At 58.7% G+C, this 136057-nt stretch overlaps 6 protein-coding genes across 8 annotated transcripts; 4 read left to right on the forward strand and 2 right to left on the reverse strand.

Annotated features, from left to right (window-relative positions):
• Positions 1-55599: 55599 nt before the first annotated feature.
• LOC116494927 (START domain-containing protein 10-like) lies at positions 55600-59603 on the forward strand. The gene is made up of 6 exons (XM_032197070.1): positions 55600-55764; positions 57918-58065; positions 58138-58241; positions 58318-58435; positions 58982-59034; positions 59192-59603. Exons 1-6 carry the CDS (start codon positions 55600-55602, stop codon positions 59402-59404), a joined length of 801 nt encoding a protein of 266 aa, XP_032052961.1. The 3' UTR covers positions 59405-59603.
• A 5197-nt stretch (positions 59604-64800) lies between these two features.
• ARAP3 (ArfGAP with RhoGAP domain, ankyrin repeat and PH domain 3) lies at positions 64801-79870 on the forward strand. Its single transcript, XM_032196625.1, has 33 exons — positions 64801-65729; positions 66259-66320; positions 66550-66623; positions 66828-66898; positions 69430-69699; positions 69929-69998; positions 70606-70726; positions 70924-71111; positions 71473-71579; positions 71834-72033; positions 72134-72219; positions 72339-72521; positions 72750-72912; positions 73183-73299; positions 73406-73559; positions 73730-73832; positions 73918-74116; positions 74191-74254; positions 74536-74699; positions 74835-75047; positions 75170-75275; positions 75721-75868; positions 76045-76113; positions 76396-76470; positions 76594-76708; positions 76822-76950; positions 77065-77198; positions 77284-77366; positions 77510-77545; positions 78060-78123; positions 78199-78336; positions 78572-78610; positions 79233-79870. The coding sequence occupies exons 1-33, from the start codon at positions 64813-64815 to the stop codon at positions 79800-79802; spliced, it is 5232 nt and encodes a 1743-aa protein (XP_032052516.1). The 5' UTR covers positions 64801-64812; the 3' UTR covers positions 79803-79870.
• A 785-nt stretch (positions 79871-80655) lies between these two features.
• Positions 80656-82517, reverse strand: LOC116494698 (proteinase-activated receptor 3-like). Its single transcript, XM_032196706.1, has 2 exons — positions 82436-82517; positions 80656-81668 (listed from the first exon to the last, which is right to left on the reverse strand). The coding sequence occupies exons 1-2, from the start codon at positions 82515-82517 to the stop codon at positions 80656-80658; spliced, it is 1095 nt and encodes a 364-aa protein (XP_032052597.1).
• Positions 82518-84179: 1662 nt separating this feature from the next.
• Positions 84180-89525, forward strand: FCHSD1 (FCH and double SH3 domains 1). Of its 2 annotated transcripts, XM_032197181.1 has the most exons (19): positions 84180-84235; positions 84335-84432; positions 84532-84577; positions 85443-85516; positions 85757-85901; positions 85984-86120; positions 86198-86261; positions 86360-86488; positions 86640-86762; positions 86853-86948; positions 87023-87130; positions 87222-87326; positions 87601-87864; positions 87969-88052; positions 88194-88371; positions 88449-88654; positions 88733-88829; positions 88899-88966; positions 89121-89525. In XM_032197181.1, the coding sequence occupies exons 1-19, from the start codon at positions 84215-84217 to the stop codon at positions 89178-89180; spliced, it is 2103 nt and encodes a 700-aa protein (XP_032053072.1). In that variant the 5' UTR covers positions 84180-84214; the 3' UTR covers positions 89181-89525. The 2 variants fall into 2 exon arrangements, with proteins under 2 accessions (XP_032053072.1, XP_032053071.1); XM_032197180.1 differs by having other exon boundaries at positions 88733-88966.
• Positions 89526-89529: 4 nt separating this feature from the next.
• RELL2 (RELT like 2) lies at positions 89530-98167 on the reverse strand. 2 transcript variants are annotated; one of them, XM_032197182.1, is made up of 8 exons: positions 97976-98167; positions 97253-97466; positions 96285-96350; positions 96141-96207; positions 95610-95798; positions 91755-92286; positions 90290-90332; positions 89530-90122 (listed from the first exon to the last, which is right to left on the reverse strand). In XM_032197182.1, exons 2-7 carry the CDS (start codon positions 97458-97460, stop codon positions 90291-90293), a joined length of 1104 nt encoding a protein of 367 aa, XP_032053073.1. In that variant the 5' UTR covers positions 97461-97466; positions 97976-98167; the 3' UTR covers positions 89530-90122; position 90290. The 2 variants fall into 2 exon arrangements, with proteins under 2 accessions (XP_032053073.1, XP_032053074.1); XM_032197183.1 differs by lacking the exon at positions 97976-98167 and adding an exon at positions 97811-97863.
• Positions 98168-100789: 2622 nt separating this feature from the next.
• Positions 100790-114893, forward strand: HDAC3 (histone deacetylase 3). The gene is made up of 15 exons (XM_032196914.1): positions 100790-100854; positions 100952-101034; positions 105908-106050; positions 107683-107764; positions 108262-108318; positions 108413-108468; positions 110739-110872; positions 111153-111233; positions 111325-111398; positions 111624-111688; positions 112068-112157; positions 112274-112332; positions 112760-112839; positions 113249-113406; positions 113687-114893. The coding sequence occupies exons 1-15, from the start codon at positions 100800-100802 to the stop codon at positions 113754-113756; spliced, it is 1287 nt and encodes a 428-aa protein (XP_032052805.1). The 5' UTR covers positions 100790-100799; the 3' UTR covers positions 113757-114893.
• Positions 114894-136057: the final 21164 nt, after the last annotated feature.

Raw genomic sequence — 136057 nt, forward strand, 5'->3', positions numbered from 1 at the left:
ATCTCGCCCTGGTTTTATTCTGCTGCTTTGTTTATCGCTGAGGTCACCAGCTCGTGCCTCGGGGAGGGATCCGGGTCGTGGGTGGTGGTGGTGTGTGGCGAGGGGACGCTCCCGGCTGGGTCGTGCTGGGGCTGGGGCACCTCTGCCATGGGTGCTCGTGGCACTGGCTGCATGCCCGGGGACGGGGCCCTGCTTTTGGAGAGCAGCGATGCTGAAAGGTTGTGAGCCGCAGCAAGCTGCAGGAGCCGGGATTGGAGGCAGGGAGAGGAGGCTGAGAAGGGTTTAAGGGAGCAGGAGGCTTGGCTGGAGGATGCTGGAGATGCTCTGCCCTTGGGTTTTGGGAGGTGCAGGGTAGTTTTTTTCTCCCCCAAAGCAGCCCTGGGTCTGCTGTCAGGTCGGGTGCTGGTGGGATACCCCCTGGGGGCACCCTGAGGGTGCACGGAGGCTCGGGGATGCTCACTGTGCTCCACGCACCTTCAGGCAGTGGTTTAGGCTCAGCATGGCCAGAGAACAGCCTGCAGTCCTGTGCCAGCCCTCTGTCTCTCCGTTTCCTCCTTCCAGGTGTAATCCCACAGGTTTCCCAGTGCAGCATCTCTGTAACTGCCCTCATGCATCCCCAGACTTCATGCTCTGCCTCCCTCTTACTGGTGGGGCCACAGCATCCCCTGACATGGCACGTACCCGGCTCTGTCCCCCTGCTGCCAGCATTTTGGGGAGGAAACAGCAGCTCCAAGCCTGGTTCATGCAGAGTGGCCAGGCTATATATAAGTGCATGGGCGAGCTCACACACCCATCCGGGCTTGGCTGTGCCCGTGCCAAGCCAGGCTGGGGTTTGGGAGCTATTTTTAAGGCAGCTGATTTGGGGATCTGGGCGGCGGAGAGGATCATGCAGGGTCAGTGCCACTTAACGGGAGCAGAGTGTGGTCTGGGGAGGGGATGGAGCAGGCTGACGGGCAGGATCCGCACCGCTGGCATTGCTGAGGTTTGCAGGGGATCCCAGCTCACTGCTGTTGAAATCCAGCCCAGCCCCAGTCCCACTGTGACCCCTCCAAGGGGGGCACAGCACCTGCACACTGCCTCCCGCAGCACCCAAACCCTCCGCAGGATGCGCGCAAAATGCTTGCGAGCCCCTACCCCCTCCTTGAGCGTGTGAGCGGCCCCGAGGGAAAAATGCATGAGAAATCACCAGCCCTCAGTCACTTGCAAAAGCAAATCTGCACAAGATTACCTCAAAAAAGCACCGAAGCTTGAAAAAACACTGGGGAGAGGGTGGCGGATTGGGGCAGGGCGCTGGTGCCTGCTGGGTGCAAGCAGGGGGCTCCCCAATTCCTGCAGCACAGGGAAGGAATGGGCAATGGGATGCTGGAGCGTCCGGAGCACAATTTGGGGTAAAGAATAGGGGTAATCAGCCTGCAGGATGACCTCCAAGCTCCAGGAAAGGATGGGGGCAGCCCGGTACCCCGAGGTTTAGGGCTGAGCACTGCCCGGGTCCCCCCGGATCCTCACAGTGCCCGAGTGGCAGCAAGCCCCGGGAGCCAGGAGCGGCACCGTGTCCACCCATTTGTCTGTAATTAAAAGTTGTGTGTAGAGATTTCCTGTGACACGTCCCGCGAGTCCAGCTGCAGACACGGCGCCGCCGAAACCAGGAGATGCTAATGAGTGCTTGTGCATATTAAATACCTTGTTTACACGCAGACAACAGCCGGTGTAGCTGGGGGAGGCAGAGGAGGTGGCTGCGATCTTCACGCCTGCTTCCTGCCCCTGCAGCCTTCTGCTGAGCCGGCATTTGGCCGGGAACCGGCTGCTGGGATGGCCCAGGGCTGCTGGCAGTGCTGCCACTGCCCCAGCTCGCCCCGTGTTTCGGATCCATCCCTTGTCATCGTCTTCTTCTTGGTGGCAGGTGGCTGAGGCAGGGTGCTCCGCGGTGCTGGATCTGGGGCAACGAGGGGGCAGGGGGCTCAGCACAGCCCCTCGCTGCCCTGTCTGCAGGGACCACTGCAGAGATGGGCAGGAGGGTGCTGGGGTCCAGAGGGGTGGGAGATTTGCTTGCTCCCAACACCCTGAAACCTCATCTTTGGCTCTGCCACCTTCAGGAGCACACCTCGCCGCCCCACACGTGCCCGCACACGTGCTGCTCGCCGTCCTTGCCCAGAGATATCCCAGACCCTGCAGGACACGTCCCGGGAGGACGGCCCGGGCTGAGTGATGGATGTGAGCACCGTGGAAGTGTTTCTTCCTCCAGTTTCCTCCAGGGACAGGTGAGCACCAGTGCCGGGAGCTGCAGACCTGGCACCGATGCTGCCTGCAGGGGAAAGCTGAGCCTGGTGTCCTTAGGGACAGGAGCCCAGGGATGGGGCTGCAGGTCCCAATTCCCCAGGCACCTCCAGGGCTGGTGCCTGCCCTCGTTCCCAGTAATCCCTGGAGCAACTCCTCGGAGTGTGGTCTCCTGACACGAGCAAGCGAAGCGAGGGTAAAGCACACTAAGGGTGCAGCCGATGCCTCCAGGGGAGGGAGATGCAGGAGCAGCAGGGCTGTGGGGCTGGGATAACACATGGGGGCTGCGGAGGCATCCCCAGTGCTCTCCATGGCACTCCCACCCCACAGAGAGGCCATGTTACCTCCCATCACTGCTTCCCCCATGTGTCTAACACCTGGCAGGGGCTTGCATCCTCACCCACTCCCCTGTGAGCTCTTTCCCTCCTCCTGCAGGCACACACCCCTATGAACAGCCCCCACGGAGCTCCCTAGGGTGTAACCGAGCCCACAGGGCAGTGAGGAGCCAAGTGCCACCCAGTGCTCACCCAGGTGCCAGGGCGATGCCTTCCCCTGGCACCCCCTGTGATAGTCCCACCAGGGGGACCCCCCAGCCTGCCCCCCCGGCCGTGCCCTCCCACCCCCAGCCCACCCAGGCCTCGCTTTGTACCGAGTTGCCACTCGCGAGCGCTTTAAATGTTAATGACGACGTTTCAGATTTGTAGTGGAAACTAATTAAAATTGTTATTGTTAGCGGGTTTGAATTGCCCAGGTGTGAATCATTATCCTCATTAAAATAATCAGGGAGACGGGGATGTGACAGGAGAGCAGATGGATGAGAAGCAGCCGGAGCCAGCGCCCCGGGTGGCCGGGGAGCCCTGGTGCCCATGGGGAGCGGGGGGACCCCTGCCCGGGGGGCACCAGCACCCAGGGGCTGTGAGCAGGGCACTGTGGGACACATGGGTGTCCGTCCCTCCCACCAAAAGTCCCCTTCCCAACTGGCCATAGCGCTGCTCACCCCCAGTTATGGGATGGAGAGGCCGGGAGAAGGCCTGCCCTGATGGGTGGTGGCACAGCCCCGTGTCCTGAGCATGTCCCCAAGCACGGACCAGGCTGTGGCTGGTGCTCCCGGATGGACCTGCCCCACTGCAGGATGGTGTCTGTGCCCCCCACGTGTGGGGCAGAGCCATGGAAGCACCACCACACTGGTGTAGTGATGGAGCCTGGGGAGGTGACAGTCCCCTGGGTGGTGGCACCGTCACGGGAGCACCAGCACCGCTCCATCCCAGCCCCAGGAGAGGAGCGGGTGCTGGGTGCCCTGCCCATGCTGCTGGCTGTGGGAAGCAGTGGGGGGCTCCTCGCCCAGCCCCGCTGGAGCCAGCCGGGGCCGCCGTGCGCCCCGGGGGCTGATCCTGCCCCGGGTGGACCCGCGCCGCGCAGCTGCCTGGTCCCCGCCGCCCGTCTGCAGGGAACAAGGGCCCCTTTCTGAGGGATGAATGGGCTCAGTGTGCATGGCCCCCCTTCTCCCACCCCAGCAGACCCCCAGCCCTGGGGCGGATGGCCGGGGTCAGCGTGCCCTGTGGCAGGGCAGCTATTTGGGGAAAGAGCTCGGCCGATGCTCAAGGTCGCCTTTGTGGCCTGCGCCCCGGGGCAGGGGCTCCCCAGGGGACGGCGGTGACACCAAAGGGAGGAGTGATGGCACGCGGCCAGCGCGGGGGCCTCTTGCCACCCCTTGTTCCCTCCAGCCGTGCAGAGATACTCGTGGTGGTCCCAGCAGAACGGCAGCACTGGGGGCTGCTGGTGGCCACTGGCCACGGGAGGCTGTGGGGACGCGCTGGCCAGGTGGCACTCAAGGCTCATTTGTCCGATGATGTTTTCATCTATTGACAAATCTATTATTGATGATCCACTCTCCTGCACTTGGCAGAGCGCTGTCCATGCTCCGATCATATCCATCAAGCAAAGCTCTGCCGGGCTCTGTCATCGCTGCTGAATTAATTATCCCCAGATTGTTTTTTCATAAATATTTGACAAGCACTAACAATGCAAGGCGTGAAGCCCCCTGGTACTTCTGCGGCTCCAAATTGCCCCTAAACGTGGTGGTCACCGCCCACCCTGCCCCCACTGGGGGCCCTCTGCTCCTCCCAGGGCACAAAGGAGGTGTGAACGGGGCACAGCACCCAGACCCACCTCATCTGTGCATCAAAAGCAACCTGAAACAACAAGGACAGCAAACTGTCCCCACGGGGAAGGACAGGAGCTGGGTGGGAAGGGGATGCCCTGTGGGTGACCCTGGAAAAGCACCAGGGCATGGGCTGGGGGCAGGAGGGTGAAGCTGCAGGTGGGGCACAGGGCAGGGAGGGGCAGCCCCAATCTGGTGCTAGGAGTTATCAGACAATTAAAGATGTGATAAATTTAGCCATTGGAACAGGAAATTGGCAATAATGCAGAAATGAGAGGAAGCAGTTGAGCTAACTGCTGGGCACTCTACAAAATTGGCTATAAAAAAGAAGGACTGCCATAAATATAAGGGCAGCCCAGAGAGGACACTGCTGGTAATGAAACCCCCACTCCTGATGCGGGAAGCAGGGAGACGCGGAGCTGGGGGCTCCTGGATCTCAGCTCTTGGCTCCTCAGGGCGCACAGCCCAGTGGCGGTGATGGAAAGCCAGGAGCAGAGTGCAGGACTAGCTCACTCCTGCTCTGAGCTGGTGGTGTCAGAGCAAGAAAAGCTTAAAACCTTTTAAAAACCCACCCACCGTGCTATGGGTGCTGACCAGAGCGACGGCACGGGCTGCGTGGGGGAGCCCCCAGGAATGGGACCCGGTGCATGCCGGCGAAGCGCCAGAGTGGGGCCGGGACAGGCAGCAGGATAACGGCTGGGCTAATTGCCTGGGACTGCATCGCATCAAAGGAGCGTGTAATAGACGCAGGGCTGGGGTCAGGAGAGTGCAGCCGGGGAAATTTGCTGCCGGGGGCAGAGCCCAGACAGCAGAGGACTGGGGGAGCTCTGGCACCGCCCCTGTGGGGGCTTCGTGGAGAAAACAGAGGGGTGAGGGTGGCTGGGGCCACGGCCAGCCCATCCAGGGCAAGGCACACAGCAAAATTCCAGCTGCAGGAGGAAACAATACCATCTGCTTCACGTCCAGGAGTCGTGTCAGCAGCTGCGGAGAGGAACGGGATGGAGGAGTGGCAAGGGTGGGCAGGGGAAAGTGGGAACGCATGGGGAGAAGTGGCTGCCCGCTGCCCTGGGGTGCCCTGCTGATTGCAGGCTGCGGCTCCTGCTCATAGAGGGGGCTTCTCCAGGCCTGGCTCTGCCTCGTGCAGAGGTGAAGAAGGAAAAGCTGCACTGCAGCACGCACCCAGCCCGCCCAAACAGCCGCCCCCATGCCCTAGGGCAGCCAAGCCCAGCAGTCCCCCTGCAGGAATCCCTCCTGCTCCATCCCCAGGAGAAGCTGGTACCACCACCAGTGCCCCAGGCTGCTGCACCGGCTGCATGGGCACGGTCCCATTCAGTCCTCAGGGCCCTGCAAAGCCCCTGGGGTCCCCTTGGGACGGCAGGGAGCAGTGGGTGATGTCTCTGGCTCGCTGGCAGCCCCCACGCACCCCTCCACCAGCTGGCCCAGCTGCCTGGGCACCAATGGGTAATCCATCTGCTGAACACGCTACAGGCCATTAGCTTTAACTAGAGGGAGTAGCGGGGAGAATCATTAAAGAGAAAGTTCACAAAGCAATTAATAAAGCACCTCATTAGGTCTCCTTCCCATATGAGCACGCAGCTCCTGCTACAGGCTGCTGCAGGGCTTGCGCTCCTGCTCCCTGCGAGGAGACACCCGATGGCTGGGCGCTGGGGGGGACACGGTTTTCCCTCACCCAGGCTCCATGCAGGACACCTCCCTGTGGCCAGGGCACACCAAGGGGACACGGTGGTGCACCACAGCTGCGTGATGGGGCTGGTGACCCCATGTGGGACTGGTGTTAGCCCAAGTGCACCCCTGCTGGGACTGAGGGTTGGTCTCGGGGCTTCATTCCAACTCCAGTGGTGCTCTGGATCCCCTCCAGCTCCCTTTGTGCTTCACCACACGTGTCCCTTCAGGGAAGGTCTTCTCCACTTTCTAGGAGATGCAGAGGAGACTGAGGATTTGGGGATTTGCCACCCGGAGCCTCCTGCAGCACTGAGGTCTCTGGCATTGGTTCCTGCTGACCCCAGGCTGTGCTGGTGGGTGGCTGGAGCTGGCAGCCCCCTGCAGGGCTCTGTGGCCACTCTGGGCCACTGCAGGGCATGGGGTCTGCTTGCAGAGGCCGGGTCTGTCCCTGCTCTTCAGGCTGCGTCCCGCAGCTTCCCAAGGTCCCTTCGCTCTCCTCTCCCAGCCACAGCAGGCGCCCAGGCCCTGCTCCCAGAGGTGTCCGCATGGCCCCCGGGGGGACATGGCTTGGAAGCACCACGGGAGCTGGTGCCAGCTCCAGCTGCTCTTTTTGCTCCACTCAGCTGCTCATTGTCAGGTTTCCTGCATCCTCCCTCACCCCTGAAACTCTCTGAGGCCAGTGCCATGGGGCTGGGTGCTGCCCATCCTGGTACCAAGGCTGCACTTCAGGGCAAGAACTGGAGCCCATCTGAGCTGGGAAATGTCCCAGGCAAGAGGGACATGAGCTTCTCTTGGAGAAGTGACACAGAAAGCCACGATGCTCCTGGAGGTGGATGGCTGTGGGAAGGGAAGCAGGGAATGGTGATTATTGGCATCCCTCTACAGCTGCAGGCTGCACTATGGGTGCATCCAGTGAGGAGAGGAGCAGGGCAGAGAGGAGACGAGACCCAGCGGGGGGATATTCAAGGTGGTCCTGTACCAGAGATGGGATCTCTGTGGGCAGCAGGATGGGCAGGGGGCACATCTACCTGCTGCTGGGGGCCTTGCTGCTGCAGGGCACACTGGGGCCCTCCTGCACCAAGAGATGCTGGAGCACCTGGGCAGGGCAGCAAGGAAGCAGCAGTAGATTTCACATCCAAATCAGGCTCCTTCACTGCCTAATCTCAGCCTGTACAAGTGGCTTAACCCATAGGACCCACTCCAAATCCTTCTGTCCTCCCCCTGATCCTACCTAACCCCAGTTTTCCCCCCTTGATAATCCCAGACTTGGTGGGATCACGGGATTGCTCTGCCAACTGCGCAAACCCAGACCCTCAGCTGTGGGCACCCAGATGGGGAGGGATGCAGGTGAAAGACCTTACAGCTCTCACGCTGCTCCCCAGCACTGCCCCAGTCCTGCTGCTTCTGTCCCTTCTGCCCTGTGCCCAAGCACAGGACATGCTCTGCTCTTCCAGCCGTGCCCTGCAGGACCTGGCTTCACAGCCTCTTGCTTCTCAGCCTGCTTCACCCGTGGGCACTGGGGAGGCAGGAGCTGGAAGCTGCCCCTCTGGCACAGGGTCCCCTGCCGTGGGATACCCTGACCCCAAGCAACGCTCTCACCCCTTTCCATCCCCTTCCCTGCTCCCACCCCAGGGTTTGTGGGGTGACAGGGGTGCGTGCTGCATGCCATGACACACTGCAAAGCCCCTGGCTGGCTCATCATCACACCTCTCCTGCAGGGCAGCCTACCTGGGGTGGCCACTCTGTACAACCCCCTCTGAGCAGTGAAGCCCCTGCCTGCCAGGAATTTACCACTCACAGCCACTCTGAAGGCGTTTCCTTCACATCCTCTGTTTGCCTCTATTTTTCATCCCCTCGTTCCCTCTGACATTTTTCACCCAAGAGCTTTTTAGCTTTGGAAATCAGGGCAGAGCACACAGCATCCCCACAGCACCGCGCCCGGCAGCGGCGGAGCCCCCAGCAGCGGCTGCGGGAGCAGGGTGGGCTCGGCTCCGCTCTCGCGTGGGGCTTTCCTTCATCTCCCCCACACCAGCCTCCCGACTAATGACGTTTGTCTAATTAGAAACATGCCCGATTGTTTCACGCAGTAGGAGAACGGGCTGTTTGGCAACGCCGATGCGTATAGCAGCGATGAGGGGTGTGCAGAGCCCTGAAACAGATGAGATTTAGATGAGAGAGAAAGATTATATTCAGGTGCGCTGCTCTGTCAGAGAGCCTTTGATTTGGTGGATTGTGTAGCATGAAAGGCCAGGCTTGTTACAGCCTTTGTGTGACTAAGAGTAGGATATTAAAGTTTGATGCACTGCTCTGGGAGACGCTACGTGATGGATAGAGAAGCCTTGCCAGGCATTGTAGGAGCTGTGTAGGGCCCTTAGGATCTTTGGGGGCTGTTTGTTATATATTTCCTTGCCTAATGGCTTGCGCGTGAGCAGAGAGCTAAGGTCGGAGCTGGGACTGCTGGCGTGACCTTGGCATACGATTTTCATACGCAGGAACATTCGGCTCCGCGCGGCGAGCGGCTCCTCATGAATTGCATGCGGTGACCCTGGGTGTCAGCGAGCAGCCTCACTCATTTCATTCCTTGCACTTTGGAGAGAGTGATGGCTCCTGCTACGGGGAGGTTTTCTCTGCCTGGGATCCTGGTGGGTGGGAAGGCTGCTCGGAGGGCCCTGCTGCTCCCTCGGGTCTTCCTCCAGTTCCCTGTGGTGGCACCAGGCTGAGCCTTGGCCATGTGCAGGGCAGAGCCTCCCTCATCCTCCTGGTGAGCTCTGGGGGGGAGTGCACAGGGCTGGGTTTGCAGCAGCCCACCTCAACCTGCTGCTGCTGGTGTGGCACGTCTCCCCTTCTGCCACCTGTGGGTGGGGGGACAGATGGAGCAGGACCGGGTGACCGCCTCTCGACTCCCCAGGCCCTTGGTCCTGTGTTCCCCAACAAGGGGCTGGGGAGCTCCTGGTGTGGAAGCCACCTGAGGCTTCCCAAGTGATGTATCCTGGCCAAGTGTGCACCCAGCACAGCCAGAGAAGACTCCTCCACCAAGCTGGGGGGCTCAGAGCCTGCTGGGCAGGGCGTCCTCCCCAGAGCTGCCTGGCTCACATCCCTGGAGCATCCCATGGGTGTTCCTGCTTCTGTTTGAATGCTGGTGTCTTGCTCCAAGCCTTTTCTCTAGCCACTCAGCAGTGCAGAGCAGGGGATGGGTGCATCTCCTGCACGTGTGCCCCCTGCCAGCTCCAATCCTGCCCAGCACCGGGCACTGGGGCACTGGGTGGTCCCTGGGGAGCTCAGGACTGCCGGCTCCAGAGCTCGGGCAGCCAGGAAGCAGGGAGGCGATGATCCATCCCTGCTGCCCAGCCGTGTCACCTTCCCTAGGACTGAGCCTTCCATTCGTGCGTTAACCTTTTCTGGTGACTCGCGGTGCCTCCGTTAAACAACGATCTGCCTGCAACATGACAGTGATTTGTTTAAAGAGCCCACACTTGTCCTTGTTAGCGCTCACTCGGCGCGCTGACAGTCCTGTCAAAAGCCTCTGTGCTTTTCTCAGTTCTCTCCCTCATTTGCTCCTGTCACCATGGGGAAGCATCCAGATAACAACGGCCCTGGTGGCATTTGAGCAGCTCGGGGACCTTGGCTCAGCTCCTGCCCTGGTCTCACTCTGCATGGCCAGATCCTGGGGATGGCCAGGGGAAGGAGCAGGCTCTGATTCCCTTCGAGCTGGAGATTTGGGCATTAGACAGCCCAAATTTGGTTTCCCAGCTAAAAAAGAAGGGCGAGGAGCCTGGGAGCCACCAACAGATGGCTGTGCAGAAAGGGGACTCTGCTGTCACCAGATCTGGCTGCCAGGCTTCAACCTGCAGGTAGCCAGTGTGGGGCGAGCACTAGCCACACAGAGACCCCTGGTGCCTCGCCACCCCGCTTCTCTGCCTGCATCAGGGGCTGGCTCATGTCCACCGAGCCGCAGGGAGGCGGCTGGCCCAGAGAAGCCCATTTCCCAGAGATAATGTTACGTTTCCAGAGTGCATGTAGACAAACACGGCCAAATGTTCCCCTCCCTGAAGCCATCAAAGCACCAATGACTCCGTAATATTTAATGGCTTGTTTTGCTCCCTAAATGATACAATGAAAAGGATTATTAATGTTAATAGCGTTCTTATCATATTTTAATAGCATCATGTATAACCGAAATGTCATCTCAGCACATATTTCTCTTGCTCTCACCCAGGGCGCGGAGCAATCACACTCCAGAGATGCGGTGAAGGAAGAGACTTTGGGCAACAGGGTGGGAAGGGGGGCCGGGGCCCATGGTGAGCTCAGCTCGGCTGAACAGAGAGGGGATGCAAAGCCAGGCAAAGAGCTGCGCCACGGCAGCAGGAGAGGGACGAGAAACCAAAGGGCCGCGAGGGGAGACAGACAGGGGAAGGATGCATGGGATGGGCAGAGGATACAGGGGATGGACAGAGGAAGGATGCATGGGATAAACAAGGTGAAGATGCAGGTGATGAGAAGGGGAAGGATGCAGGAGATGGATGAGGTGAGGATGCACCAGGCAGCTCCGTCCAGGCCCCACACTGCCCGCACACAAGGTGTGGAGACGCCCTCAGCCCTGCAGAAGGAGGTGCAGCCGATGCCCCTGGGTCCCCCGAGATCTGCCAACCATGCTCCCACCACCACTTCTTTCCTTGACATATCGGGCTCCACCAAGAACAGCTGTCAGCAAAGTACTCCAATTTTCAGCGTATCGTTTTACAGTCCAGTGAGCATTTCCTTTTTTTTTTTTTTTTTTCCTTCTTCTTTTTTTTTTTTTTTTTTTTTCTTTTCCCAGTCCAATCCATCTTAAAGGTTAGTGTACCTAGGCTGAAAACCCACATCTTTCATATGGGGTTGGGTTGCCCTCATTCCCTGCGGTGGCCGCAGGCTGGGCACACAGGGGCTGCTTTGAGCCCTTTGGAGGAGCCGAGCACAAGGACGGTGCCGTTTCATCTTCCCTCATCTCAACACAAGCCCCTGCATTTCCACAAAGGAATCACAAAGAGAAGACCCAGAAAGGTTCATGGCACATCCTCAGCTTGCCAAATCAAGTGGCAGCAGCTTTGTGCCTGTAAAGGCTTTTCAGGAGGACACGGGCACAGCCCACAGCCAGGCACAACCTACGGCAGGGTCCTGGCTGCGGCCACCAGCACCTGCACACCCATGCTCACTGCCCATCCTCCCCCCAAGCATGGGGGCACTGCCTGGGCACAGACACATCTGCAGCTGCCCGGGGGCCTGGGGACCTCCCCCCAGATGTGTCCGCACGCCTGCGCACACGTCCATGGCACCCCTCCCCGAGCCAGCCTGCCTGCACGCTGCGAGATGAAAGGGGGCAGCTCGGCTCTGACCTGCTCATATTTCACTAAAATGTTATTTTAACACTTAAAAGGGTAGAAAATACCATCGGCAGCTCTTCATTTATCAGATCGATGCGCGGGGAGCAGGGCACGCATGCTCTCCACATTAATGAGCCCGGAGCTGGCTGCAGCTTCCCGGCAGTGCCCTGGCACTCTGCGGAGGGGTGGGTGCTGCGTCCCAGGGGGCAGAGCTGTTTCCTTCCCTCTCCAGAACATTCTGGGTGCTCAGCAACGTCCCGTGGTGGCCTGAGGGAGATGGGAGGACAAAGCCAGCAGGAGATCAGCGATGGTGGAGACTTGATGGAGGACCCCAGCCCATCAGGAGAGGGGAACAACAGCATCCTGGTGTCCCCATTCTGCTCCCCAGGTCACGGGTGATTGCTGGAGCCAGGGATGCTTGCACAGAGCTTCTGCATCTCTGTGTGGGAAGCCAACAGCTCTCCTTCCCATTTGGAAGGGTCCTAACAGCTGGGGACCATGCTGTGGAGCTGAAGTTGGGCTCACCTCCCAGGCTTCTGGTGCTTCCCCACAGCCAGGGGACCCCACACTTGATCCTTCTGCGCCCCCAAGCACTGTACAGAACCTCCTTCAGGACAGGGTCACCTTCTCTCCTCCTTTCCCTGTTCCTTGTGGCACCACCTCCCTGTGTTCCATGTGGATACATGGGGAAGGGCAGAGGTAGGGCTGGTCTGCAGGACGTGGTGATGCGGTGAATGCTCAGCGAGGATCCAAAGCTGCCACATGGACACCGTCCTGCAGACAGTGATGATGCGAGGCTGTGCTCTTCTCCAGACAGCTGCACGGGTGGGGATGCACATCCTGCCGGGCAAAGCCATGGCCACATCAGGTACTTTGCCCCCAGGGTACGAATCATTGCAGCAGTGCAGTCTGTGCTGTCTCTGGGAAGTCTTTGCTGATGGACTTGCTGGTCCCTCAGTGTTGGCAAGGCATCCGACAATCCTCGAAGCAGAGGGCAGAGGACAATTATAAAATATTACAACAGGAAGCGTGGGGGAACCACAGGGACCAGTGTGAGGTTTGCTTGTTTAACACCTTCGTTAATAATCTTGGCAGAGAGAGTAAACAGAAGAACAAACTACCAGGGACGTGCAGGTACTTTCCAGGGTGAAAGCAATATTTTCCTGGGGTTGTTTCTCAGGGCCTGCAGGGTCCTTGTGCAAATGGTTTCAGGTCCAAAGGTCTCAGAGCTTTAGGGCAATGGTTTTACCCATTGCTCCTTCTTCTCTGACCCAGGAGATGCCCCATACACAGGCAGGTGGGGACGTCCCCATGGAGCCCTGCGCAGGGACAGGGGCACCAGGACCACTGAGCATTTGCACAGAAACTCTGGGAGGTGCCACATCTTGCCTGCTGGCACAGGGGACATGGGCTGAGGCATCAAATACAGAGACACCGCTTTGTGTGAGATGTCCTGCAATGCCTTCAGTGGCTGATGGGTCTCAGGGGACCTTTCTAGGCTGGGTCTTGAAGCATCCCATGACAGAACAAAGCCGAATCACTCCTGAACTGACTGCTGACATAATGTGCGGTATGGCTAGTGGCATATGAAATGTGCTCTCACAGTTTAGCTGAAAAATAATCAGAAAAATAATCAGGAGTTTCTTGCAGAAAGCTAGGGAAAAATGATTTAAAAACAGAAGCAAGAGCTGTATTACCAACCAGTGCTTGCTGCAATGAGCAAGATGAACAGCTCTCCTTAACAACACCTTCCTGAAATTTGCAGATGAAACTGAATTGGAGAAGAGATCCAAATGCCAAGGAGGGGAGCGGACACACGAGCGGGTCCCGCTGAGCCCGCGGGCAGGCGGAGGCTGGAAGAACACAGCTGCGCCATTTGGGAGAAAATGATCCGAATCGGGCTGCGAGCCACCAGGAGGGAGAGTCCCGTGGGGCTGAGCGAGGCACGGCACGGGGTCTGCCACATCCGACATTTTCAGAGCAAAATATTGCTGGAAAATCCTTGCCCAGACCAAAATCCAGCCTCTGCCCCACGTCGGAGGTGCAGGACATGGGTGAGCACCACCGTGGCATCCCCTCTCCCCCCGAGGTGAGCACAGAGGAGACCCGGCACAGCTCGGAGACGATCCATGCTGTGGCTGTGCCACGTGCTCCGTGGGCATATGGCAAGCCATTCACTAAATAAAAAAATTAAATTACCCGAGACTATAAAACAGTCAATTTAGAGTGATATCCTGACTGTAATAGGGCAATAGCATTTTATTTACTGCTGTGACAGCGATCCTGCAAAGGAGAGCAGGTTTCGGGGGGTGGCACGGGCACCCCCAGCATGGGAGTGATGCTGTCCCTGCCAGGAGTGGCCCCGGGCTGGTGGCTCCCGTGGTGGCTGTGCCTGCCCTGGCCCCGCTGCTCTCTCAGGGGCTCCCCGCGGGCTCCCCCGTCTGCGCCACGCAGAGCATTAATGCCACATTAGCCTAATGGGCAGCTTTCTCATTTCCAGGTTCCACATCCTCATTTCCCGGGCGCGGATAAGATGTTTGCGCCACGGACGGCATCTTCTGTCAGCATGAAATCCCTCTCGTTGTTGGAGTGTGGAAAATGGAAGAATGCTTTGTAATCTGGTTACACGTAGCCTGCACATCTCAGGTCTCATACATTTTTGTAGCTGCTGATAGAAATGGGTCGAATCCTCGCCTGTATCGGAGGGATAGGAGGCCGGGGATGTTTACACCCCCTCCTTTCTCCAGGAGTGATGTGTCTGTAGGGCAGAGGACAAGGATAGGTGCCCCCTGAATGCTGGTGTAGCCCAGGGGGGCTGCAGAAGAGCTGTCCCCATCAGTGTCACACTTTCTGGCCTCCCGGCACACTTTGTGTGTGGCCTGGGAGGGGACGGGAGGGATGTGCCAGTTCTGCAATGCTGCTGGTGGAAACTTAGCCCTGGAGAAGTGACCAGGCACCTGGTCACACCAAGTGCCCTCACTGAGCCGTGTCCCCAGGCACCATGTCCACAAATCCCTCACACACCTCCAGGGTGGGGACCCCACCAGTGCCCCAGGCAGCCCATCCCAGTGCTCGGCCACCCTCTGCGGGACCAAGTTCTGCCTGAGGCCCGCTCTGGGCCTCCCCTGGTGCAGGCTGGGGGGTTCCCAGAGGAGCAGCCAGCTTGGATGAAGCCGTCTCCATCACCAACCCCCTGCCCGTGCTGCTGCCCCAGTGTTTCAGGGCTGACGCAGGGCACTGCCTCTTGCCTTGCACTCACCTAAGATGGGCTGGAAAAATCCTCATGGAAGACTGTTAGTGGCTATTATAGCTTTCTTTCAAGCTGCCCTATTTATTTAATCCTACAGAGCGGATCCAAGCCAAGCTCCCGTTGACATCTACACCTGGAGAGGAGCTGGTTTGGTGCTTCAGTGGTAGGGAGAACCCCTATTTCCACCTCACCCCAGGCCACATGTCCCTGCCCCGTCATTCTTCATCACCACCACCATGGCCTTCATGATCTTGATAGTTTTTCCAACCTAGATGATTCTCAGTGGCCTGCTGAGTGTTTCCCACAGGCAGGGATGCTCCATCCTCCAGCCTGTTGTGATCAGAGCCTGTCCATGGCAGTGCTGCAGCATGGCCAAGGCAGGAGGCTCCTGTCTGCCTTCCCCTGGCTCCTGGCTCCTCCAGGAAGGGGACGGAGGGGACCAAGGGCTGGGCATCTGTTTTGTGGTCCCATCTCCCTCCCCTGGGGACCCTGCCCTGGCCGAGGTGCACAGGGCCATGTCCAGCCTCAGGAACATGCCCGGTGGTCTTTTCTGGGCAGTTTCATGGTGCTGTGTGTGCTCAAGCCTGGGCATGGCTGCAGGGGTGCATCCTTGGCAAATCCTTGGCAAAATGCTGGGTTTTGAGCTCACCCATCCTCTGGAGAAGCTTTGAGAGTGGCTCGGGGATGTTGCTCCCTTGCAGAGCAGATGAAGGGTGTGGGGATGGAATCCCCGTGGGGATGGCGGCTCTGTGCCTTCCCAGGGACAACTTGTCTGGGACCTGGCGCTCACCCAGCAGCTCTCCTGCAAGGCTGCTGCCACCTGCGGCGGTTTGATCTGCCAAACAGCTCAGGAATTGCAGGCTTAATCTGCTGTAATCTCCTCGGCACGATTTGTCCCTTCAAAATAATGCCGTGTTTTGATGGGCTCGTGACAAGGGCGTTTAATCCCACAAGAGGAGCCTTACTCTCTCTTGACCGGTTTCCCTCTCACGTCAACATCTTCAAGGCACCGAGCAAGGCCTCCAGCAACGCTGCTGCACCGCGGGACTGGTGCTTGCAGGACTGGGGTTCAGGTTGGGGTTAGGGTTAGGGTTCAGGTTAGGGTTAGTGTTAGGGTTAGGGTTCAGGTTAGGGTTAGAACTAGGGTTAGGGCTAGGGTGCAGATGGGATGCCTTCTCCCTGCCTGCACACACAGTGGGAGCCAGAGTTGTTGCTGATGAACTTCTAGGAGCCTCCTCACTGCAGAGCTAATGTTTGTGTTGGTTTATTTATTTATCGATCTGCTCCCTTCCCATGTAAAGGGAAAAAAAAAGATGGAAGAAAAAAAAAAAGAAAAAAAGAAAAAAAAAAAAAAAAAAAAACAAACAAAGAGAGGGAGATGAAGAAGGAGGAGGGGGTGGGAGGTCGGAGAGATGAGCGCCAGCTCAATCCCAGCTGCTGGGCTTTAATCAAAGGTTTCTATAAAAGGGAGACCAAATCTTTTCAAACATGTCCCTCGCCCTTTCGTCTGAAGCTCTGCCCCCCGTTGGCCAGCAGCGTAGACCAAACGTCTGTCCCTGGAGGCCAGGTGCCCTTCAGACAGCGATGCAGGCTTCAGAGCTCCACAGAGAGAGGGGCGAGCTCCCTACGAGTGGGTCTCACAGGGTGCTGCCCCAGCGGGGTTTGATGGTGTGGCTGGCGACTGCAGGCCCATGTTTGCCAAGCTGGCTGGCCGGGGAAAAAACGCGGCAGTGCCGCCTCTGCTCCATTGCAGATGGATTTCAGTGCACCCTCTGCGAAGGAGCTGATGGCCTGGACATCTTTGGGCCTGGACAGCCCCTGCTCTGGGAACGCCTTGCTCCATCCCATCAGGGACCCCAGCCCCACAGGGCAATGGGTGCCCCCGCAGCCCCAGCTCCAGCACTTTCATGTGCTGCTGAGGGCCTTGTTGGCAGACGGGGTCAACCCTACAACACCCCGAGAGCACCCCCAACCCCCTTGCTGTTGATTTTAGGATGCTGAAGCTCCGCTGGGATGCCCCTAACACCTCCTGCCACCCGGTGGGATGCTCCGAACCCCATCACCCCCAGCGTGCCTCCAGGCTGCAGCCCCAAGGGTGGTCATCCCCAGCAGGGGAACGGGGAGAGTCCTGCCAAACATCCCATGAGCAGCCGAATGCCAGCACACTCTGCTGCTCATGGGCTCGGTTTCTCCCCTCGTGGGCACTGGGGACCCTGGGTATGGGACAGAGGATGCCGAGTGTCCCTGCAGCAGTGGGTGGCCGTGTCTCCAGCCCCAGCGTGGCCGCCGTGTCGCTTGGCTCCTCGCTGGTGATCTGCACCGCCGAGCTGGGAGCTGGGAAGGAAGTATTTGTGAAATTAATTAAGACAACAGAGGCCCGAAGAAAGGGAAAGTTAATTAGTCACGGCAATCAGTTAGATTTGATCCAAAAGAACAAACAAAGAGTTAGAAGCGTGTCACTGGCGGGCTGCTTCTCTGGAAAAGGGATTACGCGGAGATTTCCACCGAAGGGAATGGCTTTGTACTGCTGCTCCTTATGTAATTGGGGATTTAAAAGCGGCACAAAGAGTCATTACCACAAAATTTCTTTGTATGGGAAAAAAAAAAAAAAAAGTTGACATTTACGAAGCACAGGAGGGAGCAGCCAAACAAGAGGAATCAATGGGAGAGGGGCTGCAGGGTGTGATGCTGGGGGCCGGGGGGTGCCAGGGGCCTGCAGTGCAGCCCAGCTTTTCTGCTGCCCTGGGCTCTGCTCCCTGCTCCGCACTGCCCACCAGGATGCCTGCTGGCGCTCACATCAGGCTGCCTGGGGCTCAGGTCTCCCCCCAGATCCACAAGGGGTCGAAGAAAACTTCGTGCTGCCCATGGGGCTGTCACAAATGTGGGGTGTCCCCAGGCCACACAAGGCACAAACGTGTGCACTGAGACATCGCTGCTGTGATGGTGCCCCACGTCCTCGCCATGCCCACATGCCTGTCCTGGGTACCTGGGTCCCCCTTGTGACCATGGGCACTCCTCCAGAGCTTGTGGTTCCCAAACCCATTATAAACCTCCCACCACCCTCCTGGGCTCGGCAGAGTCACAGAATCACCAAACCATGGGGTGGATGAAGCTGGGACCCCTCTGGCCCCTGCTGGTCCAAGCCCAGCTCGAGCAGGTGCCCAGGACCACGTCCAGCTGGGTTTGCAGCTCTCCAAGGAAGAGACCCCACAGCCTCGGTGCATCCTGTGCCAGGGCTCCACCACAGAGTCACAGAACGTTAGGGACTGGGAGAGACCTTGAAAGATCACCTGGTGCAATTTCCCTGCCGCAGCAGGAACACCTCGATCAGGTCACACAGGAACACATCCAGGCGGGTTTGGGATGTCTCCAGAGAAGGAGACTTTACAACCCCCCTGGGCAGCCTGTCCCAGTGCTCCGTCACGCTCACCATGAAAATGTTTCTTCTCATATTTAAGCAGAACCCCCTATATTGCAGCTTGCACCCACTGCCCCTTATCCTACCATTACGTGTCACCGAGAAGAGCCTGGCTCCATCCTCCTGACACTCACCCTTTACATATTTATAAGCATCAATAATGTCACCCCTCAGTCTCCTCTTCTCCAGGCTAAAGACACCCAGCTCCCTCAGCCTCTCCCTGTAACGGAGCCTTTCCACCCGTCCCACTGCCTCTGGGCTCCTTCCTCCTGCCATGGTGAGGCTCAGGCTCCTTTCCCAAAGCACCTCACACCCTACACCCCATGTCCCCAGGAATCCCAGCATTGCCTGCCCAGCAGAACATCGCCTGGGCTCCAAACCCCATTTTCTGCAGGAAGAACCAAGCCCCAGGCTCCCAGCTCTTTGCTCAGGGCTCAGGCAGTGTTTCCGGATGTCATTAGGGAAGCTGCTCATTAGTTTGTGAGCTGGGAAGCTTCTGACGCTGGCTCTGGAAGAGCAGAGGGTGCGCTTTCTCCAGGTCCCTCTCACAAATGCACTCAGCTTCCCTGCTTTGATATCTGCTCCCGTCTAGACGGCCCCGAAATCAAAGGTCTGGAAGACAGGGAACATGGTGAAGGCTGGATTGCTCAGAGCCACCGGTCCCACAGCACTCTGCAGGAGGCTGGGCAGTGCTGGGACCCAGCAGGATCCAGCACGGGGCTGCAAGGGTGCTGGGATGATGCTTGGAGGATGCTGGGAGGATACTGGGAAGATACTGGGAGATGTTGGGAGGATTCAGGGAGGATGCTGGGAAGATATTTGGGGGATGCTAGGAAGATGTGCAGATGATGCTGGGAGGATGCTTGGAGTACACTGGGAGGATGCCAGCATGACGGTGGGAGAATACTGGGAGGATGCTGGGAAGTTGCTAGGAGGATACTGGGATTTGTGGGGAGGATGCCAGGATAATGCTGGGAGATGCTGGGAGGATACTGGGATGGCACTGAGAAGATACTGGGATGACTCAAGGAGGATACTGGGGAGACACTAGGAGGATACTGGGGTGACACTGGAAGGACACTGGGATGATGCTGGGAGATGCAGGGAGGATGCTGGAGGTGTCTGCCCATTCCTCAGCCAGCGATGCCCACCCTTCTGTGCTGTGCTTGCCCCATGCCCCTGTCACAGTGACACTCACAGGGACACCCTTGAGCCTGGGTGCCACTGGGTACTCATTTTTGGAGGTGATCACGGGTTTTAATTAATCAGGTTTTAATTAATCGGGTTCGAAAGCCCTCACAGCTCCTCGGGGATGGGGACGGCAAGGCAGGCCGGGTGTGGGGACACGTCACCAGGTGCTGCTGAGCTGAGCTGCGGGTGTGAAAATCTGTCTGGAGGCTGGAGAGCGAGGCCGGATCCTGTCGGCGAGGGGCAGGGACGCGATGGGCTGTCAGCTCTGCTCCTTGCTGCTTTGCTTACTGACCGTGACCGGCAGCGGGCGAGGGTGGGCTCCGCGCCGCCCGGTTCGGAGCAGGCTTGGTTTGTTTGCAGCCCTCGGGCTCATGAAAAATGCAGCCGCCCATCGCCTCGTACATGGAATTGGTTTTAGCTCTGAATTCACAGGTTTGGTGCCAAGAGAGGCCGGATCCATCCTCAGACAGCTCTGGGTGGAGATGGGTCCCCCTCGGCTGATTTTAGTCTCCCTCCATCTCCTGTCCTCCGGTCCTCTGCACTGCCCAGACCTGCCAGGGCCACTGGAGGTGATGCAGGGGTCAAAGCTCCTGCCTTGTCCCTTCTCCAGCCCCGTCCTGGGCAGGGATGTGTGAAGGAGAGCTCATAAATGACACAAAAAGGGATGGGAAGCACTTCCCACTGCTGTGCCAGCACCACCACACGTGGTCACGCACACACCTGATGTCACCTTGTGCTGTCACCCGCCTCCACCCCACACCCTGGTGTTTTGGGAAAGGGCTGGCAGCATCCCCTGCGGCTCCTGGAGGGATGCAGGATGTGGGATGAGGGATGAGGGATGTGGGGTGAGGGATGCAGGGTGCAAGGTGCAGGATGTGGGTTGTGGGGTGCAGGGAGTGGGATGCAGGATGTGGGATGAGGAATGCAGGATGTGGGATGCAGGATAAGGGATGCAGGGTGCAGAACGCAGGTTGTGGAATGCAGGGAGTGGGATGCAGAATGACAGGCGCAGGGTGCAAGGTGCAGGCTGTAGGTTTCAGGATGTGGAGCGTGAGATGCTGAAGCCTCCTGAGAGGGTTTTCGGGCAGTGCTTGCTAGAGGAAGTTGCAGTGCTCAGAGCTCTGCAGCCTGGGGAGCCTGGAAAGAAATGAATGGATTTGCAAAAGGCAAGAGGGAAAAAAAAAAAAAAAAGCAGGTTGAAGAGAGTATAGAGGGGATCTGACAGTAACCACAGGCAACAGGGAGCTGGAGCGGCCAGAGGAGGGGGACGACCTGTGCAGGGGCAGCCAGTAGTGGAAGGCAAAGCTTTCTGCACCAGGCCTGGCCCGGGGCAGGCAGCCATAAGCGGCTGGGCAGGGGGATGCTGTCCCCAGCAGCTATGGGGACACCTGGAAGCTGGCCCCCTGGGCAGAGAATCTGTCCCGGAACATCCCTGGAGGTGCTGGGGACACCCACAGCCCATGTGGTCCCAAGCCTGAACATGGGTGGGGTGGTGCCCTGCACTTCTGTGGTGGCACGGTGTGTCCCTGCTCCTCCTGCTGGGGACAGCCACCCCCAGTGGGACCCTAAGCCTGGTAAATGTCCTCGAGCTGTGTTGGTAGGACAGGCTGAGCTTCCTTCTGGTGAGCTATGGGGCACCCTGCACCCTCAGGGGCCCACCGAGGTGGGGTGGGATGCGATGATGGGAGGGCAGAAAGCAGCGCTCAGTGCTCAGAGCAGAAGGGACAGCGGTGTGGTGTGGCACTGTCCCCGTCCCCATGTGCCCTAGGACTGGAGGTAGTCCTCAGATGATGGTTCAGGAGGTGGCACAGGCTGGCAGGTCACTCTCCAGGGGTTTTGGGGCAATCCCAACACCATCAGCATCCCCCAGGTGCAGTGATGGCACGGCACCACAGTCCCAGCTTGGTGATGAGGAATAAGCAAGCCCTGAGCTGCCCACACCTCTCTCTCCACCTGTTTCGGTGCACCAGGAGCAGCACCACATCTCCTCAGAATGTGACTGAGGCCGTGGTTCAGTGCTGGGACTCAACAGGTCAGGCTGATGGTTGGACTTCATGATCCTGGTCTTTTCCAGCCTATGTGGCTCCATGATTCCGTGGTTCTTAATATTTCTTGCACCAAAGGACAGCAGGAGGGGACTGGTGTCCTGCCGACACCTTACACCCACAGGGGCCGTGGATTCATCAGTCAATGTCCTCAATCAACCAAAATCTGGGTGCAGGGCGGTGAGGCTGCCGTCAGCCCGACGTTGGCAGGCGAGAAGGAATCGATCGCTGAGCGCCGAGGCTGCGGCCGCCTCGTGGCAGGGCTGGCAGCGAGCGGGCCACTTCCCCAAAGCTGAGAACAATTACCAGCTGAATCAGCTGGAAGAGCACATTTAAGCTGAAAAAAATTTGAATCATAATTCCGAGCGGCGGAGAATACTTTACCAAAGAGACAATCCCTCAATCAGGAGAGCAGGGGCCTGTTAAGGAAAGCGGGCGGCAGCAGACAAAAGTGAGCCCAGCTGTAGGCAATGAAAGCGGCGACGTGCGGCGATGGGGAGCGGAGGCGATCGTCGCCCCGCCGACGGCGGACGAAACAGCCGAGGGAGACAATGAGGAGCGGCGCCGGGCATCTGCAGCATCAGCAGGGGTGGGGGAAATGGGGCTGGGGGCCAGCTTGGTCATCCCGTGGGGCCTGGGGATAACAGGGAGGCGTTTTGTGTTCGGGGGATGATCTCCAAAGGGTGATCCTGGCAGCACCGCTCTGCCCCAGCCCCAGGAAACGAGGAAAGGGCAGGAGGTGAGGACAGCAAGGAATTTGGGTGTAGGACACCTGGGAAAGGAGGTCGGATGAGATGGAGCAGCAGCAGCTCACGAGCTGATTTGTCACCATCCCCTTCTATCGGGGTGCCCTGACGCTTGTCCGCACGGTCCCTGCCTGCATCCTTCCCCAGGGCGGTGTTAATAAGGGTGCCATGGCAGCAAGTTCCAAGGGGGGCATTTTGTGGGGTCCCCACCCCATGGTGACAACGCTGCCAGTCTCCTCTTGCAAGTGGCTGACAGGGCGATGCCTGGGGAATACCGTGGGCTTTTGCAGGGAGTGAAAAACAAATGACAGCCTCTGATCTGGGAGGCAGCTATGGAGCACCCAGCACGGTGCTGTGGCAGAGAGGTGCTGGTGACAACGCACTGGTCCCCGAGCGCAACGAGCAGCGCTTGGCCCAGGGCACTGCTCCCTGGTGTGTTTTTTTTCTCTCTTCCCCTCATTTCTGCTCATAAAGGTCTGAGCTTAAGTAATGAGTTTTTTCTTTTTTTTTTTTTTTTTTTTTTTTTTTTTTTTCTGCAGGAAGATACACAAGTGTGCCAATGTAAATTGCTCCATTTGGAGGGCTAATTGCACTAAAAGGCAGCCTGATCTGTGGTTTTTCTCTATTTTACATTAGCAGCTGAGCTGTCAGATCTGAAATGGAAACTCATTTTTAAGGCTTTGCATTTACAGTGGCTTCAACAATGAAAAATGTTCCCTGACAGTAATAGAAGGCAAACCTCATTAGAGAAACTTAAACCAAAGCGGCACAGTGCTAAAGCCCTCAGGCTGCTTCCAAGCATCTTAAGAGGGAAGGAGAGCATTTTTCACATGACTCTCCCTGCCCGTGGAGTGCTCTGGCTCTTCTCCACTACTGCTGTGCCCGCAGGAGCCGTGCATCTGACACGCACAGCGCTTCGCCGGAGATGGCAAATGGCTTTTTCTCGGGGGTACGCGCTGCTGAGACGTTTCGGGGTGCGCCAAGCAGCTGCTCCGCCCAGCCCCAGGCGAGGGAATCGGCCCGGGCTGGCTGCTCGGTGCAGGGCTGCACCCAGAAAGACCCGAAAACGCAGCCGGGGTGCTTTGTGGTGCCATGCACCAGCACCAGCAGGAAGCGGGGGTGATGCTGGGGGGTGGTGGGGACCCCCAGGCCCATCTGATTCCCTTCACCCCACTGGGGGCTTCCCCAGTGTGTGGGTGTATGGGGGATTGTCATCCCCTCTCTACTCTTCCCCTCTCCTTCTGTGCTTGTGCCCCTTGCAACCATGCCCCACGCCTCCCTGTGGCTTTCCAGCAGATGCTAAATCCTGTGTGCTGCCAATTCAAGGTAAGTCTGGCCGGGTAGGGCGTCTCTGCCAGCTTTGCCAGGGCACATTTGCATCCGCACTAATACCCAGCTGGTGATTTGTGTGGCTATTTTTAAGCCGGGAGCTCAGCTCGCTCAGTTCAGAGCTCAGCCTGCTCTGGGGTCAGGGATCAGGCCCTGCCGGGCCACACCAGGGGTGCACAGGGCTGGAAGAGGAGGAGGATGCTCAAGGCCATGGGGTTACTGGGGCAGCAGTGGTGTCAAAGGGAAACACACCACCAGTGTGAGGTCCCAAACCTCAGTGTGGTGGGGTGGCCGTGTCCCAGGGCATGGCACAGCCCCCTGGTGGGGTCAGATAGGGGCCCAGGACATGGCATGGTCTTGTGGCGGGGTCACACAGTGTCCCCAGCACTTGGCACAGCCACCCAGCCTCACTTTGCCAGCTTTCCCTCAGCTGAAGCCCCAGACGAAGCCCAAGGGACCAGGGATTCCCTGCCACCATCCCTCCTGGTGGGCATCCCATCCCATCCCATCCTATCCCATCCCATCCCATCCCATCCCATCCCATCCCATCCCATCCCATCCCATCCCATCCCATCCCATCCCATCCCATCCCACCCCATCCCATCCCATCCCATCCCATCCCATCCCACCCCTCTCCCGGCTGTGGCCCCAAGCTGACAGCACCCACAGACCAGCGGGGCTGCACCCACCCAGCAGGACCCCACATCCTTGGGTGCCCCCGTGGGGTGATGCCTTCGGCACTGAGCAGCCTTCCAGCATCAGCGCTTGGAAATTTGTTTTCCCTGTAGCTGTTTTCCCTTGGAAAAACACATTTCAATTTGCACCGTAAATTTTCGACAACGGTTTCTCTCCGCGTTTTCTGGGGATTTTCACGGGAAACAATTTTGACCAGCCAAAATATTTCACTTATTTGGTTTCCAAAAATCTCCGGCTCTTTCAATTGCTTGATAAAAACCCTGACAAATGTAATCAGTCACAGTCATTCCCTGCAGAAATGTTTTCGTTTGGCCAAAAAAAAAATACAGAGAAAAGAACAAATATTCATAGCAAAATACACTTGCCTTCTGCATTATGCTGCCTACCCATCCTGGCCTGAAGGGAATTGTGCTTGGATGCAGGCGTGCTACTGGAGTACTACAGGATGCACAAGGATGAACAAGGGTGTGCAAGGATGTACAAAGATATGCAAAGATGCACAAGGGTGTGCAAGGGTGAGCAAGGACGTGCAGAGATATGCAAAGATGCACAAGGAAGTGCAAGGATGCACAAGGGTGTGCAGGGATGTGCAAGGCCCCAAGCTGCACCCACCACCCTGGGGTGCTGCCACCCCATCGGGACGCGTGGGGCACGGAGAGCTGCGGTGCCCCAGCTTCCCCAGGAGGCAACTTCCCGCTGCAGGGTCCCTGTGGTGCTGGGCCTGGCATGGCCCCTATGCCTTCACCATGCCCAAGGGATGCTTGGCCCTGTGTCAGGGCTTAAAATAAACTCCCTTGGCACCTTGGGGGAAAAGGAGGCGATTTCAGTGACAGCTCTGCCTAAACGTCTCTCCCCATGCGTGGCCTTGGCAAGGTTGCTCCTGCTCAAGATTTCACGCCACCGGGAGGCTTTGCTAAGGACATCCGACACACTTTTTACCTCTCCTGTCCCCAGACACAGCTTCAGCTCAAGAGCCATGGCCACAGCCCTCTTCTCCAGGTCCCTGGGAAGAGAGATGGGAGGCAGCAGCGCAGGTACTGGCAGTACAGCATTTGTGTCCAGTGCTCAGTGCCCGGGCTCTGGGATGCTCCGCTCCCTCCTCCCAGGGTGTGCAGGAGACGTCTGCCTTCCCTCCCACTCCCTTATTACTCACCAGAGCCGATCTGGGCTCCAGATGGGCCGGAACTGCTTTTCCTTGGTTGGGGTTTTGGGGGTGAGGGGCAGCAGTATGGTGCAGCCCTCTCATGGGATCACCCCAGGGAGTCTCAGCTTGGGGAGAGTGGGGCACGGGGCTGTGCGCCCCATAGTATGCACCTCAACGTGGGTCTGCAGGAGCAGGATGGGCTGTGAGCACCCCTTGCTTTTCCTTTCTGATGTATTCCTGGAGAATTCCTCCAGGCAGCATCTCCAGCCAACTCCCAAGGGCGCCCAGCTCTCCCTGCCACCCAGACTCTGCTTTTGTTGCTGCACCTTGGAGGTTTCAGGTCTCTCAGGGTCTCATCTTTCCACCTTTCTTTCCACCCTGACTGTCCTCTTCTTCCTCAGTTGATCTTTAAAATCCCTTCCAACCTGAAACCTTCTATGGTTACACAATTCCCTGTGTCCATCCCACCCACCCATGGCTGTTGGGGCTGGCCAGGAGCCATCACCCTCTCCCTAAAGAGCCTCACCCAGGAGGGGCAGCAGGGGCACCAAAAGTCCCACCCCGGTCCACTTCCCCCCTCCTGGGTGATGCTGAGCCTGGGTGCAGAAGGAGGAGGCCAGGAGGAAGGAACCCCTCATCCTCCTGGTCCTGTCCCCATGGTGGAGAGATGTTGGGTGTGCCAGGAGCCACCCCCCGCAGCTCCCCGGATGGTGGGTGGGTGGGTGGCAATCTCGGCAGCTTGGTGGTGGCAACTTGATGAATGGGCTGTAGAATTTGGTGAGATAATTAAAGAACCTGACTCTCACAATGCACCTGATAACAAATGAGGTGTCTCTTTTCCTTTTCTGTTTTGTGCGGTGAATTGTATTTCTGAAGATTAATGGATTTACCATTTCTATCCCAACAATGGTCCCACATCCCCCTCCTCCCCATCGCCGCATGGTGCGCCCCCTGCCTCCATTCCCAAGGGGACTCAGCCCTGATTTTTTAGGGACACGGCTCTGGCAGCCCTCGGGTCCTGGTGGCACCACACCAGGCTGGGATGAGGAGGTGTCAGGGAGCAAGAGGGGGCGCACAGCGTAGGTATCCCCAGTGCAGGGTGCCTCGGCTCTTTGGTGCTGGGTGCAAGGCTGGGCGATGGAGGCAGGTATGGGTGGTGGGGAGGAGGCTTGAGAACAGCCGTTTGGAGGGTTCCTCCAGTCCCTGGCACAGCTTTGGCCTTGCAGGCACCTCCTGGATGTGGCACGGCCAAGGGGTGGGAATGATGCTGCAGCCTGTGTGTGCCCAGGGGACTGCACCATCCTCTGTGCTGGTTGATCCTTCCCATCCCGCTCAGACCTTCCTCTAGTGACAAATGCCACGAGGGGAGATGCTTGGTGAGTACCTGGAGCCATGGAGCAAGCTGTTGGGACCCCAGAGCAGACGTCTCCCATCCCCAGAACCACCACAGTGTGCCCCAGCACTGCAGTGGCACCAGCTAGCCGGGCTCACCAAGGCACCGCCACCCTCTCCGAACAGCGCAGGATGACCCAAGCCATCCAAGCATCCCCAAAATGCGCTTATATATTATATAGACATTTAAATTAGGTACCTGCGCAAATCAGCAGGTCATTAATCACCCACTCATTTAATTGGTTTTCCTGCCAAATTGGTTACAGATAAATAATTAAAGCTAAAAAGTGGGTTTGGAGGCATTCTGCTGGAAAGCCGGGTCAGGAGCTGGAAGCAAAACGCTGCGACTCGTGCGCTGCTGCAGCCCATCCCACAGCAGGCACTGGGGGTGCTGGCTGAGGGGGTGCTGGGGTCCCCAGCACATGGGACCCTCCTTGTCCCAATGTCCCCAGGAGGAGGTGCCCACTGGGGGCACAGCTCCGGAGCCGGGGGCTCTGGCAGGGCAGCGAGCAGCTCTCTGCCGCGTGCGCAGAGTGTGGGTTTTTCAGTGCACTTGGCTGCTAATCATGCATAATAATCGCATTTGCAGAACACAAATGTCACTTGGCTGAGTGCTTTAATTTACTGCCCTGTAAACACACCCTGGGGACTGCCAGGCCCATCAAATATTGACGAGGGCCCTCATTTCCCGGATGCCGTTCCCCATGTGCCCCCGTGTCGTGGAGCGTCCTGCACACAGGGCATCTTCCCAGCACAATGGGTCTTGCCCCACATCCCTGCCCAGCCCTGTCGAGGGACGTGCCCTCGTGTCCCCATGTCCCTGCCCTGTCCCACAGGGCACACCCCACAACTTTGGTTCCCCAGGGAAGGAGCCCCACAGAGGGCCAAGGCTTGGCTTCTGCAGCATCCCAGCACCTCTCCACCTTCAGGTCCATGAGTGACATGGATTATAGACCACGAAGGTCTTCGAAGTGTCCTGAGGGGGCCAGGGTGCTCGCATGGCAGCAGTAGGGGACAGCCCTGCCTCCCCAGCTGGCCCTCCTGGCAGCACAGGGGATTTGGGGCATTTCTTCAGGACAGAAAATTCTCTTCCTAGTGAGGTGGGCCAGGCACCACGGCAGATTCAGTGGGACTTCAGCGGGAGGGCGAACAGAGGCAGATCAGGAGCTGAGGCTCTCAGCTCACCAGGAACTAACGAATTATGGGGATGACCTCCTGGCTGCCAGCACCAGACCTACATGCAGGCACTGTGCTCGCTGCAGCCCGGTCCCCATCCCGGTCCCAGCACCCTGCACTGCATTCAGGCGTCTCAGCCGCTTTGCCTTGTTGTTCTCGTTAGCGGCAGGCCTCAATAAGTAGTTCACGAACTCAGCCGTTTGAAGATCATCATTAATTTACTATCCTTCCTCATTTATTAATGGGCCTACTTTGTCTTGGCTCTCCAGTATTTCCTTTTCCCCTTGATATATTTGTAAAAGCCCTTCCTATTCCCCTTAGCCGCATGGCTACCACTAATGTTTGCTTTTCCTGCTGGCTTTCACATTCCTCTTCAACCTTAAGTGGCTCGGGCCTCGCTGTGGGGCTGCTGCCCACCCGTGCCATGGAGCATCCCCTGGGGACGTGGCCCCCTGCCCACAGCACCCTCCTCCCACAGCCCTGCTGTCCCCAGGTGGGATGCGGGGGGCGAGAGCAGCCAAAACATTTTATCCAGGGCTGCAGAGCGGGCAGGAGCACACCCGAAAAGGATGCTCGGCCTCGCTGCGCTGTTGCCAGGGCGATGGGAAGCAGAGGGCTGGGGATGCGTCTGTTTACATAGGGATCGGTGATTAACGAACGTGCAGGCGAGATAACGGAGCAGGACCGGGAGGCGGCCGAGCTCCCTCTCCATCACAAGGTGGGCGCTGAGAGCTTTGGCTGTGGGACCCCTGCTGGCATCCCCATGGGACAGGGGACATGTCCCATCAGCTGTCCCTGGGTGAGACCCCCCAGAAAACACCAGAGTGGGCTGGAGGGAAGGCGGGGGGTGCAGAGGTCCCCGTGCTGTGACAGCCTCCAAAGCTACCAGCTTCCACATGAGGTCCTCCTGGGCCCTGCAGCTTCCAATGGGGCGGAGATTCTCCAGGATTTGCCCAAAATCTGTACACCGATCCACAGTGCCACTGCCCACCCAGCTGGGCACCTGGCCCTTGTTCCCATCCCCTCACCCCCCTTGGGGTCCTGTGGCAGGGGGACACAGGGGGCACCCACCCTGGGGACACAGAGGTGAGTCTGTGGGGGTCCTGCTGCAGCAGGGCTTGGGCCAGGTGGAGCCAGAGGTCCCTTACCCTCAGCCACTCCATCACGCTGTGATCCTCAGGAGCCCATCAGCCACGTTGGCATCGCGGGGCCACAGGCTCGTGGCCAGGGGACATCTGGGGGACATCCACCCAGGTGTGGCCAACAGGGGCTTGGGGCACCGTGCGGGGGAGCAGGGGAAGGGTTGGGGACAGGGCCCCCAGCAGCCAGGGCTGATCCGGGCAGGCTTCCATGGCCCATTCCAGCTGCAGCCCCATGCAGGGCAGGATCAGTGTCCCCACACCCCCAGGCAGAGCAGGATGAGTGTCCCCATGGAGGACAAGGACCAGTGTCCCCATGCCCATTGGTGCCAGAGTTCCTATATCTCCATGCAAGCCAGGATCAGAGTCCCTGAGGTGACACACGTGCATGCTGGTGGCAGGGCAGGGAGGTGACACCGGTGGCCCCCTCCAGGACGCCCCTTGCTCACTCCAGGGTCCCTGCCCTGTCACTGTTGGTGACAGCTGGGTTTGGGCTGGGGCAGCCGCGGGGCTGGGACACCCCTCCCCATGTCCCAGGGATGGGGAAGGAGTCACAGGAGTGCTGGGGACAACGGGGACCCCAGTGGCACTGCTGTACTGGGGCACCTTCACCTGGGGAACCCAGCAGTGTGGGGCTGGGGGTTGGTCCTGCCCGTGGTGCCTGTGGCCCTGGCTGTCCCTCGGTGCCTTGTCACACAGTGCCCTGTGGTGCTCCCTCCTGTGTCACCCCACAGTGCTCCACCTCGCAGTACTCCACCTTCTCCATCCCTTGTTACCCCTCAGGGCTGCACCCTGTGGTACCCCGTGGTACCCCAAGTTCTTCATCTCATGCCTTCCACTTTCTCCATCCCACAGCACCCCCTTTTTCCCCATCCCATAGCACTGCATATTCTCCATCCCATGGCAGCCCATGTTACCCATCCCTTCATACCCCACATTCTCCATCCCACAGCACCCCCCATTCTCTATGCCACAGCACCCTATGTTTTCCATCCCACAGCACCCCACGTTCTCCATCCCATGTCACCTCACTTTATCCAGCTTTTGCCACCCCACATTCTCCATCCCATGGCAACCTGTGTTCTCTATCCCATGTTACCTCATATTCTCTATCCTACAGCACCCCATGTTGTCCACTCCATGGCACCCTATGTTCTCTCTCTCACGTTCCCCCATGTTTCCCATCCCACATCACCCCATATTCTCCATCCCATGGCACCCACGTTCTCCATCCTGCAGTACCTCATGCTCTCCATCCCATGACACCCCATGTTCTCCATCCCACAGCACCCCACTGTGCCCCACAGTTCCTCGCCATGCCCCACAGCCCCACCCGATGCCCCACACCCCAGCCACGACTCCTGCACACAATGCAGCCAGCCTGAAGGACCCGTCCCTATCAGCACCTGTGTCCACCACCAGATTGACCCTCCGGCAGGGGGCTGCAATTACCTCCCGTCTCCCCCTTCATAAATATGTAGGAACAAAAGCGGCGCGCTCCGCCGAGCCCACCACCTCTCGGCGGTGACCTTTCCGAAACAATATGTGCTGCGAGGCACACTCGCGCGCCGGGCGAGCGTTGCCATGGCGAAGCAGCAATTATGGGGAAAAACTCCCCGGCAGCCCCGCACCGGTGGTGGGAACATCGCCGGGACCATCTCCGTCCTCTGCTGGTGCAGAGCATCCCTCTAGAAGGCACCAAGGGGCAGCAGGGCCACCTGCATGGGGTTGGATTTGGGGACAGCAGCGCCGAGGGGACACCTCACACTCCTGTCCCCTCGGCACCGCTGTCCCCAAAGTGTGCCACTGTGCAGAGTTACTGAGCACTCCCGTCAGCTATTTATTTAACCTTGTTTTGGAGGCGGGTGAATTCCCTTCGCAGCCATGCGGAGCTTTATTGCCGCTGAGCCATAAATCAGGGAGTTTCTCTCCTCCCGGATGCCGGAGGGCTGCAATTAGCGGCCTGACACCGTGCGCAGGATGCTCCGTGCCCTAAAAAAAGAGGGTTGATGGTGGGAAGAGGGATGCTGCTTGGCATGGGGCAGCCCCCTGTGCATTGGGGGGTGGAGGGGGTCTTCTCCATTTGTTTGGGTTTTATTTTTTGCAAAGCCCAGTGGGATTATTGAGAGGGGCAGGAGATGGGTGCAGAGATGCTGCCCACAGCAGGGATGCTCACCAGGGACACAAGCGCTGCTGGTGAGGAGCCGGGGTGCAGGGGTGCACCCCGCTGCTGCAAGCGCTGCTGGTGAGGAGCCGGGGTGCAGGTTGTGTTCGACTTCAAAGCAGCGCATGGCACAAATATTTCCCTGAGCCCCACACGGAGCAGCGAGAGCCAGGCACGCACAGAGGGAGCAGGCAGAGATGAAAGCGGCTCAGCTGGAGTAAGGCCAGAGCTCACCTGTGGGCTGTGCGCATCTTGGGTGCGTGTGTGCAGGGGCTGGCACTGTCACCCCATGGCTGGGGACAGCACAGAGCCATCGACACAGCCCCAAGGGGTGGCAGGACCCACATGCCAGGGGGAGAGTGGCCCAGAGCCCAGCTCATGCCTATAGATTAAAAGGAATAATTCATCCGCTTTGCCTTCAGGGAGGCACACGGCTGGCACGGACAGTGGGGCACCACCAGGATGGGGGCTCCTGGGACTGTCCCCAGCCCAGGTGTGGGCACAGAACCCCTAAGGGGGTGGCCCCACTGGCAATGTGATGCTCTCACCTCCCTCCTCTCCTTGGGCTTTTGCTATGGCTTAACCTCTCGGGATGATGTCCCCATCCCATTTGCATTGCTCTTACTGGGTACATCTCAGGCGTTTGGGTGGCTCTGGGACAAGTGAGACCAATGAGGAGCTGCCTGCCTGATGCACCCGTGCACGCCACAGCCACTCCGCTGGCATCACCTGGCTGCGGGCTCACAGGGGGCAGTGCCAGCAGTGGGGCAGTGTCTGCAGTGGGGCAGTGCCTTACAACCCCTTCCACCTTTGAAATGGGGACAAGCAAGCCTTGGGGCACCCAGGGACAGCCCCTGGGGGGGTCCTGCAGGGGAGGGGGCACGGCAGGGACCCAAAACCAGTGCCAGTTCCTTGCTGCACGCTGTGGGGTCCCGCACCCTTCCTCATCCCCCCGAACAGGTTTCACTCTCCGGCACAGCTGCCGCCTCCAGATGTTGCGGGGATGCAGGGAGGCGGGCTGCTCAGCCCACAGCTGCTCCCTGCTTCGCTTGCAATTGCTTTTGGAAACGTTGTGCGCGCTCAGCTCTTCCGAGATAATCTCTGTCCTGCAGCCGGAGATGGATCCAGGCCCGGGGCCGGGTGAGCTGCCCACACCAGAGCCCCCACACCGGGCTGGGTGGGTGCAGTGCCGGGCACCAGCCCGCTCCCCTTCTGCCCGCTCGCCCCAGCCCAGCAGCTCCTGGAAGCGTCAGTGCGTGAGCGATCTCCTCACTCGCTCGGTGCCATCCATCAGCCCCCTGGCAAACACCGTGCGACGCCCCCCCGCTGATTTATCCGAGGCCAACGGAGTCAGGAAAAACAGCTGGTAAATCCTTCCCCAGCAGCCGGCTGGTTATTAATGCGGCCAAGTGTGGAGGCAGCCAGCGATGTGCAGGGGCTGGCGCTGGGGAGAGGCAGGGTACGGCCCCTGCCTGCAGGGTGCAGCGGCTCCTTGGCACCGTGAGAACAAGAGAGCACCGTGATGCTGCGGGGGGCAAAGCGTCCCCTGGATGGGGGGTGACAGGGGGTGAGGTGGCTGGGGAGCAGGGTGGGAAGATGGAGAAGGTCGTGGCAGGGTGCTGAGCGAGGGTGCAGAGCCCCGGCTGGACTCATGGTGCTGGATGCAGACCCCAAGCTGTGACATGGGGACGTGCAGACCCCAGGCTATGACATGGGGACACACAGGCTGTCCCACTCCCCACAGCCCATGACACCCATTGCACCCCCCTGCCCCATGGCAGGCAGGGGGCACCCTGGGGTGCAGTCCCCTTGCCCCCCCCCCCGTGTTCCTTGTGCCCCCCCGTGCCGACACAAGGGCTGGGGAAGGGGAAGCCAAGGGGGGCCGGGAGCGGCGCCCGGGCGGCTGCGCGCCGAGCAGGTGCAGCTGGCAATCAGCTCTCTTCCCAGCCTCTTCGTTTAGTTCCTCAAGGTTATTTCGAAAATTGAATATTCAATTAATGGCAGAGTGGCTTCGCAGGGCTCTCGGTGCTCTCGTCCCCGGGGCGCAGGCACCCTTGGGGACAGCACCTGCTGTGAGGAGGAAGCGTTTCCTCCTCCTCCTCCTCCTTCTCTTTCTCCTCCTTCTTCTCCTCCTCCTCCCCTTCCTCTCCTCACCCCATCCCCTCCAAGTGAGGGGGCTGCGTGCAGGCAGCGTCCCCCCACCGAAGTGTACCCAGGTGTCCCCAGGTGGCTGCAGCAGGCCGGGACCCCCCCTGCAGTGACAGGTGGGCTCTGGCTCCCACTGCGCACACGGTGATGGGTGAGTGCTGAGAGATTTATGGCCAAGAGTTGTTCGGTGTGTGCCCCCCTCCCCAAAAATCCTGCTGCGTGGGCCCTTTGCAAGGTGCTTGGCAAGGACGGGGGCCACAGCCCCCCCCTGGCTGCCCTGCAGGTGTCCCTGCAAGGTGCCCTGGTGTGATGTCCCCACGGCTGGGTGGCACCCTGGGGACAGCACATCCCCCACAGCAGGGCTCCCTCCCATGTCCCTGGGGCCACCAAGGAGATGTCCCAAGCCCTGGGCAAGCAGGTAAAGGGCTTTGGTTGCTCCCCCGAGGCTCAGAAATGAAGTTAGGGCAAGGGCAAGGGACAAAGCACCCAGCCCCAAGTGCACTCTGAGGTCCAGGGACAGTGGCACCAGGGTGGCAGCCACCCCACGCAGGGACAGGGGTCTGCACAGGCATGGCCAGGGCTCAGGGTCCATGTGGGGCAATGGGGATGGTGCTGGGTGGGCATCCCTGGTGCCATGTCACCCCCAGGCACATGTGTTGTGCTTGGGAGGGCACAGGTAGGTGTCTGCTGTGGGGTCCAGGCACTGTGCGGGCTCTGCTGGGTGCAGGATCCACCCGATGCCAGCACCCATGGGTGCACCTTCCAGCCCTGTGTGCACCCCGGGGAGCTGCTGGCAGGCTGTGCAAGCCCTGGGGCCGTGGCTGTCACCTCGTGGAGCTGCCCAGCTCTCTGTGTGCCCAGTGGGCTCAGCACCATGCCCACGGCACCTCCCCGGCACGCCTTCGGCCGGTGCCAGCTCCCGGCGCTGCAGAGCGGTGGCCACGGTGCTGTAATTAGCCAGGTACAGCGGGAAGGCGCTCGCAGCCTGACAGCTCTTCTGGAGCCGAATGGGAGCCAATTAATCTAATTAAAGCGGCCGCCGGCTCGTTAGCCCTGCCCAGCTTGCGGGTTCATGAAGGCTCCGCATCCTCGCACCGTGCCTGCCCACGGGTGGGTGCCCACGGGCGGGTGCGTCCCACGGGTCCGGGATGCCCAGGGTGCTGCAGAGGGAACGGGGACACCAAAGGATGCCTGGGGATGCTGAGACCAGGCTGGGGGTGCCCACGGGATCCGGGTGCCCTGTGAGGATGCGGGGACATTGGGCTACGGTGACAGCAGTGCCACCCCCACCTTGGCACGTCCCAACAAGGGTGGCAGCATCCTGCAAGCTAATTAGGAGGCAGGCCGAGGAGGAGGCACGCCGCACAGGTGGCTGTCAGCAGGGCGCTGGCACTCACACCGCCTAATTAGAGGCCCTGCCAACCTTTAATGAGGACAAATGAGAGGGCAGCCAGCACGGGGCTGGGCTGTGGCACCCGCACCCCGTCCCATGTGCAGCCCTGGCTCGGTGCCCTTGGGCTCAGCCTTCCATTGTCCTCTCCTCCACCCCACAGCTGCAGCTGCCCCACGGGGCACCCCACGGCACGGGCAGTGCCACCTCTGTGCCTCAACCATGCAGCTGCGCCCGGCTGCACCATGGGGCTCCGTCCCTCCTTGTGCACAGCCCCTAGCCCTCGTGTGGCTGTGCAAGCCTGCACACCTCTTCTTCCCATGTGCATGCCTTCTGCACAAGTGCATCCCTTCTCCTCTGTCACATCCCCTCTCTGCATGCACATTCCTTCTCCATATGAGCACGTCTTCTACCTGTGTGTGTCCTCTCTCCTCATGTGCATCCATTCTCCTTATGTGCATCCCTTCTCATAAGCATCCTTTTGCCCTTTGTGCATCCCTTCTCCTCATGCACATCCCTGTTCTTCATACACTTCCCTTCTCATTTTGTGCATCACTTCTCCACATGTGCATCCCTTCCCCACATGCACATCCCTTCTCTCCATACGCATCCCTTCTCCCTTTGTGCATCCCTTCTCCTTGTGTGCATCCCTTCTCCCCATATGTGTCCTTTCTCCCCGTATGCATCCCTTCTGCTCATGTGCATCCCTTCTCCACTTGTGCATCCCTTCTCCCCGCAGGCTCCCATCATGACAATGTCTGGGGGCAGTGCAGCCCCCCGGGCACCATCCAGACCCTGCCTGGACATGGGGGCTCCATGCCCAGGCACCCCAGGGCCAGCTGGGCTGGGCAGGGGTCCCGCAGCCCCAGCGCCCTGCCTGCTGGATTTGGCCTGCAGGGATGATGGAGCAGATGATGCTCTTGGTCTGAGGCAGAGCAGGGTTGCCATGGAGACCAGCGATGTCATTTTAAGGAGGCGCGGAGGCGTTCGCACCCATCCGTCTGGGATGCAGCCGGTGGCGGGAGCAAGGGGAGCGCGGACAGCGGGATCCCCTTAAATCCTGGGATCCCCTTAAATCCCAGTGTGGGGACAGCTGGTACCTGCAGTGTCACCCCGTCCCCATGGGGACAGCTGGGAGCAACTAGTGGCACTGGGGCTGAGTGCCAGCCTCAGCTGGCCACAGGGGAGGGACTGCAAGTCGCGGGGATCAGCCTGTGCCCCCTCCTAAAATTTCCCCTGCTCAGGAAAGGAAAGGGGCTGGGGTGAGGTTTGGGGTGACGGTGGCAGTGCCCTGGTTTCCTTCACTGTGTAAGCTTTAATTAAACTGAGGCTTTATATATTTGCAAGCTGCAGGAGCAGTGTTGGCCTCTGCCGGAGCCCCCCTGCATTGCCACAGCTCCTTTGCACCGAGGGGAAAAGTACTGGAGGGGGGGGGATAGATGCAGCAGGACCTCCAACATGGCAAAGCAGCCCTAAATTCAGAGGCAAATAAAGGGACACACCAATGCCCCCCTTGCCCTGTGAGCAATATCAGGCTTGTGCTGATCCCTGGGGCTGGTGCTCGCTGCCTGCAGGCTGCAGCAGGTCCCCTGCAGCCCCGTGGCCAGTGGCTCCGAGCTGCTGCCAGCCCTGGGGTGGAGGAGAAGCAGCACGGCCACACAGTGAGTGTGCACTGATGGTGTGTGCACACAGGCTGCAGGGGAGGTGCGAGTGTGCAGAGAGAGGGAGGTGTGAATGCAACCAGCGTTCATGCAGGGCGAGCTGCATGAGGCCCTGCTGCAGCTGCAGCAGCACCAGGAGCGTTGTGTGTGCGGCGCGAGGAGCGTGCATGCCTGCAGCACGGCGTGTGCAGTGAGCTGGCAGTCTGCCCTGCAGCCTGAAACGTGAGGTGAGTGCGTGCAGTGCGAGCTCACCGTGGGAGCTGCAAGCTGTGCAATGAGTGTATGCCATGCATGCTCACTGTGGGAAGCGTGAGCAGTGCAGTGCAACGAGGTGTGTGCATGCAGTGTGTGCAGCAGGAAGCATGAGATGTGCAGTGTGGAATGCAGTGTGAGGTGTATGCATGCAGTGTGCACAGTGCAAGGTGCAAGCTGTGCAGTGCAGAGGTTGTGCATGCAGTGCACACTCACTGGGAGGTGTGAGCTGTGCAATGTGATGCACAATGCAACGTGTGCGCATGCAGTGTGTGCAGCAGGAATTGAGTCGTGCAGCGTGGTGTTCAATGAAAGGTGTGTGTGTGCAGCATGCACGGTGCAGGGTATGAGCTGTGCATTGCAGTGAGGTGCATGCACACATTGTGTAGAGGAGGAGGTGTGAGCAGAGCAGTGAGGTGTGTGCATGCAGTGCGTGCAGTGGGAACTGAGTGTGGCACATGCTGCGAGGTGTGTGCATGCAGCGTGCACACTGCAATGTGCAAGCTGTGCAGTGCAGAGGTTGTGCGTGCAGTGTGTGCAGTGCAAGGTGCAACCTGTGCTGTGCAGTGAGGCGGTGCATGCAGCGTGCACAGTGCAAGGCGCATCCCATGCAGTGCAGTGAGCATGCAGTGTGTGCAGTGCAAATTGCAAGCTGTGCAGTGCAGAGAGGCTGAGCATGCAGTGCACACTACTGGGAGGTATGAGCTGTGTGATGCGATGCACACTGCGAGGTTTGTGCATGCAGTGTGTGCAGTGCAAGGTCCGTCCTGCCCTCAGCAGCCCCTGGGCAGCTCCAGGAGGGGCAGCAGAAGCAGCTCCTGCCCTGCCTGCCAAGACTCCCACTGATGCTCTACGACAGCAGAAAAGGGAACAAAAATTCACGTTTTCACATTTAGCTTCCTTTGTACTCAGCTAATTAGCGCCTGAGTCTGGTGATGTCATTAAAGCAGCACTAAGTCTTTATTGGGGTAATTTAATTTTCCCTTTCATATCAGGATGATTTCCTTTGTTGGGGTAGGTGCTGGGGAGGGGGAAGGGCCCGTGCAGACAATTCCTATTGTCGGGATAAATAATTCCCCTGCGGATTGACAGGGGGGCGGCGGGCTGGGGGCTGGGCGCTGTCACTCACTGGGTGCCAGCAGGAGCTGGGTGCTGTGGGGTGCTGTGAGGTTCTGTGGGGTGCTGTGGGGTGCTGTGCCTCCTCCAAACCATGCAGCCTCCAGGCTCAGGAGAATGCTGGGTCCTTTTTGGGTGTCCCCCATGCAGCATGGGACCCGAATGGGTGGGTGATGGGGAACCCCATTTTCTGCTCACCCCCAGCACCACATCCCCAAGGAACGGGGTCCCTGCAGCCCTCCTGCAGCCCACCCCAGTGGTCCCACTTTTCCCAAAGCTCCCAAGCGAGGAGGAGAGGGGCTGCAGTGGGGGGACGTCACGCCAGGAACGCAGCCACCGGCTTGCGGGTAATTAGCAGCCGCTTCAAGAGGAGTGATGAGGAACCAGTGACAGGCGGGCGGGTTGCTATTAAAAGCTGCCACGTGTGATCTTCCCCGAGCCTGCCGGCCCCTCCTTACCTAGCACACGGGGGGGGGGAATCAGATGCAAACCTGACATTATCGCGCCGTTCGGGGCCAGCTCTAATTGCAGGAGCCAGGGCTTGGGGGGAAGGCAGCTGGGCGATGGAGCCCTCGCCTTTGGGTGCCGAGGGGGGAGGCACGAGGCGGCTGCAGCATTTCGGTGCCCCGTGGGTCCCCATGAGCGCAGGCACTCTCCGAAATGTTAAGGGCTTGTTTGCATCCAGCGGAAGGGAAGCGCCAGCGGAGGGCCGGCGTGCCAAGTGCTCCCGCGTGCCTTCCGGAGCCGAGGGGCCGTGAGGAGCTCATCCACGCTGGGAAGCATCCTCGAGTGGCTCCTCCACATGCTCAGCCCCTGAAATGCCTCTTTCCAGCCTCACAGGGCTTGTTTTCTCTGGTCTAAAGGCTTTCCAGGGCATCCTGGGCATCGGAGGAGGTGTGAGCATGGAGAGGGTGAGAGAGGGGGTGCATGGTGATGGGGTGGGCACTGCCCTGGCACCCACGTACCGGGGGATGCTCAGGGCAGCAGCTCCTGGTCTGGGCTCAGGGGGATCCACCAGCAGTGGGAGGTAACCTAATTGTGTCTTGGTGAGATTGGCTGCCCCCGTCCCTGCTCCGGGATTTGAGAGTGAGCAATTGCAGTCTGAGCAGCGAAGGAGGGCATCAGCCCAAGGAGATGTACCTGGGGCTCCTGGTGAGCTGCCCGGGAGTGACGTGGGCTTTTCTGCAGGGCTGTGGGGCTGCCTGGTCAGAGACCTGCTCCCAGCAAGGGGATGGGAAGCTCCTTCCACACCGGGTCCCCTGCCTGTGCAGCCGTGGCTCTCGGTCAGTGAGGGACCTTCCTGCTCCTGGTGCGTGGTGGAGATGCTGCGGGAAGGCAGACACATGTCTGGGGACATCATTGCCCCCTGCTGCTGAGGCAACCCCAGCCCAGCAGGAAAACCCCAGTGAGGGTGCTTCGGGGTGGCCAGAAACATCTCCGGGGGTTATTACCCAAAGCAGTCCCACAAGGACCCTCTGGGGAAAGGTCTGCAGGGGCTGCCCATGTCCTAGGGCTGGGGACAGCCACGAGGCAGCATCTCCTCGCTGGGTCTGCCCTGGACCCTTTCCGCAGACCCCAAGCGTTGGCAGGGTGCTGTGGTGTCCCCTGTGGATGGTGGCACCTTCTTCTCCCTCCACCTTCTGTCCACGTTGCCCTCATCACAGCCTGGAGCTTCGGGCACTCCCTTGGTTCCTGCCTGGTGCTTGGGTAGGGGCTTGGCCGTGCTCTTGTCCTCACTTTGGGGCCATCCCCCTGCTTCTGCCACCTCTCCCTCCACACTCAGCCCCCTGTTTTAATCCTGGGGCATGCACTGGGGCTGCTTTGAGGTCCCCACCCCATCATCTGAAGCCACCAACTGAAGCCTGCCTGCTGTGGAGGGGCCAGCGTGGTGGGGATGCTCCACGTGAGCTGGAGCAGAGAGCCCAGGGAAGGTGTCTCCAGCCCATGAGGTGCTGGTGCGGGGGCCACAAGTGGAGGAGGTGACAGGGAAGTGCCTGAACTGGAGGTGATGCTTGCGGGCAGGCACCAGCTCCATCCCGAGGAGCTGGGGATGGAGCTGGGGACGGATCTCCATCCTCATCTCCTGGAGCACCTGTCCCCACATCCCTTGCTGACCCAAGCCACCCAGACAGGGTGCCAGGAGGTGGCACTGCCACTGCACAAGGCAGGGAGAGGCACGGGGAGCCGAGCAGGGACACAGAGGGGTCCTGCCTCGGATAGAGGGGCGAGGAACACGAGGAGAGGTCCTCAGCCCCGTGCTGCGCAGGAGATGGAGCACCAGGGGCCCTTGAGTGCCTGCAGGCAAGGAAAGGCGGGGAAAGGGGGGGGAGAGATCTTTTCATCTAAAAGGTTACATTTGTCCTACTTCCTCCCATCTCCAGCAATTAACTTGAAGGGAGACATCATTGCTAATTGAGCAGTGAAGATCAGGAGCAACAATTACGCCTTTTGACAAGAGACAGCACAAGAGGGACTGCTCCGAGGCTGAGAATGGTAGGGAACGGTTTCTATGGCAATATAACTTTCCTCTCTTCCTCTCCAGCCATAGAAATGATAAAAATGTAGATTTCTCCCTGATTAATGATTTAATGAAAATAAAGAAAATTCTTAAAAAAAAATGAAAAGGGGGGGGGGAAGAAAAAAAAAAAAGAAAAGGAAAAATCGATAGAATGCAATGGTTAGCACGAGTCTGTGGCTGCGGGGAGAATCAATGTCCTTCTGGAGGCTGGACGCAGTGAAATCTATTACAGCAACGTGCCGAGGACTCGAGGCGGCCCCGCCGCTCGGTAATTAGGCAGCGGGCTCACACGGGGAAACGTGAGGGCTCTATTCAGATCTCTGATCAAAGGAGCTGCCCATCAAAGCACTCCTCACACCGGCTTCTCCAGCAAACCTTCTCACTCGCTCCACGTCTCCCTTCCTTTCTCCTGCCTGCCTCCCCTCACCCCTCCCCGAAATCATTATTTTTAATGTTAATTATTCAGCCCGCTCCCTTTGCGAGGCAGCGGCGTCCCCCCGGGCGGGATGCTGCACCCATGCAAGGTGCGCAGTGCGCACAGCAGGGCGTCAGTGCAGAGCCCTGCACAAGCACCCATGGCTGTGCCACGTGCTCTGCTGCCCATCTGCTTGAAGGAACAAATTGGGGCAGTTTGGGGTAAATTTTTCCATTTCAGGAGGCAGCAGCCCTGCCGTTCCCCATCACTTGCAAGGAGCTGGTGGAGCCCCGGGACAAGCATCTCCAGCCTAGGCGCACGGAGGGACTTTCCCACCTCCTCAGCTCCTGTTTTATTGCCAAACCGAAGCATAAAACACACATAAACAAACCCAACGGCAAGAAATGGGTTGCTACCAAATCAACAAATTAATCTAATTACAGGGCTGATTAAATCGTAGCGGATAAACCGCCGGCTCCTTCCCAGCGCTCCTCAGCCCCGTTCGGCTCTGTCCCCGCCGCCGTGGGGACGTGGTGGCCGGGTGGCAGCCGAGGTGGGGACGTGGTGGCCAAGTGGCATCCCTGGTGGGGACGTGGTGGCCGAGTGGCAGCCGTGGTGCCCGGCGGAGCAGGGGCAGCCCCCGTCACAGCCAGCTCGGCTGCAGATGTGAATGGCAAAGGCAGATGCAAAGCGCCTGATTCCCTGGGATTAAAGATGCAGCTCCAGCCTGCAAAATGTATGCGGGAGCCGTCTTTGGAGCGAGATTGCTTAAACCTAAGCCTGCTTTAGGTATTTGAGGAACAATTTTATCAGTGCTGTTTGCAGAGCTTTGCCAGGGCCGCTTGCGCTTCGCCGTGCGCCTGCACATGCCCGCACACATGTGCTCATCCCGGTGCGCTCATGCAGCAGCTCGCACACGCAACGCCCTCCCTGCCCGTGTGCAAGGCAAAAATTTCATTTACAGCTAATCTGGGGTGAGGGCTGTGAGTGCAGGACTGCAGCAAGAGCCAGGCGGGCACCAGGTGGCTGCAGGTGTTTGCTGGAGCTGGCAGGCTTCACGGCTTCGTGCCCTGGCCGCGCTCACTGCTCCCTGTGGGTGCTGAACTTCAGCTCCTGCCTCTTGTGAGCCTGCAGAGGGGGTGTGGGGAGCAGCAGGTGCCTGCCAGCATGAGGTAGGGTGAGCTCCCCATGGGCTTCCACTGCGCTACAACATCTCAGAGCATCTCGGAGAACCTCGGAGCATCTCAGAGCATCTCAGAGCATCTCAGTGCATGTCAGTGCATCTTGGTGCATCTCAGTGCCAGCGTGCACACTCAGTGGCAAAAACCTTTTAAAAAACAAGTGTTGGGTCTGGTTTCACACACCCTGGAGTGTGGCAGTGATTTTGCCGCCAGCAGCAAGTTGTTTTCCTCTTTCCAGGGCATCCTTTGTTCCTTGCCATCGGTTCTATCAGCTGTTATTCCTCTCTTGCTCTTGTCCTGGCCATGTTGCTCTGTCCTAGGAAGAAGGGGGTCGAGCAGCAACCCCTCGTTCCCCAGTGGAGGATTATAGCAGAGTGCTGTCAAGCTCAGGAGAAGATAAGAGGAGCTGCAGAGCCCGGCACGGTGCAGAACTCCCTCCCCTCTCGGTGCTCCCAGCAGGACCTGCATTGCCATAAGGTCAAATAATCAGCAGTGGGGCAAAGCAGAGCATCACCCACCTCAAGGGCTCGGAGGACTGGCAGGGAGCATGGGAGGTGTGAGGTGGTGCTGTCCTAACACATGAGCTCTCAGCTTGATTTTATTTTTTATTTTTATTTTATTTTATTTTATTTTATTTTAATTTATTAATAAATCAATCCTTAACCTGTCCTGGGTACAGACCAGCCCCTTGCTTGCACCCAGCTGCTGCAGCAGTTTGCAAGCTTCCTTCTGCATGCCCATGGAAAATTTTGTGTAGAGCTATATGCTGGTGTCCCTACACATACATGTGCACACATGTGCACACGCGTGTGCATGCCCGTGTGTGCCCGCGTGAGCGCCGGGTGAGCAGTGCTGTGCAGGCAGGGGCGGGGGAGCTTGATGGAGAGGAACTGTTTTCCAGCCCGCGCTGATGTAGTGTAGCAATCAGAATAACTTCGCTGATGAATATTTAAGCCGAGTGCTGAATATTTAAAGCATTCAATTATTTTAATGGCTTCTAAGTGTGACAGCGGGAGGGGACGGGGGGCTGGCTGTCCCCGGGTCCAGCGGGCTGTGGGGCTGTGCTGTCCCTGGCGTGATGGTGGCACCGTGGCGCGGTGCCGGAGCACGGCTGTGCAGGGCCCTCCTGGCACGCCAAGCAGTGTCCCGGTGCCCTCATTCTTCCTGCATGCCAGCGCCACGCAGTGCCAGTGGCTCCTCTATGACCAGGCACTCCCTGGCCACCAGCTGCCACCTCCCCAGTGCCTGCTGCCACCTCCCCATGCCGTGGGGACAGCTCGGTGGCACAGTGCACGGCAGCCCCATGGGCACCCAAGCGACACGGGCACTCAGCTGGGTGCTGCAGCCCCCAGTCCCCGATGTCCCCTGGAACAGGAGGTGTCAGGGAGCACAGAGGAGCACTTTCCCACTGCAGCCATAAATATTCATAGTCTTCTACTAATTTTCCATGTACTTTTCTGTCACATCCAATTTTATTTTAATTTCCCTTTATAAACCTTCGCAGCTAATGCACTCTGTGCTCCCATGATTACCCCAATCAGGCGGCACTTTCAGCACAGTCCCTGCTGGCAGCTCCTGGTGGAAGCTCTGGGATGGCCACATGTCCCTGCCGCATGCACTTGTGTCCTGCGCGGGGACACGGCTGTCCCCATCACTGCTTCTCCTGCGCCTGCACCCAGTGCGCTGATGCTGCGGGTCCTGCTCCTGCTGCTCCTTTGGGATGGGCAGGAGGGAGATCGGGACACACTGTGCAGTGGCAGCATGCTGGGCTGTGCCATCCCTGCAATGCTGTGCCGTGCTGTGCCGTGCCATGCTGTGCTGTGCCATGCTCTGCTGTGCCATGCCATGCTGTGCTGTGCCGTGCTGTGCTCTGCTGTGCCATGCCATGCTGTGCTGTGCCGTGCTGTGCTCTGCTGTGCCATGGCATGCTCTGCTGTGCCACACTGGTCACCCAGGCTCAGAGGTGTCATCCCCACAAGGCTGTGCCATGCTGTGCTGCGCAGGCTGCCCTAGCTCCACAGCTTCATCCTTGCTGTGCTGTGCTGTGCCGTGCCATGCCATTCAGGCTGCCCAGGCTCAGCGGTGCCACCCCTGCAGGGCTGGACCATACAGTGCCGTGCCACGCTGCCCCTTGCCCCGCCATGCCGTGCTGTGCCATGCTGTTCTGTGAGAGCTGCCCAGGCTTGGTGGTGCTGTGCTTTCCAGGAGGCACTGAGAGCTGCAGGACAGCAGGTGGGTGGCTGTGCATGGGCTGTACACGTGTGGCTGGCCCATGCCAGCCCATCCCAAGGCTGGTGCCTGAGCTGTGCCCTGCCTGGTCGCCACACAGCCCAGGACCCGTGCTGGATGTGTCCCCTCCTGCACACCACTGGCTCCCTGGCACATCTCAGTGCCACTGCTGCTCTCATCACACCACAAGGCACAGCAGCTGTGCAAAGGCTCAGCCAGCACCAGGGACACCAGGGATGTCATCGGTGTCCCACCTGCAGCATGTCAGCCTGACCATGTGTGCTGGGACAGAACACATCCACAGAAAGTCAGGAGACCCCCCCGGTGGGACAGGACACATCCCCTCGCAGGAGGACAGGGCCGGGGAGCCCCCGGCAGGGTCACACAACAGCAGGCGATGGGAAGCGCCGCTGGCAGAAGGAAACAGCGTGGATGAAAATTTGTTCCTTGCCATCCACGGGGACATGAATTAAGGATGCTCTGGGAGCCGGCACTGATTTCCTCCTGGGGGTCCCATGAGCCCCCCCTTCCCCGGGCAGGGCCACGCCGTCCCCCCGCTCCTGCCAGCCGCGGGAAGCCGCGCAGGCTGCGCCAGCTCACTTCTGAAGACCTCTTGATAAACATTTATAAACATTTGTAGTATTTTAAATTTCCCCTCAATAATTTATGACTAGTTATTTTATATACTTTAAAGTGGGTAATAATGTAAAATTCATAAGGCGGGAGCGCTCGGAGTGGCAGCGCGGCGTCGCGGGGCTGGGAGCGAGGCGCAGCCTTCCCCGCCTCCCGCAGCCCAGCTCCGGTGGAAACTTTGAAGGCTGCAGCAGTGGCGTCAAACGGGGATGCAGAGGTGACGAGGGGCATGGGGGCGAGGGGACAGGGCAGGCAGCGTGGAGGCTGGACCGTGGTGGGGTGGGATGAGGGAGGGATGGAGAGGAGAGGAAGCTGGGGATGGAGGGGACGGGTGGTGGGGTGAAGAGAAGGGGAGCACGGTGAGGTGCAGGAGGCTGAGCAGAAGCAGGGAGGAGGGATGTGTGCGAGGCAGTGATAACCACGGCGAGAGAGTGGGGAGAAGGAGGGACGGGGGCTGCAGCGGGGAGGGGCGAGAGCAGCTGGGAGATGAAGATAAAGCAGGAGGAGAAGGGTGCCCGGCACTGGGCACGGGGAGGTGGCAGACGGACAGACGGATGTGGGGGTGGACAGGGATGAGCAGAGATTTGGGGGAGGAATCTGCAGGGCTGCATGTGGGTAGGGTGCTTGCACAGGTAGGGTGCATGCAATGGTAGGATGAGTGCATGGGTAGGGTGCGTGCATGGGTAGGGTGTGCGTGAGCAAGGTTTAGGGTCTGGGGGCACGGGGCTGCTGGTGTGTGTGCAAAGTGTGACTGAGTGGCAGAGCACAGGTAAAAAGAGCACAAGTGCAAGGGCAGGAACGTACACGCAGGCCACAGGTGCATGAGGGAGAGATAAGCATGCGTGCAAGGGTGTGCAAGGCATGAAGAATTGTGCAAGGGCTGCGTGTGTGCCCTGTGCATGAGCAGGGCAGGAATGCTCGTGCAGGGGTGCGCATGCACGTGCTGCGGCAGAGCACGGGGTGGGCATGCACGTGCTGAGCGTGCAGAGCATGAGTGCACGTGCATCTGGTGGCACCAAGGTGGCCGTGTGACGCACGGAGGTGCCCACCCCCTGTCCCCGCTGCCACCAAGGCCCTCCAAGGCAGAACCCCGGCTGCCTCAGACATCCAAAATGCCCAAGAAAAATCCATCAGGAGCTGGCAGACACAGAGAGAGCCCTGCCACAGAATGATCCCATCTTCCGTGCTATATATAGTGCTGCCTTTACCTCCACACACAGATATATATTTATGTGTTCTGCTTCAAGGAGGGTGTCAGGGAGAAGGGCAGTACGCAGGCAGGGCATGTGCAGGACAGCGGGAGACAGGTGTGCAAGGTGTGAGCTCGGGTATGAGTGTATGTGCAAAATATGAGAGCCTGTGCAAGGTGTGAGCACACACATAAGGCAGGAGGAGCGTGCAAAGCGTGGGTGCTTGTGCAAGGTGTGCGAGCTGTCTGCATGCAGGGCACAGGCAGGGCAGGTGCATGCAGGTCTGCAAGCTGTCTTTGCAGGTTTCAAGTCTGCATGCAAAGCACAAGTGTGTGCAAAGGACCAGCAGCCGTTTGCAGGTGGGAGGGCGCTGGACCCCAAATCCCTGTCCTCCCCTACCTGCTGCCCCTGCAGCATTTTGCTCCCCATCTCCAAAAGCTTTTCTAAAACTGGGGTGTAGTGCAGGAGGCCAGGGCACCACATCTCCAGCAGGGACAGCGATGCCACTGCAGGACCCGGGGTTCATGAGGTGCAGTGGGAAGCAGGGAAGGGTCACCCAGGGTGCCCAGCGTGGGAAGGAGTGCTGTCAGCAAGGGGAGGATTTCTGTATTTTGATGATAATTTCCCGTGTTCGTGGCTGTCAGGTTCCTGGTTAGCAGCTCCCCCTCCGCAGAGCTGCTCCGAGGATTTGACACTGCAATTGTTTTCTGAAGAGAACACGCGACTCCCTTCTTATGTATTCCCTTTCCCGGTGTTTGTATTTGCTTCAAAGTCTCCTCATCACCCTGTTTGGTGACAAAAACTCATGTCTGGAGATCAGGGTAATGTGTTGCTTTTCAAAGTCGGTGGAGGAGGGGGGTGACAGACACGTGTTTTGCTGCGTTATTTACTTCCCTGCGGTGCCCACCTGCCCCCCCGGCACCCACCCTGCCCGCCGGGGTGCTCATCCTCCTGCCTGGGGCACCCAGGCGCTGCTCCATGAGGATGCTGAGCCCACCCTGCTCAGAGAGACAGGAGTGCATGGGCATGCTCCGGGGAGCTGGCACCCCGGCCCCAGCTGCTGGTGTCACCTTGGATGGTGGCTGTCCCCTCCGCTGTGACCCTGTGGCTGGTGAGAAAACTGGGTGGGAAATGGGGTTTGGGACACTGTGGTGTGTGCAGCTCCGGGGCTCAGCGTGTGCCCGCCGCAGCAGTGGGCAGGCATAGGGAGTGCACAGGGGTGTGCACAGCTGGGTGTGCACCCCATACAGCTGGGTGTGCACAGCTGGGTGTGCACGGCTGGGTGTGCACGGCTGGGTGCACACCATGACCATGACCGGGTGTGAACTGCAGCACCCCCTCGCTGTGAGCTGGGACTGGCGCGTGGGCAGCTACACTGGCACTGCCTCCCCTCCGTGTGCGTGCAGTGCCACGAGCACAGGCAGTTCTCTATCTAATGGATCAATTAATTATCTCCAGCATTCACCTGCATATTGGTTTTAGATGATGGGATAGGCTAACGAGCGGATTAGGCGTGTGTGCCTTCAAGGGAATGGGTGATGGGAGACGGGGGTGTGCTGGCACCAGGGTGCATCCACAGCGGTGCAGAGGTGCTGAGCTGCAGGGGGGTGCTCCAGAAATGATGCTGAGGCAGAGGACGCTGCAGGACTGGTGGTGCTGAGGCAGAGGTGCTGCTGTGGCACAATGGGGGTGCCCCACCGCAGCATCAGCCCACTCTTCCCCCCAGCCAGGACCTCTCGGCAGTGCCTGGTGGCTCCGAGCCCCCAGGGATGGCCCGAGGAGGTGGCTGCAGGTGTCAGCCCTGCCGCCCCGTACGGGGGCTCATTAGTGGGACAGGCTGTCACTCAGGCTGCAGCCAGCCCTGGGGACACCCCTGGGGCTGTAGAGACCCCCCGGCCACCCGCAGGCAGGTGGCTTCACAGCATGGTGCTGTGGGGATGGAGGGGAGGCTGCGCGCTGTCACCGATCCCCACGGGCACCCACCCGGGCAGTGCCACCCCACAGGGACAGGGATGCAAACGGGGCAAGGCGCAGGAGGCTGCGTGTGGGCAGGGGGTGGCAGTGCCTGCCACTGTCCCTGCCTGTCCCCATCCCCTGTCCCCACCCCTGAGAGCACAGCAGCACCGCAGCCCCCGTGACACTGTGGGCACAGGGTGTGACAGCCCCTGGTGACCTCCTGGTGCAGCAGGGCTGTGGACATCGGGGAGGGACAGCAGATGATGGGCTTCCTTCGCTGTCGCTTGCTCTTTGGAAGCCAGCAAGCCACCCGACATGGTCCAGCCACCTCCCATGCCATGCCTCAGCGTGCACACATGCACATACACACCTGTGTACACACACACATTTACACACACACGTACAAACACAAGCACAAACCCTGTGCTGTGCAAACCTGCATCATTTGCACATGGTATAACTCACAAACACGCACACCCAGCGTGCACACGGATCCTGCATGCACCCAGCAGGGAGCTGCATGCACAGAGCTGTGCACACATCCTACATCCCTTGTGCACGCTGCTGGTGCACGCAGACTCACATGTGTACACATCCCTTGTTCTGGGGGCATTCAGCATCAAGATGTGCCCAGGTGCTCGTACACATCACACACACACCAATACACACATTCCTGGGAACGCGTGCTTGCACACCCAGCCTGAAGCACACAAACACACCCTTGCAGTGCTCTCAGACCCATCACCTCCATCGGGCACACAGCTGTGAGCAGGGAGCGCATGGATGCACTTGCAGGGCTCACGAGGCACCAGCATGTCCCAAACCACCCATATGGGGACTCTGGCCTGACCCTGCAGAGCCTGGCTCTGCTCACATCACCCCAAAACCTACCTGGGGAGGATGTGTGTGTCCCAGATGTGCAAGGATCATGTGTGAGTGTGCACAGATGTGTGCCCATCCTGCTACTGGGCTGCTGTCGCATCCCTCAAACGATTGCTCAGTGCAATGAGGGATTTGAGGACCTTTTCCCAGCTGCAGTGGTGTGAGCAGCACTACGCACAAATCTGTGTACCCACCCCTTAGGGAGAGAGGGAAGAAAAAAGGGAGATGGTGTTCGCCATGCAGGGCATCCCAGCTTTCATGCAGCATCTGTCTTTATCCTCTCCTGTGAGTGGGGAATTTTTTGCTGGAAGCTTTTTTCGGAACAGCAGAGGGTGGGAACAGCCTTGGTGAGGGACCTCCCCTGGAGACCCAGGGTCCTGGGCCACCACCGGCCTGGGGACAGGCACAGCGAGCCCAGCGCAGGGAGCTTCACCCCTTCCGAGTGTAATATCAAAAAATGAAAAACCCGAGTGAGTGATGGGGCCGTAGCGAGGCAAATCAATAGTTGACACAGCCAACAACGTCTCCACTCACATTAGCACTGAATGAAGCTGTTTACTCCAACTTTCCCCGCACAAGGAGAGCCGGGGCTGGCGCAGGAACAGAAGATGGATGGTGTGCTGGGGGGCCGGGGGGATTTGTCTTGCCGTGACAGACAGCTTGCAGCAGCAGCTGTGTCCCCATGTCCCCACCTGCCTGTGGCTGGGGAGCAGGGTGCAGGCATGGTGGAAGCAGGGCTGGCACCGTTTTGTCCTGGTTCGTGTCACCAGCAGAAATCTGGGGGAAGATCAGAAGGAGCAGGGGGCTCAGGTCAAACCCAGCCTCCAGGGTCCAGCTCCTGTCCCCGGGTGCAGAGCATCACCAGGACGCTGGCGCCCGGCGACACGGGTGACAAGTGGGCACAGGAGGGGGCCAGCACCCACCTCCTCCTCCTTTTAATAAAACATGAACGAGGTGCCAGCATGGATTAGATTCACTTCCCCAGTGACAGAAAATCAAAGGCTTCTCCCATCTTTTCTAGAGGCGCGTTCCTGATTGATCTGGAAGCAGCAGCTCGGTGCGAGGGAAGGAGTCTATACACACCGCAACAGCTCTTTAATTTCTTAATTTAATATCTGACACGTAAAGATTCTCATTAAGCCAGTCAATGAAGCCTGGAAATACAATTTTCGTGCAAACTGTCGCTATCATAACTTACACGAAACTTCAGCTGGTGCCCTGTAAGCGGCGTGATTAAAACCATTCATCTTCCCTGTCAGCCTCCCCGTCACCGCGACACCCGTGCCCAGCGCCGTGCCACCGCCGCACGGGGCCTGTGGGTGCTGGGTCCAATGCTGCAGCCCCAGCACCCGTGGGTGGGGGCCTGAGGGGCCGGATCCTGCGGAGAGGCGTCCCCAGGGTGGGAGGTGCGCAGGAGGGAGGCCTTGCCAGAGATACTAATTAGGGAAATGAATTCCTGTTGAGTCTCAGCTCTTCTCGGCCATACGGAAGATAAAAAGCATTGTGCTTCAGTGCTGATTAAATCCCGAAGACCGAGGCAGGGATTAGTGCCGAAGCTGCTCCTCGGGGTGTCTGCAGCACGTGCACCAAGTGAGGGGCTGGGGGACACGGGGCTCACACGGGGACATGGGCGGTGGCTTCGCCATCCTGACGGGCAGGGGCTGAGGAAGAGGAGGGGACCCGAGTGTGCAGCTTGGGGTTTGTTCCAGAGGGGTTCACTCTGCAGGATGGTTGGTTTGTGGGGCGCTCAGCTGCAGGTGGGGGACCTGTGGGCTGCACCCACGGTGCTGGGGCACTGCCCTGTCCTATTGCTGGTGGTGCTGTCGGGTAACACCAAGCACTGCCCCCCACCCAAAGCTGTCCCCACATGCCTTCCCGGTGGAGACGGGGAGCATCCCTGCATCCACACCAGGTCCCTGTCTCTGCACCTGTGCTGTGTCCCCATCCCTGCACCCACACCCCGTGCCCATCCCCGCAACCACATCACATTCCCATCCCCACCGTGCCCCAGCTCCAGCTGTAGGTTGGCTCCAAAAGCTTCCAGCTCCCACACCCCACCACCCAGAGCACCCCAAAGGAGAGCTCCACGTCTCCAGGAGGGCACCTTGTGGGTGGCCCCAAGGGAAAGGCTCTGCAGGACGGGAGCCGCTTCCCTCGCCTTCCTCCTGCCTGTTATCTCCAGCCATCGGAGCTGCCAGCTCCTGCCAGCGCTCGTGCAGCCTGACGCTGGTGCAGCTTGAAAGTGCCGCGTGGCGTGTTTGATGTCAGGATTACCGGCTGGCTGTATTGTAAATGCTAAAATGAAATAAGAAGATTAGAGAAGAAAAGCGCCGCTCCGCAGCGCGCGCCTGCCGATTGCCGCCCGCCGGATCCCCCGCGGGTGACGGGGGCTCAGGCGTCACGCGGCACAGACGGTGGGGCCACGCAAAGGGTTAAAAAGGGCCACGAGCGCTGTCTTCCAGCCCAGGCAGGGGCAAAAGGCAGGAGGGAGCCTTTTGTGTGTCCCCAGAGCCCTCCACGGGGCAGGTGGGTGCTCCCCAGTTCCCCACCCGTGCAGTGGGAGCCACTGGAGCTGGCCCCGTGCAGCACCATGCACCTGCCTCCCCCCTTCTCCAGCATCTGTTCCTGATCACGGCATCGTTTCAATCCATTTGGGAGAACATTTCTCCCCCCGGTTCCTCGCCGGCTACCAAATGCTATTGTTTTTCTGTAGGTGTGGATGCTCGGCACCTGCCCGCATCAGCCACATGCAGGCATGAGCCTCAAGTAGGGACAGAGCCAGTGGCACCCCAAGGGGTCGGAAAAGCGAATCAGAGCAACTGATGCAGCAGCTGGACCATCCATCACCAAAATGCAGCGGCCTCGGGGCTCCCAGCACCGCCCCTGTCCCCTGCCCTCAGTGCCTCCGAGGTGGCAGGGCCATGGTGGTAATGAAGTCCGCAAGGGTCAGGGCTGCGGGTGTCGGGAGGCGGGGTTGTAAATGCTATTTTCTAGCTCAGTGCCCTGTAACTCTCCCCGACGACGGTTGTGCTTAAATAAAGCAAATGGTGCATTTTAATCACCTTCACCATCCCGGCCCTGCTCCCTTCCGCAGGGCACAGGGCAGGAGAGGGGGACACCCAGGGGTGTCCTGCAGTGCTGCTGGGGCCGCCCATGGTGGCACTGTGGGGTGGGGACAGAGGTCACCGCGGTGCAGCACCCATCCCTGAGCGGCAGGGCAGTGGTGGGCTCAGTCACTGCTCTGCCAGCGATGGGAGAGGAGCCACGGTACCCATTTGTGGCCATGTGTGTGTCTGCATGCACGCTCACGTGGGCAGGAGCATGAGTGTGCAAGTGCATGCATGTGCAGGTGCATGCATTCAAGTGTGAGTGCGTGCACAAGCAATTGTGTGCACACAGAGATGCACGTGCACGTGTGAATCTATATACACACGTCTGCATGTGCGTGCACACTCATGAGGCACACCCATGCCTGCACGGGACACTCATGCACAGATATGTTTGCACCAAGCATGGGCGCACACATGCACAGCCTGTGTGTTTGCTTGTTGTGCACTCAGGTGTGCTTGCACAGCTCCCCACACCGCACGTTTGCAGCAGCCTTCAGCGCTGAAATCTCGGGGAAATTTCTCCTGGTTTTGCTGGCGGACGGGGCTGGGCGCGGGAGCAGCAGCAGCTGGCACAGCGCGCCCGCGCCGCGGATAAGTTCCTGCCACCAAGTTTCCTTCCCCTGCTCATTTTCTGATTAGCCCCTGTCTGATGCGTCGGCAGCCGCGCTGCACGGAGCTTATTCAAAGGCGGCGTAATCTTTGCAAAGCAGCAAACAGGGGGCAGGGACGCATCCAGCTCCCAGCAGTCGGAGGTAATAACTCCTCGGGGACGCGCTGACAAGCCGCCGGGAGGGCTGTGGAAATCCTTTCTGCGGCTGAGCCGAGAGGATTCTCCTGCTATCCCCTAAAGCCTGCGTGTCACCTAGTCCAATAAATGGCATTATCGGGAAGGTGGCACTTTGTTCCGGCGTATCTCGGCGCTGTGCTGGCTTTGCATGGGAAAGTGAGGCTTAGGGGGTGGGGGTGAGCGGGTGGCCGAGGGAGCTGGGGATGGGGACGGCACGGAGACATCGCCCTGGGGTGGCCCTGGTTGTCCCATGTCCCTGCATCCTGCCTGGTCCTGGTGCCGCTGGGCACCATGCGGGCCAATAACTTCAAAACAACGTGGAGATTTGCAGCCAAATCCTCTCGTGAAGAGATTTAGGAGGGTGACGGAGATAATTAACCATCTCTCCCCGAGCATTGACTTGCGGCTGAAAGGGGGAAAAATAATGATGTTTTTCACACGCCTCTTAAATCACCCTGATGCCCAGCCGGGGTGTGGTGCAAACGCAGCTCAGCACAGCAGCTGTGGGGCTGGGAAAGCCGTGGTGGAGCTGAGCAGAGAAGGGATTTGGGTACAGGGGGACAGCCAGGGATGGGGACACCTCGCAGGCCACCTGCACAGCGCTGGAGGAGCTGCCTGGGGAGGGACCTGCCCTGGCCCTGCATCAGCTGTAGGACGCCGAGGGGTGGCACAGAGGTGCACAGCTACTTTGGGAAGCTTGGTGACATGTCACCCTGTGACCCATCTCTGCTGGGACCCACAGCCCTGCCCATGCCAGCAGGAGGTGGACCCACCACTGTGGAGGCACAAGGGAAGGAGGGCAGGGAGATTTGGGGGCAGAGGTGCCTGAGCCTTCCCCCAGCAGCCTGTATGAGCCATCTGCACCCCAGGCAGGGCACAGTGCTCCAGCAGGGCTGTCCCACCGCTGTCCCCTTGTCCTGCTGTGTTTCTCCATGCCAGCCCCTGGGGACAGGGAAGTGACCCAACAGGGCTTGACACCCCGGGTGTGCTGGGCGTTATGGGGGGCAGAACGTCCCCTCCCACCCCTCAAAACATTTCCCTGCTGCCCAAAGCCCCCAAAGTGGCAGCAGATGCCCCGCACTGTGGCACGGAGGAGATGCCCACCGGCAGCATCCAGCTGCACGGTGACACCCAGAGCTGTCCCCGCCCTGTCCCCCCCTCCCTGGCAGGGCTCGGGGCGGCCAAGGAGGGGACCGTGGGTGGCTTCAGGCCCTGCCAGGAGCGGGGGGGACGTAGAGCAGAGCGAGGAGGAGGAGGAGGAAGGCCGTCGGTGCTCCATCCCACCCCCTGCCTGACGGCGAAACGCAGGCGGCTCCCCCCGGCCGCGGCTCGCCCCCACCTCCCGGCCCTCCCCCGGCCTCTCCCTGTCGCTGTCACCGGTGGAGCACGCGTGACACCCAGTGGGCGACCCACGGACTGCAGGGCCGGGAGCCGGGGACGCCCCGAGCCCAGCCCCAGCCGGGGGCCGGCCCCGATCGCTCCCCGCGGCTCGGCCGCTCCGGGCGCATCCAGCCCCAGGACGGCCCCGGCACCCCCCTGGGGTGGATCCTGCGGGGGCAGCCTGTGCAGGGCTTCACCGCCCTCATGGTAAAGGGTTTCTTCCTAACACCTCGTCTCAATCCCTCCTTTTTTAATTTAAAACCACCCCCCTCATCCGAGCACTGCGTGTCCTGGTGAAGTCCCTCCCCAGCTCCTTGCAGCCCCCTTCACGCCCCCGTGGCCCCTCTCCAGCAGCCCCGAGCAGCCCCCGAGGGCAGCGCTGTGGGGGCAGCAGGGACAGTCCCTCCCTCGCCCGCTGGCCTCGCTGCTTGGGGTGCAGCCCAGGATGTGGTCGGCTTTCCGAGCTGCTCACACACACGTTGCTGGCTCGCCATGCACTTCTCATCCACCAGCACCCCCGGGTTGCTGGGGGCCGCTCTCAGCCCATTCCCTGCCCAGCCCACGCTCACGTTTGGGGTGGCCCCGACCCCAGCACAGCACCTTGCACTTGGCCCTGCTCAGCCTCGCGAGGTTCCCGTGGGCACAGTGAAGCCCTCAGTGACCCCGCAGGGGGGCCTCACAAACCAGGGGGTGGTTTTGGTGACTTTGGTTGTGCAGCTGAGCAGCTGGGGAGCTCCTTCCAGCGAGGTTTGCCCAAGTGAGGGTGCCTCAACGCCTGCTTGGTGGCTGGGCTCAAGCTGGGCGCCGCAGGGTGAGGGTTGGGGCTGTGTTCGGCATCCCCCCTGTGGGTTGGTTGGGGACCCACATCACCCGTGGCACAGCCCTGCAGGCAAGGCTGCACTGGGAGTGCAGCACAGGCTGAGCCTCAGCCCAGGTGGACACCGAGAAGCTCAAAATTGTGACCAACGGGGAGCTCATGGACATCGCCCAGGTGGGACAGGCAACGCCAGATTCCACCCAGAGCATGGGCAGGGTCCCAACAAAAAGCACTAGGGACGAGGTGGCAGACAAGAGGGTGACAACTGGGGCAAGCTGTGTCCTGGGACACGGCAGGCGCGAGGCCAGCAGCACGAGGGATGGGGCTGTCCCCTGCTGGGTGCCAAGGAGGGCACAGCTGGGTGCTGCATCTCCTCCTCCGTGCTCCTGCCAGCGAGCTGCTGCTGTGAAGTCAGGCTCAGAGATTGCCAGGGGACGGCAGGGATGACAGGGACGGGGACACAGGGGGCCAGGGGCAGCTCTGCCCTGAAAACCGAGCCACCCGCGTGCTGCTACCTGCTGAATAATAGAGGAGCCGGCGGGCAGCCGGAGAGAAACGTGATCCCGGAGAGCCTGGGAAGACATCTGATCTGCTGGCAGCTGCCGTAGCACCCGCAGGGCAGGAGCCTTCCTCCCCGCCGTGCCGTGTGGCTGCAGGGCTCTGTGCATCCTCGGGGCCGTGAGGATGAGGATGGCCGCGTGAGCCGCGCGCAGGAGCTGGCTCCCTGGGCGGTGAGGCAGAAGGAGCCTCCCTCAGCTCAGCCCCCATGTCCAGGGCGGGGGAGATGGTTTATATCCCGGATGATTCCGACTTCAGCTCCTTCAGGGAGCAGTGCGAGAGCCTGGAGGGCTGGCACTGCCACTACAACAAGGCTGGCATCACCGTCTGGAGCCAGGGCCAGGAGGAAAGCTGCACCGTGCAGAAAATCAAGGTGAGCCCTCCCCTGCGCGCTCCCCGTCACACCAGCACCCTGCTGCAGCCCACCCCAAACACCGGGGCCTGGGGACTTTGGCCCCAAAAACACTTCTGCAGCTGGCAAGATGCTGCGTGGGCTCTCTGCCTGCGCCATGCTCTCAGCATCTGGACCAGGATGCTGCTGCAGCGTGGAAATGTGCCCGGGGCACACCCCTGTGTGCTCACCTTGCTGCTGCCCTTGCTCCAGACACATGTGGGAATGACCTTGTGGAGATGGCCTTTTTGGGAGCCCCCAGGACATGAGATGGGCAGGCAGCTGCCTCTCCCCCGGCCGTGCCATCCTGGGACCCATCACCTCACGTCCCGCACCAGCCGAGTAACCCTGAGGGTTTCGGATGCCCCACGTGCTGTGCCGGGGACTTTGCTGCCTGCCAGGGGATGGATCTGGGATGCTGTCCCTGGGGCTGTCACACCATGCTGCTCACACCAGTGACAGTGCTGGGTGACCCCGAGTGTATCAAGGGTGGCTGTGGGGTGAGGGAACCCCATCACATCCTCAGTCCCACTGGTGGGAGCATCCTGTGGGGCAGCGCTCAGCTCCAGGGCACTGTTGTGGCTTTTCTGCCACAGGATCCTCACCGAGGATCAGACAGGGATGGGGTCTGCCAGAGCAAGTGTGGCTGGAGCACCTGACCAAGGGGCTGACCTGGCAAGGAGGGCTTCTAGCTAGGAGCACCAGGGAAGGGTGACCACGACCTGGAGAGCTGGGAGGCACAGGGAGGTGGAGAGGAGGCACCTGAGGTAGAGGATGCTGGAGGAAGGAACCACTTGCATCGCTCTCCTGACCGCAGAGCAGCCACAACCCAGCGTGACACCAGGAGGAGGCTGCGGATGCCCCATCCCTGGGGGTGCTCAAGGCCCTGGGCAACCTGATCCAGCGGGTGGCATCCCTGCCCGTGGCAAGTGGCTGGAACAAGGTGATTTTAAGGTCCCCTCCAACCCCAAGCATTCTGTGATTCCTTGAGGAGCTGGGCATGCAGGCACGTGGTGATTGCGATGCTGCTGTGGATGGGGGCCCATCATGGTCAAGGCGATGAGGAAGAGGAGGAGGAGAAGAGGCAGGGATGCAGCTCTGACATGGGACGGGTGGTGAGCCAGGGCAAGCTCCCAGGCCAGGACCGAGCAGCACACAAGCCAGCTGGGCATTCACAAGTCCACAGGACTGTGTAGGATGCACCCAAGGGTGCTAAGGGGTCTGGCTGAAGTCATGGAGACTGCAGGAGGTCCCTGATAACCAGCAAGAGTCAAACATCACATCCACAAGGGCAAGAAGGAGGCTGCAGGGCTCCATCCCCATACAGGAGGTGAAGCACAGCCACGTGTAGGCACCCAATGGACAAGAAGGGACGTGGGGACAGCAGCAGGGACTGCGGCACGGTGGTCAGGATAGGCTGGCAGGGTCCTGGCAAAGTCCAGCCCTGTTCAAACAAGCACAGCCCAGCAGAGGATGCAGCATTATAGCTCCCCTTTCCACCACTGAGCCCCATAGAGAATGGGTCCCAGGAGGGATCAGGGGGCTGAGCATCGTCACGCCATCGCCCAGCTGGGGGCACTGCCAACAGCTCCTTGGTGCAGATTTTGGTTGGGCTGCAGGAGGATGGGCAGTACACTTTAGGGGGGGGATTTTGGGGGTGCAGTGATCCCGCTGGGGCACCCAGTGCTTCCAGGAGGATGTGTGGGCCCCTCCTGCAGTAGCAGGTCTGGGTGAGGACGGGCTGGGTGCTCCCACCCCACGGAGCCCCACGGGCACAGCTCCAGCCCCGCGGGGCAGGCACCTCACCCCGGGGAAAGCTGGCCCGAGATTGATGGGACCTGCCACCCGCGTTCAAAGGGCCGTCTCCCATTACACAGCGCTGCCGCGCACCTCATCAAAGATGCAAGGCCTCTAACGAGGAGCAGATGACATCTCCTTCCTCCAGCACCAGGAGGAGCAGGGATGGAGCCATCAATAATGCATGCGCCTGCACCCGCGGGTGTCTCCAGTTGCAGCTGGACCAGCCAACAGGAGCAGCCTCAAGACCCCGTCCCCGGGGGTGGGCATGGTCCCGGGGACCCGAGGGGGACCCCAGGGGGACTTGAGGGGGGACCTGACCACCCGTCTCCCCACAGACCCGCATCTCCTGCAAGGACGTCCCCGCCGAGACGCTCTACGATGTGCTGCACGACACCGGCTACCGCAAGAAGTGGGACTCGCACGTCATCGAGACCTATGACATTGGGCGCCTGACCGCCAACGCCGACGTGGGATACTACTCCTGTGAGCAGCCCCCAGACCCTCCCCTGCACCCCTGGGTGCCCCCGGCCGGGCTGTAACCAGGTGTCTCCGCAGGGAAGTGCCCCAGCCCCCTGAAGAACCGGGATTTCGTCACGCTGCGCTCCTGGCTGCCCCTGGGCGATGACTACATCATCCTCAACTACAGCGTCAAGCACCCGGTGGGTGCCCGCGGCCCCATGGCAGCCCTGGGCAGCCGCTCGGGCAGGCTCTGAAGCTTGTGGGGTCTTTTTGCAGAAATTCCCTCCCCGGAAGGATTTTGTCAGGGCCGTGTCCCTGCAGACCGGTTACCTGATCAAGGCCAACGGCACCGGCGCCTGTGTCCTCTATTATCTCACCCAGGTGGACCCCCGAGGTGAGAGCCGGGAGGGGACACTGCGGCGTGCTCCCACGGGGATGGGTCTCCAGAGATGAGAGCCGTGGCACTGCAGAGTAGTTTGGGGTGGAAGGGACCCTAAAGCCCACCCAGTGCCACCCCTGCCATGAGCAGGGACATCTCCCACCAGCCCAGGTTGCCCCCAGCCCCATCCAGCCTGGCCTCGGGCACTGCAGGGATGGGGCACCCGTCAGCTCCTCAGGCAGCCTCGGCCAGGGCCTCGCCTCCCTCAGAGGGAAGGATTTCCTCATTAGAGTGAATCTAAATCTACTTTCCTCCAGTTTAAAACCATTACCCCTTGTCGTATCTCTACAGGCCCTTGTACAAAGGGCCCCATCTTTCTTATAGGCCCCTTTAGGTATTGGATGGGGAACCCTCCAGGGCACGGCATGGGGCAGTAGCCATCAGACCTGGGGGTCTTGGTCCAGCACCGGGCGCTGCATTTTGGCCAATGCACCTGGCAGGGATTTTGAAGGTTTGTGGCATCTCCGGCTCAGCTCCATGATGGGGCTTTGGTTCTTGCAGGGTCGCTGCCGAAGTGGGTGGTGAACCGGGTCTCGCAGTTCGTGGCACCCAAGGTAAGCAGGGTGTGGGGCTGGTGGTGGGGCCCCAAAGCAGCCATGGGACTGGGGGTGCCGAGGGGCTGGTGTCCCAAACCCAGCCCAGCCCCCTGGAGAAGCAAGCGGTGGTGCGGCGCGGGGTGGCCGTGAGGGGCTGGACTGGCTCTTCCCACAGGCGATGAAGAAGATCTACAAGGCAGGGCTGAAGTACCCCGAGTGGAAGCGCAGGCACGACCCCGGGTACAAGCCCTGGGTGTACCCGGAGCAGAGCACGCTGCCCAGCCTCAGCCTGGCCGAGCTCTCCCTGCAGCACGCTGACTCGCTGGAGCGCATCGATGAGACCGGGCTGACCGAGGACCACCTGAGCACCAGCGACCACGAGGCCTGACGGGCCCCCACAGCGAGGGGGGGTGGTGGGAACGTGGCATTGATGCCCCCCAAATCCTCCGTTAGTCCTCCTGTGGGAGCCTGCAGCATGGGTGCTGGGAAGGGGGCAGGACCACCCTGGTGCCCATGCGCGGGGTGCCTGTGGAGATGTCCCCACGCAGGTGGCAGAGTGGGATGTGGGAGTGGATGCCCCAGGGAGGCAAAAAAAGGGGGAAGGAGACAACCTGGGGTGGGAAGGAGCTTGGTCTTGCTGCTCTGAGACCTTCAGGGTGTGCTCCTCACACTCCTGTGTGGGACCTGCCCAGGCTTGGCAGCAGCACAGGATGGGACCGTCCCTCTCTGTCCCGAGGTCCTGCCCTGCCAGCCCCGCTCCAGGTCCCCCCCCAGGCTCTGTGTGACCCCCATCTCCGAGAGCCCCCCAGGTCCCTTCCTGGGCAACAGGTTCACTGCCTCTAGTGTTTGCTGCTGCTGTGGTTTCTGGCACGATAATAAAGGCGTTGGTGTGTGCACAGCCACCGAGCTGCGGGACGGCATGGGGCACCGAGCACCCCGGGGCTGCGCTGGGTGCCAGCACCCCAGGGTGCCCACCCAGTGGGTGCAGGGGCTGGGAGGGGGCAGAGAGGGGGACGCTGGGCTCTGCACATCTGGAGGGAGCAATGCTGGGCTCTGCACATCTGCACGGCCGCGGGTGGGTGTGCGTGGGCACGGGGCGGCTTCCGCCGGACAGCGGGAAGTTTGTCTGGACAGACGGCGCGGGGGGAACAAGCTGACGAGTGCTGGATTTTTCCACCCACCCGTTTGCTGCAGGATTCCTGCCTCGGAGAGGTTCCAGCCTGCTCTGTGCCGATGCAAACAGGGACGTCACTGCCAACGGGGCTGGGCCCGAGACCTGTCCCAGCAAGGTTAAGGGTAGGGGACATGGGCCAGGATGTGGTGGCCCCCATGAGGATAACCCCCAGGGCCTGCAGAGCCACCAGCCCTTGGGGGTTTGGGGTCTCTCTGATCCCCCAGCCTCCCTCTGAGTGCCGCTGCCCTGTGCTCACTGTGCCTTGTGCTGCCCCTTTTGTGCTTCTCCCCATCTCACCCGGCCGCCCAACCCGGCATCCCAGACACAGATGCTCGCTGCCCCCCTTTAGCCACCCCACAGCATCACCCATGTCCCCTGTGGGATAAACTCCCCTGGGTGCTGCCCTGATGGGCACCCAGACCCCGCAAGGTGCTGAGATGAAGACCACCCCGCATGGTTGCAGCCTTCCCTTGCTCCCCAGGTGTTTCTCTTCCATAACCAGGCTGCACCTTCTGCTGCAGGGGAATTTTCAGTGAATTTTCTGTGATTTCCAGCCAGCCCTCAGTAGGGGTGAGGAGCTGCTGCCTGAGCACCAGGAGGCTGGGGGGGAGTCCCTGGTACCCAGCCCATGATGCTGCCCCAAATGTCCGGGGTGACGGTGGCACCGGGTGCACGGGGAGGACAGGAGGGGTGGCAGGGACAGGGACCCGCAGCCAGCGCCAGGCTGTGACCGAGCTCCCAGCATCAAAAGGCCTGGGGGGCCTTGTGATACCCGTGGGGCTGAGAAGGGGACACCCACAACTTTCTGGGGTGCTGGACCCCCAGCATGACATTTTCGCCCCAAAAACACCTCGCTGATGGTTTCCCCAGCAAGGGGCCACATGCCAGCATCCCCCAAGCGAGGGAGGGGGCAGGCAGGGTGCCAAGGGGGGGTGTGGGGGGACCGGAGCCCCCCTGGGTGCCCTTGCTGGGATTATGGGGGCGCTGGCAGCGGGGGCTGCGGCTCCCCAGGAGAGTGCATCTGGCCGGCTCTTCCTGCCTGGCCCCAGTGCAGGGATTGGAAAGGAAACGGGAAGCTGCTGCTGGGGGAGAGATTAGTTCAGCAGCAAGCGATGTCAGCCAGCCCCACGGATGGGGGGGGCACGGGGCCCGTGCTGCCCCTGTGCACCAAAGCATCCGGTGTCCCAAATGTCACCGGGCTAGGGGAGGGTGTTGCCCTGTCCCCGGGCTCTCACGCTTTGCAGGTGACATCTCCTGAGCTGGCAGGGGGGTCCCGTCCCCACCACCCACGCTGGGAGCAATGGGGCCCCCCGAGCAGGCTGCCCCGTGTCCCCCCTGCAGCAGGTCTGCGAGAGCGCTGCCTCCAGCCCCCTGTCCTGCTCCTCACCCTCCCTGCCCCTCTGCCGTGCCCCACAAAACCCCTGGGGCCGCTCAGCCCCACGCTTCCAGCTCCCCCATGGGGTAATCGCCCTGAGCCCCCCACCCTCTGCTGCTCCTGCGTGGAGGGACAGAGGGAGGGATGGAGAGATATAGGGATGTATGGAAGGAAGGAGAGGTGGCCGGGCAGCTGCACACATGGACCTTGGGGCAGTGTCATCATGGGGTTTCCTAGAGGCTGGAAGGAGCAGGCCAACGTGCTGGAAGGATCCTAAATTCACTTTGATCTTAACTTCCTCCAACCCTTGCCTGCATGTTCGCCAAGCCCAGTCCCCTACCCCAGAGCTGTTTTCCCCAACCCCAGAGCTGTTTTCCACTCCTGCCCATCTTCCTCCCCCCAGGAGTGGGTGAGACCTTCCTGTTGTTGTCAAAGCCTCTAAATATAGATCCCATCAGCAGGTTGGCAGGCGCCAAAGCGATCAAGTGGAGTCCTTGAAAGCTGCACAGTAAGAGGCAGGCAGGTCGGAACCCCCCGAGGACCTGCATGTGCCCTGCCTCCACCTGGGCGCACGGGGCTGGGAGGTGCTGCGGGGTGCCGCGAGCACGGGTCGGTCCCGCACAGCACTGCCCCTAGCACACGTGCCGGAGGCACGGCGGGACTGAAACCGTATCCTTTGCTGCCACCACAGCCTCTGTGTGCAGCCAAGGGGCTTCTGCAACGAGGCACGGGGCACGGGGTGGGTTCAGAGGGTCCCTGAGCACCCTGAGGGTCCCTGGGTGCCCTGCCTCTGCACTCCGCCATGGGGAAGACCATGGGGCCCCCCCGGTGCCATCCTCAGCCCCAGAGCACCCGGTGGGGACAGGGGAGGAAGGGGGGGCTGCACCGGGGCTGTCACTGAGTTCTGCTTCTGCTTTGCAGGAGCAAGCCTGCGAGAAGGAGAAGCTGCATTTCCCCCCCCTTGCAGCATGCACAGGCTCAGACAGGGTGGCTCTCGCACGCCAGGGGGGATCCCCACAACCTCCCCTCAGAAAATTCTGGAGATGCAGGGATTAGAGGCGGCCCTGAGGTGCAGCACAGGGAGCCCCCAGGGCATGGAGCAATTATCAGCCTGGCCACAGGGTGCAGAGAAAGGCTGAAGGCAGTGAGATACCATCTCAGATAAGGGCAGGGTTGGGTAACAGCAGAGCTGGGCTAACTGTACGGGACTCTTGCAAAAAGCGTTGTGCTAGGAGCAGCCAGGTGGGTCAACGAGCAGGGTCCGTGCCAGGCAGGACCCCCCGTGCCCCTCTAACCCATCCCCGTGGCCATGCCATCACCACCCCCTGGTCACAGTGGTGGGATGAAGGGTTGTACCCACAGAATCCCTTGTGGGAATCCCAGTTTTTCACCCGCCCAGTGCCCATCCACCTAAATGCCCTCAATGGCCTCATTGTAGCCTCTTTCAGCCCGATTTGGCCAAGCTTTCCACAGCCTTCCCAGCACGCCAGTGTGGGACCGTGGTGGACGTGGTGATGCCTCCCACCACGTGCAGCACATAGGGCTGGGTGCACGCAGCAGCTTCAGGGATGTGTGGGTGCAGGGGGCACCCAGGCTCCCCCCAGCCGTGCCATGGGAGCGGGACCCTCGCTGGGAATAGGCAAGGGGAAGAGAGCATCAGGGGGCAGCACCCAAAGGAGGGCAGAGCCTGGAGAGGGGCAGGTCAGGAGGGTGGGGACAGGGCTGGGGACCAGAGGGCTGGCCTGGAGGAGGGACCGGCAGTGGGAGGCGCAGGCTGGGTGCTGCCATTGCCGCAGGCTGAGCCCCCCGCGCCCGGCGGGGACACCTTGGCATCACCCCTGTCACCATGCTGCCACCGCGCTGGAGCCGGCCCCACTGAGCCCAGAGGTAAGGGAGAGCCCCAGGGGGCAGGGGACGGGCAGGCTTGGGGACAGGGCTCCGTGGGAAGGGCCCATGCCCAGTGCTTGGTATGGGCTGGCGGGGATGCGGAGGGTGGCAAGGTGACAGCCGGGCTGTCCCCAAGAGCCCCCCAGCCAGCAGGGAGCCCCAAGGGGAGGTCTCGGGACAGGAAAGCAGAGCTGGCCGCAGATCCCCCGGGGTGATACGGCCACGAAAAAGGGGGAAATTGCCCCATTTCAGCAGCAAGCTGGCAGGCAGAAGCGGGGACATCACCCTCCACCCTCCCCACCCCAGACTTTCATGTAGGTCCTACATCAACAAGCCACTTTCCAGCGGCGATGTCCCCATACCCTGCTCCCTGCGCCCATCCCGGCCACCTCCTGCTGCGTGCCCATCACCGTCACCGCGGGCTGTCACACAGCCATCCCCTCGCACCCTTATGTGTGCATTGCTCCCAGAGCACCGTGTTCCCCCCACGTGCTCCCCACGCAACCCCTGCCTGCAGTCCCACCGGCAGCAGCGGTGCCAAAGCGCCGGCGGCGGTGCAAGCGGGAGCCTGGGACGGCCGGGATACGGCCCCCGCCGGAGGGGGCAGGGGGATGCGTGGGAGAGCGCAGGCAGCAGGAAGGAAGCCTGCACTGAACAATAGCGGGAAATGGAGGAACTGGAAAAAAAGAGCCTGTGGCAGCACACTCAGCACAGATGGTTTCGTGCGGAGAAGCGTGATTCATGGGAAAAAGGCCCTCAGCGCCCCGCGGCTCCCTCCGGCGAGGAATTTGGAGATGGGGGTCCCCGGGTGGGTGGGCACGGTGCTGGGCGCCAGCCCTGCGGCTCGCCCCGCGCAGTGCATCTCTCCCAGCCCGTGAGTCATGCTGAACTCTCCCATGCCCTCGCTGGCAGCCGGATAGATTATGGTCTGGCCCTTCCGGCAGCAGAGCCCTCCCTGAGTTGGCCGGCACCAGAGCTCGTCCCCTGGGAGGGGCCCGGCTGCTGCCCCCCTATCGCCGGCGGCAGCCCCCCTCCGACGTGCCTCATCCCTTCCCGACGAGCCCCGAGCAGCCCTGAGCTGCGGCCCCCAGCCTCGGCTCACCCGTGCCCCCTGCTCGCTGCTGGCAGCCCCGGGGAGGGGCAGAGGAGAGGCTTTGGGCTGAGAAACAACAGGATGCGGTCCTGGCTTCGGGTGCTAGAGGTGAGAGGTTCTGGGCAGGGTGGCGAGGCCGGGGAGGCCTCCAGGAGCATCCTCTGCGTGGGCAAGCCCCCGGCCTCCCCTCCTGCTGCCTCCTCACCCTTTCCTGCCTCCTTCCCCAGATGATGGGCTGAGCATCCATCCCGGAGGCACCCCAGGGCCATGAGCTCGCCGTGCAGTCCTGACTCGGACATCGCAGACTGGCTGGCCACCATCCACCTGGAGAGGTACCGGGATGTTTTCAAGCAGCATGGGATCCACGTGGCCCGAGATGCCCTCACACTGGACGGCGATCACCTGCAGCAGCTCGGCATCACCGCCACTGGGCACCGCAAGAGGATCCTGAACCTGGCGCAGCAGACACGGTTGCGTGCGCAGCCCCGGGCAGGAGACCCCCATCCCCGAGCCCCCCCGATGGGTGAGGATGCCATGAAAGCTGAGCCAGGAGCAGCCACCGATGCTTTTGGGATGCAGCAACGCGGCACGATGCCCAGCCACGCATCATCCCTAGAGAAGGACCCATCCCCTCCCCTGGTGAAGCCCGTCCCCAAGCCCAGGACTGTTTTTTATCGCCCCAAGTCGGAGCCAGGCTCGGCACCCACACCGCCAGCACGCACCACGGCACCGGCACAGAGCCCCGATGGGGCACCCACAGCCTTCGTGGTGCTGGAGGGCTTCGTGCCAGGGGAGAGCTCCACGGACATGGAGAGCCCAGGGACAGCCACAGCCATGGGCACGGGGACATCCCGGCTGGAGGCACGGCTCCCCGCGGCCCTGGGTCACGGACAAGCCCTGGATGTGTCAGAGAAACCCTTCCTGGGGGTCCCATCCGTCCCACCACGGCTCAGCCACAGGGTCGCAGTGGCCGAACCCAGCCCTGCGAGCACCCCAGAGGGACGCCCCTCGCTGCCGGGCATGGGGCAGGGCAGGCTGGAGATGGTGTCCAACGTCATCTATGAGGGGCTCAAGCCACCACCAGCACCCACGGAGGAATTGAGAGGGGAGAATGGTCCCCAGCACCGGGATCTTGCTCAGGAGCTGACCCCACAGGAGCTGACCCAGCTGGCCGAGAAGCCTGAGTAAGCAGATGCTTTCCTTTAGGGAGGGGAGGGGGGGCAGAGCAGCCAGAATTGAGGACCCCCTACCCCACGGGACCCCAACCCTTGGGAGAATCACCCTCCCTGTGCCTTCCCCAGGCTCTGCATGGAGAGATCAGGAGGGAAACACATCCCGTGGGAAGCTGGGTCCCGGAGGGCTCATTCAGGTTTGGGGTGGAGGATGCTGCTGTCCCTCCTCGGCCCCCCAGGGCAATAGGGCTGGGGGCCCCATGCATGGTGTGGGGATGGCTGAGGGCTGGCTGGGAGCAAGGAGGGAGATGTTAGAGGGGATCAGGATGGAGGGGGTGGAAATGTATCCCCGGGAGATGCAGCCTCAGTGGGGAGAAGGGAGCAGGCAGCAGGGCAGGGATGCTGCACATCCCATGGGGACAAACCCAGGCTCAGCCCTGGGCAGACGCGGCCCCCAGCCCACCAAAAAACAAGCAGGAACCCCTCTAGCTGCCATGAGCCCCCACCCGCAGCCACAGTAACCCCTCTTCTGTTTTTCCAGCAGTCCCAGCTGGCCCATGGGGGTGCTCCTCCCTGTCCCACTGAGACCCACCGGCAAGCCAGGTGAGAGCCCCGCGCCCCCCGTGCACAGTGGGGACCCCTGGGGAGGGTGTCCCCAGGGACATGGGGACCCCCCATGTCCCATCATGCTGCATGCCCTGGATGGATGGAGCTTGCTGGGGGGTGGGGGGATCAGCTTGAGGGGGTCCACAGGGGTCCCCCAGGGTTGGCAGGTCACTGTCCTTCGTCAGGCACCGCTGATGGCCTTTCCTTCCCGTGTCCCTGCCCGCAGAGGTCGGCGAGCCGCCCATCAGCCCCTACAGCGAAACCACCTTTGTGCATGCAGCCCTGGCCCGGGAGCAGAAGGTGAGAGGGGGCAGCGGGGACAGCGTCCTTCCCCTGCCATCGCTCTGTGTCCCCCCGGACCCTGAGCACCGCGGTGGATGCAGCTGGTGGGGCCACGGTGCCTGGCTGAGCATCGCTGCTGGGCAAGGTGGGGGGCACGGGCTGAGCGCCCTGGCGGGGTGTTAGGGGGTCTGGGGCAGGGATGTGACCACTGCTTCCCCACAGGGCACGGGCATCCCCTTGGGGCAGAGCTACGAGGCGGTGGCTGAGCTGGAGCTGGAGCGAGAAGCCCGCAGGTAGGCACGGGGGCAGCGAGGGTGCATGGGGCACCTTAAAAATACGCTTCTGAGACGTACTTTCCGTGAGTCCTGATAGCATCTCAGAAAGAGGAAGGAAAGCTGCTCTTCCCATTTCGGACGGGGAGGGTTCCTTTTCCTGTGTTGCTTACAGAGAGGGAGGGAGCTGAGCCATGGCTCTGCATCCCCCAGCTCCTGCAGCCAGTGTGTCCCTGCTGCCCCCTGCTTCGGGCTGGTGCTGCCCCGGGCTGGGCACGTGGTGTGCCTCGAACTTGGGCTGCGGTCAGCCCCAGCACTGCAGGCATGTGGGCTGCAGGGGGGAACTGAAAATACCTGGGAACGGGCTGAAGAAAAAGACCGAAATCCCCGATCTCCTCTGGAGCTGCAGCGCAGGGCCGGGCGCTGGTCATGGTCTCTGCTGGGGGCTCACAGGGAGCCGGGACCCCCAGCACCCCAGGGACAGCACTGGGCACCCGCTGCACTGCCCACACCTCCTGCAAGCATGGGCCTGCTGGTCAGAGGCAGGATGCGGCCTCCTGCAGGGTGTCTGAGGCAGCATTCACAGGTTTTCACCCCTGGTGGGGCTGCAGCGGGTTGAGCAAGAGACACAAAACCTCCAAAGACCTTTTGGGCTGTGCCCCAGGGCCCCATCAGCCAGGTGCCCCAGCGCTTTCCTTCCCAGATACCCATCCTGACGCCCCAGGAAAAGAAACCCTGGGCACGGTGTGACCCCAGCAGCTCATCCTGTACCTCCCTGCCGGCCCCAGGTGCCCACCAGCAGGCTGACTGCCTGGCCCCGAGCCCCCAGCTGCAGCAAGCAGCCCCATCAGCAGCTCCTCAGTCCCGATGTCCCCCCTCCATCCCTGATCCTTCGTCCTCCTCCAGCTGTCCCACGCAAGCAGCAACAGGCTGAGATCACCCCAACTCGGTGCACCTCAGGTGTCACCCTCCAGGCTCAGCAGATCTGGAAATACCTCCGGTAAAGGGGCCTTCCCTGCTGAAGAAGCTGGACACCAGGCTGGGACTCCAGCCAGGCAAATCACCCGGCCAAAGCTCTGTTATGATAATTAAATAGCAATTCTGGCTGAGCTCTGAGCCTCCCAGCCCCTCGTGGCCATTTCCCGAATTTTGTGCAGACACTGGAGCCAGACGGGCCATCGTCCCTCCCCAGCCACCTCCTCAGCCCCGATGCAGGACAGCCGGTCAGGACCCTCTCCCAGACCATGCTCAGTGTTCCCTTTGGTGAGGCCTGGGGCTGTCCCTTCACTGCTGTCCCTGGTGCTCCAGCCCCAGCCTCCCCTCCCCTGGCCCCAATTCACCGCAGCGGCGGCGGACCTTGCATAGACAAAGGCAAACCGTTTTGTGTGGTTTCAGCCCAACATCTTCACAGGCCAACTTCAGGTCTTGCTTCGAGCCTGTGGTTCAGGGAGATCTGATGTCTGATGGCCTCACAAGGACACACGAAGGGCCCAGGTCAAAGCACAGGTCCATGCAACACCTTGGCTCCCATGATGAGGCACTGAAAAGCAGGTCTTTGGAGAATTTATGATGAGGGGAGTGCATGGGATAATTCTCCTCCTCCGAAAGCATTTCTAGACCATGAACTTGTAAGCTGGAGGAGGTCTCTCATGTGCAGTAGCCCCCAGTGGATTTCTCCACACATTTCTCCATTTACAACACCTCAAGCATGGGGACTCCCCCACACAGCCTCTTTCTATCTGTCTCTGGACCCCACTCCTGTTGGTGCTGTCTGGTGGCCCCCAGCTCCTGGGACTGGAGCGGAGGTGGCCGGGAGATGCCTCTCTGCCCTCCCCATGCCCCTGGTGACCTCTGGAGCCTCCCTCCATGGAGAGATGGAGCCCCTCAGCCTCCTCGGGCGCTGCTCGGGCAGAAGCTGTGCTATGGCTTGGTCCTACCCCGCCACCCTTCCTGCAGCCCGCTCCTCATCCTGGTGCTCGGTGCCGGTGCTGCCGCCTCCTGCCCATCGCCGTCGTGCCTGGGCAGCCCCCCCCTGACCATCAGACATTTTCCAGTCCGCTTCCTTTCGGGGAATGAAAAGCAGCTCTCTGAGGAAGGGGCAGGCGCAGTGGTTTATTTTTATGATTTCCTTTTATTGTTATGGCTGGATGGTCTCAACAGGCCTCTCCTCACCGGGGCTCCCCAAGAAAACAAACTGACGCCAGAGCTCCCCCTGCACATTGTTTTTTTTTCCCAGACCCTGTAGCTGTGCATGAGGGGGACACCCCGGGGACACAAACACTAGTGGGGCATGGGGAGAGGCCAGCCTGGGAGCCAGGATGGGGGCAGCTCTTACCCAAGGTGCAGAAGACCCTTTCACCAACTGCCCCCAGCCTCGCCATCAGGCAGGGAGGGCTGCTGGTGGCCATGGGGCTGGTGAGCACCAAGCCCTCATCCCACCCCACTCATGGAGATGCAGAAACCCAAGGGTCTGGGTGTCCCGAGGAGCCCAGGATGAGGCCAGGAGCAGTGAGGAACATCTCCTGATGGTCCCACGGCCCCGTTCCTCGCAGGACGAGCAGCGAGTGCAGCAGCGAGGGGAGGAGCGAGGACGAGGAGACGCGCACCAGGCTCATCGAACGCATCGCCCAGAACGACACGGAGGGGTACTCCACCGTGGAGGCTCCGCGGGCCGAGGGCACCCCGTTTAGCCTGCCACCACATCTCTACCCCGACGAGGTGCTGGATGACCTGACCATCTCCCCCTACGCGAGCTACACCTCGCTCTCCGAGCCCCGGCCCACCATGCTCAGCGGTTGGCTGGACAAGCTGTCCCCACAAGGGTACGTGCCCACCACGGGGCGGTGATGGGTCCCCACTGTGAAGCCCCCTTGGGCAGGGTTGGTGAGGTGGGCACAGGGGTCTCAGAGCCATCCAGAGCTGCTTGGGTTCTGGGTCCCGTCAGTGTGCTGTGAGGGTCCTTGTGCAGCACCTCTGGGGTCTGTGTGTGGATGTGGGGCCCTCAGGGGACCACCCTTCTCCTAACAGCCCATTTTTCTGCCATCCCAAAAGGAACTATGTCTTCCAGAGGCGCTATGTCCGCTTCGATGGGAAGAACCTGATGTACTTCAGCAGTGAGAAGGTGAGAGGGGGCAGGATGCGGGCAGGAGGGGGCTGCACTGTGCTGCCTAAGCTGGAGAGGCTGAGAGCTGGGAGTTTCAGCCTGGGGAAGGCACAAAATAAACCAGAGGAGGCTCTCTCTGAACACCTGAAGGATTTCTGTGCTCTGTGGGTGACTCAGAACTGGCAAAGGTTGCCCAGAGAGGCTGTGAAGTCTCCATCCTTGGAGTCTCCAGTCCACACCCTGGAATATCTTCAAAAACCACCTGGATGTGGTCCTGGGCAACCTGCTTGAGCAGGGGTTGAAGCAAGTGGACCCAGAGGTTCCTGCCAGCCTCTGTGACCCTGTGGCACAACATCAGCTGCCACTGCCCCTTGTCCACCTTCTGCAAGGAGTCAGCACAGCCCCAGCATCACCAGGGTCGAGCTGCTGTGTCCCTGCACCCAGGGGACCTGCCTGGCCCTGTGTCAGTGGCACCAAGGGGAGAGGGCCCATGTGTGGCCCCAGAGCAGCTACTATTGCTGGGGGCTCCTGCCCATTACCAGCGTTTGGTACTGGTGTGCCCAGTGAGGCAGGTGCGGGGGTCCCAGGGCACAGCGGGGTGACCCCCCCCCGGGTCTGCTTTCAGGAGTCCTACCCCAAGGGTGTGATCCCGCTGTCCGTCATCGAGATGGTTCGTGCCAGCAAGGACAACAAGTTCCAGGTGGTCACCAGCCACCGGATCTTCGTCTTCCGTGCCGAGAACGAGCGTAAGCCAAAACCTGGGCTGGGGCCATCGGTCCCCAGGGACGCATCCCTGCCTCTGTCCCACAGCTTCCCCAGGGCAGCCCTGTCCCCACAGCGGCCGTGCTGAGCAGGGGACGCCCATCCCCACCATGCTGTGCCCCACAGCAGGGCAGAGGGAAGGGCTCAGGGCTTCTCCCTCAGCCCTGCCCTCCCCATGCAGCCCAGAGGAACGAGTGGTGCTCCACGCTGCAGAAGAAGGTGACCGACCAGCGCCTGGGGGGCTCCCGGCCACGGCCCCCCAACACGGCGCACTGCCAGAAGTCAGGGACCCTGGAGCTGAAGGGCCAGAAGTCCAAGGTGTTCGCAGCCCTCAGCCTGCCCGAGATGTGGCTGTACAAGAGCGAGCAGGTTGGTGGCACTGCCCCGGCACCCGCAGCAAACCCCACGGAAATCCCACCTCCTGTCTGCTGAAGTTTCTCAGCACCGTTTGCTTTTTTTGGCCAGTTTTCCTGGTGCACACTAAGCCACCCCAAGCAGTTTTTGCTCAGGCTGATACTTGCTGTATGAGTGTGCTTGGCTCGGTGATGCCTTTTGTTTTAAGATGTGACCTATGTGCAGGATGCTTAAGCCAGACCGGGCAGGATGGGTTGGAAGGTGTGGGTGCCAGCTCTAGGTGGGCCGGGCAGCGCAGGGACGCAAGGCTGGAGGTGCTGGGTGCGTCCACCGCGGCTGTGGGCAGAGCCAGCACCGGCGTCGCTCTCATCTGCAGTTCTTCAAGATGGGCATCGGCATCTGCGTGATCGAGATGCGCGGCTCCACCATCCGCGAGGCCAAGAACCGCAGCTTTGAGCTCATCACCCCCTCCAAGATATTCAGGTACTGGTGGCGGGAGGGACGGGGACAGGGACAGGGACAAGGAAGGGGACAGGGACAGGGACAGGGACAGGGACAAGGAAGGGGACAGGGACGGGGACAGGGACAGGGACAGAGATGGGGACGGGGATGGGGACAGGGACGGGGACAGGGATGGGGATGGGGATGGGGACAGGGACGGGGACAGGGATGGGGATGGGGAGCAGCTGGCTGCTGGAGCCAGGATCTCTGTGAGCATTGGCCGCTTGTGCCCACAGCTTTGTGGCAGAATCAGAGCGGGATAAACGGGAGTGGATGGAGGCCCTGCAGGAGGCCATAGCTGAGATGCTCTACGACTACGAGGTAGCAGAAAAGATCTGGTCCAACAAAGCCAACAAGTACTGCGCAGACTGCCAGGCTCAGAACCCCGACTGGGCATCCATCAACCTCTGCGTGGTCATCTGCAAGCAGTGCGCAGGCCAGTGCATCGCCCCGGGGGAGGGCAGGGTGCGGGTACCACCTGGCAGCAGTTCCCCTGGCCCTGCCAGGGGATGCTCACCCGCCTGCTCCCCCCACAGGACAGCATCGCAGCCTGGGCTCCAACATCTCCAAGGTGCAAAGCCTGAAGCTCGACACCAGCGTCTGGTCCAATGAAATCGTGCAGGTAGAGGCACTCAGGGTCCCTGGGGCAGGGCAGCAGCCCCACGAGCTCCATGGGGACACAGGGATGCCGGGCATCCCCTTCTACCTGCTGCTCACCCTCACTGTGGGACTCCCCCCCAGCTTTTCATTGTGCTGGGCAATGACCGAGCCAACCGATTTTGGGCTGCCCGCCTCCCCCCCGCCGAGGCTCTCCACCCAGATGCCAGCGCCGAGCAGAGACGGGATTTCATCGCCCGCAAGTACCGGGACGGGCGGTACCGCCTGCCCCATCCCCACTACGCCACCCAGGAGGAACTGCTCCAGGTAGGGGCCACCACGGGGTGCGTGCAGGGTGCCGGGGGGCTGGGAATGACCCCGGATCTCTACATTTGAGAAGCCAACACCTTCTGCTTGGTTGATGTGCCTGTGTTCCCACGCTGGGCTGCCCCATGGGTGTGGGGGTTATTGTGTCCAGCTTTGAGCACCCTGGCAGTGGGATGGGGCTCTCCATCAGCCAGGACGTGGTCCCTACGGGTGCCTGTCTCGTTCCAGGCACTGTGCGCTGCGGTGGCAGCCCCAGGCTTGCTCAAGACCATCCTGCAGTTCTTCTCCTCCTCGGAGGCTGGGCTGGCCTCTGAAACTGCAGCCTACGAGATGGCCCCAGGGGCTGACCCATGGTGGGATCTGGAGAGCAAAAGGCCCAGGAATCATTCAGGTAATTCAAGCACCTTCAGGCTGTGATGAGGGGGCTTCCTCCTTGCTGCTGCCCCCGTGCACCAGGGCTGGGAACAGCCAGGGCATCAAGGCATGCCCAAGGGCACCCCTCCTTTGGGGAGGGGCAGGGTGGTAGCTATGTTTGGAGCCCCTTTTTTGGGAACCCCCATGCCTGGAGCATCCCTTTGCCTACATCTTCATGAGTAGGGGTCTCCCTGCCCCTGGTACCCACATTTTGGTGGGTGCCTCCTCACAGTGCTGTTCCTCCCAGGGGAACCAGGTCCGGAGGGCGTCTACAACGAAATCACACAGCCGGTGACACACAGCGGGTACCTGCACCGGGCCACGGCTCCCCCCCGGCTCCCAGGCTCCAGGAAGAGCAGAGAAGGTAAGTGTGGGGTGCATAGGAAAGTGTGGGGGGCATGGGAAAGCGTAGGGTGCATGGGAGAGTGTTGGGTGCCCACCCCACCAACACTAACTCCACCATCCCACAGACTTCCAGCGCGTCTGGTGCTCGTTGGAGAAATCTCTGCTCTTCTTCGAGACGGAGAAATGCACCGAGCCCCTGGGCCACATTGAGAGCGGGGAGCTCCTCTCCCTGGGCGTGAGCAGAGCCCAGGCACCCACCAACCCAGGCACCACTGAGAGGTATCCCCAGGGTGCCCCCTCCTCGGCATGGGTGGACCTGCAAGGCTGGGGAGCCCATGGGCATGCAGAGGGCAGGGATGGGCACCGCAATTTGCTTGGTGGCTGGGCACATCCCGAACATCTCTGGGTGCAGGGAGGGAGCAGCCCTGATGGTTTCTCATCCTCTGCAGGTTTCGCTTCACCCTCGAGCTCTTCCTCACTGGGGAAAAAGTGCAGCAGCTGGGGGCCGACAGTCCCGAGACGCTGCAGGCATGGGCAAGCACCATTGGCAAGGTGAGCCAGACACCGTGCTCGGTGGGGACCTGTCCCCGTCCTGAGCCCTGCCTTTGCCCATCTCATCTCTTGTTCCATCCCACAGTGGTTCACTCCCGTGAGCTGTCACTGCCTGCTGGGCTACGAATTCCAGCGAGCGGGCCAGCTGCGCTACAAGTGCATGCTCAACCCCGAGCGCTGGCAGCAAGCCTTCTTCATCCTGCAGAAAGCCCACCTCTTCATCTGCCCCGCCGAGGAGGATGGGGCCGAGGACAGCATCAACCTGCGGCGGCTGCAGGAGCTCAGTGAGTGCCCGGGCTGGGTGCATGGTGCGTGGCCGTGTCCCCCTCTGAGCCCTCTGCTTCTCGCCCCCACGCAGGTCTGGTGCCCCCCACAGATACACCAGAGAAGAGGGAGATGCTGCTGCTGGTGGAGATGGGGAGGTGAGAGCTGGATGTGGGATGGATGGGGAGGGTGCTGAGCAAGCTCGGCTGATGCTGGGATGAAGACATTGGTGTGGGGGCCGAGGATGATCCTGAGCCCACCACGGAGATGCTGCGGGGGTGGAGGCATGGTCATGGACAAGGGGCTTGCAGAGGTCACCCCGGATGGGGGTCTCTAAGGGTTGGGTGCCCTTTGGCTCAGGCTGGCGCGTGGGGCAGGAGGAGACAACCCAGCTCCCCGGCAGCCTTCATTCCCAGTTCTCCACCCTTGTTGTTCTCAGGACGTTTTACCTGCAGGGCTTGTCACGGGCGGACACAGCTGCGTGGTACGCTGACATCCAGGCAGCAGCAGGGGGCCGGGGCAACGCGCTGCGGGACCAGCAGCTGAGCCGTGGGGACATCCCCATCATCGTGGACAGCTGCATCGCCTTCATCACGCAGTACGGTGAGCGAGGGACCCACCCCGGCACTCGTGGGGTGGCCGAGGGGCACGGATAAGAAGCCCCTCTCTCCGGACACCAGCCCTGGTGGGGACATGCTGGGCAGGAGCAGGCCCCGTGATGCTGTGCCCCTTCCCCAGGGCTGCGGCACGAGGGGATTTACCGCAAGAACGGAGCCAAATCCCGCATCAAGGTACTGATGGAGGAGTTCCGGCGGGACGCCCGCAACGTCAAGCTGCGCATCAGCGACAACTTCATCGAGGACGTCACCGACGTGCTGAAGAGGTTCTTCCGTGAGCTGGAGGACCCCGTCTTCACCCATGAGCTGCACCCGCAGTGGAAGGAGGCTGCGAGTACGTCCCTGATCCCATGCTGGGTGTGCAAACAGTTTCCTGTGGGACGGGGTCCCAGTGCCAGGCCGGCTCTGGGCCCACCAGCCCCAGTGATGGTCCGTGGCTTGTTCCCCTCCCTGCAGAGATCTCCTCCAAGCCCCAGCGCCTGGAGCGGTACAAGGAGCTCATCCATCGCCTGCCTCGCCTGAACCGCAAGACCCTGGCTGCCCTGATCGGGCACCTCTACAGGTCAGCGTGCCACCTCCCCAAGGGGTCCCCCAGGGTGGCACCTCCCCGGGGAATGCTGGATCCAACCCCTGAGAGCCAGGCAGAGCCCAGTGCCCGTGGGACAGTGCTGGGAAATGTGGGAACATCTGAGACAGCTCAGACATTCCCAAGGTTGTCTTGCAGTAGGAGGGAGGTTTGGGACTAGGGGACATCCCCTTGTAGGACGTCGACTTCACCCAGTGCCCAAAAAAGGGGAAAGAAAGTAAATTCCCACCCCTGACTCAGCGCACGGCAGGATGGCAGCTGGCAGTCCTGGAAACGGGAACTGCCCAGAGGGAAGTTCCCAGTCCTGGTGATCTGGGGAGCTGGGGAGAAACAGGCTGGTTTTGGGGTAGAAGAGGGTGGCTGGGGCCGACGGCCCCTCCAGAGCGGGGCCAGCCCCTCACTGCCTCTCTCCCTGCCCCAGGGTGCAGAAATGCGCAGACCTCAACCAGATGACCACCAAGAACCTGTCGCTGCTCTTCGCACCCAGCCTCTTCCAGACCGATGGCAAAGGCGAGCACGAGGTGAAGGTGATGGAAGACCTCATTGACAACTACGTCAGCATCTTCAATGTGAGTGCTCTGCAGGTCCCCCCTCCGTGCTGGCCCTGTCCTTGTCCCTGCGTGTCCTCCCACGCTGGCCCCTGTCCCTCAACCTGCATCACCCATCCTGGCCCTGTGGCCCCCGCCCGCTCCACACTGACCCCATGTGTCCCCCCCCCTCTCCCCATCGTTTCTTCCTCTGGCAGATTGACGAGGACCAGGTGTCCCAGATGGAGCTGGAGAACAGTCTGATCACCACCTGGAAGGACACCCAGGTACTAGGGATGCGCTGACCTTCAGCACTGCAGGGCCCTGGGCTGGAGGGATGGATGGGGACGCACCCCGCTGCATGCTCTGGGTCCCTGCTGTCCCACACCTCCCCGTGGTGAGGCCAGACATTTGGGGAAGGATCTTCTCCCCCTTGTCTCCCTGTCATCCATCACCTTGAGGCTGAAGCCCAGCTCCAGCTCCCCAAGATGCCATCCCCAGCCCCTGGGGAGCGGGGATGTGCACAGCACCTGTACCATCACGGCACCAAAGCCACCCCTCTCCCACAGCTCTCGCAGGCTGGGGACCTCATCATCGAGGTGTACCTGGAGCAGAAGCTGCCCGACTGCTGCGTCACCCTGAAGGTGAGTCCCAGAGGACAGCCGTGCTGAGGAGGGGTGGTGGGACGTGGCCTCCTGGCGCAGCCTGTGCCCGGGTCCCATCCTGCCACCGCCCACCGCAGCTCCCCCCTGTGTGTCCGGCCCCAGGTGTCCCCCACAATGACAGCGGAGGAGCTCACCAACCAGGTGCTGGAGATGCGCAACGTGGCGACCAGCCTGGACATCTGGCTGACCTTCGAGGTCCTGGAGAACGGGGAGCTGGGTGAGCACCGCGGGGCTGGGGATGCTTGGGGGAAGGTTTGCTGCCAGGAGCAAGGGGGACGGTGGCTGGAAAAGGGAAGGGGCACAATGGTGACATTGTCTCTGCCCCCTCAGAGCGGCCCCTGCACCCCAAGGAGAAGGTGCTGGAGCAGGCGTTGCAGTGGTGCAAGCTCCCGGAGCCCAGCTCTGCGTACCTGCTGGTGAGGAAGGTCCCCATCAGCGAGGCCAGCTGCCTCTTCACAGGTGAGGTGACCACAGAGGGACACAGCACCCATGGGTGGCCCCAGCCAGAACCCATAGTGGGAGCCCCCTGTGATTAATCCCAGCCCCCTGACCCCCATCTCTTCCACCGGGTAGGGGCCAAGCGCGAGACCCCCAAGTGTGGGCTGCTGAAATGCCGCGAGGAGCCCCCCAAGCTGCTGGGGAGCAAGTTCCAGGAGCGCTACTTCGTCATCCGGGACCGGCAACTGCTGCTGCTCAAGGAGAAGAGGGTATGGAGGGCTCAGAGAGGGGGACCTTAGGGACCCCAGTGGCACAGTGGTGGCCACAGAGGTCAGCCGGGCTCTCTGTCCCCAGAGTGCCAAGCCGGAGCGCGAGTGGCCGCTGGACGCAGCCAAGGTTTACATGGGCATTAAGAAGAAGCTGAAGCCACCAGCACAGTAAGTGGCAGCCTCCTGGATGTGGCCCTGGGGCACGCACCCCCCCAAAAGCTGTGCCAACAGCAGGCTGTGGGGCAACCTGACCCCTGCGCCCCGCTGCGTTGGGTGATGCCACCCCACTGCCTGCCTCTTCCCTTCCCCAGGTGGGGCTTCACGCTGAGCCTGGACAAGCAGCAGCTGTGAGTATCTGCACCAGCTGTCCTGGGGCTGGGGGTCCCCTTGTTTAATGGGGCCAGGATGGCCAGGTTCCATCCTGCAGGGTCCTGAGGGCAGGGCAGAGCTGGTGGGACACTTGAGGGACAAAGCGGTGTGTCCCCATGCTCCCTGGCACAAGCTGGGGACCAGGCTAGGGGGGGAATCCACCTCCCCTTCCTGGCCAGCACCCCTGGGAGATGCATCTCCAAGTATTAGGTTCTGGTGGGACCTGCCCAGGTGGGTGTGCCACCCGTGTGGCTGTGTCCCCATGCAGCCAAAACCAGGCTGGTGCTGTGTTCTGAGCTGAGCTGCCTCAGAGGGGCTGGGCTAGCTCTTGCCTTGCACCAAAGCAGTTGTTTGGACATGCAGGGTGTTTTTGGGGGGTGCCCCACCAAGAGGAGTTGTGCTGGCAGCCCCTGGCTCACAGGCAAGGTGACAAGGGGACCCAAACCCCACCGTCCCTTCTGCCTGGCAGCTCCTCAGCTGTCTCCTCTGCAGGTACCTGGTGTGCTCGGGGCAGGCTGAGCTGTGGGACTGGACCACCAGCATCCTCAAGGCTCAGGTGGGTGCAGGCAGGGCTGGGTGGGGAGGGGGCCGGCCACGCAGCCTGGTGTGACCCCCTCTTTCTGGCTCTCAGCACGACGACCTGCGCCCCGTCATCATGCGCCGGCGCTCCTCCTCCGACCTCGCCAAGCAGAAATTCGGCACCATGCCCCTGGTGCCCCTGCACGGGGACAGCACCGACGCCACCATGCTCTCCGCCAACCAGACCCTGGTAAGACCCCGGCACCGACCCGACCCTCGGGTGCTCCTGCACCCACCCGTGTCCGTGCACCCACCCAGGAGCTGAGCGGGTGCTTTGGGTGTGCGTCCCCGTGCCCGGCGTGTCTGCATGCTGTGCTCGTGTCCGCTGCCCCTCCGTGCCCCCCCTGCCCAGGCAGGTCTCCCTGCACCCCCGCCCCGCTCTGTGCTATCAGGTGCTTATCTCTGCCTGTCTCCTCTGTTTCCAGCTCCGCCTGCACACACGAAGGACTTTGTCCATGTTTTTTGTAAGTACCCGCATGCGTGGGCCGTGTTCGTGCTTTGCGTTGTGCATCCCAGCTCCGGGGGGCGAGGGCTCACCCACAGCATCCCGCTGCCCCCCGGGGACGTGCCCGCCCTGCCCTGCCCACGCTGTGCCCACCGTCCTGTGTGTCCCACCCCAGGGCTGGGGGCTCTGCATGGTCCTGGTGTGCGCAGCCAAGAGCAGGGATGTCCAGCCCAGGTCCTAGCACCTCCCCAGAGGGGCTGGATGTAAGAAATGTGAGGAAGTAGGGTTGGGTGCTGCTCTCCATCAGGTTATTTTTGTCTGGCCAGGTGTCATCTTGCCTCGCTTAGCTTCGTGTGTGGGCACCCGTGGCCTTTCCCCCCCCCGCACCACCACTGCCAGGGGCTGTGGGACAATGCCCCCACTTGGTGACGCTGATCTGGCCCCACTGGAGCCCAAAGTGCCCCATCTCCACTGGCCAAAAGGGCAGCAGGGACGTGTCCAGGGACCCAAAGCAGGGCCAGTGCCCCACAGGGGCTCTGCCTGGAGCATCAGCCCCACAGAAGGAGGGCAAAGCTCCCCGGGCAGCACCCTTGTGCGGGCACACGGGCACTGCCCCTCACCCCACTCCCCGTCCCCCCCAGCCCATGAAGGTCCACCAGGACTCCCTGGAGGAGGAGCAGCAGGAGAACGAGGCGGACGCCGAGCCCGTCTACGAGGAGGTGGGAAACTTCCCCGAGCTGGCGGCGCTGGAGCTGGAACGGGGGCTGCTGGCGGACCCCGTGGCTGTGCCCCCCGTGGACAGGTCCAAGAAACCGACCCCGAGCCCCGAGCACCCCCCAGCCCCAGCGCTGCGCTCCTCGCTGCCCACCAGCCCTGCACAGAGGCCGCCAGGCCTCTCCGTCACCAAAGCACTGTCCCTCGAGTGGGGGCTGAACCTGGAGTGTGACACGGCCCCGTCCTGCGGGCCCAGAGCCACCCACACGGCCTCTCTGGAGAGGAACACGGAGCCGTCCGCCGCACCGGCTGGGGACCAGGAGCCAGTGGCCGTGCTGGAGAGCAGCCCCGGCACCGAGAGCTCGGTCAGCAGGAAGAGGAGCATGCAGCTCTCCGCGTCCATCAATGAGAAGCTCATCCAGGAGCTCAGCAGCATCATCCTCAGGAAGAACGAGGGCCAGCCGCCAGCGACGGGGCCAGGCCAGCCGGTGACATGACCCGGGGTGGCACCGACCTGGGGGTCAAGTCACATCTGGTGACAGCAGTGATGGGGAGGGGACTGCAGAGCCAGCACCCTCCTCCTCCTCCTCCCGGCCTCCCCCCGGGGCCGGGCTGGGAGCGGGGACAGGTGGGGACCAGCAGCCGGCACGGTGCCACCCCCCTTGGGGGCACAGGGGACGATGACGTGTGTGTCTGCGTGTGTGGACAGCACACCCGCTGCCGCCGGGCTCAGCGCCGAGGGGAGCGAGTCATAGGGAAAATAAAAGCAGAACTGCGATGCTCGTGAGCATCAGACGGGGCACGTGGTGCCAGGGACACGGGGTGCACAGGGTGCAGCCTTCCTCCCGCGTGAGCTCTGCCCAACGTCTCCTCCCCAGCCCCGGTCCCCTGGCACAGGGTCGAGGCACCCGTGTGCCCCCCCTTTCCCTTCCTGCACGCATCATGGGGCATTTTTGGGGGGTGCCCAGCAACGGGGCTGGCCGCGTGTGCCCAGTGCATGGTCCTGGCGATGGAGGACAGCTCCTGCCCAGCTGGGGCGTTTATACCTGCTCCTTGCACCAGCAGGGAGAAATAAAGGTTTATTTGGACTCTGGGGGGTTCAGTCACCGCAGGGCGAGTGGTGGGGGACACCGGGTGGGGAGGGACCCGCGGGACAGGGGCACGGAGGTGGCAGCACCAGGAATGGGGCAGTGGGGACCGTGCTGCCGAAGGTTTTGGGGCAGCAGCTCTGTCCCCCCTTCGGTCATTCCCAGCTGGGGATGGGGGGCTTGGCGGGGATGAGCCCCGGGCTGGCAGCTGGAGCAGGGTCCCCTCTGCACAGGGGACACAGCCCCGTGTCCCCAGCCCCACCTAGAGCTGGGTCTGCTCGCTGGACCTCAGGCACGAGGCTGCCTTCTCCCACCCCCTCCGTGTCCGGAGACGCTGGGGGCAGCAGCTGTTGCGGACCCAGCCCCGAAAATCCCGGGAGACGTAGAAGTAGATGAAGGGATCGAAGCAGTTGTTGAAGGCGCTGAAGGCCAGGGCCAGCGTGTACCAGATGTAGGCGGTGTTGCTGCACACCCTGTCCTGCAGTAGGTAGTGGATGAAGAGCAGCACGTTGCTGGGGGTGAAGCAGAGGATGAAGACGAGGAAGACCACGGCCAGGACGCACACCACGTGCCGGTAGTTCTTGTTCTTGGCCAGCAGCCGGGCCAGGATGCAGCTGTAGAAGATGGTCATGAGCACGAAGGGCACGCCGAAGCCCAGCCCCACCAGCGAGAGGAAATAGGACTTAAAGAACTTTTGCTCGTCCTTTTCAAGGACATCATGGCACGTCGTGATGTTCAGCTGCGAGTTGTGCTTTGTCTGGGGGTAGAAGAGCAGGGGGCTCATGCCCAGCCCCACCAGCAGCCAGATGCCCACGCAGACGCCCGCCTTGCCCCACGTCCACCTGGAGCCCCTCATCGCAAACGGGTGGACCACGGAGACGTAGCGCTCCAGGCCGATGCAGGTGAGGAAGAGGATGGAGCTGTACATGTTCCCGTAGAAGAGGGACACCGTGGCGCGGCACAGGTAGTCCCCGAAGAGCCAGTGGTTGCCCAAGAGGTGGTAGCAGATCTTGAAGGGCAGCAGGAGGACGAAGAGGAGGTCGGCGCCGGCCAGGTTGAGCAGGAAGAGGGAGCTGGAGCACCTCCTGAAGTTGGCCGCCAGGACCCAGCAGGCCACAGCGTTGGCCGGCAGCGCCACGAGCAGCACCACGGAGTAGAGGGCAGGCAGGACGTGGGTGGACATGGTGCCGTTGAGAAAAGCTTCCACGGAGGCGCTGGGGCACTTGGCTTCTTCCTGGGGGGTGAGGGGCCACAGGACGCGCCCCTTGCCACGGGCTGCGGAGGACACGAGGCGTGGGGATGGGCTGAGAGCACCTCCCGGTGCCCCTTCCCCACGGGGACCCCCAGGAGCTGTCACCTCTCCCAGCGGAGGTGGCTCCCTGCAGCGTGGGCACCCAGGAACCCGAGCACCCCGCTGGGTGCAACCCGGGGTGCCTGGGATGAGGGACCCTGAGGGGTCTCACCCAGGTTGGGGGGCACAGGACACGGCCACCCACACCAGGACAGGGCTGGAACGAAGCCACCAGGGTCCTGCCTCCTCCTCCTCTTCCTCCCGGTGCAGCCCTGGCCGCACGCAGCTCGCCGGCTCCCTGTGGTCGGAGGCTTTTCCCCTGACGCAGCAGCAGGGAACAAGCAGGGACCCAAAAAAGCCACCGCCGAGCAAGTGACAGCCGGCCCCTTCCTGCAGCCGGGGCACCGCAGCCCCCCCAGGTTCCCACCCTGATTTTGGGCCACTTCATGCCTGGATGTGCCCCTGGGACCCTGCATGGGGACAAGGTGCCCTGCGAACCCTGCCACCACTCCTGGGACAGGGGACAGGGGACAGCATGTTGCTTTTTGGTGCCGGGAGGGGAAGTTGTCCCCCGGCACACCTGGATCAGAAGTCCCCCAGTGGCAGGGCTCAGGGGTCTGCACCACCAGAGCTGTCACCATGTCACACAGCCACCCCCTCCCAGTGCCAAGTGTCATCCCCCCCGTCCCGCTGCGCCCAGCCCCATATCACCCGTGTCACCACGCCAGGGGACAGCCACCAGGACACTTACCCAGGGGGAGCTGGGTGGCCAAGCCGAGCAGGAAGGTGGCGGCGGTGGTGGCAGCACCGGGAGAAGTCACCGGCAGGGACATTTCGGCAGGGTGGCCTCCGCCAGAGCTGCGTGCCCTCGAGAGCCACGGCCAGGGCTGGCCCCGCCGTGCGTCACCGCGGCTGGACGGCCACCGGCTCCCTTCCTCTTCCTCCCCTGCCACGTGCGTGCTCGCTGCCCCCGTTCCCGGCAGCCCGGCGGGATGCGGTGGCCGGGGGTGACTCCTGGGGACGGGGGTGACCCCCCCCCCCGGGGATGTCACCGGCTGTGGGGGACGAGGGGGGTTCCCGGTCTCCTGCATGGATGGGCTGGGGAGGAGGAAGCAGGCGCCGGTGGCCGCGGGGGAGACGATTTGCAAACCGCAGCAGGGAGGTGACACGCGACGTTCGCCAGCGGCGCAGGGACATGCCGGGAGCAGATGTCCCCGGGTCTGGTGGCTTCGGATGAGCCTGTTCCACACCGCCAGTGGGACCTCCTGCTGTCCCCTTCATGCGCCCAGATCAGTGCTGTGTTGTCCCCGGGACGTTGTCCTGGCTCCCCGTGTCACCCTGCAGCTGGTGACAGCTGGTGACACGGCACAGGGCAAAGCGTCACTGGGCAAAGGGACAAAATGCCCCCCAAAATTCCCTGAGGGGGCAACAGGGACGGCAGGGAGCCCCCCAGGGACAGAGCACGGGACGAAAGCGCCAGCAGAAAGAGAAGAGAGGGGCAATGGGGACAGGGGGACATGGGGACAGGGCAGGGGGTTGAGGGTTGAGGGGACCCTCATGGCACTGTCCCCCCCACCCGTGTCCCTGCAGCAGGGGCTGGCTGGGCCAGGGTCCCGGCACCCTTCCTGCAAGGGGTGGCAGTGTCCCCGCACCCCACATGTCCCTGTGTCCTCCTGTCCCTGTGTCCCCATGTTCCCATCTCTCTGTCTCCGTGTCCCCGTGCCCCCTGTCCCAATGTCTCTTTGTCCCCTGTCCCTGTGCCCCTGTGTCCAAACCTCGGTGTCTCCATGTCCCACTGTCCCCCTGTCCCCATGTCTCCCCATCCCCATGTCCCTTTGTCCCCATATCCCCATGTCCCACTGTCTGTGTACCCCCGTCCTCTATCCCTGTGTCCCCACATCCCCCTGTCCCTGTCCCCGTGTCCCTATTTTGGTGTTCCCATGTTCCTGTGTCCCCTGTCCCCGTGTCCCCTTGTCCCCATGTCCCACTATCCCATTGTCTCCATGTCCCATTGTCCCCATGTCCCCATCTCAGTGTCCCCATCCCCCTTTTTCCCCCTTTTTCCCCCGACCTCTGTCCCCATGTCCCTATCTCGGTGTCCCCATGTCCCCCCAACCTCCTCATGCCCACATTGGGTGGGTGGGGGGAGGTGACAGCACAGGGGGCGGAGCTTACCCCGGTGGGCGGGGCTTATCGGGGCGGGGAACATACCGAGTGGGCGGGGCTTCGTGGGGGGTGTGGCTGTGTGGGCGGTGCCGAACGCGGAGGGGGCGTGGCCTATTACGGGGGGGCGTGGTCAACCGCTGAGGGGGCGGTGCCTATTGATGAGGGGCGGTGCCTAACGCGGAGGGGGCGTGGCCTATGGAGGAGGGGGCGGTGCCTTACATGGAGGGGGCGGTGTCTAACTCTTAGGGGGCGTGGTCTGATGCGTAGGGGGCGGGGCTTGTTGCGGAGGGGGCGGGGCTTGCCGGGGGCGGGGCGGGGCCGCAGTTCCGGGCCCGGCGGGTCGGGTCCGGGGGGTGCCGGGGGGATGCAGCCGCCGCCGCGCAAGGTGGGCGCGGGGCCGGGGAGGGGATGGGGACGGGATGGGGATGGGATGGGGGGTCCGTGGCGTGCCCCGGGGCTGAGCCGAGCCGTGCCGTGCCCGCAGGGTAAGCTGAGCCAGGAGGTGAAGCTGCACTTCCTCGAGCAGCTCTGCGGGCTGCAGGGCAAGCAGCAGCGGGACGCCGAGCTGCTGGAGGACATCAGGTACCGGGGGGACGGGGGGGAGCGGGGGGATACTGGGAGGGTACCGGGGGGGTACAGGGGTCTGCCACCAGCCCCGCTGCCCCCCTGCTTCTCCCGCAGGTCGTACAGCAAGCAGCGCGCTGCCATCGAGCGGGAGTACGGGCAGGTGAGGACGGGGCCGGGCTGTCGGGAACGGCCCCGGCCCCTCGGGGGAGCTCCTGGTGCCTCCCCGGGGTGCGCGGCCCTGCGGGGATGGGCACGGGGAGGGGGGGGTGGCGGCCCGGCCCGGCCCGTGCTGGCTCATCGCGGGGCTCCAGCACCGCAGCACGGCCCCGCTGTGTCCCTCGGGGTCGCGCTGTGCACAGCCGGCACCCCGCGACCCTCACCTCGTGTCCCCTCTGCCACAGCCCCTACGGTTGTGGCAGTGCCACCGCGCCTGGCACCCCCTGCCCTGACCCCTCTGACCTCCCTGACCCCTCTGACCCCCTGACCTCCCTGACCTCCCTGACCCCCCGACCCCCCTGACCCCCCTGACCCCCTCTTCTCTCCCCCAGCAGCACCCAAGGGGCTCCAGGGGGTCTCGTCCCCCCGCTGTGCTGCGCCTCCTGCCTCCCTCCCGCTGCTGCCCCGCTGCTTTCCCGGCCGCTCGCCTGCTCTGTGCTCTCGGTGGACTCTCCGGTGGGTGCAGCACCCCATGGGGACTGTCCCCGTGTCCCCCCGCGGGGCTCAGATCGCTCTGTGCTTGGCTTTGTTGGGGCTCCTCTACTCTGCCTTCGCAGCCAGCATCCCTCACCGATGTCCCCTTCCTGGTCCTTGCTCCTTGTTCCTGAAAGCCACCACCTTGGGGGCTTTCCTTTACCCTCCGCACCCCCTGGTGCTGCCTTGGGGCCAGCCTTTGCCTCCTTTCCCTGCACGGGCTGCCTTCTGCCCCCAGCCTGCCCCCCCAGGGACCCGCTCTCACCCCCGGGGTGGGTGGCAGGGTGCCGGGGTGCCTGGCAAGGGAGCAGCGGTGACAGCGGGTCTGTCCGCAGGCCCTGCAGAGGCTGGCCAGCCAGTTCGTGAAGAGGGACTGGCAGCGGGGCCGCAGCGATGCCGGTGACTCCAGGTGAGCTACAGGGGGATGGGGACAAGGGGCAGGGGTTGATACGTGGCCCTCCCAGATTGGAGATGGCAAATGCTGGCCAGGATTTGGGTGCCTCAGGGATGCAGCCGTGGGTGGGATGTCCCCATGGATGCGGTACGCGGCTCAGCGGGGATGGCAGGGGCTGGTTTTGCTGTTTTTTGGGCATCCCCAGAAGCACAGGAGCCCCACGGTGTGGCTGATCCCCTGCCCTCATCCCTGCAGGGGTGTCCTCACTGTCTGGAAGGGCATCATCGAGGGCACCACGTACGCCGGGCAGGCCCGCGTCAACGCCTCCGAGAGCTACCGCAGCCTCGCCACCGAGGCCGCCAAGACCGCCCGCCTGTCCAAGGAGAGGATGCTCAAAAAGGTACGGGCTGAGGGCACGTCCCCACCCCGGGACAGGGTGAGGGCAGTGGGGATGTGTCCCAAGGATGACGTCCCCCTCCCAGAGCATCGAGCAGCTGCAGAAGGCGCAGGCAGAGCTGCTGGAGACGGTGAAGGAGCTGGACAAGGCGAAGAAGGAGTTCACCCACCTCCAGCGCAGCAGCGAGGTGGCCAAGGACAAGGCGGCCGACGTGGAGGCACGGTGAGGAGGGGACGGGGGCTGCAGCGGGAGTGGTGGGGACACACGGGGGGAGGTCACGCTGTCCCCGTCCTCCCCAGGCTCCGCAAGAGCGACCGGAGGATTTTCCACACCAAGGCCAGCCTGCAGAAACTCAGCGCCAAGGTGGGCAGCGTGGGGACGGCGAGGTGCCCGGGCACGGGGATGGCACGGGGCGGTGTCCCCCACCTCGTCACCATCCCTCGCTGTCCCCCGTCCCCCAGTTCTCCGCGCAGCTGGCAGAGTACTCGAGGCAGCTGGCGGGCGTGCAGAACGAGTACGTCCTGACGCTGGTGTCTGCCAATGCCCACCTGGACCACTACTACCGCGTGGAGCTGCCCGCCGTCATGCAGGTGGGAGCTCTGGGGGGACACAGCCCCTGGGCAGGGCACGGCGGGGGTCTCACAGGGCTGGGCCAGGTCCCTGTGCTGTCAGCGTGGTCCCCTGCCCTGTCCCCGAGGGGACACGGGGGCCGTGTGGGGGTCTGCCACTGGCTTTCCGCAGGCCCTGGACGGCGACCTCTACGAGCGGCTGCGGGACCACTTGAGCACGGCGGGCCAGGCGGAGGTGGAGACCTGCAGGGCCACGCAGGAGTGGTTCCAGAGCGTTTCGGAGGCGGCCACGCGGGTAACGCCACCCGTCCCCGGGTCCCCGATGGCTGGCAGGTGAGGACGGGTGAGCATCCCTCCCCCAGCCCCCTGCTTCTCCCCGCCGCAGGTGTGCCGGGAGCAGGACCTGCTCCTCTTCCTGCAGGACCACGCCGCCTTCACGCTGGCACCCGAGCAGCGTTTCCAGCTCACCGGCATCCCTGAAGTAGGTTTGGGGGGCGGTACAACACGGGCAGGCCGCACACCCAGACCCGTCCCAGCCACCCTGTCCTCGCCCAGGTGTCCCTGCTGGAGCCGGAGGACGGCGGGGCCAGCCTGGAGAAGGAGGCCCGGCGCTGGGCCACGCGGGTGACCCGGGACAGCAAGAACAAGGCGCACGGCGAGGAGGTGGGTGCGCGGCCGAGGCCGTCCCTCCTGGGGGTCTCGAGGAGGGGCAGCCCAGCCCCATCCCACCGCCCCCCGTCCCGACCTGCCCCAGGTGCTGCAGAGGCTGGAGGCCAGGAGGCAGCAGGTCTCCGAGGCGGAGGTGGCCGCTGTCGAGCGGCAGATGGAGGAGGTGCGAGAAAACATCCGGAAGGCAGAGGTGGGTCCCAAATGTTTTGGGGTGGCCTCGAGGTTTGTTACCCACCCCCCGAGGGGTTTTGGGGACGGGGGATACAGGGACGTGGAGCTGCAGTGGCAGCACGGTGCTGGGATGCTGTGCCATGTAGCAGCCATGCTGGGGGCCGGGTGCTTGGGGTGCTTGGGGATGGGGCTTGGCTGTCCCCCACCCCACAGCGGTCACCTTATCCCTTGAAAACATCCCTCCCTGTCCCTGCCCTGTCCGTGCCCTTATCCCCTCCTGGTCCATGCATCAGGTCGGCAAGGCGAAGGCAGAGGCTCGGCTGGCCCTGCTGCGTGCAGCGGGGCTGGATGTGGACGCCTGGCTGGCTGGGGCCATGCGGGCAGGCGAGGAGCACCCACGGACCCCCAGCAGCACCCGGCCAGGCGAGGAGGAGCCCGCGGGGCTGGACCCTGCTGAGTTCGATGACTACGACAGCGACGAGACGTTCGAGGATGCTGAGCCCGGCCACGCCGCCCGCACCTACCCCTACACCTGCCGGGTCATCTTTGGGTACCAGGTAAAGCCACGGGTGCCCTGCCTCCTGGGGATGGCACCACCAGCCTGGCTGTGACACTTTGTCCCCTGTCCTGGCTGTGACACGCTGTCCCCTGTCCCCCGCAGGGCCGCCAGGCAGATGAGCTGTCCATCGCGCAGGGAGAGGAGCTGGAGGTCATCGAGGATGGTGACATGGAGGAGTGGGTGAAGGTGGGTGTGGGCAGCCGGAGTGGACCGGGGTCTGCCCTCGGGCTCATCCCAAAGCTGGGGGAAGTTTTGGAGGGTTCTGTGCCAGGGGGACCTGAATGCCATCATGTCACTGGGATGGTAGCGTGGCTTCTGCCCCACCAGGCTCGGAACAAGGCAGGCCAGATCGGCTACGTCCCCGAGAAGTACCTGCTGTCCCTGGGCTGTGTGGGCAGCGAGCCGAGTTTGGCCACTGGGACCGGTGTCGTGGGCCCCTCGGGGGCCGCCCTGCAGCGGCAGCTCTCCAGCATCATGGCTGCGGAGCTGGTCCTGGAGCCCGGAGGTGGGTGTGTGGGGCATCATCACCCCGGGATGTGGCTGTGGCACCTCATCCCATGGTGCTGAGCCCCCTCCCCGCAGCCTGGCTGGTGCGAGCCCTCTACGACTACGAGGGGCAGAGCCCCGAGGAGCTGAGCTTCCCCGAGGGTGCCATCATCCGCGTGCTGCCCCGCGCCGAGGACGAGGTGGACGACGGCTTCTGGACGGGAGACTTCGACGGCCGCGTCGGCGTCTTCCCCTCGCTGGTGGTGGAGGAGCTCACCGGGGCTCGGGGGACGGCTGGGCAGGTTGGTGACAGTGGCCGTGGCTGCAGGGGGGTCCCGGTGCTGCCAGCCCTGCTCCAACACTCGGCTCTGTGCTCGCAGGAGCTGCCCTCGCCGTCCCCGCCGCCCTTTTCCCCACCCGGCCTCGTGCCTGGCACCAGCCTGGGCTCCAACCCATCTCCCGAAACTCTGCTGGGAGGTGAGTGCTGGGGATTGGGGGTGTCTGGGAGGGCCCACACAGCGTGTCTGAGCTCCTGCGTGGGTCCAGTTGGCAGGCAGGAGGGCACAGGCAGCGGGCAGAGCTCTCCGGACCTGTCGGCCACCCGCATCCGTCCGGTAAGTGCCCCTTCACTGCGATGATCTCCCCCCCAAATCCTGTCCCGGGTCCCCACAAAGGGGTTGTGCATCCCCACAGCCTCTGTACTGCGGGTCAGGGCAATGGGGAGCCCCCGGCCTCAGCCTGTGGGCATCTCCTCTCCTCTCCTGGCAGCTCCGTGCGCCTCCCCCACCGCCCGGCAGAGCCCCCGAGCCCGAGCTGGACTTCAGCTGACCCTGGGGGTGTCCCTGGCCCTCCCCGGGCTGCACAATCTTCACCTGAGCGAAACGTGCCCCCCACCCTCGGGCTGCTCCCCTGGGGCAGGAGGTGGTGTGGAGGGGAGCAGGACCTGCCCTGCACCCCGCTGTTCCCCGAGCTGGTCTCTCTGGGGGCCGCATCCTGCCCAGTGCTGCTTGCAGGGTGCTCCTGCACCCCTGTATGGCACCGGGCAGCCGTGCCCCTGCCCCTCGCCCACGGCATTACTTCCCCAGGCCCCTCTGCCCCTCCTCGTGCTGGGCACCGCACCGTGTTCGCTGCGGGCAGGGGGTGGCCGTGCCCCAATAAAACCAGTTCGCTCCACCGCTGTGTTCAGCAGCTTTAATGGTTTTAGCTCGTCTATTTACAGTGCACTTTAACACCAAAGCTCGCCTTGGGGGCCGGCTTGCCCTGTGCCAGGGCAGGGCTGGAGGCTCCCATCTCCATCAGCGTCCCCCGGGCGCTGCGCAGTCCCTCCCCAGGGGCGCTGGGGGCTTTGTGCCGGCGGGTGCTGCGCCGCGTCCTGCTCGGTGGCACCGCCGGGGCTGTGCTCTGCGGTGAGTTGGGGGATGCGGGGGGCTCGAGCTGGTGCCACTGCCCCTGCAGCATCCCTACAGCATCCTTCTGGGGGGTGCGGGGACCGGGTGGCAGCGGGGTGCTGGGGGAGGGGGAATCCCCACTTGTGCCAGGCTGGGGGGACCCCCGGGGTGGGGGGTGTTGGTGGTGGGTGGGTGTTGGGTAACTATTGCTGATGGGATGAGGTCTGTAATGTCCGCGCGTCGCTCTGGCCATGCCAAGCTGCTCGCCCAGGCTGGGGCTGGGGCCGGGGCCGGCTGCCCCCCGCGGCAGAGCCCCCAGCCCGATGTGGGGCCGGGGGCCCCGTCCCTCCCGTCGGCTGCTGTGGCTGGGAGTGGAGAGGAGCTGCGGGGAGAGAGAAGTGGGATGGGGCTGGCCCACAGCCACCGCGGTGGCCAGCCGGGTACCCCCAGCAGGTCGATGGGCGCTCTGCACCGCTCGGCCCCTCTCTGCAGCCGTGCCCCCCTGCCCCACCCCAGGACCTGGACTTGGGGCTGGGGACGAGCACTCACGTCACACGGTGGCTCCTCGGTCCTGTACCATGGTGCTGGGCTCCTGCGGGAGGGGGAGAGATGCAGGCGTGAGGCAGCGCTCCTGTGGGGACCCAGGGGGACCCAGGGGCTGGTGGCTGTGACCCCGCTGACTTACAGCCCCATTTCCATTTCTCTGCCTTTCTGCCGCCTGCAGGACATGCCAGGCAGCAGATGACAGCCCTCAGGTGGTCCTGGCAGGGACCTAAGGGACAGGGTAGCTGCTGAGCAGCCCCAGGGCTTGGTGGCCAACATCTCATTGATGTCCCATCGCTGTCCTCCCTGTGGCCACGTGTCCCTGATCATGCCAAAGCAACACCACAAAGCCCAGTGGAGCAGCCTCAGGGCTGGGTGCTTGGCTGTGCCCAGGGCTGTCCGTGCTTCTCCTGCCCCACATCTCAACCTTCTGCTTTGTCTGTCCCACACCTTCCCTGCTCTCCTCAACGGTGAACCAAAGGGAAGATGGAAAGGGCTGCGTGCTGGGCCACTGGAGGAAGGAGGACCTCCTGCAGCCTCTGCAGTCCTCTGGTGACGTCTCTGAAGGAAGGCTGCATCCCACCAGCCCATCCTAAGGGCCTTCCTTAGGCTTTCCATATTCACGTCCATCCTCCTTCCTTCAAGCAGGCTCCCAGCCCTGGGACAAGTCCCCAGCACTGAGACGCACAGGTTCTTTCCCCAAACCCTTTGTTTCACTCCTCCTCTAGCAGGTAAGAGCCTGGAGGCAGCAATGGGGAGCGGGCTAGCCCACTGGGCTCCAAGCACCCCATCTCTTCACCGGTGCTGCCCAGAGCTCGCTAGCAGCTCCAGCACGGTGTCAGGTGGGGAGGCTGGGAGCTGCCCAGGTGCTGCGCCCTGCTCCAAGCACCAAGGTGGAAAGAACAACCAAGCCTCAGCCAGGTGGCTTCACCCCTTCCCAGACTTCAAGGCCAGAAGGGCTCCTGGGGACATCTTGCCCTGCCTGCACGCTGCTGGCTGTGGTGAGCCCCGAGGGAGAATAAGCCCTGTGCAGAGGAGAAGGTGACTTCCCAGGGAGAAGTCACGTCTCCTCAGACCCATCCCATTAGAAGCACTCAGAGGGTGTCCATGGAACGAGAGCACCCCTCTTTGCCATTAGGCTTTAGAAAAAGGATGGGAAAATCCAGCTAGGGAAAGGGAGCAGGGTGTGCAGGACATGGAGCAGGTCCCACACCGCAGCCAGCCTCAGCTCCTCGGTCCCTGCAGTGGGGCTCACGCTGCGGTGTGGAGAAGAGGAGCCTCCAGAAGACCTCGTTGTGGCCTTCCCATGTATGAAGGGGCTCAAAAGAAAGATGGAGGAAGACCTTGTCCTAGGGCTTGTACTGACGGGATGAGGGGCAATGGTTTAAAACTGAAAAAGGGTGGATTTCAGTTTGGATCAGCCCTTCCAACCCAGACAACCACCAGGGGACGAGGAAGAGGAGGAACCCACCTGCTGCCCCATGGCCTCCGCTGCGGGCTGTCTTCGGCTGCTCTCCTCCCTTCCCAGCTCCTCCGCCCCTTCGTGTAGGCTCAGGCTCCCGTGAATATCCGACACCTCATCTGCTGACCCCAGTCCGGCCTCCTCCTGGCAGATGCTGCCCCTCTGCCCTCCTTCCTGCCCCAGCAGCCCCGGGATGCTGGGGCTCGACCCTCCCAGATCCCGACGGCTCAGGTGCCTCCGCTGGTGACTCGTGCTGCCGGGAGAGCTGCCCACCCTGCCCGCCGCTCTGCCGTCCCGGCTGCCGGGTGTGTTTGGAGCTGGGGTGCTGGAGCGGCTCAGCTCCGTGCTTTTTGCTCCCCCCTGGACGGCCCCGTTCTCCAGGCCACCCGTGGGGACAGTCCCGTTGCGAGCCCGCTCCCTCCGCAGCCGCTCGCTGCTGTGCTCCAGCTCCTCCGTGCTCGGCTCCCTGCTGCCGTCGTGCTGGGCGCCATCCTGCGGCTCGGGGAAGGTGGGCTTCTTCCCAATGTGCGTGACACGAAACCTGCAACGGGACAGGCAGGTCAAAAGCTCTTCCCTCCATTCTCCCACTGTTTTCTTCCCAACACTATTTCCAGCTTGCCTCCAGCTTGGGATCCTCTCTCTTTGTCGCCGACCCGTGCTGATCTCCAAACCCTCAGACCTGTTCAGCATTGACTCCCACCCCAGCCATGCCCTGGCCACCTCACCCCAGATTTCCTTAATTTTCTGCGGAAAGCAGACCCAGTACAAAGTGCTGGTAAAGAGAAGGATGAAAAGGCCGATACAGACATTGGTGCCAGTCCTGATGGTTTGTCATCCTGCAGCACTACGGGTGACAGCCCTGAGATGCAGTCTGGCCAAAGTGGGGCTTGTGCAGAGCCTTGGATGTGGATTTGGCGCATTTTGGGCTGATCCCAGGGGGGAAGGGATGTGTGTGAGGGGCTGCAGGGCCGCTCTGCCAGCTGGGGCTGAAAGAAGAGCAAGACCTGAATGTAAAGCTAATGGTCATCCCGAAGGAGTACGCTGAGAAGGAGGGTCCAAGAAAGAACAGATCCAGGATGAGCTGCCAGAGCGAGTGAGTGAAGGAGACCACCAGTGGTCCTGTGTCAGGAGCAAGGAAGGACAGGCCAGCAAGCAGAGGACAGCAACGAGGAATGTGACTTCAAGAAGATATTTGGGTTACCCAGTGGTCGTTCTTAAACCCGCTTCAAGCACAGGGGAGCTCCAGACAGAGGCAGTGCAGGCCTCAGCAGATGGCCAGAGCACCAGGTGGCCAGAACCGTAAATAACATCACCAGGGTAGGCAATACAGACTCCTCAGCATCACAGCTTGAAACGCTGCTCATAAATTGGGAGGGTTGAGAAGGGAAATGCTCCAGCTCAGCATGATGTTCCCAGAGGACTGCTGGGGTTGGGCTGAGCCACAGCAAATGTGACCTTTGAGGTCTATCCAGGTATCTGGAGGCAGGGCACCAGCACGGTGATACGAGAAGGCCACAGAATGCTCCAGTCCCAAAAAGGGACCGGGAGGAGGCAGAAATGATGGGATCATTTCTCAGTAACACCTTTGAGCAGTGTCAGCCTGAAGGAGACGGGGAGGCACTCAGAGGAGGAGGCAGGATTCAGGCTGGAGAGGACACAAGAAAAACCTCCCTCCGGATCACGAGGAGAAGGGCAGGAGCATTTTGGTGTCTGCCTCGTCAGCACGGCTAGGGCACGTGATCCAACAGGACACGATGTGCTGCAGTGGAGCGAGCCAGGGATGAGACCTCTGTGAGATGTGGATGGGCTGCGGACGAGCTCCGCCGCTGGCAGGTTGGTGCGTGGTGAGGGAAGGCTCCTCTGATGTGGCCGCTCATTAGCATGGTAGTGATGGCAAACATGAAAGGTTTAGGAAAGCCCTAAAATAGATGGTAAATTATTCAATAATATGAGAGTACAGATCATTTAAACCTGAATACTGCAGAATTAGAGGACAGTTTAGGTGGGAAAGGCCTCTGGTACAACCCTCCGCTCAAGATGGAGCCATCTTCCACCCTTGGTCAGGCTGCTCAGGGCTCTCCAAAACCTCTCCAGCTGGGTTTGGAGATCCCCAAGGATGGCAATCCCCCTGCTGCTTGGGGCCACAGGGCAGCACAATTCACAGGGCACAATGCTTTCTCTTTGTGCCTCATCCAGATTTCTCTAGGTACAACTTGCAGCTGCTGCCTCTTGCCCTTCTTGGTGCATCTCGGAGAGGAGTCTAGCTCCATCTTCACTTAAACTCCCCTCGCCCCTCTGAGTGGTTTCAGAGCAATTAGATCCCTGCTAGACCTCTCCAGGCCAAACAAACCCCATTCCCTCAGCAGCTCCTCACACACCGCATGCTCCAGCCCCTGACAGCCTCTGTGGACCCACTCCAACCACTCCGGACCTGGTTAATAGGAAAGGGGATCAGACTCCCAGCCTCTGTCTCCAAGGCAAAAGTGACAGCCAAAAATGGATGAACAAGACCTGAGGGCTGCAAAGAGAAGCAGGTTAAAGTGGAGTTTTTGTGTGTGGTCATGAATCAAGGTGGCTTGTGCAATCAGGATACTCATAGCAAGACACAGCAAGGGCACTCCCTGAAAAGTCATCAGGGAACTGGAAAAGCAGAGAGGCCAGCTGGGAAACATGAGCCAGAATTTGGAGATAGTTTTGTACCTCATGGACACATAGGCCCTTTAGCAGTTGGACCTCATACCAAGGAGATTCAGGAAGTGGAAACTTCTAACATATAACCTTGGAAAAGGCTTATGTGACATGGGAACTTAACAAGGATAAGGAGAGAAAGTAAGGATGTGAGGGAAGGCACGTTTAGGAGGGGATCATCTTCTCCAGGCACACAGAGCTGAGTGAGAGGAGACTGAGAAGAACATGGGTGAAGGACACAGAGGAGCAGAAGGAGCTGGGCTCCAGCCAGGGAAGATTAGCCATGAACACACAGCTGTGCAGAGATCTGGCTTACCAACCACCAGCCCTGACACCAAGGACAGCTGGCAGCAACCAGCCCAGAGGAAGCCAGAAGCTTTCCTCCTGCAGAAAGGGGTCATCTCTGCCAGAGCTTGGCACGGGGAGGTCCTCCCCTTTACCAGCTCCCCATAAAGCTCCCAATTCACCTCCCTTCTGAGATTTCTGGCTCCGATGGTGAAAACAACCCCTCCCAATGCCCCATCTGGCTCATCATCACCATGGCAGGACCAGACCTTTCTGCTGGGGAATGGGGCAACCTGGGCAGGGTCGCAGATTGTATCAAAGGTTGATGACTGCTCAGAGACCACAGGCAGCTCTGGGAGTCCCTTGAGGTGAGAACAGATGGGGCCTGGGAGACTCTTTGTGGGAAGTGTCAAGTACACTCCCCTGCTCTCATATTCCTCCCACAGCATCTGATTACAGTCATCATTGCAGGCAAAGACCTGGAGGAGAATAGCCACTCTTTCATTCTGATGGTGGCAACTTGCAACAGGGACCTGTGTCACCTCCTCCCTCTCCTCATGAGATCCCTAAAACCTGGGGCCACTGCCCCTACAGCAAGAAGGACCCCAAGTCACATGTAGGTAGGACAACAGGCTTTGAAGGGACATGGATTTGGGACTCTGCCTGGTTCTGAGTCAGCAGAGCAACCTAGGCCTGAGTCACCTTGTGGAGAAGGAAGGGGAAAGGCACCCATGCGTCACGGCCTGCTGCACACCACGGGAATTTGGAGGTGCGGGAGGCATGTGGCACGTGGCTTGAGCAAGGGATATCTGGCACAGGGTGAGTAGGGAAGGGGAACTGAGAAGTCTCTCTGTAATGCTTGCTCCATCAGAGCAAGGCTCATTCCAGTACCTGCCCACTGAGAAGACGGTGGTCTCTCCGGGATGCATCCTGCCTTTGCCATCCTTGGACCTTCCTTGCCGGTGCAGCGGGTGCCTCTTCCTCTTGCTGCAGTGGATGCAGGGGGCCTGCGTGGAGCCCAGATGCACCGTGTGGTGGTGTGGTGGGCCCCCGTCCTGGCTGTTGCGGTGGGGACAAAGGCTGCAAGAGAAAAAGGATGTGACAGGTCGTGATATCTGAAGGAGCCTTCCCTACCCTGCTGCAGCACAGCACCATCAGCGCAGCAAGCTCTGAGAAGCAGCAGTTGCTGAGGGAACCTCCTGTGAGAACAGGAGGAAGGGATATTCCTGTTGGCAAAGAAGTGAAGCAGTCCTCACAACACCCATGTCCCAGGGGAGAGGGACTTCTTGTTGGGAAGATGCTTTGTAAGAAGCTGCCGACATGGGAAGGGGCTGGGTGCAGAGTCTGAGGACCCAGGTGATGCCCAGCGGTTGCTTCTCCCTTACTCTGGAAGAGCCACAAGCTGGAATTGGCTTCCCTCACCTGGGCACTGGCAATGGGATGTCCCCTTCATTGTCCCCCAGCATCTCCTTGAGGGCCTCTGCATTGGCTGGAGAGAGAGGAAAAAGGCAGCATGTCAGCCAAAGCGGTCAGCAAGGCTCCGAGCCAGCCCAAGGAAATGCTCACCTTCATTTTGGATGATGCATCTCACGATCTTCTCCACGGTGTCCTCGTTCAGCTCCTCCTCTTCATCTGAAAGGAGAAAGCGTGGCACTGAGGGCGTGGGGCAGGGAGGCCCAGCTCAGCAGGAGCTGTGAGTGCTGACAGAGTCCCGAGGAGCTGCAAGTCCCCACGGCTGCAGAAGGAACCTGAGGAACTCCAGAGCTCCACCCTGGAAAGGAGGGAGGGCTGAAATGGCAGCCAGTGGTGTGGCGAGGTGGGGGCACATTGCTCCTTCTGGGGAGCATCCAAGGGCACGAGTAGGTAGCAGGTTTGGAACAAGCTCCAAGAGGAGGCTCCTCGTGAGGACAGTTGAGCCCTGGGGCTGCCACCTTCAGGATGCTGCGGTGCTAAAGGCCTCCAAGGGTAAACGGGACAGGTTCACAGCCAAGAGACCCACGGGGGGCTTGCTAACTACATAGAAACCACCTCTGATGGAAAAAGTCCCAGAGCTACAGTGTTAGAAGCTTAAAGGAGCGTGCTGGGGAAACTTGGCTGGATGTCTGCCCTGTTGTGGCACTCATCGCCAGCATTCATCACAACCTGCTTTGAGGGGGCAGGGGGCTTGGCTGAGGTCTGGTGGGCAGCTGCCCTGCACAGCACAGTCAGTGGCCACTGCTGCACTCCTGGAAGCCCGCAGAGATGTTTCCCTGGGCTGTGGCATCTCCAGCAGGCAAAGCCCACCTGGAAACTTCACACAGTGTCTTTGTGCGCAGCCAACTCAAGCCGCAAGCTCTGGCGTGCACTCACGGGGCACAGCTCGGGGCTGCACGGACTCTGCGAGCACGTGGTGGGGACAGGCCCTGGGGAAAAGGGTGAGCACCACGTCCCACCACAGGGTCCCCAGCCACCCCCAGCCCGTACCCAAGGGTTGAATTTAAGGAGCACCAAAGGGCAGCGCCGCAGCCCCCCGGCACCTCGCTGCCCGTACTCACTGGCCTGGAGCTCCGCCAGCACGTCCTTGTTATCTGGGTCGAGCTCGTCCCGGAAAGTCCGGCAGCGGTAGCCCTTCTTCTTCAGGACATGGCAGATCAGGAATCCTACCAGCCCCATGATGAAGAAGACGAGGACGAGGAGGAAGACCATGGACAGGCTGTGCTGGGGGTCAGACTCCCCATCATCGCTGCTGCTCTGGTCGGACATGCGGATCTAGGAGAAGGGGGAAGGCGGCTCGGAGACCCCCAGCAGGCTCCCTGCACCTCCTCCTCTTCCTCCTCCTCCTCCTCCTCGTGTCCTCTGCGCTGCTGCCGGGCCCTGCTGGGTCAGACCCAGCTCCCAGCTCGGGATGAGGGCTCATCCCCGGCCCCGCCATGGCCGGCCCAGCGCGGTTTCCCAAGGACACATCGCAGCCGCCGAAGCATCCCAAGGGCAGCGGCGGCACCAGCCCGGAGGCTGCTGCATCCCCCCCCCCACCCCGCCGCAGGCAGCACCCCAAGGACACAGGGCCCCCAGCATCGCCCTTGCCGAAGCCCCTCGCCCCTCTGGCTACTCACGGCGGGGAGCGGTGGCGGCGAAGGGCCGAGCCAGCCGCCAGCTCCCGCATCCTCCACCGGTCCCCCCGCAGCTCCTTCCCTCCGCCGCCGCCGCCTGCTCTGCGCGGGGGCTCCGGGGGCCCTCCTGTCCCCATCCCCGTCCCCGCAGCAGGGCTGCGGCGGTACCTGGGCCTGCGGTGCTCCGCAGCGCTGTCCCCGTCACCTTCACCTGCCTCCTAGCAACCCCGCATCCCCGCGGCTGGGGACCGCCGCGAGCATCCTCCGCTGCCCCGGCTTCCTCGGGAAGGAGCCAAGCGGCTTCTGCCTGCCGAGGCAGCGCCTGCCAGGCAAAGCACCCGCTTGTCCTCAGCTCGAGCTCTCCGGAGCGGCTGCGGCGGGGGCAGGCTGCAGGGGAGCTCAGGGAAATGCTGCTGGCAGCTGCAGCAAGGGGCAAACGGGAGCGCCGGGTGCTGGCACACTGCTCCCTGCCCCAGGGTAGCCTCACCTCACCCCAGCTCTGTCCGGGCAGCCCAGCTTTCCCAGCACCGTCCTTTTTGGGCAGTTTTTGGGAGAGCAGGGTGGAAGGGGTCTCGGCATGGGGGCGAGGTGTGTTTATCTGCACCAGTGGGAGCATGGCAAAGGAGCCCCCACACCCCAATACCCCACACTGGGGACACTGGCTCTCTCTCTTTCCCCAAAAAAGGACCGAGCTGTTCAACATCTCCAGCTGTGGCAGTGCCACGACCTCCTCCTCCTCATCTATCCTCACTCCAGGAGGCTTTACCCAAATCTACTTTGTTGCAGCACATAAAGTCTCTGGGTCCTTTGACCGGTGCTGGTCCTCCACCCCAAAAGCACATGTCACCTCTGCAAGCCCTGGTGACACTGACCCTCCTGTGCCACCACCACCAAGCCTCCTCCAGCTCAAGGACAGCTGAACCATCCCATGAGGATGGGTACAGGTGAGGAAACCCGTAACCTATCCACCGGCTGTACCACCGTGACAGCTCCCGTCTCCATCCAAAAGTGGCCAGGAGAGCCCTGGAAGTGGCCACAAGGAGCCCAGGACCTTCCTCCACCCCCGTGACTTCACGGGGTCACCATGTTTTAGGTGCCACCCTCCTGCGTGCTGTCCCGGCAGGGAGACAGGCTGGGATGGAGGCAGAGCAGCCACGGCAGGAGAAGACCACGGGCAGTGGGACAGGAGAGGGCTCCTGCTGCCGGTCCAGCACGCTGCGATGAGCCACAGCATGGCACGATCTGCTGTCAGGATGTTAACAGAGGTTTGCTCCGTGGTCAAAGAGGGGCTCCTCGCATCTCCCGAGCCCTGGGGTGAGGCTGACTCCTTCTGCTCTCACACCCACGCTGTCCTGCACAATAAATCCTTTCTGCTCCCCAGTGCTTCCACCCACCCGGTGCATTTCTGCGTGGCAATCCTACAGGGGACGGAAACAAGCTCCGGTCCTGCCTCCACCCCTGCTCGGTCCCTTTAGAAGCCTTCGAGGCTTTGAAGCTGGAGGCTCCGGTCCCCTCTGGGAAATTGTAGCAGCTCTGCCCCACAACCAGCCCTGGTCCCAGCCCATCACCGTGCCCCCTGTCCCCTGCTCTCACCACAGCGGGGTGGCAGCCCCCAGGACACCACCCGTCTGCGCCGTGCTCGGCGTCCCCGTGGCAGCTAACGGGGACGGGTGTGGAAATCCCACAGGCGGGCTCCTCCTGGGGTCTCTGCTGTAATGCTCAGTGCGGAAATTGCCATAATTTCTATAAAAAACACTACAGCCAAAACCAACTCTCGCCAGACGCTTTGCCCAATCTTCACCCCCCTGTAAGATTTCCAGACGTCACTGGCACGTCAGTGGCCTTTAAAACGAGGGTGTTTTCATTTCTGGGGCCCGAGCCCCTTCCTGTGCTGCCGCCGTGACGCCCGAGCAGCCCCGTGGGCCCGTCCGGGCGTTATCTGCCCCCCGCACCTTGAGGTGCCAGTGGGGGCGGCCCCATGAGCTTTATCCCTGGGATCCCAGGGGTGGAACGGGTGTCACAGCACGTCCCCAGTGCCCCACGGCTGTGTCCCTGAGCCCCATCCTGCCAGCGCCTGCGGCTGGGCAAGGGGCAGGGGAGAAAGTGGATATGGGGCCGTGATACTGGGAGAAGCTGGGAGCTAACTGGGGGTGGGTAGGGGGTAACTGGGAGCTGATGGGGGGGAACGGTGGGCAGTTGGGGGTAACTGGGAGCTGATGGGGGTAACTGGGAGTGACTGGTGGGTGATTGGAAGCACCTGGGAGTAACTGGGGGGTAGTTGGGGATAACTGGGAGCAGCTGGGGGGTAATTGGGAGCAGCTGGGGGGGTAATTGGAAGTACCTGGGAGTAACTTGGGATAGCTAGGGGGTAACTGGGGGCAGCTGGGGGGTAATTGGGAATAGCTGGGGGGTAACTGAGGGCAGCTGGGGATAATTGGGAGCAGCTAGGAAGTAATTGGGGGCAGCTGGGGGGTAACTGGGAGTAGCTAGGGGTAACTGGGGGCAGCTGGGGGGTACCTGGGGGCAGCTGGGGGTAATTGGGAGCAGCTGGGGGTAACTAGAAACAGCTGGGGGTAACTGGGAGCAACTGGGAAGCAACTGGGGAGTAACTGGAGGCAGCTGGGAGTAAATGGAAGCAGCTGGGGGATAACTGGGGGTAATTGGGAGATAACTGGGAGCGACTGGTGGCAGCTGGGGGGCAGCTGTGGGGTTAACTGGAAACAACTGGGAGATGACTGGAAGCAGGTGGGGGCAACGGGGAGGTAACTGGGGGCAGCTGCGAGCAACTGGAGGGTAACTGGGGGATAAGTGTGAGGTAAGTGTGAGGTAACTGGGATGTAACTGGGAGCTAACTGGGGGTTAACTGGCGCTGACTGGGGGGTAGACCCCGCCCCTCGGGCGGGCCGTGCCCCACAGCGCGGCGCGATGACGCAGCGGCGCCATGACGTAGCGGGGCGCGCGCGGCGGCGGCGGCGGCGGCGGCCGGGCGGCCATGGCGAAAACCGTGGCCTACTTCTACGACCCCGACGTCGGCAACTTCCATTACGGTGCGGGGGGGGGGGCGGGCCCGGGAGGGGGCGGCGGGACCCCCGGGAGCCCCGGTGAGCGCCCCCTGACCCCCCCCTTCTGTCGCTGTGGTTGCAGGAGCCGGGCACCCCATGAAGCCGCACCGCCTGGCGCTCACCCACAGCCTGGTGCTGCACTACGGCCTCTACAAGAAGATGATCGTGAGCGGGGCTGGGGGGGCGTAAATATAAAGAATAATTGATTTTATAATTAGTATAAGCGATATGTTGCTTATAATTGATGTAAACGGTGATTGATGTTTGTAGTTGTTGGAAGGGGGAGGGGTGGGGGGAGGTAGGCCCTTCTGGGGGGCGGCCTGTGGCAGGGTGAGGGGCGGTGGGCGCGGGCTGTGGCACAGGGAAAATAAATTCCTGTTTTAATAGGAAAATAAATATTTTTCACGGTGAGGGTGACGGGACGTGGGACAGGTTGCTTAGGGGCTGTGAGGGCTCCTTCGCTGAAGATATCCCAAGCCTGGGCGTGTTCCTGCGTGGCCTGGTCCAGGTGTGCCCGCCCCAGCAGGGAAACTGCACCAGGTGGCCTCTCGAGGTGCCCCCCAGTCCCTAATGCGCTGTTCTGCTGTGTTGCTGCGGGATGGCAGCCTCCTGTGCAGCCTCTGCTCACAGTGCTCTGACTGGGGCTGGAGCGGCAATGCTGGACCTGAAGCACCCATGGCTGCAGCTGCTTCGCCAGCACTGTGTGAGCGTAACTGGTGAAGCTGAAAAAAGCTCCTCAGGAGGCTAGCCGGTTCATCTCGGTGCCCAAATGGGGTTCATTAATCCTGTCTTATGCCTAATAAGCAATATTCACAGTCCTTACTGACCACGCAGTTCCCACGGTCTAGGCCAGTGCATTCCTGGTGTCACTGTTAGAAAGATGGTCTCTTCCTGAACTCTGACCTGATAAAATATGAGTAGTGTTTAGTGATGACCAGAAAGAAAATTTAAATCTTCACATGTTTGAAGAACAAGATTAGTTTGGGAATAATAGAATATCAGGACAAATATGTGGTACCCCTGTTGTGAAATATTTTATTTCACTAGTGCAAGGGGAGCTGAACTGAGCCCCTTCCCTTCCAAAGTCCTGTTCCTTTTGCTGCCCACTCTTCCAGTACGGGGCATGCAACGTAACGCCTTGCAGTACCAAGGCAGGGCTGGTGAGAGACACGTGTCTGTCCATTGCTTCTGAGATGGCTGCTGCACACTTTGACCTGCAGAATTTGCCGTCTGCAGCTGCTGCGTGCTTTGGGGCAGCTTGTTTAGTCCTTGGGCAGCTTATTCTCACCTTCAGTACTGCAGGATGGCTTCCGGACTGCTTTGGGACAGGATTCCTGTGACAACCAGCACAGTTCTAGCTCCCAGGTCACAGTGTCTGTGTGTGAGGCAAGGTCTGAGTGCTGCCTGCTGTCCCCAGAGCCTGAAATCTGCCTGATGTGCCCTGGGGCAGCACTAGGCCCCTGTCTGTCAGTGTCTGTGTGTATGGTGTCCTCTCAGGGGAATTACCTCATTAAAAGGAGCGAAGAACACTTCTGTCACTGGCATCATCACTCATGGTTAGCACACAGGGTGTAAAACCAGGGGTGTTGCTCCTTCCCCTCTGTTCCTGCCCCCCAGCAGTGTGCCTTGCGCAGTCGGGCTCTGGTCCCTGGCACACTCCAGCTTCCCGTGTTGCGTGTGTCTGAGCTGGGTGACCAGGGGGTTACGCTGATGCAGGCATTCTCAAAATGATTGTAGGCAATTACAACTCACTGATAAAGCAAAAATAATCAGGACTTACTCTAGAGTTGTGAACAAGAAAGCCTGGTCAGGCTCCGGGATGTGTTCTCAGGTTTGCAGCCTGCTTTAGGGGCAGCTCATGAGCTGCTGTAAAAACCCCATGGCTGTGTGTTTCTTTGCCACAGCTCTGTGCAAGCAGCAGTCTCCAGCTAGGCCAGGCAGCTCCCAGGTTCCCTCGTCCCCAGCATCCGAAGCTAAGCACCACTAGCCAGCTCCTGATGTGCTTTCAGGGACATGGCTACATATTTAGCTGTGACTGCAGAGCAGGGCTGTCCTTAAGGGATGCCAGCCAAGCTCTTGAGAATCGGGTGATGTTGGGTCGAAGCTGTGTTACTGTGAGCACAAGAGAGCAGTGGAGATCCTGGCACATCGCACTCCGGCATGTTTGCAGTGTCTTCTGCAGGATATGAGGCAGGGCACAGTGCAAAATTCTTGCAGGTATGATAGCAATGCAGTTTTCCTGCTCTTTTTTTTTTTTTGGGGAGGCAAACTGTGAGCAGCCAAACCAATACCAGTGCCTGGCATTTGGAGCAGGCTCAAATTCAAGCTCCTCCATTCTCTATGCTGAGAGACCTGGCAGGAAACAGAAAACGAGCTGTCCCCAGTTTAACACACAATACCAGTTTTTAAAAGGACATGTTAAAATGGATCAGTGAAACTGTTCCTTGATGCAATATGTGAAATTAATTTGGTATGCTTAAACTTTTTTTTTTTTTTTTAAAGCTCTCTGTTGGAATTTATACAATTCCAGTAGCTTGATATCTGGTAACATAAATCCTTTGGATTTTATGGCTGCCCTCATAGGAGCTTTTACAGGTGTAGTAACCCGTGGCTGCTGAGTATTGTGCCCTCTGTAGGGTCCAGCCTGGTGCGAGATGATTTCCCGGTGCCTGCTGGCTGAAGTAAAAGCATTGGGAAGCCAGTCCCTGCTTCATGCACTGGCAGGATGCAGCACCTTCTGCATTTAGTTTTCCCTGTCTTGCTTTCTGATCCTTTGTGTCCCCTGTCTTATCTGATCTCTTCCCAGCTCCCGGCCCTTGTCACCCAACTTGCCTTTCCGTTTGATTTTCTTGTCCCCCTCTCCTGCCCAGCTCTCCTGCTGGTCTTCTTTCTCTTTCCAACCTTGGATACTTCTGTCTGTTCCCCCTTTCCTTTTTCTTTTCTTCTCAGATGCATCTCTGCCTTTTAATCAAACTGCTCTCTCCTGTCTTGCCTGGGTACCAACACTTGAGACCACTGAAACAACAGAAAATCGCCCCATTCCTGCTGTGCTCCCAAGGGAGATCTGGCTGGAGTGCACTCAGAGCGTGCGAGATCTTGGCAGAATTTAGCTTTCAAATGTTTACTGCAAATGTATGACCATGTATGAGTAGCTTCTTTAAAGTTTTTTTTCCTGCAGAAATGAGAGAAAGCACGTTCAGTCATGGCACTGCTGTGTCAGGTCCCTGTCTGGATGAGGCAGTAGGCAGGGCTGTGCACTTCGCTGTGTTTTTAGCCTTGAAAAGGTTTTTTTTTGGTTATATTTTCCACAAAATGTCATCACGAAGCTGCAAACCGCAGAGGAAACTTCATCCTGAGCAGTCAGCAGCTGGCAGAGTGACAAGCAAATAAAAACAGGGGATTATTGGCCGGCTGTGCCTATAAAAGGCCCTGTTGACTTCGTGTTCTGGTTGCATCATTATCTGCCTTCTCCAAGCAAGAGGCTGCTGTTTTGTTGAGGTAGCTGAAGTGGGGTTTGCCTCTTCCCAGCTTATTTATGGCTGTGGTGAACAGATCCTTAGGGCTCAGCGTTGCTGAAGGACAGACAGTGTCTGCCCAGCTGCGTATCTTCCCTGCTCCTCAGCTGTGTGTTCCTGCTGCTTTGTGCCACATCTGGGTCCCTGCGAGAGCTGCTGTGACCTGGTCACTTGGCAGAAGCAGGGGAGCCCGGCGCTGAGCTGGCAGAGCGGGGTGCTGAGCACCAGCGCCTGCCCCAGAAACTGGGTGGGATCCTGTGGGCGACGGGCACGGAGGGGAAGGAGTCAGCTTTCTCCTGCTGCCAGCAGCTGAGTCAGGCTTGAAGCTTTCCATCTTGTTTTTATTCCCCCCCCCCCTTTTCTGCTTTGAATTCCACGTCCCTGCTTTTCCTTGCCCAAGAGAGCCTCTTGATACCCCATGAGGGTGGCTTCTTTTCCGTGGCGATTCTTCAGTGTTGCTTTTTGTCCTGCTGGAGCTGGTGTCTCGGGGAGGGTCTGGCCTCCACCTTAAGCTGCTGCAGTGTCATCCTGTCCTCCTTGTCCCAGGCAGCAGCCTCTGAGAAACACCAAACCCTGCACATCTGTCTGGAAAGCAGCGTGCTGCACAGGTCGGTACAGTTGTGCACTACAGGAGATGTTACGTGGCTTAGGCTCTATTTTCCCTCCAAAAATCAGCAGGTCTCTGCGGGGTCCTGCATAGCACAGGGAGCAGGCGTGCTGTGGGAGTTGCCCTGACACATTTTCCCTCTGGAGACAAGCTCGTTTCATATTATTTTCATCTTCCCACTGTTCTATTAAGTGCACAGTTTAATTAAGACAAGTTGTGAAACACCGAAGATCTCCTATTGATTTCAGCCTAGCTTTAATTTCCTCTTACGGGGTACGTGGTGTTGACTTTTAACTTCCTGGATGTTGAGGTATGTGTGGTAAGTGCCAAACTGGCAAGCGCGTGTTGTCACGAGAACTTCAGTTTGAATCCACCCAGCCCCATGGTTGTTTCTTGCTGACTTTCCAAAGGAAACAAAGCTTATGCGTATGTTCCATCTATCCCTGAGCCTGCTGCAAACAACTTCTGAACTCACCAGCCTGCTGCAGGCTGATCCGATGGAGGGACAGAAACCCCTCTTACATCAAAGTGGTTTGGGTTTTGTGACAGATGAGGGACTAGTGCTCCCCAGTGAAGAAAAATCTCAAGTTTAGAGTCAGCTGTTTCCTTTTGCTAGCTGGCAAGCCGTGGGCTGGGGGGGTGTGTTGGTGAAAAGAAGGGATCTGAGTGTAAGGGAAAAGCTGCAGTTGTTACAGGAGGCAGGAGACGCTCTCATGGCCAGAAGATAGACATCAGTAGGCAAACAGGCTTTGTGGAGCAGCTTGCTGCATTTAAATAAACATGAATGTCAGGAAGCCAGTGTGCTGGGCCACTTCTAGATACACCTCGTGCGGGTCATTTGTCAGCCTGGGACTTCTTGCGGCCAAAGCAAGCACAGCTTTGAATGGGAAATAAGTCTTGTCTTTCTGTCTTGAAGGTTTTCAAGCCGTACCAGGCATCCCAGCACGACATGTGCCGGTTCCACTCCGAGGACTACATAGACTTCCTGCAGAGAGTGAGCCCCAACAACATGCAGGGGTTCACCAAGAGCCTCAACGCCTTCAACGTGGGCGATGACTGGTGAGTGCTCTGTGCCTCCTGAGAACCGGGACCAGAAAGGCTGAAGTGATCCTGCGGGGTTTATGTCTGCAGAGCTCTGATAGCATGTGCTGGTTTTTATTTTCTTTAAACAGAATGAGGTGCAAGCCCCTCCTGAGTATATCAGATTATCAGAACCTCCTTAATTCATTTCCCTTCTTTTTGGATCTTGCTGTCGATCTTTTTAAATCTATATTTGCACTAAGCTTGTTGAGTTAGAGACTGTATGTCTGCTTGTTCTTGCAGAACCTCCAGTTCTCCTCGAGCATGCTATTTTTTTTAAATAATTGCCTCTCTTTTCATCTACCTTTATATGTGCATGTTAAATTCAAGGCAGCTCTGAGAGCCTGATTTTCAGGTAGGACAGAGGAGAGTTTCAAGCTTCTGTACAAAACCACATGAGATCTTGTTGAGAATATTCAATCCAGCCTTTCATGTTCATAAGAGATGAAACTTGAAAGAAAAGTGTGGACGGGCTCTCTGGGTGACTGAGGAAGCAGACAGGTTGAGGAAAATGTCTGTCTGAGAATAGGATTGTTCTTTGTATTCTTTGGAAGGCAAAGCTCTAAGTACAAGCACAAGAGGAGTTATGTTACATAGAGAACAGTGTTGTCCCCAAAAGGTATCAGTATAGCCTGGTTTTTAATATTTAGGCTGGAATTGGAAGACTGTTCTGTAATGTCACTGCTCTGATGATCAGAAACCATCTTATCAGAATAGAGGAGGAAAAAAACAACACCACAGTTCTTAAGCCGTTGCTTGTCCATGACTGGTTTTAAACTAAATGGTTTTAAACCAATAGTTTTAGTTTCATTTTAGTTTTAAATGAAGAGAAGAGATCTAGATTAGAGGTCGGAAGGAAACTTTTCACTCAGAGGGTGGTGAGGCATTGAAACAGAGGGGCTGTGGATGCCCCGTCCCTGGAGGTGTTCAAGGCCAGGTTAGATGAGTCCCTGGGCAACCTGATCTGGGGGGTGGCATCCCTGCCTGTGGCAGGGGGTTGGCACGGGGTGATCTGTGAGGTCCTTTCCAACCCAGGCCGTTCTACAAATGACGTTTGTAACATGCTGCCTGTGAGGGGGTGACGCAGGGTCTCAGTGTCCTCTGTTTCTATGCTCTCCCAGAGATCCTGGTGCCTGGGCTGGCTCTGCATGTGGGTTGGTTGTGCCTCAGCTTTGTCCTAAGAGCAGTGTTTGGCTCTGCAGCGTTGTGCCTGATGTGCAGGGAGGCTGAGGGGGCCTGTGGGGACATGGTGTGGGAGTGATTCTCCTTCCTCCCGTGTCATGTCCTAGTTCCAGGTACACGTCCATGGACCCTGGCGTGTGTTGTGGGCAGGGGAAGCGTTTTCTGTGCTGGCTTGGAAGCTTTGGTAATCATTATCAGATTCACTAAGTTTGCCATTGTGTTTGCAGTCAGATTTCTACCTGCTGGTACTCCGTGTTATAAGCAGGGTCAGAATGATCCCAAATTAACCTTGTCACGGAGAGTGAGTTTTGCTATTGATCAAGTAATGTCCCTAGACAATTTTATTCCTGGCTCTGCTCTGGAAAAACTGGGAGGAATGAAGCGTTCTTTGTTTGAATCATAATTTTTGTGTTTTTTTTTTTTTTCCAGCCCAGTGTTTCCAGGTCTCTTTGAATTTTGCTCTCGCTATACTGGAGCCTCCCTGCAGGGAGCAACGCAGCTGAACAACAAGGTAACTGAGCTGATGGGCTTGCCTTTGAAACACAGGTAAAACTAACTGGTTATCAGCTTAAGGATAGCCCCATGGATGTGTTTTGTATAACACCATAGCAAGCACTGCTGTGTTGCAGCATAAATTCTTAGCACTGCAGGACTGTGGAGTTTGAGACCACTCCTGTACTGTCAGAAGCAGCCTTTTAGTAGATGTTTAATCCTGAGGGAGCCACAGGTCATTAATAATACAGGATTATAGTCACAAAGTACTCTCAGCAATGTAGAACAACAAACCTGGGATCTTCAGTGAACCCAACTAATTTGGCATGGACGTGTTGTAACAGTGGGCTAATGAGCAAGATGAAGCTTTGGAAAAGCCTCCATAGGTAGAGGAAGGGGTAAAAAGGTGTGTGTGGGACACAGCGCTGTGCTGGCTGAAGTCCCTTTTGACTGGGGAAGTGGGTGCAAGGTGGTTGTTACCATGCTGTCATCTCTAACTTATTTTTCCTTCCTTAGATCTGTGATATTGCGATAAACTGGGCAGGGGGCCTGCATCATGCCAAAAAGTTTGAGGTAATGAGGTGAATCTGCAGCCTGCTCTGTCTTTTTGAGTCTGTGTTCTGGGCTGATCCTGTTCTAATGTGAATTGGTTTTCTTTGTATTGCAGGCTTCTGGGTTTTGTTACGTCAATGACATAGTTATTGGCATCCTGGAGCTGCTCAAGTAAGGACATGGGGCACGTGCAGTACTGCTGGGGATGGTGCTTTCCTGCTCTTCTCTGCTGAATCTCTCTCCTTGTCTGTCTGGTGGCTGTGTCTTTCTAGAGTCCAGGGAGGCCAACAGCTTGATCTCTTGGCCTGATCCCTTTAGGCACAAGAAGGGGTCTTGAGAATTGGAATATCTGACTCCAGTTTTGTTGTATGTTGCTCAAGTGATATGGGAAAAGTTAAACTTTGTTACTCTTTAACAATCTGTGAAATATCCATTGCAGGGTCTCCCAAATCAGGGTTTTTGCCACAGTGAGCCTTTTGTAGGTAAATGTGAAGTGTGGCTTACTGGAGACAGAATAAAATGGCCTGCATCTGTCTTGATTTGCTTGACTGGCTTAAGAGCCAGGACTTGGGCAACACGTGTTTGATCAAAGGACACTTGCTGTGTGTAGAAAACTTCTTTTGTTGTTCTTAGAAATCAAAAATTTGAATGAGAGGAAAAGGTACCAAAATACTTTGAATTCCTTGGCTTAGTCTGTAAAGTTTTTTTATACTTTCAAATACCCTGTTTATTGCTGAATATGAAACAAGATGCTATGGAATTTAAAAAGAAAAAGTTCTTTTTAGGGTTGACTGGAGAATAGGTATGTGACCGGTGGCAAGCTTACTTGTTTGCAAAGTCAGATTTATGGAATGTACTGGCATTTCTTCTACCTCCTTCCTCTCTGCCAGTCTTCCCTATTTTGTTTTTGGAACCTCAGGTCTTTACAGTTTATCTACAGACCTATTTTCTAGTCTCACATGAGTCCTATTTATTGGAGGCATCAAATATAGCCCAGTTACCCCTCATGGGAGGTTATGATATATCTATTCTCTTGTTTCCTGTTCTGGTGAACCATTTCCGCAGGAGGTGGTTGCATGCTTGAGTTTGCTGCCCTGTGGTCCCTCTGCTCTTAGGAGGTCCCTTCTTCCATTTACCAGGGTGTGAAGGCTGGGTGTTTGCAGCCTCTTTTTCTCTTAGCCATCATTTGTCTCTAGGGATAAATCTGGACAATTTATATGGTTTGTGTCTCTGGGAGGCTGTAATGAGGTACTGATTTGCTAATCAGCATGGCTCAGTGCCATCAGCCAGCATGATTAGGTCACTGCAGATACACTGAATGCCATGCTTCCAGTGGACAGATGGCATGAGCCACATGCTCCTCCTCTCTGTTTCAGTGTTGTCTTGCTCTCTTGGATCTCTCTCTGTAGGGTTTTGGCATGGATGTCAAATTCCCTGCTCTTTGGGGATCAGATGCAGCGTTTCCTAAGGACACATTGCAGAAGTTCTCTGCAGCTGAGCAGGCAGCTCTAGATTTGGTGGGCAGGGCATGGCCTTAGGGTCCTGTCTCCAGTGCTGTCACCTGCATGTCACCTTTGACCATTACACCAACACTATTACTTGTGGTGATCTCCCTTTCTTCATTCCCTGTCTGTGACCCAGACAGCTTCTCCTCCAGTAAACATCATGCCTGCAATACCTGTTTGGATGGCTGAGCCAAAGGAGCCTGGTTAAGTCCAGTTACCCTTCTTTTCCCTTCTGTCTGAACGTCTGTTCTGACTTGCACTGTGCTCAGTGCTTCTCTTACCCCCGTAGTTGTTGATCAACCTCTCACCATCCTCACAGTGTTGCCCCAGGGCTGATCCCTACCTTTTGGGAGTGACAGGGCTCTGCCTGGACTTCCACGGCCAGCAGGAGCTGTGCCCCAGGCTCCTGCTCCTTGTTCAGAGCAAGGCAGCCTCTGCAGTCCACCCCGGTGGTGTTGGTGCAGTGAGGCATTAAGCACTCCTTGGCTAGCTTAACATTCAGTTCCAGATACGGTTAAATATTTTTGGAGCTCTTAAAGATTAACTAGCTGGAAAATTGTTTGCAGGGAGGGGACACACACACATACACAAAAAAATAAAAAAAAAAGAAGAGCTTTCTAACCCCATATGTTTTAAATAGATTTTATGTGGTTTCTAAGATATCTGTGGCTCTATCTGAAAACCTTCTGTGCTATCTTTTTTGAAGCATATCAGAAGAAAATGTTTTACTGGGTGTGTGTTTAAGTGGACACTATACAAATGTAACATGTAAAGCTGTTTGATACACCTGGGGTGGGACAAATGAGCTCTAGCAAGTGGGCTTGCAGGTAAACTTCAGCAGTGATTTTCTGAGCTCTAAGTGATACTAAGCCCTGTGGGTAGGAGTGTGGTTGGGTGCAGAGCAGACAATAATGCTGCTTTTCCTCCTGTTTGTAGATACCACCCACGTGTCCTGTATATTGATATTGATATCCATCACGGAGATGGTGTGCAGGAGGCCTTCTACTTGACGGACCGTGTCATGACAGTGTCGTTCCATAAATATGGGAACTACTTCTTCCCTGGCACAGGTATGCAGTTTCCTTTATAACCTGAACCCGGCCTTGTTTCAGGGTCCTTCAGAGGTGCTGCTGGAGTCTGGGGGTATAAAATCACAAAATGGCAACTGCAGGGAGCAAAGGAGGAAGAAAAGGTGTGGAGGAGCAAGTAGAGAGGAACAGAACTAAAGCTGCCTCTAAGAAAGGGGGATCCTAGCTAGGGTATCAGAGGTCTCAGCCCAGACCAGATCTGGTGTCCCAACACCTCTGGAGTCTTAGAGCTGTTGTGACTCTCCTGTGTTTCCTTGGCCAGGGGACATGTATGAAGTTGGTGCAGAGAGCGGCCGCTATTACTGTCTCAACGTGCCGCTACGAGATGGCATCGATGACCAAAGTACGTAGGTGTCCCCTGCCTTTCCCTTTTGCCCAGATATGTGCTGGTCCTTCTCTCCAGAGCCATGACAAACCTGTCTTTCTCTCCAAAGGTTATAAACACCTCTTCCAGCCAGTCATTAACCAGGTGGTAGATTACTATCAGCCCACCTGCATAGTGCTGCAGGTAAGAAACTGAGCCTCTGTGCATGTGTACATCCCCCTGTCCAGGGGCTGTAGGTTGGTGGGGCATTTCTTGATTGGGTTACCTGCACAGGGGTCAGGGGCAGTGTGTCCTAGCCGAGCTGCTGTCTGTCCCTCTGGTGAATGCAGGTGGCAGAGGGGTAGGATGGTGATGCAGAAAGCAGTGGTTATATAGCCAAAATTCAGCTGTTCTTTTTCTCTTCCCCAGTGTGGTGCTGATTCTCTGGGTTGCGACCGTTTGGGTTGTTTTAACCTCAGTATAAGAGGGCATGGGTAAGTACAGCAGGGCTGGGGCACAGCAGTTAGCTGAAAGACTGTCCTTTAGTCTGAAGGGCTGCAGAGTGTCCTCTGCTGTGAGACCTTGACTTTGGCCTTCAGCCACACCAACGGTTTTTGGGGTTTGTTGGTTTGTGTGGGTTCTTCTGTCTTTTTCTTTTTTTAAACCCTTGTGTGATGGGAGGGGTTCTCAGAATGGGACTCTGACCAAGAGCAGCAGTTCACAGAGTAGCACCTAGCTCAGTTTCCCAGGGTAGGAGCCCTGAGTCCCAGGTGTGTCACATGAGCCGTGGTGGCGTTTGAGCACACAGTGACACTTCAGATGTGAGCACGTGCTGCAATTAGCAGCTCAGACATGTTTGTTTGGGATTTCTAGGGAATGCGTGGAGTATGTGAAGAGCTTCAACATCCCCTTACTGGTACTGGGAGGAGGCGGTTACACGGTCCGCAACGTGGCACGGTGCTGGTGAGTCTTTTCCATCCTAGTTGAAGGTCACAGGTTAAGCAGTCGCTGTGGTCTTTGCCCCTGCATGCACTGTGTAGCTTTCTGTGGGCTGAGCCCCTGTTATTTCATGTTTTTAGGACTTATGAAACGTCGTTGCTTGTAGATGAAGCAATTAGTGAAGAGCTCCCATACAGTGGTAAGTTAGAGTTCCTGTATTTTCTCCACTCGTTGAGCTGAAGTATGTCATATCAGATAAAAAAAAAAAAAAAAAAAATAGCACTTCTGCATTGACCACAGATAAGCAGGGCCAAAGTGACAGCGTTTCCTGATCTCAGAGATAACCCTGGTTCCCTTCTACCTCCTGCTCGTAGGCTTTGCTGGGCAGGCACACCCTGACCGTGTGATGTGTTATTTAATGTGGTTCACTTCCTCTTGGGTGATCTGAGTGTTACTCTTGCTGACTCTGCAAGGAATGGTATGGAACAGCTGCAGAGCTGTACGTCGCTGTGGTTTTTAGAGTCTGGTCACCTCTGGCATGGTGGGGAAGTGAGTTCAGCTGCTCTGCAGCTGGTGGCTGGCTCCCTTGCCTCTGTGCTTTAACCATTGTGCTCGTGCCATTGCAGAGTACTTCGAATACTTCGCTCCAGACTTCACCCTTCACCCTGATGTCAGTACAAGGATTGAAAACCAGAACTCCAGGCAGGTGAGTGCTCGCAGCCTCGCTGCGGTGTCCAGCTATGTAACCCCAAAAACCCTGCAGTTGTTGCTTTTGTGAAACCACTTGGGACCCAGGCAAAGGATTGTTGTGGGAGCAGAAAGCTGACAAAGAGCAAGCACAGCCTTTCCTCTTGGATGTCAGAAAGTCTCAAAGGGATAATAGTATTTGAGAATATGGTTGGATTGTCTTACTGTTTTCTAAGTGCAGGAGCCTCAGTGATTGAATTAACCCTCTTACCTCCTCTGCTCTGATAAATAGTTCTTTTTTGTTAAATGCATTTCTCATGGCCACCACATAGGTGGTGCAGGCAGGTTGTAGTGCTAACAGCTGTAGCTCTGTCTGTGCAAAGTACTAGATCTGACAATGATGATCCTTCTCTGTTTTCTCTAAGTAGTACTTGGATCAGATCAGGCAGACGATATTTGAGAATCTGAAGATGTTGAACCATGCTCCCAGCGTGCAGATCCACGATGTCCCTTCTGACTTGCTCAGCTACGATCGCACAGATGAGCCTGATCCAGAGGAAAGAGGCTCTGAGGAAAACTACAGCAGGTATCAACTCTTGTTCTGGAGAAACGGGCTTCCCTTTCAGTCCCTGCTGGGATGGGTAGGGTACATACTGGAGACCATTTCCTGGAACAGATACAAACTCACTTTTGAGTCTCCTTTTTATCCAGGGATCCTCTCTGTAAATGTGTGGTCTCCTCACAAAACAGTTCTTGAGGTATTTGGGTGCAAGGCATCTTCTGACGTGCAGTGAGACCTGTGGGCATTCTTCTTTGTCCCAAGGGTGCCAGGGCTCTTCACTAATGATGATTGTCTCTTCCCCCAGGCCTGAAGCTGCCAACGAGTTTTATGATGGTGACCACGATAACGACAAAGAGAGCGATGTCGAGATCTGAGGGCTCTGGTGTGGGACTCTGGACTGTGGGGGGGACTCACGTTGATGCTTGGTGCAGTTAACTGGGCTGCACGGGTGCCAGCGAGCCCTCCCTTTGTATTTGGTTGCAAGCGGTGGCAGCAGAAACAGCACCACTGCAGACTTCTGCTGTCTGCAAGGCAGAGAGCAGTGAAATGTGTTCCTTACTTTCCACCACACGTCACGGTTCCAACTGTCACCGCTCGGGGAAATGGAAACTCAAGTAGTGCTCAGATCTGTGCCGTGTGCCCGCTGGCAGCCACGCAGCTGCTGAGACCGTCCTGCACCGGCCCAGTCAGCTCCTGTAACTCCGTGCGGGCTTCTGCCAGAAGGTGGGAGCTGGAGCTTGTGCCTCAACCTCTGCCTCTCGTCAGCAACACACCTGCCGCATCCCGGTCTCCCCAGCCCTCTGCTCAGGTACCCAGTCAGTTGTCCTCTGAAGCCTGCGCTGAGGCTTGCTTCCCCATCCCCTTTCTGACCATCTGATGCTCCACAGCTCAAGGAAAACCGTTCAAGAAGACAAGGCCAGTTCTGGGGTAGGGGTCAGGAGCATGACTGGAGCAGGGAGCAGCTTGCTGGAGCAAGGTGGAAGAATGTATGCAGAGCGTAGTCTTGTTTGTTTCCCCCCATACTCAGTTTTGCGTTCACAAATGAGTACTGCAACACTTTGCCAAGCTGGACCTAACTCCCCCATTTTCCTCATTCTGTGAGAGGCTAAAATCACTGCGGAACAGCAGTTTGGTTGCCAAGGTCAGTACACGGTGCGTCTTGCACCTCTAACGCAGCTTCCAGCTGTTTTCCAAATTCACGCGTGGCCCTTCTGTGTGTTTGCAAGAGATTTGGAGCCCAAGCCACTCCCTCGTGACTGCCCAGGAGATGTCACTCTGCTCATGGGTGAGGGAAGCTGCCTGCTGCAGGTCCTGTCGTCTTGCTTTCACACAGCAGAGGTTTCCCAAATCCCAGACTGCTGCTGCTCCTTCTCCCGTGTTGTCACCTGGTCCTGTCATGGTTTGGAGGGTGCTGTTTGGGGAGAGGGGACGGGTTTAGCCTCTTATTGTGCATACTGTTGTTTGTTTACTGATGTCTTTAAACATTAAATGAAGAGGCAGTATTTTTCTTACCTGACCTGTCATTTGTCTGTTTAATGCTTGCGCCTTTTGGCTCCCGTGCTCCGGTGACTGAGGACGTGTGTGTTGTCCCTGGCAGCGTGGTGTCCTGCGCTGTCTGACCTGTCAAAACGAACGGAGGAGCTCCTCGAGGTGTACACCAGTGTGTGCTCAGCACCGCTGTGCAGCGAGGAGAGCCCTGGGTTCATGTAAAAAGACCAGTCCAGAGGGCTCATCACCGCTCCTGCTTGTGCCCCTGGTTACAGAGAAAGCAGGTGCCCGCAGAGCTCACATTTCAAAAACAACACACCTTTAAAAACAGATTCTTTGAGTTGCACGCTCTGTGAGAGCTGCTCTTTGCCTCGTGGTATTCCCACAGCCCATGTCAGTGGCTGTTCCTCTCTGGTCCTGCAGCCATGTCCCCATCGCTCCATTATCCCCACTGTGCTGGCGGGTGGTGGGCTTGTGAATGTTCATCTCTGTGTGGGGCCAGGTGGTGGCACAGCGATGCCGTGACCTGCAAAAGGCTCGTCCCACGGTCACAGGCATGCAGTAGGTAAGCAACCCCACACACACCATCTGGAGGCCCAGAGGGCTTTGGCCTCCCCCATGCCAGGCCCTCAGAGGCCGGTGGTGCTGGGGACCAGGACTCACCAGAGCCTGCAAGCAGCCTGGCTTCCCTCCTGCCACTCCTGAGGCTCCAGCAGCCAGCTTCGTGCTGCAGCTTGGGCTGATCTCAGCCAGCTCCAGTGACAGAGGCACACCGTGGCTCAGCGCAGGACCTCCAGCTCAGGTAAGGTCTGCTTGTGAAGCCTGCTTTAGCCTCAGCAGCTGCTCGTTGCTGTATCTCCACTCCTCTCAAACACTTTTGCACAATTTGATTTTTGCTTCGTCTGAGTGTGGCTGATGATTAAATGCGATGTAATCAATTTCCATTGTTTGCAAGCATGCACTAACTGTCCGCAAGCTTGCACATTGTCCCCTCTTCGTTAGATGCCTGTTCGCTGCTGTGTGCTCAGGCTTTCAGGTGAGTCTTTCCTGCTCCTGTCGTGGCCCAGCCTCTCTGTTGCAGCACCTGGGTTCTCCTGTTCCTTTTTTCTATCCCAAATCCAGCTCCTGAGGCTGTTCTGCCTCATAAAGAAAGACGGGGCAGTGCAAAAAGCTGAGCTCTGCTGTGCATTTGCAACATTTGCATCTCCCTTGGAAGAAACGTGTGGAATAAATGCCTACATGATGTTAGAAATAATAATCAAAAATAATTATTAAAATCATCAATTATAATTAATAGAATTAAACTAATTTTCTTCAGAACACGTAGTTAAGCTGGTCTATTTTTATTCCTTACCTTGCCTTCAGGATCCTGTCTAATACTAAAACAGTTGAGCACTGTGGTACCCACGCTGTTCCCTATCATTTTGTTTCAGGTTTCCATCAATGGAAACCCCAAGTCCAGCCTCGGAAGCTTCTCCAGAGCTCGCCTGTGGTGCCAAGAGGGGAGGCAGAGCCCCAGCCTGATTCGGTGAGGACGGTGACGACAGGTTGGTGGCTGGTTCCTGCTCCTCACCCTGCCCAGCCATCCCGTGGCATTCAGCTCTGGGAGCTGCTGAGCTCGCTTGGAAGCGACCCAGTGTCTGGGTGGTACTGACAGAAATCTTCATGTCCTCTGAGGAGGGGGAGGCAAGTCACTGGCTGATCTCTGCCTTTAGTCTGCAGTTAGTGAGAAAACAGAGGGGCTTCAAGCTCCGATCAGGTAATTTAAGAGCTGTTTTCCCCTTGGTGAAGAGAGCTTTGTGCTCATAAAATCTCCTCTTCCAGTTCCTGGAAATGCTGGATTGGGCAATGGTTAATAATTACAGAGCAAGTTTTCCTAGTGGCACACAGAAACTAATGATGCCTTCTTGTTTCTTGTTTGTCTCACCCGGCAGCCTTTGATGTGATTCACGCCCCGCACCGTGGGTAGGGTTTTCCTGTTTCTGCTCTCCACTGCCCAGTGTGGGCTGGAAGGCAGGCTTCCCTCCTGTTCGTGTTTTTGGAATCAAGAAAACAACAAACTCACCTCTTCCAGCCAAAACACAGCTCTATGAAATCACATCCGTAGTAGGGGAAGGTAAGTTTTAAAAACACAGGGCTGGGACACTGAGCAATGCCCCCTCCCTCGGGGCTTGGGGCTGTGCCCTGCTCACACGGTGCAGCTGGGCCAGGAGGTTCTGGTGATCCTGGAGCCTGTCTCCTCCCCGTGTCAGCCTCCTGTCCCCTTCTTGGTCTTGGGCTTGGACAGAGCCGGGACCTTTCCTTCCTTGTTAGTTTGCTTTTTATTTGTGTTTAAAAGGTTTATTGTAGCTCTTTGGATTATCGTTTTATAGACTAAAATAGAGGAAGCGTCAAGGATTTCTACCTAGGCATTAGATGTCCTTGTACCTTGCTGTAAGCCTTCGGCCTAATCTCGTAATGGTGTATGTTTAATGCTAATTTAATTCAATTAACTTTTAAATCTACAAGATTTGCCCTTGCCCCTGCTATTTCAGGGCTAATTCGCAACAGGTCATAAACTATGTTCTGCTGTGCTTTACCAGTTCAAAACAATACATAACCAAAAACGTCTTAGTGCCCGCAGCAGTGAGCCTGTGCCTGCTTTGGGCAGCTCCACACCACAGGGAATTAATTAATTGTGGCCTGATCCCCAGCAGCAGTGCGTGTCTGAGCCCAGTGGCTGCTCCCTGACTCTTCACAGCGGGATGAAGGCGGCTGAAGGCTGTATCCTGTGCGAGTGGGTGTTGGACCAGGTCAGGCATCACCAAAAAGCTACTTGCGAGGTACCCTGCGTGCCTCTGGACGTGGGGGTGCGTGGCTCCTTCCTTGCGTGGTCTCGGTGCAGGGTGCTGGGAGGCGATCACCAGCCATGGTGTTTGTGGTCCTGGGGGGAGGCTCACCTGCTGAGGTTTGTATGGTGTTTCTAATTCTGCTTCTAGGTTTTCCCATTAATGTTTTGAAAATGGTTTCCCTTCATAGCTCTGATACCTTTTTTCTTTTTTTTTATGGCACCTGAATTGCTCGTTCTCTTCTAGAAACCCCATCAATAGTTTTGGGGTTTACCTGGGAAATGGATTATTCTTCTGACAGTGTTTAGGGGAAAGAAAGCAAACTTGCCCCCATAGGCTGAAAGCAGTATTTGGGTAAAGCCACATCTCTGGCTTCCCCCCCAGTGTATTTTAGCTCTCAAATGAGACTACAAATATTGGATAAGTTTAATAGGAGCTGTATCTGGCACCACCCTTGTGTAATAGCATCTGTCCTAAATGGTAAACGATGCTTTGCTTCTGAGCATGGCTCCAAGAGTTTTACAGCTGCTGTGCTTTTATTCAGTGGGCTCTTCAGTAATATATTGCACCACAATTATTTGGTTGGTTGCTTATGGAAGCTTTGCAGCAGGACTTCAGAGACGTGGTGGATCTTGCAGTAATTAGGTCAATCTTTAATTGTAGTAAAGGTTCTGCTTTATTTGTCCTCTGTTTCTTCACTTGGTCATCCTCCTTAGCTTGGTTTTACAAGAACAGAAGGAACTATGGAGTTCTGCACCTAGGTACCATGAGGTATCTCTTCACAGTTTTTATATGGTTTCTGAAAGTATTCTTTGTTGTTCAGTAAAAAATGTTTGTCTATTAAGAAATCCCTGATGTGTTATGAGTGTTTTGGGTATTCCTCAATTAGTTTAAAATGGATTCTTAGCAAGAGAGGAGACAGATGGAGAGGCAGTACCTTATATCGTTGGAGGTGTCAAAGAATGAAAAATAAATTCAGATTTTGAGGAATGGCCCTATTGCCACATACTGGCCTGGAGAGCATACCTTACTAAAAGGCTGATTTTTGATTATGGATGCCCCATCCCTGGAGGTGTTCAAGGCCAGGTTGGATGGGGTCTTGGCCAGCCTGATCTAGTGGATGGTGTCACCCAGTTGGAGCTGGGTGATCTTTAAGGTCCTTTCCAACTCAAGCCATTCTGTGATTCAGATGGCCCCAACCTTCTTTCAGTAGATGGTAAACAACAGGATCCTCCACATCCTTCCCATACCTGTATGACTTGCTTTTAAACCTTTTTTTTTCCTCTCTCTTCACCATGTTTCTACTTGGAGAAGTTCTGGCTAGCTTGCTTACTAGCTCGTCCATCATGGAGAAGCATTTCTGTTTTTCTTATTTAATTGTGTGGTCTTATTCTCTGAAATCTTTAAAAATTGATTTGGCACATTTACAAAAGCTTGTCAACAGATACTTCGTTGTAAGAATATTAATGCTTTGTTGCTTTGTCTCCTGCCATGGACCTCACAGTTAGAAGTTGATTGGTGAATGCGTCTCACAAATGATGCCGTACAAGAACAGAGCTGCTCCTGGCTTCACGTGCAAGCACCTTGCCAGGAACGTTGAGTGGCTGGTGGGTAAGTCCCTTCACTGATTGTAGTGCAGATGAAACCTGCCCTGTCGATTATGGTTCTAGAGCAAACCCCACTTCTTCATCCCTGTCCTCACTGGAGCTGTTGGTCATCAAAGCTTTCTGCTTTTTTTCCCCCATGTTTTTTACTCGAGCTGAGCTGTTTGTTGTCTTGGTATTTGTTTTCTGCTCCCACCCCTACCCTGCACACAGGACATGGCTCCAGGCTACTGTTCACTACCCTCTTTGGGCCATGCCTGCCCCTGGCTTGAAGCACAGCGATGCCACTTGTATCAGATCCAGGATGCTGCTGTGTCTGGGCTGGGAGCGCTGCCAGGGTTTAGTGTTTTTATTGACAGCAGCTTCCAAAAGAAGCCAATATCTTGCAGTGTCCTCCCACAGGGAAGGGCAAGTCAGTCTGCAGGCAGAGGTGCTGCAGTAGCAGTATGAGAGTGGGCAGATGGGGTTTGCTGGCAGGGGCAGAGCATAGCCCTGCAGGGAGTGGTTTGGGGTATTGTGGGCTTGTGGCAATACTGCAGAAAGAACAGGGGAATGTGTTTACACAGTGTTTTTTCTTTAATTTTATTTCCCTTCCTTTCCTTTTTAGATAACTGGATTGATAAACCAGATGAAGCCAGAGTGGTGGAACTGGAGAAAGTGGTTTTTGGCTGATGGTGAGGTCGGGTAACAGCTAGGATAGCAGGAATCAAAATGAAGCCTGTTGTACCCGATGCTGGACTACAAGTGCTACCAGTCACTCCTGCTTAATTAATTACTGCTGTACACGTTATGCTTGACCTCTCTGAGGAAGAGCATGTGTTTGCATCTTAATTAACAAAAATGTTGCATCTGTCACAATGAGGGAAAACAACATCTGAGCTGTGGGCATGGGGCTTCCCTGTCTTGAGCTCACAGCCAGTCAGACAGTCACCTGCAATTTGACAGGAAACTGAAGCTGTGATGGGATGTAATTGAAAAATACAGTTCCTGTCACTGCCAGGTGAGCAGCAGTCTCCAGGCTGTGCCAAATCTGACTTCTTCCCATCAAGCAAGGTGTTGCTGCACCAGTGTATGTGATCTGGGAAACCTGGGGTCCATCCCTACCGGAGTGGAGATCAGCTATGAGTTATTTTGGCCTCTTGGATTAGATAGCTAATCTGCATGATGGCCAGGTGCTTGAGGTTTTAGAGGTTTTGGAGAGCAAAAATAGGATGCCCCCCTCCCTATCCATACATATTCTTTGTACATCCCTGCTCAGCCCATCTGTTCGTTGCCTCTGCAGCTGGACCCAGAACTGACTGAAAGCACAGCAAGAGCTGCAAATCCAAATGAAGAGGATGAAAAGGGACTTCATGGAGCAAGTACTTGATGCACGTGGTGAGGAGATCCCAGAGGTGAAGAAACAGCAAGTGGCTGAGGAGAAGCAGGAACTGGAAAGGAAATTCTCCTGTTTGAGTGAGGAGGTACATCACGGGCTGGGGCATGGGCTGGTAAGTTGGGAGTGGGTTACAGTGAGACCAAGCTCTGGTCCTCTGTGCGGGAGGAGAAATAATGATGAGTCCACTGGTCAGTGATATTGATGGACTGCCCTCAGGATGCCCTAACCCACCTCTGCTTTAGCAGGTGGATTTAGGGGAAAGATGAAGAGGCTGAATGGTGCTGGGCTGCTTCTAGCTGCTTGCTGTTTCCCTTTTCTCTTAACAGTAGCCATAGACCTGAGGCAAAAAGGATCAGTCCGCAGATGACTACTTCATTTCTCCCTCGTCCCCATGTCTTTGGGTAGGCATTCTCTGAGTTGAGTCTTGCCCTGCTCTTCTGTTCCACAGGCAGCTCTGGAGTTTTGATGTGTGCTGAAAGGGTTTGAATCACACATTTAACACGAATAATGTTGTCTGTCTTGAATATTGTATTTTGTTGAGCACTCCCCTCACACACTTATTCCAGCCCAGCATCTCTCAGCTCTGAGCTGCAGTGACCTGGCTTCTGTGGGACAGGCCCTCGTGTCTTGGCTTTTCCACAGACACCCAGCCTCCTCCAGAAGTTGCTAAGCATATTCTAAAGGTTGTGCTTTTTTTCCTCTCTGTATTATCAAAGAAAAAGTGTGGGAGGCTTGCTCCGAAGACTGCCATGCTCTCCTTCCTCTGTGTGAGGAGGAAAAAAGCAGAAATGCGGTGGGTGTCTGGCAAGGAGCCACATTTCAGTGTCCTCAGCTCCTGTGGATGCACCGAAGGCTGCGCTTTGCCTGGAGCACTGGCAGGCTGTGCACACTTGGGTTTGCTCTCTGCTTTCAATGCAGACGCTTCTGCCTCCTAAATCCTTTGTCTGATAAAAAAAAAAAAAAAAAAAAAATGCGTGCTGTTCTTTGGAAATGTATCGACTTTATCGGCAAGAGAAACAGGGAGCAAGATAAAGCCCATGGCAGTTATCCAAAGCAAGCAGTCTTGAAATGGAAACTTTATTGAAATCCTTTTCTTGGTGACAACGCACTTTTGTAAGTGACTGCTCTGTTGGAGGAGAGGAAGAAAAACATCTCTGTTACTGAGTTTCCTCACTCTGGCTGTTTACCTTGGAGAAGATGAGAACAGATCTGAGCGAGGGCAGTGTTCAGCTCGCTGCAGCTTGGGCTGCCTCGGACTGGCAGCGGGCTGTGGCAGCCCTGGCTGAGGCTGGGGACTGCAGGACAGAGGCTTCATCAGGCTTGTGCTAGCTGATACCTGTGTCAGGTCAAAAGCTAAGGGAGATCAGGAGGGGAGATGGTGGAAAGGGGTCCAGCTGTCCAGGAGAAGGCCTGGCAGGGTCTCTGGTAGGTGAGACAGCAAGGACTGCAGGCTGGCAGTGGTGTGGACATGAGCACAAGAGCACAGGTTCTGGCTGTCCTGCAGATCCCTTGTCCCAGTCCAAAGGCAGGTGCTTTGGGGAAAAGCAGGGACTTTGGGAAGAAATGCCCCTCAAGTGATTTCTTCTCTAAGACTTTTTTTTTCAGGATATTTTTCTCATCTGTACACAACAAGTCAGTACAAGTGCTGGGCTATTAATCACTGTTATTTCTGCTTCAGCTCATAACTCGGAGCCTCAGTGCAGTTACTGAGTCTCTGCAGGAGCCTTTTTGTCCACACCTGCATAGAATTGCTTCCCTTTTTATATTCACTGGCATTAGGATCAGCAGATAGGGAGAAATCTCCATTCTGTTTGCACTCATTTACAGAGCATATCTAGCAGGCTGCTGTTTGACATCCATAGGCATGAGTTGCTGGGGGGTTACTTTTATTTATTTATATATATTGAGGCAGACCTATAAACCACCACACCTGAGACCCGTTTCAACCACTGATTTCTGGGGGCACTGTTATGCTTCCTGCTGTAGCCTGCCAGCCAGACCTCTTTGGTGGTCACCCTGCTGCAGGGATGCATCTTTCCCTGCACCAGCTCCTGGGAAGAGGATTTCCAGCCCCTAAGTGATCATGCAGGTCACCTACAGTGCTGCCTTCTGCTCTCATGTGTCATTGAGAAGGGAATGTGATGGCATCTTGTGATGGAAAGAACAGGAATTTGAGATCACGTTTCCCAAGTGATCTGTCCTCATGTTTGGTGCCTTTTGCTCTGTGACACTGAGCTCTTCACTGTGTTCTCCATGTTTCTACTTTAGGTCAATGGGCTGGAAAAAAAAGAACTTGAGGACACCAAGAGAGAAATGGCTCCTGCTGCTGCACTTCCAGGCACTGCGGGGATCATCCAGCCACCACCAGCACCTCTGCTGCCAGGGAGCTCCAGCACCCCTCTGCCTCCACCAGGAGTGGCCGTTCTCCCCCCTTCAGCTGGCCTCAGATTCAGGGCAGACTCCGCACCTCGGGTGCGTCCGTGGGGATTGTCCCCACAGCGGGTTCGTGAGCCAGAAGTATGGCTGCAGAGACTTGGTTACTGGACCAAGGTAAGACCTGCCTGTAAAGGCTGCCTTGCACCTTTCACTCAAGCAAACTCCTCCTTCCTTGTGTTTCACATCACCCTTTTTGAGGCTTTTCATGGCACTGCTTCCGACAGTCTATAGGAAAGTGTTTTCTGCAGAGGGAGGTGATTTCATCACAACTTCTGTGTGCAGAGAGGGTGAGGCGGAGCAGCACAGAGAGCAGAAATCCTTGGTGGCTCTGGGGATTGCAGGTGGGCCAGATGCCCTTTGCAGCATGACGTGCTCCTTTCCATGTGTTAAGACAAGAGGTGCAGACTGTTCCTTAGCCTGTAGCCACTGATGAATGCGCTCTGGTATGTAATGAAGTTTATATTTCTGGTGTTAACTGAAGGCTTTCAGCCTTCTGTCCTGCAGAAAATGTTCTGAGGTGGCTTTGTGATAGTTCCCCGTTCAATAATCCCAGCTATATTAATATGGAAGCAGCAGGTAACCACACTGCTTGATAAAAGTACATAACGTGGTGATGGTAAAGAGAGCCCAGCATCTGGTTGTGTGGTTCTGGGCTGTCTCTTGCCAGGACTCTGCTGGCTCCTTGTAGGGATCTGGAGCCCCTACCTGGAGGGAGGCTGGGCTAGCTCTATACCTGCAGCCAGGTGCCCACCTCCCATCTGCAGGCCCTCCAGTTTGCAGCCTGCTGGCTTGTGCTTTCCTCTGCCACCTTTTGAAGGCTCTGGTGGGCTCAGAGGTCTTCATCGCTGGCCTGAGGTGTGTCAGCTGTGTGAGAGTTGGCTTAATAAGCTGTCAGTACTTAGTAAGATCTTGAGAAGGTTTTGGAAGCCCTTCAGAACAGCCAGATCCTCTCCAGCCAGGAGTTTCCTGGCTCTGTGCCTACGTCTTGGTGTGACTTGAAGCAGATTGTGAGGCAGAGCAGGAGTCAGCTGTAGGCAGTGTTCATGCTGGTGGCAGAGGGCAGGCTGTGCAGTGATGAACTCCATGGCAGGACCAACGGCAGGAAAAGAGAGCAGTCAGCCTTCCTCAGGAGTCTGTGCAGTAGCTGGAGATGGTCCAGGCTGCACTAGCTGGCCTTACTGGCCAGAAAACAGGTGAGAGAAGTGAGGTCCTTGCGCTGCTTTGAGCTAGAGCTGACTGAGTAATATCTCCTGTCCACCATGAGCCTCCCCTGGGCTTTTGTTATTTCCCTTCCTTTGTGCATGGGGAAGAACTGCAGGAGCCAGGCAGCTGCACAAGCACACTGCCTGGGCAGAGGGAGCCTGCCGTGCCTGTGCTCTCTGCCCTCTGCTCCTCCTGGAGCTCCAGCCCTGCCCTTTGCAGGGAGCTTGTCCCCATCCTCACCGCAGGGTTTGTAGCTGTGTTCTGTCCTGATGCTTCGGGCAGGCCCTGAGCCCCTGCGGTAGAGGGGATGCATAAATGTGAGGGCTGGAAGGTGGTGAGCACAGACAGCTCCCTTATGTGCATCACAGGGTGGATGTGAGGAAGAGGCTCCTGCCTTTGAGCTTCCCTTCTCTCTTAAAACGACCTTGGTCATGGGAAGGGAGCTGCATATTCCTCAGAGATCTGTTCTTCCCCAGACACACATCCTGACATCCACAGGCCAGGCCTCAGCAGAGAGCAGGCTGCCTTGCAGTGGCCACCAGGTGGTGCTTGCAGTCTGGATGCAGCCCCTTTTCCTAATGCTTCCTTCCATAAATTCCTAATGCTTCCTTCTGTGACTTCCTGGCTTCCCCAGCACATCTCAGCCTCTCTGGGCAGGTGATGTTTGCTCTGATATCCAGGAATTTGTAATATCAGATCCAGAGCACGCAAACGTGCTGCAAGGCTGTGGCACATCATCTCAACTGTTTTGTTCCACATGCACAGGCAGGAGTAGGGACAGGGAAGGGCCAGGGAAGCTTCTGGGGGCAGCAGACAGCTTGTTGTGCTACCTGTGCCTTCCTGGGGCTGTGTGTAGGGTCATGTTTAGTCTCTTAAATGGCTGCAGCATCAGTTGGAGACAGTTTTCCACTCCGTGTCTGCATGGTAACACAAAAAGCATTACACATCCCATCCATGTTCTGCCTTTTGGCATCGATGCAAGAGGATGTTTAGCTTCCAGGTTACTCTGCTGTTCTGGAGTTCACAGTGATAAGGAAGGACCTGGAAATTCCCAGGCAGAAATGATATCTGTCTGTGTTTCTGGAAGCATCTGTGCTTTCTCATCTTCCCTCTGCTGCCCAGTGCCTCATCCCTTACCCAGCCTGGCTGTAGGCGGGTCTGTAAGCAGTTATTGAATCCTGCAGGGCTGGCTGTGTATGGGGTTAACGGCCCGTGCAGCGTGGGCATCTCTGGAATGCTGATCTCAGGGTCTGCTCGGCTCCCACATGCTGAAGGAGCACAAAATTTAACAGCCTTCATGAGCTCCCATTGCTCTCAGTGCCTGTTAAGGACCCTATTAGCTTCTGAGCACAGCTTAAATTAATTGGGCCCAGAGTTAGCCCCAGGCCCTGCACCATTTCTGCTCTGCTGAGCAACTGGGAGCCGGGGGTGGCGTGGGAAATTAATGAGGTGGTTTGTGTCCCCCACGCTGGGAGCCATGCCAGGCCCCAAAATACAGCACACCAGGGTTTGTCAACCTTGCTGTTGCTCTCAGCCCTTGGGCTCTTAAGCAGGAGCTGTGGTACAAGCTGGGAGAAGGTCTGTGCATCCTCCTGAAGAGAAAATCCTTATTGCTTTAGGTCTGTACCCTGTCATTTATTCTCATAATTAATGGGACTGCCTCACTGGGACCCTTGCCCTTTCTTCAGCTGTGCTGGGATGGGTCATTTGCATCTCTGCTCTGCCTTAGTTTTCCTTCCTCCTAATTACACAGAGCAAGCACAACTAGCTAGCCTAGCCAAATAGAGAGAAAGCCCTGTGAAAGGGACCACAGATGAAGTGTAGGGATGAGATGCCCTCCAAAACTGAGGGAGCTCCTGTCTGTAGGAGCAGAATTTGGGACCCTGCATGGTCAGGGCAGAGCAGTGGCGGGGGTCACCCCGCATCTTGCTGCTGCCAGGAGCTTGTACCTAATTTTTCAGAGGACATTAGAGCACTCTGGCCTAAATATGCTGTCATGCCTTCAGAAACAGACCTGGAAATGCTGTCACTAAGTTTCCAGCCCAGTTTTCAGGATGGCTGTGGGTGCCCTCCCCTGTCTGGCTGCACCCAGCCTGTCTGAGCAGGGGAAGCTGTAGTCAGCACACCCTGGTGCTGCCAGGGCCTGGTTTTGGTGCGTGCTGCCCAGCTACACCTGGTCTTTGTGCCCTAAAACATCTTTCCCACCCTCTCCACCCTTTGGAAGGAGGTGAGACCTGCCATGCCTGGGCTGTGTTAGTGCCCAGAAGACTGGCACATTTGCAGGCTATCCACACTGGTGTCATCTTCTCCCCATCCCATCTCTTGTAGGGCTGAGAGTCTGGGGAGCACAGAAGTGCTTGGCAGTCATCTCCCCTCATTCTGGGTGTGACAGGGATATAATAGGAGCAGATGGTCTCCTTGGAAGTTTTCTCAGGAGAAGAGTAGGGACCAGTAGGGCCGAGCATCCCCTGCAGATGTCTTGGAACAGTTTCAGGGAGCAGTGGTGAGTTCTGGTGATCCTCTGCTGCAAAACTGCCACAGGAATGGGGCTGGCCTGCCTGATTCTGGAGGTGCAGTGCCACGTGTGTGCTGTGTCTGCTCTCTAGCTCCAGAAGCATTTTGGTGCTTTGCCCCAGGGCCAACCCTAGCTGCTCTGGCTGCTGATGGCCCAGCACCTGCCTGTGTGATGCCACCAGCTGTAGGGAGAGCAAGACTTTGCTGTAAAGCCACTTGACGCTGCCTCTCCATCAGCAGCAACTTGTTCTGTTGCTCTGCAGTGTCCCCAGACTTCAGTCACAGCAGCTGCTCGCACTGGAAGCATCCACTTTGTGTTTCCCTTCTTGGTTTATAGGCTGAAAGCTGCTTTTCTGAATGTCCTTTTTATTTTTTTAATTTAAATTAAGCTTTGTAGTTTGAGCCTATAGGACTCGGAAGCCTGGCAAACTGTTGCCTCAGAAATGACCTGGGAGGACAACATGGGTGTTTTCTGACGATCTGCACTCTGATGTACAGGTCTTTATGATGGGCAGGGTGGCACCCTATGTTACTGCAGCTGAGCAGGGGGTTGTTTGTCCTGGTGGTGATATTATTTAAGTTTTAAACTTTAAAAATCTGTTAGCAATTCAGGTCACAGTGCAGATCTGCTTTTGGACACCAGGTGGCACATGGATCTCTTGCTTTTAATGGAGGCTTTGTCCCCATGCTGCAGCATGGTGTTTACAAACATAATTCAGGGACTTAGGGCAAATTTCCAGTCCTGGATGCGGATTTTTAGGGAGAGCAGGGCCCTGGCTGTGCTCCCTGTGAGAGGTCTGGTGGTTGTTGCACCCTGCAGAGCCTGCTAGAGGCAGGTTTCTTGCTCTGCTGTCACCAGGCTGTGCAGGAGCAGAATTTACTCACCAAAACAAACAAGTGTCCCTCCTGGGTCACTTCTATGCTGGCCACACACACCCCAGCACGTGTTTGTGGCCAGCTTGGCCACCAGAGTGTGGTGCTCTGCCTCAGGGGTGGTTCCTTCCACATTGGCATTTTTTTTTTTTTTTTTTTTTTTTTAATTTATGTGTTTTTTTTTTTATATTTTTTTTTTTTTAAAACCAACAGCCACAGGGAGCTGTGCTTGCCTGGGCTGCACAGGTAACACAGTGTGGGCTGGAGGTTCAGCCTCAGATACACTGTCCAAATAATGCATTCAAGCACACGCAGTCGCTTTCTGTATTAGGCTGTTTTCTGAGCTAAAAAGCTTGTGGGAAAAGTTCCTTCTGTATTTATCTGTTTTATTTTCTGCTAGGAGTAATATAGAGAGGCAGGAGGCAGTGATACTGAAAGATTCAGAGCTTTACTGGAAATCAGAGGCTCATTAGCTCCAAGGCCAGATCCGCAAAGGTATTCAGCTCCTAATACGTGGAAATGTCCCATTACAGTTGGAGGGACTTCAAACACCCAGTAAGGGGGCAAGGCCATGAATACCTGATGTACATACCAAACCCAAGTTTGTTCTGAGAATGAAACTGTTTCTCTCTGAAAATGCCCAGCACTTTTGAGCAAGATAACTTTTTAACAAAATGGCTTTTTAACCAGAAGCTAGCTGGTGTGTCCAGGCACTCACAGATGCAGTAAAGCTTCCCCACATGCTCTTTATACATCCTCAGATTTGCAGGACATTGTGAGGCTTTGCTTCCCCTGCTCACACGTGCCTTACTGCAGGTAGCCGGGGCATGTTGTCTGCCCTAACCAAAACCTCCCTTCTCCTTTTTCAGCCCAGACCTCTGTATCTAGTAAAGCAGAGGCCTTCAAGATCCTGAAGCCATTGCTTCTGTCTTCTGTCGGATGTGTGTTTTGTGCTGCTGTTGCCTGAAAAATGGCATTAAACAGAAAGAGAAATTTTTCTCTTCCTTTCTTGCTTAGACACATTCTCAGACAAAATGGAAATCCCACCCCCCAGGCCTGTGAGTTAGTAAGTTCTGATTTAAAACTGTCTGCTGAGGCGAGTGAGTGGGGGGAACTCACCTGGTGTCCTTACAGCATTGCAGAGTAACACAGATTCACTCTGAAGTTACCTGTGCTTCCTTCTTCAGTGTTAACCACCTTTGTGAAAATAATTCAGCTTATATTGTCAGGATTTCCCTTGTTGGAAGTGGTGGCTATTCTCTCTTAAAATTTCCCTGCTCTTACTTCCTATTTTCTCCTGGCATGATGCTGGATAACCATGCGGGATGGTGTCACACTGAGGGCTACCACCACTCCACTCTCTCAATCTCCTCACCAGTTACCAGCAGACTCAGCATAGGGAGATTAATGTAATTTATTACCTATTGCTAACAAGCCAGAGCAGTGAGAAACTAAAAAACATCCTCCCTCCATTCACCTTCCACTCCCTCCTTCCCCCCAAATGGTGCAGGGGAACGGGGCCTGGGGCCTGCGGTCAGACCCTGGTGCTTCATCTCCACCATTCCCTCATGGTATTTCTCTGCCCCTGCTCCCCGTGGGGACCCTCCCACGGGATGCCTTCCTTCCCAAACTGAGCATGTGGGGGCTGCCCACAGGCAGCAGCTCTTCAAGCACTGCTCCCACACGGCTCTGTACCATGGGGTCCATCCCCCAGGAGCAAACTGCTCCAGCACAGGTCCCCCATGGGCTGCAGCTCCGGCCCAGGGCCTGCTCCTGCGGGGGCTCTCCATGGGCCGCAGCCTCCTCCAGGCCACATCCACCTGCTCCACCAGGGGCTCCTCCACCCATGGGGGGGCTGCAGCGTGGAGATGTGCTCCGTGTGGGACCCATGGGCTGCAGGGGGACAGCCTGCTCCACCAGGGGCCTCTCCACAGGCCGCAGAGGAACTGCTGCTGCCTGCCTGGAGCACCTCCTGCACTGACCTTGGTGGCAGCAGGGCTGCTTCTCTCTCCTTTCTCACCCCTCTCTCCCAGCTGCTGTTTTCAGCTTTTTTTCCCTTTTTCCACTGTGCTCTCCCAGAGGCCCAACCAGCACTGCTCCTGGCTTGGCTCTGCCCAGCAGCAGGTCCTTTTGGAGCAGGCTCTCATCTAACACACAGCAGCTGCTGGGCTGTGCTCACAGAGTTACCCCTGCAGTCCCCCCGCTACCAAAACCTTGCCACATGAGCCCAATAAAACATCCTAACAGCACCACTGTACTGTGACAGGGTTTGGGAAACAGCACTTTTGGAAAACTGAAGTTTTGTTTCTCAAAGGAGGCAGAATCTGTGTGGAGGGCTTCCTTCTTAGGGTACTGTCAGTGTTTCATCTCCATGGGATATGTGAGGTTCTTGATCCTTGTGTGATGTCATAGGAAAGGGTTTGGGGCCTGTACACTGAAAGTGCCATTCCCAGAAGCTGGAGTCACTTCTCATTGCCAGCACACCACCGAGAAGCACGGGTGCACAGGGTGCCAGCTGGGCTGGGAGGTACGTGCACAATGCCACCGCTTCCACCTGCATGTCCATGCTCAGTAGCTTTCGGTAACCCAGCCTTGTGTTTTTGCAGCTGATGTTTTTGTCTTGTACCAGGCGTTGGTGTGGTCTGTACATCTGGGACTGACCTTTCCTTATGTTCCCTGCCCCGTTACAGCATCGCCCGTTAGGCACCCGCTGCCCTCCAGCTGCAGCAGGGGTCCTGGTGCTGTGCTTTGCCTGCTGCCGTGCTTTGTGTGTGCCATGCTTTGCCAGGTGATGTGGCATTTCTGGCAGAGAACATGTAGAAAAGTGAGTGGGAGTGAGATGGGGCTGTGCTGGGGGCTTCATCCGCAGGATAAGGTGCGTCTGCTTTCCCCCCTGGTGCTGGCACCACAGGGGGTGTTCGCCTTCAGGAACTGGCTGGCAGCACTGGGTGCTGCAGGGCAGCTCTGGGGAACTGCTGCCACCACGGGAAGCACCTGGGGGATACTGGTGGGCTGTGTGCAGGTGTGGGGTGCTTACTGGGGGGCACTGGGGCCCAGACTGTGCCCATAGTGCTCGTTACGCAGGGATGCTGGCACCAAGCTGTGGTTTGGTGGGCGAGAGGCAGCCGGGTGAGCCCCAGCTGAGTGCCAGGGGTGCTCTAGGGTTTTGTGGCTTCACGGGGGTCCGGGGGCTCCTCTGGCCTGGAAAACTGGGGGGTTTTCTCTGGGGATACCTGTGGTCCCCTTGCTCTGAGTTGAAATTTCCAAGCTCCTTGCAGTACCACTTTCATGCGCCAGATGTGCGCAGTTGAGCCACGTTGGCTCGGAGCCTGGAAATGAGGTCAGGAGATAGGGATTGGGAGAAAAAATCAGCTGGTTGCTGACGGGGCTCTGATGCAGCAACAGCATCATCCCCAGCATCCTCTCCTGCATCCCCCCCGACCCCCCCTTTGACCTCCTTTTCCAGACAAAGAGGGGAAAAGCCGGCTGCGCACGCAGCATCCCCCGCTGCCCCCTCCCTGCGCCCGGCCTCTTGCAAGGAGCCTTTGTACTGCCAGACAGCCTGGCTCGGGACATTCCTGTTTCCTTTCTGGCTGTGTCAAGGCCGTGATTGGGAAGGGGAGGGGGTCCCCATCTGCTGCTGAGGGGCACAGGGGGGTCGTGGGGAATCTCCTGCCCTGGCACACAAAGGCAGCATCTCCAGAGCAGGAGCAGGGACCTGCAGGTTTTTTGTGTTGTTAAATAAAACACATCCCTGGGGAGTGTTATATAAGCCCTTCTCTCAATCCCTTTGCTCTCCATTGCAGGGCTCCCAGTGCTTTCCAGTGCACCCCACTCCAGTCCAGTGCTCTGAGCCTATGGCTGCTGTGCTGGTGGGGTGCTCCCCTTTTTCAGCTGCCCCCCGTGCCCTCCCCAGCTCCTGGTACGGGTCCAGGAGCCAGCGTACCCCAGTCCTCAGCTCCCAGCATTACTCCTGCCCTGTGGCACCATCCCACCGGGCTGGGGTCCACCCTGACATGTTGCCTGCTCCCATACTGAGTCACCCTGGGTGTGCTGGGAATGCCCCAGTGGTTAGTAGCCACAAAACTATGTTTTGCAGTTACTCATCCCCCCATTGCTCACAGGGTGAGATGTTCTGGCACTTTATCTTTCTATGCCCCTTTGTGGGCAGAAATGCTGTGCTGTGCACTGATGCTGCTGCCCCTCCTGCCCTTTTTGGCCAGCTCTGACCTGTGGAGCTCTCTGCTGTGCCAGAGCCAGGTTTGCTTATCCCCCTGTGTGCTGGGGATGTGTCTGTAATGTCTGTGACCAGCACAGTCTGCAGAGTGGCTGTGAGGTCAGGTCTGGGTGTCCCATCTGGGTGTCCTGCACCCAGGCACGCTGCTGCGGCAGGAGCATCACTGCAGAGCTCCAGCTGCAGCTCAGCCTGGCCATGATCCCCCAGAAGGGACTGTCCCCTCCCAAAAAAAGCCCTTGGTGGCTCTTTGAATTTGTCATGTAGCCAGAGTGACTTTCTGCATGCAGCTTTATAGGTTGAGAGTACCAGTGCTCCCAGAACCAGTGTTGGCCAGGCTGGATGTGGTTATGGTGCCAAAATATGTTCTGGGCCCTCTGCTCCTGGGTGAATATAATGTTTCGGTGTTATAATTTTACTGCAGTTACCTATATGGGTGTTTTACCTGTGTTTTTCTCTCTGATGTTTTTAAATCCTTGCTTTGCTTTCTTATTCTCCTTGGTGTTTGCTCCAGTTGCCACAAAGGACATGGGAAGCTGAATCTTTTGGTGATTTTCCTCTCCTATCTTAATGATGCCTTCTGGCCCTTTCTGAATTCTGAACTGACCCTGGAAAACTTTCTATAAGGTTCACATCAGAATTTAAGCTTCAGATTCAGCTAAATTTGTCCATAGGCTGATTTATTCCTGGCTTGAAAGCTGGAGGATCAGGGAACAGCTTGCAAGGTGTCCTTGGGCTGGTTTTGCATGTTCTCTTTGGCTCCTAGAACTTGCTGAGGGGCAGCACCCGGTCACCTCGGTTCAGTGTCATCTTTGTCCCTTTCTGACACCCCTGGGCCTGGGTGCGTTCCCATGGGGGGTAACACACAGGACAGACCCTGCACTGAAGCTTTCCTGCTGTGGTATTTAACACAGGTGAAACTTAGTGCTTTTCTCAAACCTGGAAAAAAATACATAAATTTGGAGGGTGACCTCTTTAGCTGTTGGGATTTGTTTATGTGAAAAGTGCCTGTTTTTTAAGTCTTTCCCTAAGAATTGTGAATGTAACACAGCGAGGAAAAACAGAATGGAAAAGGGCTACAGGGGAGAGGCAAGCAGGAAAGCTCAGGAGGAGCCCAGGATGCTAATGAGGTGTTTGGGGTGAATCTTTTGGCTGTGATGAGAAGTGATATGACCCACTGAATGCTGTTTGGGGTCTGTTTTCTGGCTGGAGCAGGGCTGGAGCATCATTCCCCCCCCCAGGCCATCCAGCAGCAGAGGGTGCTCGTGCACTGCTGTGCAACTCCATCCTCTCCCTCAGCCATTTTAGACAAAGTGTTTTCCTTTCCTGCAGTCTCCATTTTATGTTTCTGACGCAGAAAATAAAAACCAGGTTCGGGAGAGGAGGGGGGAGTGAGGCCTGCCAGGGCAGAGTTCAGTGAGGGGGGGAGCTGGCTCTCTGTGGGGCTGCATCTGGGGGCATGGTGAGGGGATGCCCAGTGGGAGAGCCCCCACCTTGGGGTCTGCAGAGCTGAGCTGCTGCTCAGCCTGTCCCCTTTCCCCTGCCAGCCCCAAGCCCTTCTCCTGCTGGGGCAGGGTGCTTTTTTCCCCCCCCCACACATCTTTTGGTTTGGGCTGGGCAGGTCCCCACGAGCTGTGTGGGAGCTGGGGGCAGCAGCTGAGGCTTCTCTGCACAGCCTTGTCCAGGCTCCCCGGCAAGTGGCCCTTTCCTGTTTTCGTTGTTCAGGATGCTGAGCTCTATTTTTTCCCTTCCTGCCCGTGCACGTTGGGGTGGGATGTTGCCCCAGGTTTGTTACCAACAAATCCTGGCAGCGTCACCTTTCCCAGCTGTGTGGAGAGCCCCAGGAGAGCTGCCAGCATGTGATATTTGAGTAATTGTTGTGAATGTCTCTGTTTGTAGTGATGGTTCTTATCTTACTCATCGCTGCATCCTTCGTGCTGTGCAGTGGAGTGCTGGGGGGGGTGAGCAGGCATTTCCCAATCCATGATACAAAGCAAGCCAGCAAACTGAGCTGCTGGAGCCCTCTCCAACAGTGACCTTTGCTGGAGCAATCGAGCAAGGATGCTGCAGGCTCAGGGACAGACTCACACACTCTGCAGCCTGGGGTCTGCTCTGCTCGCTGAGAGCTGCCTGTTTGCAGACTCTCACTGGGCAGCAAGCACAGCACACCTTTCCCTGCTGTGGCTGGCAGGAAAGTTTAGTGAACATCAGTACAGCTTCTGTTTATTTGTTTGTTTGTTTTCCCAGCTGAAGAGTTTGGTTCCCTTTGTGGTATCTCTTACTCCAGTACCTGAGACCCAGGGATCAAGGTCCTCACCCTCAGCAACCTGAGTGCAGAGATTGTACCTGGTTTAAATAGCTAACTTTGAGCTAGCTGATGCTGCCAGCTCCAAAACCTGCCTGCCGTGTGGATTAAACACCTCACAGCTTGGTCCAAGGCCATCTGGAACCTTGGACAGGAATCGCTGGGAAGGTGCCTTGTTTGAACACAGCTGGGATGCGTCTGCACAGGCAGCTGCTCCGTCAGTGACAAAGGTTGGGGATGTCCGCAGCACTGTGCTGTCACACCTCATTTCCTTCCCTATAAACGTGTTCATTCCTCAGCGGTGAGTCCTAGGTGCTCTTAGTCCTAGGCCCAGTTTATTTGCAAGTTCTTGCATCCCTGGTGATTACCCTTTTGTTGCTTTGCTTGAAAAGTGATTTTGCAGCTTAATGGAGCTTTTTGTTCTGCTTTTACCCAACTGCTCTTTGTGCTTATTTTTTTTTTTTTCCCTTCCCACAGCCATGCACAAAGATGCTTCTCAGGAAGATAATAAACATCCTAAGAGCCGCTGCGGTTTCTGGAGACAGTTGCATCAGTGTCTTTTCCTTTAAATATCCTAAGCCAAAGCGCCCTTTGCTTGTGATCTCGTGCGTGCCCACACAGCTGAAAATAGGTCAGCAGCTCTGTGCCCGGGGTGCCTCCACGGGAGGAGGCAGGAGCAGGAGCACAGCCATAAGCTGGCTCTGAGGAGGGGTGCTCATCCCCCCAGCCCTAGCACCCTGGCTCCTGTGGCCACCCTTGGGCTGTGCCTGGTGTTTTTGGGGCACCTCAGCAGCAGGGGGTTGGGGGTGCAGGACGAGGTCTGAGCCCGCTCTATTCCTCCCTGCACGGGGATGTTGTTTGGGCTGCTGGTGCTCCCGGGGCAGAGCCTGACATGTAGGAGGGGGGAACAAGCAGCAGCAAGGTCCAGGGACCTGGTGATTTTGGGCATCCCTTAGTAATTCTAGAAGAAAGGAGGGAAGAGAAACTGCTCAGGTCTCTGCCGTGCAGCAGGGAGTCCCCCAGACACTTTCCCTGCGGTAACTTTTGGCCTTTTCAGGTCTTTCTCAGCCTCTCCATTGTCACTCATTAGGCTAATAGTGTTGATTGGAGCATGCTTTGATCAGGGGCTGATGTTTGCAGCGCTAATTGCCCGTTAAGCTTTGTATTGTGCTTCGGGGGGAGGCTGCAGGGCTCTAAGGGATCGGGGCCGCAGGGGTGCGGATGTGAGGAGCTTTGCACTACAGAGGCACGGTGTGGGTTTAGGAGCCCTTACACGCTCCTAGGTAAATAAAAGATCCTGGAAGGTCTCTTCCCCTCCTGGTCTTTATGCTGCACACCCTATCTTTCAGATAGGGACTTTGTTTCTGTGGTCTCCTTTCCTTCATCTTGCTTCGTCACTTGCCTTTTAGCAGCCAGTGAAGAATTTAAACGCTGTACTTAATTTGTTGTCTGCTAACGTTTTTAGCCTGCTTAGAGAGAAGTAATTCTCTTTGGACTTCTTAATCAGTACCAAATTTATTACCTTAGTTCCCAAGTAGGCTGACTCTGCCTGCAAAGGGGGAGCTATCACCTCACCCGGGTGTGGGGAGAGTCTAGATGAGCAAACTTTGGACTTGATGCATTTTTAAGACCCAAGCGGTATCAAAGGTCCTTATATCGGTTTTAGGGAGGAGGAAAAAAAAAATAAAATAAAATAATAAAAAAAAAAAAATTGCTCTCCCTACTCTTGTTCCTGGAGTACAAGCTTTTATAAAGTGTGTGCATACCTGGGTTCACCCCTGTCAGGCTTTTTTGTTTGTTTGCTTGTGTTTT

The sequence above is a fragment of the Aythya fuligula genome, chromosome 14, assembly GCF_009819795.1.
Source record: "Aythya fuligula isolate bAytFul2 chromosome 14, bAytFul2.pri, whole genome shotgun sequence".
Taxonomy (NCBI): domain Eukaryota; kingdom Metazoa; phylum Chordata; class Aves; order Anseriformes; family Anatidae; genus Aythya; species Aythya fuligula.

Bases quoted from the DNA above. Each gene is read 5' to 3' on its own strand.
- LOC116494927 (XM_032197070.1), top strand. From the start codon at position 55,600: ATGTCCAGGGCGGGGGAGATGGTTTATATCCCGGATGATTCCGACTTC. The intron at 58,066-58,137 runs GTGAGCAGCCCC...GTGTCTCCGCAG, and splicing joins CGACGTGGGATACTACTCCT to GGAAGTGCCCCAGCCCCCTG. The intron at 58,242-58,317 runs GTGGGTGCCCGC...GTCTTTTTGCAG, and splicing joins ACTACAGCGTCAAGCACCCG to AAATTCCCTCCCCGGAAGGA.
- ARAP3 (XM_032196625.1), top strand. From the start codon at position 64,813: ATGAGCTCGCCGTGCAGTCCTGACTCGGACATCGCAGACTGGCTGGCC. The intron at 74,117-74,190 runs GTGAGTGCCCGG...GCCCCCACGCAG, and splicing joins GCGGCGGCTGCAGGAGCTCA to GTCTGGTGCCCCCCACAGAT. The intron at 75,869-76,044 runs GTGAGTGCTCTG...TTCCTCTGGCAG, and splicing joins ACTACGTCAGCATCTTCAAT to ATTGACGAGGACCAGGTGTC.
- LOC116494698 (XM_032196706.1), bottom strand. From the start codon at position 82,517: ATGTCCCTGCCGGTGACTTCTCCCGGTGCTGCCACCACCGCCGCCACC. The intron at 81,669-82,435 runs GTAAGTGTCCTG...TGTCCTCCGCAG, and splicing joins GGCCACCCAGCTCCCCCTGG to CCCGTGGCAAGGGGCGCGTC.
- FCHSD1 (XM_032197180.1), top strand. From the start codon at position 84,215: ATGCAGCCGCCGCCGCGCAAG. The intron at 86,763-86,852 runs GTAACGCCACCC...TCCCCGCCGCAG, and splicing joins TTTCGGAGGCGGCCACGCGG to GTGTGCCGGGAGCAGGACCT. The intron at 87,327-87,600 runs GTGGGTCCCAAA...TCCATGCATCAG, and splicing joins AAAACATCCGGAAGGCAGAG to GTCGGCAAGGCGAAGGCAGA.
- RELL2 (XM_032197182.1), bottom strand. From the start codon at position 97,460: ATGTCCGACCAGAGCAGCAGCGATGATGGGGAGTCTGACCCCCAGCAC. The intron at 96,208-96,284 runs GTGAGCATTTCC...CTCTCTCTCCAG, and splicing joins ATGCATCATCCAAAATGAAG to CCAATGCAGAGGCCCTCAAG. The intron at 92,287-95,609 runs GTACTGGAATGA...GTCCCGTTGCAG, and splicing joins ACCGTCTTCTCAGTGGGCAG to GTTTCGTGTCACGCACATTG.
- HDAC3 (XM_032196914.1), top strand. From the start codon at position 100,800: ATGGCGAAAACCGTGGCCTACTTCTACGACCCCGACGTCGGCAACTTC. The intron at 101,035-105,907 runs GTGAGCGGGGCT...TCTGTCTTGAAG, and splicing joins GCCTCTACAAGAAGATGATC to GTTTTCAAGCCGTACCAGGC. The intron at 108,469-110,738 runs GTAAGGACATGG...TCCTGTTTGTAG, and splicing joins GGCATCCTGGAGCTGCTCAA to ATACCACCCACGTGTCCTGT.